General features: G+C 45.2%; 1 protein-coding gene, 1 long non-coding RNA gene and 1 other non-coding gene across 3 annotated transcripts; 2 read left to right on the top strand and 1 right to left on the bottom strand.

Moving 5' to 3' along the window:
* Nucleotides 1-33,498: 33,498 nt before the first annotated feature.
* Nucleotides 33,499-33,660, top strand: LOC142435728 (U1 spliceosomal RNA). The gene has a single exon (XR_012781608.1). It is a non-coding gene; the product is annotated as a U1 spliceosomal RNA (small nuclear RNA).
* Nucleotides 33,661-51,370: 17,710 nt separating this feature from the next.
* On the top strand, nucleotides 51,371-114,140 carry LOC142435578 (odorant-binding protein-like). The gene is made up of 9 exons (XM_075539811.1): nucleotides 51,371-51,494; nucleotides 93,658-93,768; nucleotides 96,488-96,589; nucleotides 96,811-96,836; nucleotides 107,236-107,375; nucleotides 109,259-109,329; nucleotides 111,692-111,802; nucleotides 113,747-113,848; nucleotides 114,080-114,140. Exons 2-9 carry the CDS (start codon nucleotides 93,708-93,710, stop codon nucleotides 114,103-114,105), a joined length of 639 nt encoding a protein of 212 aa, XP_075395926.1. The 5' UTR covers nucleotides 51,371-51,494; nucleotides 93,658-93,707; the 3' UTR covers nucleotides 114,106-114,140.
* Nucleotides 74,145-76,787, bottom strand: LOC142435519 (uncharacterized). The gene is made up of 4 exons (XR_012781560.1): nucleotides 76,676-76,787; nucleotides 75,894-75,995; nucleotides 75,633-75,696; nucleotides 74,145-74,325 (listed from the first exon to the last, which is right to left on the bottom strand). It is a non-coding gene; the product is annotated as an uncharacterized LOC142435519 (long non-coding RNA).
* Nucleotides 114,141-144,179: the final 30,039 nt, after the last annotated feature.

The raw sequence follows: 144,179 nt of genomic DNA, 5'->3' as shown, positions 1-144,179 counted from the left end.
ACACCCCTTACTGAAGGGTGGTGGGGAGGAGATGAGCCAGGCAGGGTGCAGGGTAAAAACGATGAAACATAGAACTTTCCTCTAGTTTTTAAAGACTCCCTCCACCCCACTATCATGATCCCAATTCTACCTTACAAATCTGGCTAGACCAGAGGACATACATAGGTACAGATAGAAACTGGAAACACAGGGAATCCAGGACAGATGACTCCTTCAGGACCAGAGGTGAGTGGCGATGCCTGGAGGGTGGAGAGAATGTCGGGTAGGAAGGGGGAACTGATTATAGGAATCTACGTATAGCCTCCCCCCTGGGGGAGGGACAGCAGAGAAGAAGGCGGGGGAGATGTCGGGCAGTGTAATATATGACAAAGTAATAATAATTTATGAATTATCAAGGGTTCACGAGGTGTGGAGCGAGGGGGAAAATGAGCAGTAGATATTAACGGCTCAAGTAGAAGGCAAATTTTTTGAGAATGATGATGGCAACAAATGTGCACATGCTCTTCACACAATGGATGGATGGATTGTGATAAGAATTGTACAAGCCCCCATGAAATGATTTTTAAAAAGGAATTTGTACTATAATAAATTATAGTTCTTTTTGAGAAGAATAAAAATTCAAAAGCACTTCATTGTGCTCGTGAATAAAAATAAATAAATAAATAATAAGGGTGCTTCCCACAGTTCTGGAGGGACGGAGCTAGTAGATCATGGAAATTTTTTGCCACAACCATTTTGAAGCTGCCTCAACCACTGGTGTGGTAAAATTTCCTCTTTTTAGTAAAATGCACAATGAAATGACAGACACATACCAAACAGAGCGATCGATGCATAAGACAGAATAAAACCTAAGGTTCACAGTGTCAAGGACCCGGAGCTCCTCTGTTGTTGGCATGGCGCTGTCTGGGTAAGGTTTCATTGTTTGTTCAGCCCACGTGTTTGTTTGCTGATACCCAAACGTTTCCAGAAATGCTCCTAGGTTCTGGGAAGATTGTAGAAAGTCCAGGGAATTTTTAAAGCTATTTCTTCCCTTCCCCCAAACCTATGAAAACACAAAAGGAAACTCCAGGGGGTGGGCGGCAGCATGGTTTGGACCTCACTCCTTGAGACTTTTTATTGTTTGTTTCTGCGAATGAAAACGGGCATGGGAGGATGGCAATTTGAATATGTAGAAAAGGTGAAGGAAAAAACAAGGAGGTGCTCTTAGCCACACAGACAGGTGAGTCTGAACAAGGTTTCCAAGTATGGAATCACAGAATTGAGAAAGACAGTAAGTCATAATGCAGAGGATGTTGAAAGTGATGAGATTGTTTTGTAAAAAGAAAAATTAAAACTTTTGGGGGGGAGTACCCCCTCGTAGGTTGCAAACAGAGGAAGGATTGGGAATTGGAGAATATGGCATTGGTGACAGAAATGAAACCAGAGGTGACATGATGGAAATTGTGATTCCCTCACACAAAAGCTTTTTCAACAATGTAGACAGTGGTTGTACACTTGGACCTCACAAGATGGAAGATACAGGCATCGAATTTTCTGGGCAGAAACCGTGGAGAAACTCCATCGCATCACTCAACAAGGGCATGGGCCAAAGGTGGAACACGCCATTAATGACTCATCAGCATGTGCAGGGTGAAGCTGAAAAAAATATTAAAAGCGCAAGAGAGCTCCCCCAAAAAGTACCTTGAATTTATCCCACTAGAATTTAGAGGACATTTATAGAATAGATTTGCTGCATTGAACGCTAATGACTGACAACAAGGCAGACTGTGAATGTTATTAAGGACAGTATAAGAAAGTTTTTGAAAACAATTATTCTTTCTGTGTTTTTTTCTGCAGAATTTTCGAAGCCCTGTTGTACTCGAAGAAAGGTAAAGGTCATTAAAAATAGAGTGGGGGGGTAGGGGGAGAAGAGACCAACATGGAATGTCAGCAGAGATGCTGACACTTGCTTCTACATGTTTGTTTCAATGCTACGTAGGAAATCCAGGACCAGGAATGGGAAAAGCGATACCAAAAGGGTAGGGGGAAGGCAGGGAGGGGAGCAAGAGGGAACCAATCAGATTGGTCAACACATAACTACACACACATACCCTCTAGGGGAGAGAACAACAGAAACCATGGGGGCAGGGAGACCGAGGTCATGGTGAGACATGAAAATATTAAGAATTTATCATGTATCAAGGGGCCATGAGCGTGGGGGTGAGGGAGGGGGAAAAAGAGAAGTTGATTCCGAGGGTTCAATAGAAAGTAAATGTCTAGAAAAGAATGCTGGCAGCCTATGTACACATATGCCTGATACAATTGATGTGTGGATTGTAATCAGAGGTGTGTGCGGCCCTCAATAAAGTGATCTTTTAATAAAATTCAAAAGCTAAAGCAACTTGAATGCATGCACAGTGAAGTTCAAAGAACAGCTGGAGAAAAGGTTAAATATTGTAACAAAATGTGCACGGACCCAGAATTAGGAGACAAAGGGAGAAGAATGCCTTCTGTGTCCCTGAAAGTAGGAGCTGAAGGGGTCAATTGGCTATAGTTAAATGATTTAAAGATCCTGTGGAGCCTCCTTGGCTCTGTGAGGGTTCAGAATGTTATTTCAGAACCACAGAGAGAACCCGTGACCGCCAAGAAAGAAGAGCTGTCACAGGAGCCCCTGTAAGACCCCTGACTCTGAAGGGAGGTGACTGAGGCCAAGGCACCAAGACCATGAGACAGAGCAGTGGAGCAGCCGTGACACTGGGAGGAACAGGCTTCCTGGTCCCCAGAGCCAGCCAAGGCTGAGGGACCACACTGCCCAGAAGCTGAGGAGCAGCGCGAGGAGCGTGCTCTCCAGAGTGATGGAGAAGGGGCATTGCAGACAAAAGAATTTCGGAATTGTTACTGTCTGTTAACCTCCTAGCTCCCCTCATAAATCCGTAGAGTCATAAATAAAACCCCAGGAGTCCCCGTGCGCCTGATTCTCCCTCATAGCCACCACACAGGGTGGAGGAGAATTGTTCCGTAACACGTCCGATGTTGTAAACCTGATGGCCACGGAGGGCCCCATGCATGCTTTGGATTCCTAGTGTGCGTTGGAATGTCCACCCTCCTGAAACCGTGCCCTCCGACCCCCGCACCCAACATTTACCTCGTTCTGGACGGCAGGTGTTGGGAAATTGTCTGATGGGAGAAACTGACCTTCTCAATCCTGAATGATGGGAAGCTGTGTAGGGAGTTGAACAGAGGAGAATGGGCAAGACATTGGTTAGTTTGATGACAAGGGAATGAGTGGAGGTTCACACCCACCCAGAAGCCCTCTGAAGAAAGACTTGGAGATTCTACCCCACCTAAGCAGCCACGGAAACACTACACTTTCCACACGCTTGGGGCAGTCGTGACTTAATTAACTGGATGCCATCTGTCTTGGGTTATGGGGTGGTACAGGGGTTACTGTGGTCGTTAACATTTATTGTGTCCACCTGGCTGATGAACACATGGGAGTAATTGAAGAGCCGAGAGATAAATGGCTAGGTGAGCCTCACCTTTCTAGTTCTCAGGTCTCTTGCTCTGATGATCAGACCGGGGTGCAGCTGCCTTAGCCAGTTCCATTCTTCATCTGGCAAGACTCACTTCCTGCAAGACATCCCTGAGGAGAAGCTGCATGGAACTACCCTGACGGAGCTCTGGGTGCTGGAGCAGCCGTGTGGAGACCCATGCCAGCCTTGATATGCTCACACACTCACTGATTCGGCTTTCCTTCTGCAGTTGGCATCGTGTGTGTGTTTTGTGAGAGTTAGGAGGACTTTGTAGATTGGTGTCGGACATATGGGCTACTGTTGGAACTATAGGCTTGGGCAGCACTGGGTTGGAATGATTTCTTAATGTACACCTCCCCTTTATATAAAACTCCTTCTTATACATAAGAGTTTCTGTGGATTTGTTTCTGTTATGTACCCAGGCTAGCATGTTAACCTAGCTGAGCTGCTGACTGAAAGCTTGGAGGTTCAAGGCTCCCTTGAAGAAGAAATGGCTGGCGATCCATAACCCTTCAGATCAGAAGGGAAACCCTTCGGATCCCAAGGCTTCCCCGAGGCACTTTGGCTGGACTTCATGAATCAACTGCACCATTAACTGGGATATGGAGAGGAGCGTGGTTAAGAAAAGAGCAGAGAGCTCTTTGCTGAACCAGTATATGTGTTCTGGTCCAGCCAGATTTGTGAGATAGAATTGGCGTCACGATACTGGGGTGGGACAGAAGGATTAAAGAGCTAGAGCAGCGGTTCGAAACCTGTTGGTCACAACCGCTGTGGAGGGGGGGGTGTCAAATAGCCCTTTTACAGGGTTCACCGATTCATAACAGTAGCAAAATGACAGTGTTGAAGTAGCATCGAAGGTCATTTAATGGTTGGGTGGTCACTACCACATGAGGAACTGTATGAAAGGGTCGTGGCATGAGGAAGGTGGAGAACCACTGAAGTATAGGAAAATTGAGTGTTTCCTCGAGGCTACATTGCACCCTGGGTAGCTTGTCTTTTCCTTGTGGCCCTTCTGACCTTGGGTGTCCAATTGACTTTCCTGGCAGTTTGGAAGAAGAATGAAGTCAATGCTAACACTATGCATGGAAGTTCGATTTCACAAAGCCCCGGACAACCTGAAACAGTGAAGATATCTTTTCCATCTGCCACGTGGGGCGCCGTCTAGCCAGCTGTGTGCGCAGGATCAGGACCACATTGCCAAGTGCAGTGAGATCATTGAAGCCCTTTGTTACCTGTCAGCCTGTCGCTGTAGCCCCAAAGATACCTCACTGTGTGAAGGGATGAGCCTCTCTTTCTCACCGACCCTCTACGTTGTGAACCATGCTATCCCCCTCTTACCAAGCCAAACTCACTGCCACTGACCAAATTCTGACTCCTGGCTCGTTTCCCAGAAGAGGATGTGCACAACACGTGACATCAAGTCTCACCAACATCACGTCTGAGGAGCACACTGGCCATGGTATCGATTCTGACTCATGTGGAGCCTCGACAGGAGTGCATCTGGCTCTGTGGGTTTCTGAGGCTGTAAATCTTTTCTGGGGCACATAGCCTCGACCTCCAGTGGACAAGCTAGTGGGTTATGGCCAGCAGCCGAATGTGGTGCTCACCATGATGACTCCTTGACGGGAGTCCCTGGAGTAGTTCCTATTCCTTGCCTACATCATAATTCATAGGCATCCTCTCTGGGTTTCCATAGTCATTGCTCAGCCTTCACACACATGTGAATCCCATGAACAGACCATGTACTTGGGTCAGGTGCCCTATTGTCCTCACAGGGTCATAGTAGCTCCATGCCATGTTCCAGCAGTCTTGGGCACCTGACCTCTCTCTTGTCCGCTTCTGTCCAGTTGCTCTTCCTTGAAGGTGGCAGGAGTTCATTTATAGGGATGAGCTTGGGGTTTTCAGCAGCTACTCCCTACGGAGTGGACAGCTGCATCCACCTGCACACTCTGTCTTTACTCTGGAAGCTGTCCCCTTGAACCTCCCAGCGCTTCAACTGCCAGTGACAGCCTCCAGCAGCCCTGCAGTGAACAAGCCAACCCAGCACAGGAAGCGGACAGACACAGTGGCTACCACAATGGGCTCACGTTGAGGAACGATGGTGAGGATGGCTCAGGACCTGACAGGGTGGCCTTCCGTGGTGCACAGGGCGGCTAAGCATTGGAAGCCACCCGATGGCCTGGAACAACAGATTTCAGGTCCTTGGCTGGTAACCAGAGGTGGTAGGTTCATGTCTGCTTAGATACCCCTTCGGAGCGATACCTGACACTTGACCTCGGGCAAAGCAGAAATTTGGAAACTGCCGGAAGTGCCATTGAAAGCCTGTCAGTCAGGGGCCACTGCGGGTCGGACTTGCAGGTCTCCTGCACTCTTGACCAACGTTTGAGGGCTGTTGAAGTCAAGGCTGCCTTCACAGCCACGGGCAGCTCCCTGCATTTCAGTTCATGCCCTCCACCTGCGGTGAGTCAATGAGGTAACACTGGAGTTGAGTTTACATGGACTACCAGAAGACATGTCTGTCTTGGAAGAAATATGGTCAGAATGCGCATTAGAAGCCCACAGAATGAAACTTGGTCTCACCTATGTCAGGCATGTCCTCAGGGGAGACCAGTCCCTACAGAAGGACATAGTTCATGGTAATATTTAGGGCCATTTAAAAAGAGGACCCTGCAGGAGATGGAGGAACTCTGTGAGTGTAACAACAGAATCAAACATAACCACGATGGTGAGGGTGGCCCGTGACTCTCCTTGACACATTGTTTCAATCATGTCCTCGTCCTGCTGTCCCCCGCAAGGTCCATTTCCCATCTGACCTGAACCTTCTCAGAAGACGAGTTTCATGAGTGCACATCCCTAAGGCAAGGAAACGACACCTGCCAAGCCGGATGTTATGAAGACTCTGCCTGTGAGGCACTGCCTTCTGGCTGACGACATTCAGTTCCTTGCATCAGAAATGATATAAAGGTGCGGTCATGTTCAGAGCGTCTCACCTGCGATCTGACCTGAGCTCCTGTCAAGAAGGGACCAACGATCACCTGCAGCATGAAGACCCGTCTCCTGATGGTGGTCCTTGGTCTGGTTTGTGCCCAATCGGAAACACAGTCTGAGTCTGAGGTGTCACCTGAGGTACAAGGCAGAACTTGAACAGGAGGGTGTGTGTGTGTGTGTGTGTGTGTGTGTGTGAATGTTCGTCTAGATGAGTTTGTATCAGAGTCTATATGCGGTTTGGTCAACCCTTCTGTGTGTCCCTAAAGCCATGCTGCTGTCTGACAGCTCCTCATAATTCCCCACTCTGCTTGTCTCAGGGAGAAAGAGAGGCTGTCTGCTCCCATGAAGATGGGGTGTCTCAGAGGTCCTATAATGGGTTGCTGAGAGTCAGCTGCTCCTCAGTGTCAGTGGGTTGGGTTGTGGGCTTGTCTCACAGTGACAACACTCGGTGACCCCCGTGAGGTCATCAGCCATCAGCGCCAACTCCATGACAATGACTTACTTCTGCTTCCTTTGGATTTTATTTCCGTGGTGTTGGGTGGCACTGTGCTTGCTCTCTCAAGAGGCACTCTGAGTTCCGGGTGATGGCTGCATTGTGGGTGTGGGTTCATTTTGCATCTGTCAACAAGATCAGACCCATTCCTTGTTTTCTTAAGTGTGTGGATTAGAGGACACGCATTTCTAATGAACACCTTGCAGATGACAGGGACATGGTACAACAAGTATGCAGCAGCGAGTGACATGAAGATTGAGGTGGGTGGGCCGCTTCATGGATACTTCCTTAACCTTAGTGTTTCTAAAGGAGGAAATCACTGAGTTTATGTACGTTCTGTTGTTTGTATTCTCAGTAACGCACCATTGAACAAAATCATTTAGAAAGAGTGTGTTGGGAAGGGAAGACACACTTAGAAATTCCGTGATTACTTGTTTGTTTCTCCTGGAGGACTCCCCGTGGATCCCGGCTGATTTCATTAGTGGGAGAAAACCCACAACAGGGAGTGTTCAGAACTGGTTGTGAGTATCTTCACTGCAGAGGTCTGGAATTCTAACAGCCTCTGCTCCTTAATGCGAATGCACCCCCAAAGAACCGGGAGGATCTCCCCATCCTTGCTTTTTGTCTTCAATGTGAGGTCAGTTTCACACTATGCGTGTCCAGATGTCAGCTCTGCAGACCAGTATTTTTCCAGATGACTCAGCATCCGGGTTTCTTCATGAGTTTCAGTGCAGTGGATGAGGTTTCCAATGGCTGGTTTTTATTTTATATTTCCATCCTGAAGTAGGTTGCCCCCCCCTTCCTCTGCAGAGCCTCTGGGTGGACTGGAACTCCCAACCTTTTGGTCTCAGTGTTACTCCTCTGTAACACCCTATGACTCCTGTGCGTGGAATCATACCACGCCATTTGCAGTGCAGTTGAGTCCCACTGCTGGCGCCCCAAGCGGTGACCACTAGAACTGCACTCCGTAGGATGTTCTGTGGCTTTTTGCTCTGCTTTGTTTGGAAGGAGCTCACCAGGCATTTCTTCTGAGGTGCCTGTGAATGTACTTAAACGAGGAAACTTAAGTTAAGCAGCTGAGTCCACTCATCGTTGCAACTAAAGAAGGCACCGAGTCTCAGCCACAGTGTCTGCTAGTTCTGAGAATCCTCCTACTGTGGCCCATGGCAAGGTCTCAGTCCGATGTCCATCAACAGTGAGTTGAGAATAGACATTACAAAGCCACCGTGGTGTATCCTGTGCACAATAGAGAGCACACAGATTCAACAGGCCCCAAAGCACCGAGGGACAGATCAGGGTGAAGAGTAGCAACACAGCCAGGAAATTTTCAGTTGGGAGTCGATTGCCTTCCATGCTGTAGAATTTTCTTAAGTGTATGTTTCTTCCACAATCTGTCACTGTGTCCTCCTGGGGTGGCTTGCCTGCTGCTGTCATGCCAAGAGATTTGCCATCGTTATTTCCAACCCCAGCAGGGCCACCGTGTTGGGCAGGTTGCAGCCGACCTTCCAGGTTGAGGCAGAGCAGATAGGAAGGTCCTCTGAGCACCTTCTGCAAACCAGTCAGTGGGAACTGTTTGCCCTCCCAGAGAACGTTGTCCCACAGGCTGACGTTGGACACCTTATGAAGAGTGGTGGAGAGCTGGAGGAAGACCTCTTTGGGATGAAGTCGAGGCGCAGTGATCTCGAGAGAAACCCTGGGCGGGATGGACTTGCAAAATTCCAGCAAGGATGGACTTGACTTTATCGATCAATCGTGACGATGGCGCAGGGCCAAATCCTAGCTCACTCTTCTGTTGTACATGGTCGCACCATGAGTTAAGACCATTTGAGTGATTCTACCTGTCGACATCCATCCATTCATTCATCTGCCCATCCAGGCTTCAAATAAATATTCATCCATTATCAACCTACCTACCTATCTGTTTGTGAGCCCATCTATTCATACATCTTACATCCATTCATCCATACATATATTGATCCAACCATCCATCCATCCATGCTTCATTAATCTATCACTGTATCCATCTAACTATTGATTTATAAAATCATCCATCTCTGTCCACTGACAATATGACAATAACCCATTTCATAGACCATAACCTGCCTATCAAATAGATCATACACTTTTGTTTTGAATAAATTTCCTTCGCAATGGACTCATGTTAATTCCAGGGTGAGAACAATCGACCTTGACAGTGAACTCTGCGTGCATGCTCCGACTCCTTCCACCACTCAACCCAAAATAGGCTTCCTCTCATTCTTGAAACTCTGCTGTCATCACCAAACCTGTGCCGTCACAGAGGAACCCAGTAGGTGCAGTGGTTAAACGGCCAACTGCAAACAGAAAGGTATTAGTTTGCTCCCACCAATGTTCAGAGGGACAAAGTTGTGGCAATCTGATCTGCAGATGACAGCGCTGGGCACCTTGTTGGGGGGTCCTGCGGTCTCACACGCGGTGGCTGTGAGTCAGAACCCTCCCCAGGACGCCCCACAGCAGCCATGCTCTGGTGGTACTCAGACACCACTGGAGACACAGGCGTCCCTTCCAGCTTACGGGGGTGGTTATGAGTGAGACCCAGCCCTCATACCAGAGTCTAAAGGTTTCTGAGCCAGGCCAGCAAGATGGGGACGGTCCTGTGACACAGGAGGGGTCACCCTACATCACAGCAGGGGACTAGAAATGTGGGGTCGTTGCTTATCAAGAGGTCTAACATACCTGCCTTTCACATATTATGGAGAGAACAGTTTCCAGTTTTTCCATCACTATATACAAAAGAAACAACTAACTTGGGGGAAAAAAGGGTGCGGGAAAGATGGAACTTATAGACCACGGACTATATCACAGGAATGTTTTGAAACTCGTTGACACCACCCGTGGAAAATACTCACTTATCAGAAACGCAAGCACACATGCACTGAGACACACGCAGAGATACTCTGAAATCAGAGACCGAGAACAAGCACAGAGTCCTGAGACAGGAACACAAAAGCAAGCACCTAAAACCCAAGGCCCACAGTGTCGAAGAACAAGGGACTTCTGTGTCTGGAGCTGCCCTCAGTACTCTTGCTAGGGTGTCACAGTCCAACCTGCCCGTTTCCTTGTTTGTCCTGAATGCTTCCAGAAGTGCTTCTGGACACTAGAAAAGGTCACAGAAAGTCAAAGGAATTGGGTAATCCTCTTTTTCACAGTCCCCACCTGCCGCTTATGAAAGCACAACTGAGAAAACATCCGTGGGTCTTCACACAGATCATAACTCACGGCAAGTCTGCAAGACAGAGTGCTGTATCCCTGGAGGCATCCAGGATGCCATCGTGATGGGAGTTGCTGCCTAATCAATACGTTGGTTACAAACGGGACGGAAATTACCCAGATATGGGACCTGGTGTTGGATGGAATGAGTAGGGACGTTGTCAGGTGGGAAAGCAGAATCTTCTTAGTTGTGACCTACAGGAGACTTTTCCAGGGTGATAGGCATAGGTGGACAATTGCTGGGCATACTGTCCAGATAGCAATGCAAGGATTAGAGGTTCAGCTCCACCCAGGAACCCATCAAAAAAATTCCAGGTGATGCAACCCCAGAAGAATCCGCCATTGGAACACAGTTTCATTGTGGCTACCATGTCTTCCTCAACTCCATGGGCAACGGTTCAGTTTGATTGTTGGAGGTCCGGATGATTATCTAGCCCACTGTCTGAGAGCGGAGAGGGTTGATTCCACCCTGAAGAAGAAAGGCCTGTCCATCTACTTGCCCCCAAGTCAGCAACTGATAACTCTGCAGAGCACAGTCCTAATGGACACATTGTGGGTCGGGGAGAACTCTTGGGTTGAGTCATCTTGATAGTGACTGAAATATAGACAGGTCTGTGGTAAAGAGAGCTGAGGAGCAAACAAAAACCCAGCTGAGGGGAAAGCAAAGACACCAGAAAGTACGGAAGGCAATGATATGGATCTCACAGCTGTGGAAGAAAGGTGGAGACCCTGGGTTTCTGCCAAGCCTTCCTCAAAGGTCATGTCCAGACACAGAGGACAGTCGCTGGGATCCTGGTGTGTGATTGGGACACGTTACAGCTGGGGACACCACATATACTTCACGCATCTAACTGGGATTCACTAAGAGCAGACCTCTCCTTCCTCGAACAACACAGCTTTAAGGGGGCCTGCTGGGTAAGACCTTAAGAAACACAATAAATGTGCATGGAAATATGGAGGTGAAACACACGGGTGAAGCTGTCCTGCTGTGTCTGCCTCCTGGATGTAACCATGTGTCCTGAGAGAACAGGACTTTGTTTGCTTTTGTTGTGCATCATCTTGTTTTGACTTTCCGAAACATACAGTGGTGGTGGGGCAATGATAAGCTTTTTCTGATGTGTGGGAAGTGGAATATAGACCATAATAATAATAATAAAAAGCTAGATGCTCATAAGCAACAGACATCGTAGTGCCATGAAGATTTAGTCCCCATCTTTAGCGGTTACATGTTGTTCAGTTGGCTCCATCGCACCAAGACCCAATGGACAATGGAGAGAAACCCGACGCGCTCCAGCACTTGCTTACAAGACAGTTGGAGCCTGTCTCTGTGTCCCTGACGATAATGCGTTGTGTCCGGGGCCTCTGCTTCACCAAGCATGCGATCCCTCTCTGATTCTAACTTTAACTCTGTCTCTGACTGTAACTCTAACTCACTGCCATCGAGTCCACTCAGACTCACGGCAAGCTCAAACACAGGGTAGAACTGCCGCTGTGCAGATCTGAGAGAGCTAACTCTTCATGGGAGAAGATAGCCCCATTTTTCTCCCCAGGACCCCTGGTGGTTTCAAACTGCTGACCGTGCATATTGCAGATGCACTCGTAACCACTGCACCAACAGAAGACCTTCTAGTCTTGTCCAGGGACTGGTTTCTCCAAACAGCATATCCAATGTGCAGAAGCTGATGTCTCAGCACCCTCGAGTCTAAGGTGCACAATGAAACATCTTCGTACAATAGAGTTTCATTCATTTTTATCACAGTTCTTCAAATGTTTTCTAAAGCAAACTCACTGGGCATGGGGTCCATTCTCACTCATGAGAGCCTCGGGACAGGAGTCCAACTGGCCCTGTGGGTTTCTGAGTCGGTAAATCTTTACAGTGGAGGGGCTGGTGGGTTGTGGCTGGCAGCCCAGTGTGGTGCTCACCGCATCACCATGACGCCTTGTTGGGAGTCCCTGGCGTAGTTCCTATTCCTTGCCTACATCATAATTCAAAGTCATCCGCTCCGAGTTTCTGTCGTCATTGCTCAGCCTTCACACACATGTGAATCCCGCAAACAGACCATGCACTTAGGTCAGGGCCCTGTTGTCCTCACAGGGTCAGCGTAGCTCTGTGCCACGTCCAGGTCTGGGACAGCTGGCTTGTTTTCATTATCGACTTCTACTGGCATGTTGTGTTTGTGGATGTGAAGTCATCCAGTGAGTTCCAATCCATAGCCACCTTGTGCACAACAGAACGAAACACTGCCTGGCCCTGCTCCATCCTCACCCTCCTGCTATTGCCTGCGCCCATCGTTGAAGCAATGGTGTCACTCCATCTCCATGAGGCCCTTCCTTCTCTTCAGCATCCCTCCACGGCACCAAGGAAGATGGCCTTCTGGAGGCACTGTGTTGTCCTGACAATACCTCCAAAGGATTTAAGGTGACGTCTTGGCGTCCTGGCCCCTCAAGAGCACTCTGTTTCATCCTGATTCTGAGAAAGATTGCTTTCTTCGTGCAATCCCAATCGTCTTGTCCACCATCACCATCCAGATGCATCACCAGTACTTCTGTGGCCTTTTTCCATCATTCAGATTTCATATGCATCTGAGCCCACTGGAAATACCGTGGTTTGAGTGAGGCACAACTTAGCCCTCAAAGTAACTGCATTGCTTTTCAATAATCTGTGTGGTCTTGTGTAGATTTACTTAGTGTAACTCGTCTTTTGAGCCCATGACTGCTACTTCCTGGAGCCTTGATGGTGGCCCCAAGAAAGACAAAGTCATTTACAACCTCGACATTGTTTCCATTTATCTTAACGTTACCTTGCAGTCCAGTTGTGAGGGTTTGGGTTTTCTTCATACTGAATTGTCATCCACACGGAAGGCTGAAATCCTTGATTGTCATCAGCAAGTGCTTCAAGTTCTCCTCACTTTCAGGAAGTAGGGTGGTGTCGTCTGCATATTGCAGGTTGTCAACAAGCCTTGCTCCAATCTGGATGCCACAGTCTTCTTCATAGAAGCCATTTTCTGAAAACAAACACACATTTTCAGCAAACACACTGAACCAGTAGTGGGAAAGAATATACCTTTGCTGCTCTTGTCTTGATTTTAAACCATGCACTGTGTCCCTGCTCTGTCTGCACAACTGCCTCCAGATCCATATGCAGCTCTGTGGGAGCACGATGGAATGTTCTGGAATTCCCATGCTTCTCACACCTGTTGATATTTTGTGATGGTCCCCATGGTCCAGTGCCTTTGCATAGTCAACAAAACATAAGCAGAGTCGTTTCTGATCCTCCAGCGTTGAGTCAAGATTGATGTGACATCAACCCTGATATCTCTTGTTCACTTTGTTTTTTGAATTCAGCCTGAACCTCTGGCAACGCCCTGTCAATTGGCTGCTGCAACCGATGTTTGCACCTCGTCAGCAAAGTGTACCTTGCATGTGATGTCAGTGCTATTGTTCCCTAGTTTGGGCAGGTTTGGGGTCACTCTTCTTTGGAATGAACACAAATGTGGGTCCCTTCAGTTTTTTTGTCCAAGTATTTGTCTTCCAAATGTCCTGACAATAGGTGAGAGGGTGTCCCATCAATTCCTGGTGTTTTCATTATTCTTTCAGTGCAGCTTGAACCTCTTCCTCCAGCACCATTGGCTCTTGCTCCCACACAATCCCCTGAAAAGGTGGACTGAGGACGGGTTCTTTACGGTATAGAACCGTGTATTCTTTCCATCTGCTTTTACTATTGTTGTTGCCGCTGGTGGTGGTGGTGGTAGCGTCGTGTGTTTCTTTCTCAACAGCCAAAATATGATAGGAGGGTAGTTTTAGGGATCTACTTCAGGTTCTTGGGTGCATGTCTAGAGATTGTGTGTTCAAGTCCACCCACGTAGCCATTCATAATGAGGCCAGACACATTACCTCTGTAAAACCAGAATTTTGAAAACTCTGAGACGTTCCAGTGAAATCCTGACACAGTGAGTGTCTGTACTGTGAGTCATGTTCAAGTCTAAGACATCTTCCATGTTTGCCCAGTAACTTAGCTGATAGTCCAAGCGAGGTCTTTCCACTTTGGGAAGCATGGAGCAGCTCGCTTCATTCTAGGGAATGCGCTGATGCACCCAACCTCAGTCAACGAGACAACACTGGACGACCAGGAAAGTACATCTATTTTGAAAAAGTATGGTCACAATGCTCCTTTGAATCCCAGAGAGTAAAACTTGGTCTCATGTTACGTCAGCCATGTTCTCAGGGGGAGCCAGTCCCTACAGAAGGACATAGTTCCGGGTAAAATTTAGGGTCATTTAAAAAAAGGAAGATGCTGCAGCAGATGGAGGAACTCTGACTGTAACAATGGAACCAAACATAACCAGGCTGGTGAGGGTGGCCCGTGAGTCTTTTTGACACATGGTTTCAATTGTGTCCTCTTCCTGCTGTCGCCCGAAAAGTCAATTTTCCATTTCCACGTAACCGTCTCTAATCTCTGAAGATTAGTCTCATGAATGCAACTCCTCAAGGCATAGGAAGGACTCGCCTGCCAAGTCGGATATGATACTCAGACTTTCTATTAGGCATGGCGTTTTGACTGAAGACAATCAGTTTCTTGCATCAGAAATGATATAAAGGTGCGGTCATGTTCAGGTGTCTTACCTGCCCTCTGACCTAAAGGCCTGTCACGAAGGGACCAACGATCACCTGCAACATGAAAACCCTTCTCTTGACACTGATCCTTGGTCTGGTTTATGCCGAATCAGAACCTCAGTTGGAGACTTAGGTGTCACCTTAGGTATAAAGTGGAAGTTGAAAAGGAGTGTGAGTGTGTGTGTGTGTGTGTGTGTGTGTGCGTGTGTGTGTGTGTGTGTGAATGTTTGTCTAGTTGAGTTTGTATCATAGTCTATATGCAGTTTGGTCAACCCATCAGTGTGTCCCTAAAGCCATGCTGCTGTCTGACAGCTCTTCATGATTCCCCACTCTGCTTGTGTCAGGGAGAAAGGGAGGCTGTCTGTTTCCATGAAGATGGAGCGTCTCAGAGGTCCTATAATGGGTTGTCGAGAGTCAGCACTCCTCCTTGTCAGTGGGTTGAGTTGTGGGTTTGTCTCACAGTGAAGAGACTCAGCGACTCCCGTGTGATTGTCAGGCTTCTGAGCCAACTCCATGACAATGGCTTTGCTTCTGCTTCCTTTGGATTTTATTTCCTTGGTTTGGGGTGGTGCTGTTGTTGCTCTCTCAAGAGGCACTCTGAGCTATGGTTCATGGCTGCATTGTGGGCCTGGGTTAATTTTGGTTTTGTGCACAAGATCAGACCCGTTCCTTGTTTTCCTTCTGAAATGGGCGGAGAAGAGGTGTAACATTTCTCATGAAAACCTTGCAGATTACAGGGTCGTGGTTCACTGCATATGCAGCAGCGACTAACAAGGAGAAGACCCAGGTGGGCGGACCACTGCTGGGATACCTCCGTAACCTCACTGTTTTTGAAGACGGCAACGCAGTATCCTTTGATTTTTATAACAAGTAAGTAAAATCAACCTAAATTGACCCAATAAAAATGCAAGCAAATAACCCACATCTGATCTCAGGTATGCAAATGAGAAGATGGAAAAGACCACGGGTTGTCTCTTTGTTAGTCTTGAACATTACATCTTTGTTCCTCAGCATGGAGGGTTTTTGTACAGCAGTTGACCCAGTGCAGCACATCATGTCATGTCTTGGCTGATTCCATGCACACCGGGATCAGAGCAAGAGGAAATCATCCATCTCTCCGGATGCTTCGCTTCAGCCAAGAGGTTAACCTCTAGTGGTGCGCTGGTGAAGATTGGGGTTTTCTGTACCTTGACTTCTTCTGCATCTTGAATCCTTACTGGAGGTACCAGTCTTTGATCTTCCAGTGCTCCAAGTCCTCTTTGTTTCAGCAAGCCAGGTTGCGTTACCTGAGTATTGTGGGTTCTCTTCGAACCTTCGTCTAGTCCCGGTGACATGTTCTCCATCATATAGTCCAGGTTTTGGATTATGTCCTTAGCGTGCAGATTGAATGAGTAGGCTAAAAGGCTACAACAATGACACACACTTTTCCTGGTTTTATTTTAATTTTTAAAATTTTGCTCAAGACTAAGAAAATGAGAAGATACAGACACAGTATCCAGCGGAGTGCAGCCATGAGGATGAGTTCAAATAGCATCCAACGAGTCACAGTTGGGAAGTTGCACAGATAGAGTAGGGAACAAGGAAGTATCCCAAATTCCTGGTGGGTGGCAAATCAATACATCACAGTTAATAGTGGAAAGTGTAGACGCAGGAACGGGTCCGCCGGGGGTGGGACCAGCAGGAGGTATATTGCGCTTGAATGGTTCACAAGATTGGTCCAGAATCCTCTGACCAAAATAGCCAGCTGAGTGATAGGACCTGACTCATGACCATGTGACCCCATGCACTGTGTTCAGCATGGTCTCCTCCATGAAGGATGTACTAAGCAAGGGCTAAGAAACACGTCCCCTCACTACACCCATTCCAGATTTTACACCTGTCAGTATTACCTTGTTCTGCCTCAAGGACTGCCTGTTGGTGGACATACAAGTTTTGCAGGAGCACAATACAGTGCTCTGGAATTCCCATTCTTTGCAAAGATGTTCATAGTCTGTTATGATGCCCCGAGTTAAATTGCTTTGCATCATCAGTGAAACAGAAATAAGCATCTTCCTGGTATTCTCTCGTGTTAACCTGATATCAGTGATGATGGCACTCCTCCCAACGTCTCCTCTGAAACTGGCTGGAATTTTTGGTAGCTCCCTGTTGATGCCGTGCTTACCATCGGTTTTAAATTGTCTTGCAAATATAAACAAAACACACACCTTACTTGCAGGTCACATTAAAGATGTTGGTCGTTGACGTCCACATTCTGCTGAGTCCCTTTTCTTTGACAGTCCTCCACATGTAGATTTATTTCAGTCAGGTTGGCAGGGGTTGACCTGCGTCCATCTCTGTGCCATAACCCTTGAAGTAAATATGCCTGGAAGACTTGTTTATAATCAGATCGCTGTGTTTCATTCCACTGATGAAGAATTCCTGCTTTGAACCGGGCTCCTCTTGAAGAATTGCCTCTATGGGATCAAACTGGACAGAGAAGTCGAGTGGGTTTCCTAGGAAACTTAGGGGGCAGTGGCTTTATGCTCATGAGGAACAAGCAACGTGGAGCAGGTAGGGAAGAATGCTTACACAACTCCAAAGATGCCCCCCGCCGTGTCTCCAGATCATATGCACAGGAATCATGGAACTGCTGTGCCTTTTTTTCTCTATTCTCAATAACGAACTCACAAAATAAATCCTAAAAAGATGATATATTTTAAGATGACAGTGGAATATATTGAGAGGAATATGATCCATAAAGAATAATTTGTTGCTTTGTTTGTTCTTCAGGGTTGAAGGCAAATGCCAGAAGCACACATTAATTGGGGAAAGAGCAGCAGATGGTCTTTTCCAAGGCGACTGTGAGTACCTTGGCCCTGGAATTCTCAAGAGCCCATTATTGCAAATGCCCTCAGAAGCCCCTTCTATGCCTTTGTCTTCAGTGTCAGGTCAATGGTGCACCATCTCAGCTGTATACATCAGTAGTGATTGAGGACATCCTCCCCTGGAGCTTCGGTGCATTTCAGAATAGAGCTGCACACGTGGAGCTTCCAAAGCCTGGCGTTCATTTAATTTCTCCTCTTTGGTGGATTACAACGCGTTCCTTCTGCAGGGGTCCTGCTTGTACTCGAACCCCAATCTTTAGGTAGCTGTGTCAATCCACTGCACCATGGTATGACTCCAGTGCATGGAAACAAAGCATGCCACGTGGAGTGCAGTTGCGTCCCACTGCCGGCGCCCCCATCTGTGACCATGAGAACTGCACTGCACATGCTTTTCTGGGGTCGTTTTTGCTTTGTTTTGTTTGGAAATACATCACCACGCATTTCTTCTGGGGTGTCTATGAGTGGACCTAAACCAGCCAGCTTTATTTGAGCGGCTGAACCTGCTCATCGTTTGCAGCTAAACAAGGCACCGAGCCCCAGCCACAGCGTGTACTAATTTCCATGGAGAAATTGATCACACTGAGACCCATTGCAAGCTCCCAGGCTGATGGCAATCAACCGTGAGTTGGGAACAGATGACAGGAAGCCACCATTACGCATCCTGTGCAGCTTAGAGAGCCAATAGATTTAACGGCCCCCAAACACAGATGAACAGATCAGGTCAAGAGGAATAAGACAGGTAGGCAGTGGTGAGTTGTGTTTATTGTCAATGTTGTAGACATTGATTAGCTGTAAACTTCTACCATTTACATGTCAGTGTGCCCTACTTGCACGGCTTGCCCGTTGCTGTCCTGCTGGAAGCTTTGCCACCGAGATTTCAAACACCAGCAGGGTCATCCTTGGTAGACTGGTTTCAGAGGAGCTTCCAGGTGAAGGTAGAGCAGAAAGGAAGGTCTGCAGAGAATCCTCTGACAGTCAGTCACTGGAAACGACTTGCATTCAAAGAGAGCGTTGTCCCACTGGTTGCCTCTGGATTATCAGGAGGGAAGGAGAGCTAGAGGACATATCTTTGGGATGAAGTAGAGGCACAGCGATATTGAGGGAAACCCTGGGTGGGATGGATTGACATCATTCCGGCAAGGATTGACTTGAGCATTTTAACAAATTGTGAAGATGGCCCAGGGTCAAGCCCAAGCCCACTCTGTTGTACATGATCCCACCTTGAGTTAAGAACATTAGGGCTATTCTGTCCATCTATCCCTAAATCTGTCTACCTATCTGCCCATCCATACAACCAACCCCTCATGTTTATTTATCCACACACAGTGCATACTACCTATCCATCAAACCATCCATCCATGCATTCATCCACTCAACCATGCATAATCTACCTATTCACCATCTATCCATCTATAATTTATCTATTTACTATTCACCTATGTGTCCATCATTAAACTGAATTTATGTATGGATCCATCATCCATCCATCCATAATCTATCTAACAACTAGTTACAAAGTTCTGTTTTTAATAATAACTTTCCTGGATAACTGACACACTTTAGTTCCCCTGATGTGAACAATTGACTGGTACAAGGTCCTGTGCACCCATGATATGGCTCAGTGTCACCACTCACTGGAAAATAGAAGCTTCTTGTGACTTAAGAAGTCTTTTCACTGTGACCAAGCCCTTGTGGGGGCAAGGGAGCCCTGGGGGCACAGGGGTTGCACCTTGGCAGGAGACAGGTCATTTGAACTCCTTCTCAGCTGTTCTGAGGGACACAGGCCTGGCAGTCTGACCTCCTACAGAGGTCAGTTTTTCAAACCCTGTGGAGCAATTCTAGTCCTGCATTCAGTGGCTGAGACACTGAATCCATGCCACAGGACCCAAGAGCCGTCAGGTTCTGTTGGCACTTAGACATCACTGGAGACACAGGCATCGGGATCAGCTGAAGGAGGCGCTGGTGGGTAAGGCAGCCATGCGGAGACCCAGGTCTCTCTGTGTTCTGAACAAAGTCCTTGAAATGGGGACGTGCCTGTAGGAAGGACAGATCACCCAGGCCAAGGAAGGTACAGTAAATTGATGGTCGAGAGGATTGAAATACTACTTGTCTTTCACAGATTCAGGAGACAACAGCTTCTACTTTGCGAAGATCAATGACAAGACCATTTGCCTAGTTCTTTTCAACAAGGATGAAGAAGGCAACAGAACAACGCTGGTGGAACTCTACTGTATGTATCCCAATAGGCTCTCGAGGGAGTTTCCAGTATTGACAGCCCCATATATTCCAGTGGAAGTGGGTCAACCTGTGGGAACTGGGTCTTTGGGTTTATGGGGCGAGGAGTAGTCTGTTAGGTGTGGTGGAAACCACACCACAGAACCACTTGAGACCTGTGAACTTCCATCCCTAAGATCCGATCTGTGTGCAAGTGTGGACCATGAAGTCCCTGACACTGACCGTGTCCCCCATGTGACCTGGAAGTTTTTCTTCCATTTCAACAGACTGAATGGTTTGGGGGTATCACAGTTGTCATGTCAGCCCCCAGCATCAACTGTGACACACACACGAGGGTCCCCAAGGTCAGATGCCACTCAGGACGGCTGGTGCTGGATCAGACTTGAGCCTGCTGCTCGGCACAGCACCACTCAGTTGGATTTCTGCTGACAATCTCCGTGTTCTCACACAACCCAACAAATTTCCTCTCGGCCAACACAGCAGAGGCACGGACGGGCGCCTTCTGACTTCCCCAGCACCTCCGTACCAAAGACATCCCAACAGGGTGGCTTTCAGGAGCAGAAATTTATTTTCTGAATGTTCAGGAAGCTAGAAGTCTAGACTCCAAGTATCAGCACCATAAACCAAATGACTCCCTTCTCTCATCTTCCTTAAGCACCGCCTACCTTTCACATGTAGACAGCTATGGGAAACATCCTGGTTGAAGCTTCTGCTGATGAGTGCCAAAGGTGATATCCTTGATCTACCACACTTTAGAGAGTTTCCCATGCAGGATACTTGCCTTCTATTGTAGGGGCCTGATTTCTTACCTCTGCTCCCATGGGCTATGATTGTGGATCTGAGAAATATGAAATCTTTGGTAGCTCGGATCTTTACCATGTTTACCGTGCGTGATGTAGTCAATGGATCCAAATGTGAGGATTGTTATTTGCTCTGCTCCATTGGTTATTTGGCTTATTTTACTCGGTTCTAACCTAAAGTTGATTATGAATCAGAAATGACTTGATGGTTCCTAATCCCAACGGTGATCACTTTTAGGAAAGTTCTCTTTCTGAGCCCTGGATTCCGTGCTGTTCCTCATGTAGCACGTATGTGGTTTTGTTGGGTTTTATCGCATCTCTGCTTTCTCGCTGTGTTCGTGAGTTCTTGTCCCTTGAGTATCTCAAGAGATTGACTGAAGGCACATACTTCACTCACACAACCTCACTCGCAGAACCGAGGACACTCATGTCCCAAAGGGGCTCTAATCACAGGGATGGGACTTAGCCTGGACAACATGTATTTTCCATCCATAATAGATACACGTGAACCTTTTGAGGGGTAGACCCACATTGGCATGGCTGCAGAATGAATCTGGGGTACCCAGATTGATGAGTGAGGCTTTGTGGTCATTGTTGGATTTCTGTCACTGAGACTCACTTGGGACTGTGAAGTCATTAAGAAAACCTCAAACCAAACCCTCACAGCCACAGAGTCGATGCTGACTCATAGCAACTCTATAGAACAGAGGACATGAGTTCTTTCTGTTTCCAAGACAGTAACTCCATATAGGAGTAGAGTCCCATCTTTTTTATCTCAGAGTTGCTATTGGTGTTGAACTACTGACCCTGTGGATCACACCCAGCATATCCCTTGTATCCCCCCCAGGGCCCTCAAGGCATCCCCAGGAGTCCTTCATTGTCTCAGTAGAGCTTATCAAATAGCCACATAAACCAAACTCATTGCCACTGGCTTGCAGTGATTAGTAGGCCAGGTTGTTCCTCTTTGAAGGCTCAGGCTCCTCCATCTTCTCAAGGAGAGGCACAAGGAGGGGACTCTATTTGGACTCCACGAAATAGGACCCAGTGAGGACCCCACAGTCGAGCTTTGTCATCTTGAAAGTGTGGTAGTTCTGACGGGCACTGATGCTTCTTCCTCTGGCCTTACACCCTCCGTGATATGCAGCAAAAGACGGTGAGGTCCCCAAGGAAGACTATGAGGCTTTTGTGGACGTGGTCAAAGAGAATGACATCCCTGTAGAGAACATAGTGAATGCCATGGATTCAGGTAAAGTCACTCCTTCCCCCAACCCGTAGAAAAAAAGTTTTGCCGGATTTTCCACTGCGAGGCTCGCCTCAGAGGATGGGGGGAGGGGTGCTTTCCAATGTCCTCCTCAGGCTCATCTTTTTTGGAAAGCTATCACTTTAAGGGCGACCAATGGGGATGCACGACAATGACCAGCTGTTTGTTCATTTCATGTCTTCTCTTTCCTTCCTTGTCCTTCCCATTCTCTTTCAGATGACTGTCCTGGGCATACCAATTAGGTGACACTTCTGCCCTCTGATAGTCGTTTTTCCGGTAAGTAGGAGTTTAAAAACAATATTTATAGTTACAATTTTAGGTTGAACATTGACAACTACAATAGTAATATCTTTGGAGTTCAAACATGTTCTTTGTTGGGTGGGAGAAGGGCAGGGCTTCTTTAATGGAGGAGAGTCAAGAAGAAAGCAAACTAAGATAACTTTGGGCACCGAGGGATGAAGGTTGGTAGAATTCTCCAATGGGAACGAGAGTTCATTTAATCGGAGACGGGCCTGACACCTGGGGCCCTCACGTGTCGGGGAGAACTGGGCTCTAGAGAGTTTTCCCTTTTCCAGCGACTTGGAATATTCAGGAGCAGGTGGCTGGGTCACGGGGTATTTTACCCTCGAACCTTACAGTGAGGCCAGAAGACATCGAATCAGAGCTCAGAAGACATGGACTGAGGACACAACCTAGGTGAATTTTGCCTCGTGAGCAGAATAACTCAAATGGAACCCAAACAAAACAAGACAAAACTCCCCCAGAGTTCAGTCACTATGGAGGTGGCCCACAGCAAGGAAGTCGAGATTACACGTGGTATTTCTTAGGATGTGCATCTTTGAAGAAGCAGACCGAAACATGTTGGTCCACTGGAATGGGTGGTAGCTTTGATCTGCTGACCTTTCAATGAGCATCTTAAAGAACCACCCGCGGGGTCTCTGGGATGTGTACTATTCTTCTCAGGGGGATTCTGTTTTGAAAACGTTATCTTGAAGGTCTTATGCCTTCCCACTTCTGCACATGACTTATAAAAGGGACCTACAATGCAGACACGCCTAGGAAACAGCTGTATTGTGTAACCTCATGTTTGGCAGCCAGGTAACTACTAATGTTGAGTCTCAATTGGGCTTTTCACAACTAGACACAGGAAACAGAGAAGCCTAATCTTACAGCCTTGGCGGGTACACGCTCCTATGTATTTTGGGTGTGTGAATTTCTCATGTGAACACCCACGCTCATCTTAACAATGTGTTTTCTCTGCGCCCCTCTGCTACCTCCCCTCTATCATCCTGGAAATGTCTAAACCAGTTCAGTGATGTTGTCTGTCTGTATGTTGTTGCATGTCTTAAAGAAGAAGTTGGCATCAAGAATGCAAGCATCATCACTTCTCCATGGCAACAGAATCATCATCAATCTGAAGATAAATGTCTCTTTGACCTCAAATCATACTTTCTCTCCCATTCAATGAATGCAGGATCTTTAATAAATCGATTTTCTTCCAGTCACCTATGTTGTTTTTTCAATGTTACTGATTCCTAACTGATTCCGTCTATTGAATTCATCTCTACTGATATGATCCTAAACTGCGTCAGTCTGGGTTGACCAGAGAAACAGATCCAGAGACACTCATATGTGTAATGAGAGTGCTTTATATCAAAGAGCAATTTTATATTAAGAATCTAACCCAGCCCAGTCCATTTTAAGGACATAAATCTGATATTAGCCCATAGGTCTGATAAGAAGGCATGAATTCCTCTTCAGACTCTCGCATCGCATGCAATGATGTGGAAAGCAGGAAGATCACAGGCTAGTGTGTGGAAAGTCTTGTTGAAGACTCAGTGCTAGCACGGCTCTCCGTGTGGCTGCCGTAGCTCCAGGACTCTGGCTTTCCTTAGCAGAGATTCATGTGTCTTGTCAACAGAATGTGAAGCAGAGTCAGTGTGTGTCCCGCCTCTAGGGTTGAAAACGGGAGTTCCCAGAATCCTTTGGGAGAAGGCTATTCCCACACAGAGGCCTCATTGGCTAGCACCTTATTGACAGATCCACCCCTTCAATCGCATTGACATAAGATGACAAAACAGCCATACAAGTCCTAACCCAATGCCTTGGACCCGATTTGAATCCATAGCCATTGTGTAAGTACAGTGCTGAATGGCTCCATTGGATTTGACCACAGTATCTCTTTATGGAAGCAGACTATCAAAGGTTTTTCCCTAGAAGATACTGGTGGGTTTGACCTTTAACATTATGGTTCAGATCCGAGTGCTTTCAGCCTGGTACTGCCAGGGCTCTTTAAAGAATAACCACACTGCCACAGAGTCAATTCCCCTCTAACAGCGACCCCCATGTAGGGATTCTGAAGTTCCCACGTTGACAGGAACACAGCGCCTGCTCTTTGTCCCTTGGAGAGGCTGAACTTGAACCACCGACCTTGCAGTTAGAAATCGATTTTTACCAGGCGCCACTGCCAGAGCTCATAGAATACATAGTTAGATATAATGAGCAGTGCACCAAAATAACTATTTCCAATCAGATATCCACGAAATGGTGTCTGTGACTAGATGAGAGACCTCGTCATTTGGAGTGAGCAGACTTTCTGCAGTGGTGGTCATGAGAAGGATAAATGCGATGCCATGTCTGCTGAATCGCACCATGAACCTTCCCCATCCTTGTCTAGTTGCTGTTGTTAGGAGTCTGTGACACATGTGACCAAACGGAACTGCTGCACGGGATCCCCCAAGCCATGATATTTATGGGAAGAGATCGGCCAGGTCATTCTCCTGTAGAGACTCGGGTGGATTTGAAACTCTGACCTTCGCACTTACCACCTTCGCACTTAATCAGTGGCTCCCCTTCACCACTGTAATACTCACTTCCCTCAAGGTGATGCCAACTGTAGGGAGGGGTGAACTACCACTGTGAGCAGTTTCTGAGACTGTCACTGTTTACTGGAGCAGAGAAGCTTGTCTTTCTCCCTTGGAGTCGCTTGGGGTTCTGAACTGTGGACTCTGGAGATCTCAGCACAACATGCCACCAGGGCTCCCCACCAACTACATATAAATATGTATATGTATATATATAGATAGCTAGATAGATATTTGAAGTTTAACAACAACAAAAAATTCCAAATCCAATGAAAGAAAGAAAATCCAGCAAACCTAGAGAATGCAGCCAGGGCAATGCTTGGAGAAAAACTCATAGCTCAATCATATGAAGTTGTAAAATCACTACTGCCATCCATTTTAGAGCATTTTCCTCTTCCTTGTACTCATTGTTTTTCGTGCAATTATTAATTTTCTTTAAATGTTGGAAAAATATACATGAGACATTTTAAAATTCAACGTCTCCATGTTTAGTTCGGTGCCTTTGGTGATACTCTTGCAAAACCTTTTCCAAAGTCCCCGAAGCAGAAATTCTTCTTTCTTCTCCCATGGCATCATTCTTTGTACGTGACAGCCTACACTTCACAGTATTCGTCTCTCAGTTTGGCTTCCTGTGGTGGCTTGTTGTTGTGATGCTGGAAACCATGTCCCACGTAGCAGTGGGGTTCACGCATTCCCACCTCCAGGAGAACTCATGCCTAAGGAGGGCTTTTTTGAGTCAGCAAACCGGTTGTTAAAATGGCCCTGGTAATCAGGGTTCTCTGTCAGGTGGATGCCTGGGAAGCCGCTCAGTGTAAAAGACACGAATTTATATTCCTTCCTCTGTTTGTTTGAAATCATTTTATTTGGGGGATAAGCTACAAGAATAGATTTTCCATCCATCCATCCACTGTGTCAAGCACATTTATAAATTTGTTGCCATCATCATTTGCAAATCATTTTCTCTCTACTTGATCATTTGTAATCAGCTCCATATTTCTTCCCCCTATCTCCCCAGCCTCCCTCTTTGGCCCTTGGTTATTTATTAAAATTTTTTTCATGACTTATACCAACTGCTGTCTCCCTCCACCCAGTTTTCTGCTGTCTGTCCCCCTGGAAGGGGGTTTATGTCAATTATTGTGGTCGGTTCCCTCTTTCTCATCCTACCTTCCCCTTCTGATACAATTGATGTATGGATTTTAACTAGGTGCAAAATCACCCCGACAAAGTGATCTTACAAACAAAACAAAAAGAAGAAGGATCAATGTTCGAGGCATTCCTGAGCTGAAATTGACTCGTATTAACCAATAATGTGGTATACTCTGCTGGGAATGACAGATTCAAAAGAAATGGTGTTGAATTCATCATCACAAAGGATGGTTCAAGATCAATACTCTAGATGATGTCTATCCACACACAAGGAAAGCCAGCCAATACAACTAGTATACAAAATGATAAACACACCACTGAAGCTAGTCATGCAGAAACTGAAGAATTCCCTGATGTACTTAGTCTGAACTTGATCAAATGTGCAATCAAGGTGCATGGATTTTTATTGGCAATTGGAATGGAAAAGCTGGAAACAAACAAGGAACAGTAGTTGGAAAATATGGCCTTGGTGATAAAAGCCATGAAGGAGGGAGGGGGGACAGAGGGGGTGAAATGAGGAGCTGATGCCAAAAGGTCAAGTAGAAAGACAATGTTATGACAATGATGATGGCAACAAATGTACAAATGTGCTTTAAACAAAGGTGGTCATATGGACATGGTATGTTGTTCTTGAGTCTTCCTCCCATCCTGTGCAGGTGTCTACTTCACGTTGTCCAGCTTCCCAGAATGTTGGCTCAACCTACAGATTGAACATGGAGACCAGATGGTGCTGGGCTCTGTCAATGAAGACATCAGGTGATACAACCTTGCTTGTTGAAAGGCAAAAAGACTTGAAGCATTTGCTGAGGTACATCAAAGACCATGGCCTTCAATGAAGATGAACACTTAATCTCTCACACCATGTGTTGTTAAATATTTGGATATTTGTGTGGATATGCATGCAGACCACACACCTCTTTAAAGTATTGAAGAGCAAGGCTGTCACCTTGTGTGATAAGGTGCGCCTGATCCAAGAAATGGTCTTTTCAATGGCCGCATGTGCATGAGAAAGTTGGGAATTGAATAACGAAGAGTCAACAAGAGTCAATGCACTTGAATTGTGGTGCTGTCTGAATAATCAAAGTAGCATGCATTGCCAAGAGGACTGAATCATCTGTCTTGGAAACAGAAGGCCAGAATGCTCCTTATGTCAAGGAATTGAGAGACTTTTTCTTGCATACTTTGGACATGTTGTCAAGAATGACCTATCCATAGAGAAGGACAGCATGTTTTGTAAAAGAAAGGGTCACCCAAAAAGAGGAAAGCCCTCGAAGATGGGGGACACAATGGCTGCCCGCATGGACTGCAACAAGGAGCAACTGTGAGTGTGGCAAAGCACCCACATGTTTTACGGGGATGAGCGTGGGGTTGATATGGGTTAGAAATGACTCAATGGCACCTAGCAGCAACACTGAATGGACAGTTAATAAACATGCATCCAGTCATGCACAGAGAAGCCCTGATACATGCACCTGAATTGACTTCCACATGCCCTCGTATATGCACCTGAGGACATCCGTTTTTGTCTCCATCACCACACCCACGACCCTGACTTGTCTCTGCTGGTCTCATCAAATGCATGTCATGTAGAATTTGCAGACATTGTCTGTTTCCTCCCATGGTGTTTCTAGGCTCCTTGTTCAAATTGTGCCGACATCACTCACCTTTGCGCTTACCCTTCCCATCACCAAAAGGACCACGTGTCTCCTGTCCAGCAAGCGGTCCTTCTCCTCATGCCTCCCATCTGTGGACACAAGGAATGCTTGTCACTGTGTCTGGGTGCATCTGTTCTTGATGTTTACCAATAACAGAGCACCGTCGTTTGGGAAATTGTGTAGCACAGCAAATACCATGATAGCATTATAGTCATCAATGAGTAAATACTAACTTTGTGCTAAACCAATCCAAGAACACCAATACCACAGCCATTCCGTTGATTCTGACTGACGCAGCTCCTTCTTTCTAAGGCAGTGGTGAGAGTCACATAATTCAACAGCTGATTCGCCAACCTAAGGTCTGTTTTAAATATTTACAAAAGGTGTAGAGAAAGGTAGTTTATTATTCCATACAGTTAATTCTAGAATAAGAATGTAAGTCATACAAAGCTAGATTATGTTATAAGAAAGTGTCGAAATATTCATTAAAAAATAAGTTGTACCTGACAAAATCCAATAAAACTGTTTTGTAGGATATTTCCCTATTGCTTCTTGATTGGCCTCCTCATTTGCAATATCCTTTGGGCATCATCAGCTGTGTGATTGCTTCTTAAGCATTTTTCACAGGAGTAGGAGGATCCCTCTCCTTTAGGGGAGGCCAGTCAGACAAGAGTCGTAGCGTTTGACAGATTAGAGACAGTTCAGTGACTTCTCTTCTCTGGACGTATCCTGTTCACCTTTCGAAAACCCTCAGTGAGTGTTGAACTTATAGCCATTGTTTGGACATGATTTTTAGATCTTCGGAAACTCTCAGGAATGGCATAGTGCACTCATCATATCTAGTGGGATTTGGGGAAAATGCAAAGCTGAACAGATGAATAGTGTGTCACCCTCTGGCACTTTTGCTCCTCACGTTCTATGCTTACTGAAACGACAAATGCAAGGGAATAAACATGTTGTATTTCATCAAAAGTACAACGAGTTTTATGAAATGAGTGAATTAACATGGCATGCATACTCCCCTCTACTTTTCACAGCTTTGGACGTTTAACGTGTCTTGTAATAATTATAATTTGTCTAATTGTTATTACCTGAACCCGTGAAGGTATTGTCATCACCATTCTGTATCAACCTTACTTTGTTATGCTGCCAGTCAATTACAAACCGCCCACTTTGTAAATGAATTATCCAAAAATGTGACTAATGTGTTGGGTACTCAAGAAGATATAGACAGGAAGTTAGAACAAAAAGTAAATGCTCTTTATGACATGATCATCTATTTAGGAGATGATATACAGGGGCTTACGGCCAGGTCTAGTCTACAGTGCCATGCTGTACATACATAGATCTGTGTAACTCCTAAACAGTACAACGGCAGTCAGCTGGATTAAAGTGAAGAATCATCTTCAAGGTATTTGGCACAATGCTAATGAGTCTTTAGATTTATTAAAACTCCATCAAGAAATATTAGCCATAAAAGATGCTCAGTCTCTTAATTGTGATGCCGCTAAGGTTGCTGAGGTTTTTGATTGGCTCCAGCAATTTCGAGATGCTTTCCCTCCCTTGGGAAATCTCGGAGGCCTGCCCCACATGCATATGTCCATGGTCACAGCAGGAGTGGGTGTAGTTGATCTTATGCATACTCCCTATGATACTGCGCAAGGTTATGGTTGAATTATTGGCCTTAAGAACAAAGCTTCATGAAGTGCACATGTACACTTTGCCCCCTCCCCAAACAGGGGTGTAAGGATGGTTAGTCAAAGACGGGTAAGATCGAGTCTGCGTTTCTCAAGCTAAGACAGGTCATAGTCGCCTGGAGGACTGACACTGATGATGGGTGAGGGAGATTTCAGGACTCGACAAGCTAAGAAAGGAACAGTCATCTGCTGACGTTTTGAGTAAAAACGTTTTCAGTAACTAAAAGAGGGGGAGAGATGTTGAAGGCCATTAAGTCTCAGCCTTGAAATGGCTGAGAATTCTCATGACCTATGTGTCAATGTTTGCCGATTTCTTCTGTGACTTTACATTTTGAACAGACTGTCAAGGACAAGAAAGTATACAAGGTCTGGAAAAACAGGTTGCTTAATGTTCTCAAGGATGTCTGGTTTGGCAGAAGATAGAGTTGCTGTGTTTATCAAACGTGTTTGTTTAACAATGAGATCATTAAACCCAGGTTGTGTATGCATGGATATAAGGAATATATTATTTTTGGTGTCATTTTGGGAATTTTTGCATGTTATTACCTTCTTATATGCAATGTCTTCAAACCATTTTGGCATGATTTACGTCACAAGTTCATCTGAACAGCCTTCAGTTGAATCGAGTTCATGGAGTTATCCCCTACACAAAGTCTGAAGAACTGGCAGTCAATGATGGGTAAGAGGATTGAGTTCAGATGCAACAACCTAAGATAGGAAACTGTTTTTAAATAAAAGTAGCCACAATGACGGGTAGGATCATGAGAAGCTATCCCAACCTAAGACAGACCCAGTCCCGCTTTACTCATTTTTAGTAAATAAAGAAGGGGGAGATGTAGAAGGTGGTCGGCTGGTCCAGTTGTTTCTTGGTGGGTGACTAATTGGGCCCCTGTGCCTCCGTTTACCTTGCAGATAAATAAACTGCGAGATAACTCAGTTCCTTAAGACCTCCTTGAGATTCTTTTGAACCTTGCATATCCTTGTGCTTATCTTAGAATGTAGTGTTTTTATTATTCAAGTGTTCGGTGTGCTCAGTTATGTTTGCACAGATAAGAGGTTCACAATATTTTTTAGAGCAAGTGCTTTAATCCTTGTCTTGTAACCATTCCCTTGTATGAATCATATAAAAACCAAGCTTTGAATATACTCGGTGCTACAGTCTATCAGGCTGCTGTCCTCCCAATCCCATACTTTGTACATGTCTGTTTTTTTCCTTTCATCTGCACACCTCATTTCAGATGCAGCTTGGTGCGGGGTAGATGGTCTGTCTCACACAATAATGAGACCAGACATATTTCTTCTCAAAACCAGAATTTTGAAAACTCTGAGAAGTGCCAGTGAAATCCTAACACAGTGAGGGGCCCTGCTGTGAGTCATATTCAAGTCTAAGACATCTTCCATGTTTGTCCAGTGGCTTAGCTGATAGTCCAAGGGAGGTCTTTCAACTTTTTTTGGAAGCATCGAGTCGCTCGCTTTGTTCTAGGAAATGTGCGGAGGCACTCAACCTCAGTCAGCCGGACAACACTGGACAACCAGCAGAAGTACATCTATTTTGGAAAAGTATGGTCACAATGCTCCTTAAAAGCCCAGAGAGTAAAACTTGGTCTCACCGACGTCAGGCACGTTCTCAGGGGGGACCAGCCCTACAGAAGGATGTAGTTCATGGTAAAGTATAGGGTCATTTAAAAAGAGGAAGACGCTGCAGGAGATGGAGGAACTCTGTGTCTGTAACAAGGAAATCAAACTAACCACGATGGTGAGGGTTGTGTGTGACTCTCCTTGACACAGTTTCAAATGTGTCCTCTTCCTGCTGTTCCCCCAAAGGTCAATTTTCCATTTCCACACAACCTTCTCTAATCTCTGAAGATTAGTCTCATGCATGCAACTCCCCAAGGCAAAGGAAGGACTCACCTGCCAAGCCGGATGTGAGGCTGAAACTTTTTATTAGGCATGGTGTTTTGACTGAGGGCAATCAGTTCCTGGAATCAGAAATGATATAAAGGTGTGGTCATGTTTGGAGCTTCTCACTTTTGATCTGACCTAAGCTCCTGTCAAGAAGGGACCAAAGATAACCTTCAGCATGAAGACCCTTCTCTTGACCCTGGTCCTTGGTCTGGTTTATGCCGAATCAGAACCACAGTTGGAGACTGAGGTGTCACCGGAGGTATGTGTGTGTGTCAATGTTCGTCTAGATGAGTTTGTATTAAAGTCTATATGCGGTTTGTTCTACCCATGTGTGTGTCCCTAAAGTCATGCTGCTGTCTGACAGCTCTTCATAATTCCCCACTCTGCTTGTCTCAGGGAGAAATAGAGGCTGTCTGCTCCCATGAAGCTGGAGTGTCTCAGAGGTCCTATAATGGGTTGCCGAGAGTTTGCAGCTCCTCAGTACCTGTGGATTGGGTTGTGTGTTTGTCTCACAGTGAAGAGACTCGGCGACCCCCGTGGGGTCGTCAGGCTTCCGAGCCAACTCCACTACAACAGCTTTGCTTCTGTTCCCTTTGGATTTTATTTCCTTGGTGTTGGGTGGTGCTGTGGTTGCTCTCTCCAGAGGCACTCTGAGCTCCTGTTGACGGTTGCGTTGTGGGCCTGGATTCATTTTGCTTTTGTCCACAAGATCAGACCTGTTCCCTGTTTTTCTTCTGAAATGGGTGGATAAGAGGACTCATGCGTCTTGTGACCACCTTGCAGATCACAGGGTCATGGTATACCATGTACGCAGCAGCGAGTAACAAAGAGAAGGTTCAGGAGGGCGGATCACTGCTAGGATATGTCCGAAACATTACAGTCTCTGAGGGAGGCAGCTCGGTATCCTTTGAATTTTACGTCAAGTAAGTAAAATCTACCTAAAATTGACCCAATAAAAATGCAAACAAATAACCTGCATCTGATCTCAGGTTTGCAAATGAGATGATGGAAGAGACCACGGGTTGGCTTTTTGTTAGTCTTGAACATTACATCGTTGCTCTTCAGTATGTTGAAGGGTTCTTGTACAGCAGTTGACCCAGTGCAGCACATCATGTCATCTCTGCACTGATTCCATGACACCGGGATCAGAGTTAGAGGAAATCATTCAACTCTCCGGGTGCTTTCTGACCAAAATAGCAAGTTGAGAGTGATGTGACATGAATCATGACCATGTGACCCCATGCACTGTGTTCAGTATGGTACCCTCCATGAAGGATGCACTCAGCAAGAGCTAAGAGACAGCGTCCCCTCGCTGCATCCCTTCCAGATTTTACACCTGTCAGTATCACCTTGTTCTGCCTGAACGACTTCCTCTTGGTGGACGTACAAGTTCTGCATGAGCACAATACAGTGCTCTGGAATTCCCATTCTTTGCAAAGATGTTCATAGTCTGTTATGATGCACTGAGTTAAATTGCTTTGCATCGTCAGCTAAACAGAAATAAGCATCTTGCTGGTATTCTCTCGTGTTAACCTGATGTCGGTGATGGTGGCACGCCTCCCATCTTCTCTGAATCTGGCTGGAATTTTTGGTAGCTCCCTGATGATACTGTGCTTGCAATCGTTTTTAAATGGTGTTCCAAACAAACAAGCAACACACACACCTTACTTGCAGGTGACGTTAAAAGATGTTGGTCGTTAATGTTCACATTGTGCTGAGTCCCTTGTCTTTGACGTCCCTACAAACGTGGATCTCTTCTAGTTAGGTGGGCAGGGGTTCACCTTGGTTCATCTCTGTGTCTTAATCCTTAGAGAAAATATCCCCAGAATTCTTGTTTAAAATCAGATCGCTGTGTTTCATACCACTGATGAAGAATGCCTGCTTTGAGCAGGGCTTCTCTTGAAGAAGTGCCTCTATGTGATCAAACTGGACAGAGAAGTCGGGTGGGTTTCCTAGGAAACGTAGCAGACAGTGGCTTTACATTCATGAGAACAAGCAACATGGAGCAGGAAGGGAAGAATGCTTACACAACTCCAAGGAGGCCCCCCGCCGTGTCTCCAGACCATATGCACAGGAATAATTCAACCGCTGTGCCTTCTTTTCTCTCTATTCTCAGTAGGGTACTCATAGAATAAATTAAACAATAAAATGATATATTTTAAGAGCTCCAGTGGAATGTGTTGTGAAGTACATGATCCCTAAAGAACAATTTGTAATACTTCCATAGCAGGGGAGACACCATGATCAGGAAGGTGGTTGTCCCGGGGAGTCTCATCCATTGCACTGCGGGGTTGCTGACCATTGCGATTTCCCCAAATGCGGGAAACTCGACTGCAGAATTTGTGGTAGTAGGGGAGTGAGTTCGCACTCTCCCGAGAGAAAATAATAATTTTTTGCTCTTTGTTCTTCAGGGTTAATGGCATATGCCAGATCGTCACATACACAGGGGAAAAATTAGCAGATGGTCGTTACAAAGTTGACTGTGAGTACCATGTTCCCAGAGCTCTGGAATTCATGAGAGCCCCTGCTACTTATTGCAAATTCCTCAGAAGCACCACGAGGATCGCACCATCCTTGCCTTTGTCTGCAGTGACAGGTCAATGGTTAACCATCTCAGCTCTATACACCGGTACTGATCGAGACATCCCTGCCTCCTGGAGCTTCCATGCATTTCAGAGTAGAGCCACACACATGAGCTTCCAAAGCCTGGTGTTCATTTTATTTCTCCTCTTTGGTGGATTACAATGCCTTCCTTGTACAGGGTTTCTACTTGGACAGGAACCCCAATCTTCAGGTAGCCACGTTCATCCACTGCACCATGGTAGGACGCCAGTGCATGGAAGCAAACCATGCGTCTTGTAGTGCAGTTGAGTCCCACTGCCGGCGCCCCCATCTGTGGCCATGAGAACTGCACTGCTTATGGTTTTCTGGGGCCTTTTGTTGCTTTGTTTTGTTTGGCAGCACATCACCAGGCATTTCTTCTGGGGTGCCTGTGAACGTGAGCGGCTGAACCTGCTCATCGTTTTCAGCTAAAGAAGGCACCGAGCCCCAGCCACAATGTGTGCTAATTTCCATGGTGAAAATGATCACACCGTGACCCACTGCAAGCTTCCAGGCTGATGGAAATCAACAGTGAGTTGAGAACAGATGACAGGAAGCCACCATTACGCATCCTGTGCAGCTTAGAGAGCCGATAGATTTAACAGCCCCCAAAGCACAGATGAACAGATCAGGGTCAGGAGGAGTAAGACAGGTAGGCAGAGGTGAGTTGGGGTGTTTACTGTCATCAATGTTGTAGACTTTGCTCAGCTGTAAAGGTCTACCACCTACGTGTCAGTGTGCCCTACTTGCACGGCTTGCCCGTTGCTGTCCTGCTGGAAGCTTTGCCACCGAGATTTCAAACACCAGCAGGGTCATCTGTGGTGGACAGAGGAGCCTCCAGGTGAAGGCAGAGCAGAAATGAAGGTCTGCTGAGCATCCTCTGATAATCAGCCACTGGAATTGACTTGCATTCAAAGAGAGCGTTGTCCCACTGGTTGCCTCTGGATTATCATCAGGAGGGAAGGAGAGCTGGAGGACTTATCTTTGGCATGAAGTAGAGGCACAGTGATATTGAGGGAAACCCTGGTGGGATGGATTGACATCATTCCGGCAAGGATTCACTTGAGCATTATCAACAAATTGTGATGACGGCCCAGGGTGAAGCCTTAGTTCACTCTGTTGTACATGATCCCACTTTGAGTTAACACCATTAGATCTACTCTATCCATCTATCCCTAGATCTGTCTTACCTATCTGCCCATCCATACAACCAACCCCTCATATGTTTACTCATCCACATACAGTGGATACTAGCTACCTATCCATCAAACCTTCAGTTCATGCATTCGTCTACCCAACCATGCAGAATCTAACTATTCACTAATTATCTATCCATCTATCCATTCATCCATCTATCCATTGATCTTTACATCATTAATCTATATATATGTATCCATCTATCTACCCATTCAACCATCTATCCATCCATCCATCTGTCCATTGATTTATCCATCATTAATCTATATCTATATATTTATCCGTTTGTTTATCCATCCATCCATTGAATTATCCATCAATCCATCATGTATCCACATAACCATATACGCATCTATCCCATCATCCATTCATCCACCCACACAGTCATCTATTATCTAAATATCTACTTCTCCATGAAACCATCATCCATCCATTCATGCATTAATCCAACCAACCATGCATAATGGATCATTCACCATCTATGTTTAATTTATCTATTTACTATTCATTCATGTATACATCATTAGACTCTATTTATGTATCCATGCATCCATCCATTCATCCACAATCTAGTACGTAGATTATAAAGTTCTGTTTTTAATAATAACTTTTCTGAAAAACTGACGCTTAGTTTCCCCAATGTGAACAATTGATTGTTACAAGGTTCTGTGCACCCAGAGTATGGCTCAGTCTCACCACTCACTCGAAAATAGAAGCTTCTTGTGACTGAAGAAGCCTTTTCACTGTCAGCTTGCCTTTGTGGGGACAAGGGAGCCCTGGGGACACGGGGGTTGCACCTTGGCAGGAGATAGGCCATTTGGACCCTCAGCTGTTCTGAGGGACACAGGCCTGGCAGTCTGACCTCCTACAGAGGGCAGTTTTTCAAGCCCTCTGGAGCAATCCTACTCTCACATGCAGTGGCCGAGAGCCTGAATCCACGCCACGGCACCCAATAGGAGTCGGGTTCTGTTGGCACTTGGACATCACAGGAGACGGGCATCAGGATCAACTGAAGGAGACGCTGGTGGGTAAGGCAGCCATTCAGAGACCCAAGTCTCTCTGTGTTCTGAACAGTCAGTGAGATGGAAACCGTCCTGTAAGGAAGGACACATCACCCAGGCTAAAGAAGGTACAGCAAACTTATTATTGAGAGGCTTCAAACACTAATTTCTATCTTTCACAGATTCAGGAGACAATGGATACTATTTTGCGAATATCAGTGACAAGAGCATTTCCATAGTTGTTTTCAACAAGGATGAAGAAGGCAACAGAACAAAATTGGTGGGAGTCTTTTGTATGTATCCCAATAGGCTCTCAGGGGAGTTTCCAGTATTCACAGCCCCATATATTCCTGTGGAAGTGGGTCAGCCTGTGGGAACTGAGTCTGGGTTTATGGGATGTCGATGTCTTTTAGGTGTGGTGGAAAACACACTTCAGACTGACGTGAGACCTGTGATCTTCTATCCCTAAAATCCAATACGTGTTGCAATGTGGTCCAACAGGTTATTGACACTGACCATGTCCCACAAGTTAAATGGAATTTACGCTTCCATTTCAACAGACTGACAGGTTTGGGGGTATATCACTGTTGCCATGTCAGCCCCAACATCTACTATGACACACACATGAGGGTGCCCAAGGGTCAGATGCCACTCAGGGCGGCTGGTGCTGGATTAGACTTCAGTCTGTTGCTTGGCACGGCACCACACGTTCAGGATTTAGCTCAAAATCCCCGTGTTCTCACACAACCCAACAAATCCTCTGTGGGCCAACTCAGCAGAGGCACGGACAAGCGATGTCTGACTTCCCCAGCACCTCCCTACCAGAGACATCACAACAGGGTGGCTCTCAGAAGCAGAAATTTATTTTGTCAACTTTCAGGAAGCTAGAAGTCTAGACTCCTAGTGTCAGCACCATAAACCAAGCGACATCCTTGTTCCACCACACTTTAGTTTCCCATGCAGTATACTTGTTTATATTATAGGGGCCTGATTTCTTGCCTCTTCTCCCATGAGATTTGATTGTGGATCCAAGAAATATGAAATCTTTGACAGCTCCGATCTTTACCCTGTTTACCGTGCGTGATGTGGTCTATGCATCCATCTGTGAGGATTGTTATTTGCTTTCCTATGTTCGTTTCTTTGCTTATTTTGCTCGGTTCTAACCTAATGTTGATATGAATCAGAAACTACTTGATGGTCTCTAACTGCAACGGTTAAAGTTCTCTTTCGGAGCCCTGGATTCTGTGCTGTTCCTCGTGTAACTTCTATGTGGTTTTGTTGGGTTTTATCTCATCTCTGCTTTCTTGCTGTGTTTGTGAGTTATTGTCCATTCATTATGTCAAGAGATTGACTGAAGGCACATCCTTCACTCACACAACCTCAGTCACAGAACCGAGGACACTCATGTCCCAAAGGGTCTCTAATCACAGGGATGGGAGTTAGCATGGACAATATGTATTTTCCATCCATAACAGATACATGTGAACCTTTTGAGGGGTAGACCCACGTTGGGCATGACTGCAGATTGAATCTGGGGTTTACCAGATTGATCAATGAAGTGTTGCAGTCGTTGTTGTATTTCTATTGTTGCGTCTCAACCCGGACTGTGAAGTCATTAAGAAAACATCAAAACCAAAACCTCAGAGCCATGGAGTCGATGCTGCCTCACAGCAAACTTATAGGATAGAGAACATGAGTTCTTTGTGTTTCCAAAACAGTAACTCTTTATAGGAGTAGGAGTCCCATCTATTTTTCCCTTAAGTCCCTCAGAGCTGCTATTGGTCTTAAACTACTGGCCCTGTGGATCACACCCAGCTCATCTTGTATCCCCCAGGGACTTCACAGCATCCCCAGGAGTCCTTCATTGTCTCAGTAGAGCTTATCAAATAGCCACATAAACAAAACTCATTGTCACTGGCATTCACTGATTAGCAGCCCAGGTTGTTCCTCTTTGAAGGCTCAGGTCCTCTGTCTTCTTAAGGAGAGGCACAAGGATGAGATTCTCACTATTTGGGCTCCAAAGAATGACTCAGGGAGGACCCCATAGTCGAGTTTTGTGGTCTTGAAAGTGCAATAGTTGTGACGGGCACTGATGCTTCTTCCTCTTGCCTTACGCCCTCCCTGATATGCAGCAAAAGGCCGTGAGATCCCCAAGGAAGACTATGAGGCTTTTGTGGAATTGCTTAAAGAGAATGACATCCCTCTAGAGAACATAGTGAACATCATGGATTCAGGTAAAGTCCCTCTTTCCCCCAACCCATAGAAAGAAACTTTTACCGGAGCTACCACTCTAAGGCTCGTCTCTGAGGGTTGGGGGGGTGGGGTGAGGGTGGGGGGGAAGGGTGTTCCAATGTCCTCCTCACACTCACGTTTCGGAAAGCTGTCATTTGAAGGGTGCATCAATGGGGACACACGACAATGACCGGCTGTATGTTCACTGCATGTCTTCTCTTTCCTTCCTTGTCATTCCCGTTTGCTTTCAGATGACTGTCCTGGGAATATCAATTAGGAGACACTTCTTCCCTCTGATAGTTCTTTTTCCTGTAGGTAAGACTTTTACAACAATATTTATAGTTACAACGTTAAAAGGTTTAACATTGACAACAATAGTAATGTCTTCGGAGTTCATATATGCTACTTGATGCTGGAGAAGGGGGAGGGCTTCTTTAACGGAGGAGAGTTAAGACAAAAAGCAAACTAAAAATAACTTGGGCACCGAAGGAGGAAGGTGGGTAGAATCCTCCAATGGGAACGAGGGCTCATTATCTCGGAGACTGGGCTGACATGCGGGGCCCTCGCGTGTCAGGAAGAACTGGGCTCTAGAGGGGTTTCCCTCTTCCAATGACTTGGAAGTTTCAGGAGCAGATAGCTAAGCCATTGGGTATTTTGAACTTCAAACCTTGCAGTGAGGAGGCCAGAAGACACTGAACCAGAGATCAGAAGACATGGACTGAGGACACACTCTAGGTGAATTCTGCCTTGTGAGCACAACAACTCAAACAGAACCCAACCAAAACAAGACAAAATTCTCTCAAAGTTCTGTCGCTATGGAGGTGGCCCACAAAGAGGAAGTTGTGCTTCCGCATCACGTTTCCAAGGCTTTGCATCTTGGAAGAAGCACACCGCGATATTGCCGTCCACTGGAATGGGTGGCAGCTTTGATCTGCTGACCCTTTCAATTAGCAGCTTACAGAATCACATGGGGGGCCTCTGGGATGTGTACAATTCATCTCTGGAGGAATCTGTTTGAATACGTTATCTTGAAGGTCTTATACCTTTCCACTTCTGCACATGACTTATAAAAGGGACCTATGATGCAGACACGCCTAGGAAACAGCTGTGTTGTATAACCTCATGTTTGGCAGCCAGGTAACTCCTAATTTTGAGTCTCACTTGGGCTTTTCACAACTAGACACAGGAAACAGAGACGCCTACGCTTACAGCCTTGACAGGTACACGCTCCTATGAATTTGGGGTGTGTGAATTTCTCATGCGAACACCCACGCTCATCTTAACAATGTGTTTTCTCTGTGCCCCTCTGCTACCTCCCCACTATCCTCCTGGAAATGTCTAAACCATTTCAGTGATGTCGTCTGTGTTTATGTTGTTGCATGTCTTAAAGAAGTAGTTGGCATCAGGAATGCAAGCATCATCCCTTCTCCATGGCAACAGAATCATCATCAATCTGAAGACAAAGGCCTCTTTGCCCTCAAATCATACTTTCTCTCCCATTCTAAGAATGCACGATCATTAATAAATGATTTTTCTTCTAGGCACCTATGCTGCTTTTTCAATGTTACTGATTCCATCTTTACTGATATGATCCTAAGCTGTGTCAGTCTGGGTTGACCAGAGAAATAAATCCACAGACCCTCATCTGTGTATCAGAGTGCTTTATATCAAAGAGCAATTTTATATTAAGAATCTAACCCAGCCCAGTCCAGTTTAAGGCCATAAGTCTGACATTAGCCCATATGTCTGATAAGAAGGCATGAATTCCTCTTCAGACTCACACATCGCATTAAATGATGCGGAAAGCAGGAAGACCACAGGCCAGTGTGTGGAAAGTTTGTGGAAGACTCTCAGTGGTAGCGCGGCACTCCGTGTGGCTGTTCTAGCTCCAGGGCTCTGGCTTTCCTGAGGAGAGATTCATGTGCTTGTCAACAGAATGAGAAGCAGGGAGTGTGTGGCCCGCCTGCAGTGAGGAAGACAGGAGTTTCCAGAATCCTCAGAAGGCCATGCCCACACAGGCCTCATTGGCTAGGACCTTGTTGACAGGCTAGACTTCATCCCTTCACTCAAGATGATGATGTAACTGCCATACAAGTCCTAACCCAATGCCTTGGACCCGATTCAAATCCATAGCCATCCTGTAGGACAGGGCAGCATCGCTCCAGTGGGTTTCCCACACTGTATCATAAAATTCCTGTCAGAGCAATTGAATCACTTCAGAAGAAACAGAAAGGTGTTTTTCCAAAGACGAACATAACACGTTCAGATGAAAGAGATCATCTAACTCTTTCTAATATATCAAACACAATGACTATTATCTCACTGACCTGTCACTAAAAGATGGCTAAGGATGAATCACACAGATGATGAAGCTCAAATGAAACTGAGGAATATTGCAAGTGAAAATATTGCAAGGGATATTGCAAGGGAAATATGAAACACCTTTACTAACAGTCTATTGGTTTGGAGTCAGATATGATTTAATATTTTTCATTAATATTTTAAAACTATTTCTTTCAACAATCTAATTTTCTCTACCTCTTATGTTGTTCTTATTTGAGTACTAACTGCATGATATAAGAAACTACCTTTCGGCCTGGGGCGTGGTGCCAGAGAAGCACCAGCAGCCTGAGCACTGTGTAGTAGGCACGCCAAGCGGTGCCTCCTCCCTGAGACTCCTAGAATGTCTTCAGCTCACAGGTTTTGAATAAGCGATTTTAGGAAAAGTTCCGGCTTTAAGGAAGCCATGATCCAGATCTGGGAGCTGAAGGAGGCCGTAGAGTTGCTCAAGGACATCATCCAGCAAGGGCCAGCCTGACTTAAGCTCTCCCGAGATGGCCAAGCAGCCAGAATACAACCTGGAGAAAAATAGAGAACAAAGCAGAACCCACTGTAGACATGCTTCTCAATTACCAGCAAGCAAGCTCTCCCAAGATGACCAAGCAGCTGGACTACAACCTGGAAAAAATTGAGACCAAAGAAGAAGCTACTGTAGCCATGCTTTCCAATGACCTCTACTGCAAGAGCTGGAACTGTGAAAACCTGCAGAAGAAGTTGGAGTAGTTGTGAGCAATATATTCCAGTAGAAGAAACTCCGCCAAGAGCTCCAGAAGAATGTCCACCAAGGAGTTCTCCCTGCAGCTGAACACAATGACCCCAAGGGCACGGCGGTCCATTACTGTGTGAGAGCAACAGTGAGAGGACTCAGTGCCATTACAAACACAATGTCCCTGCCATAATGACAGTGGTCTATAGGGATCACATGGGTTTTAGAAAACACAGGCACAAGACTTCTGGGGCCACAGTAGAGGGGAGGCACGGAACCATCCTGTTCATGTCTAGGGTTTCCGTTCCCTCCAAAATAGTTGCTCCAATAATGTCCTCTACCTTAATGTTCATAACAAAACCCCACAGATATTGCAATATTCACTAATTTGTAGATTTTAGTCATACACTAAATCATGTGTGCATGTATACCTGTTTTATATATGAATGCTATTTGTTAGCTATGACATTAAAATTCAGGCAATTGAAGTCCCAAGAAAGGGCTCACTGTGAAGTGTACACTCATGTCTGAATGGTTGGTGGTTTGAACCCACCCAGTGATGCCTTAGGATGTAGGACTCATGATCTGCTCCTTGTTGATGTTAGGTGCCATTGAATTGCCTCACACCCATAGGGATCATAAGTACAACTGACCAAACAGTGCACAGTCCTGCGCCATCCTCACAATTATTCGTATGCCTGAACCCATTGATGGAGCCCCTGGGTCCATCAGTCTCTTTGAGAGCCTTCTTCTTTTTCACCACCCCACAACTATCTTGAACATGATGTCTTCTCCAGGACCTGATCTCTACTGACAATATGTCCAGAATATGTAAGACAAAGTCTTGTCTCCTTGCTTCTAAGGAGAAATCTGGACTTCTTCCAATGCAGGTCTGTTTGTCCTTTTAGTGGTGGATGGTAATTAAAATAGTCTTCTCTAGCACTGCAATTCAAATGCATTTTTTGAAATACATGGGAAGATCACCAGCAGTAGTAGAACTCAGCTTTAAATAAACATGACTGTTGAAGGGGTCTCTGGTGACCTGTACTCAAGACATCAGAGTGGAATTATAATTCCACCCCTCCATATTATAATGACAACTTTCCATCTCTAATGGAGCCTGGACAATTCTACCTCTCAGAAAAGCTGATTGAAGGCCCTCTAAAGAATTCACCAGTGGAAAAAAAATCACAAGTGAAGGACAAGGTCTGTGAATCTCACCAGATGTAAAGAGTTCTCTAGAGAAACAAAACCAGGACACTAATGATTAGATAGATAGATAGATAGATAGATAGATAGATAGATAGATACAGCATGAAGGAATACAACAGATAATTAGTCCACACAGCAGTACAGAGTGCTCAGTTCAACTCACTTCTGTGGAAGTTAATATACTGGTAGTCCCTCTTCAACTCATGAGGGCTGCTGCGTCAATGAAGCAGACAACTGAGTCTTCCCTAGGGCAATGCAAGGAGTCAGGCCACAAGCAGCAAACAGCAGCAGGGGTGAGGGGCGGGGGGCGGGGAATGTCACCAACAGTCAGCAGCTCAGGCCCAGATGGAATAGTGAACTAAAGGGATGCAAGACAGCAGGATCCGACAGACTCAAGATCAAGCCATGTGAACACCATCAACATGGAAACAGGTCTTGAAGGAACCACAAGTTCTAGTGATGTAATCAACATGTTGCTGTCCTACGGGTAGTGTAGCTCTCTGCCTTTAGCTAGGCAGAGAACTAGCTAAAGCAGCTGCACACTGGTCCAAACACCAGAGATCAAGAGAGAGGGGTGGGGATTGCTGAGCCATTTATCTCTTTGCCCTCAAAGCATACTGTGATCGTCTACTCCCACATGTTCTTATTGGCAGGTTGGCACAATAAGCCTACCTATCACACCAGATCTGGGCCAACTCCTGCATCTGTATGTGGGACCAGAGACCTCAGGCAAGGGAGAATCCAGTGAACCATTGGGTAGTGCGATGCATTTCCAGAACTTTGTGTCTGAGGGCAAGATATGACAAAACAATAATCTATAAATTATCAACGGCTTATGAAGGAGCGGAGAGCAGGGAGAGAGGGGAAAAAGAGGACTTGATGCAAAGGGCTTAAGTGGAGAGCAAATGCTTTGAAAATGATGAGGGCAAAGAATGTACAGATGTGATATATACAATTGATGTATGTATGGATTGTGATAAGAGTTGTATGAGTCCCTAATAAAATGTTTTTTTTAAAAAAGAAAAAAAAAAGAAACTACCTTTCAGTATATTGTTTTCGAATCTTTAAACCGTCATTAGGGCAGCAAACTAGCTGTTAAATTAATTGTATCCCACCCCTAGTCACAAGCATTTCAAATACCAACAGGTTCACTGTGATAGGTAGGTTTATTGTGCCAACCTGGCCAATAGGAACATGTGGGATTAATCAAGGTCGCAGGCAGGTTGATGGGCAAGGCCTGCCCCCTTCTCTCTTGCTCTCTGGTGATATGTTTTAGCTCGTTGAACACATTCAGGAACAGTATGATTCACTCATACCATTTGTGGGGATTTGGGGCGAAACACAAAGCTGAAGTGCATGGCAGCACGTCACCCTCGGGTTGTCTGCCACCTTTCCTTTACATTCTATATCCGTTAACTGAATTAACAAACGCGAGGTAATAGAAATTTACAGTTCCATCGAAAGTATGACAGGTTTTGTGAAATGAATAAATAGATGTGATACGTACTGTTCTATCTAGTTGTACTAGACCTGTGGATACAATGGACATTATCAGTATGGGCCCTTAGAAGATGCTGTTTCCCAAATGAATGGCAAAAAAAAAAAAAAAAAAAGAGTAAGGCAAGCCCTCCCTCAATGTAAGAACATTGTGTTGTCACAACTCAACATTCTGTGATGCTCACCTTCCCGACACAATTGCACAATGAAGACAAAATAAATATATAAGCAAACGTGGTAAAGAAAGGTGATGGTACCCGGCCATCAAAAGATACAGCAACAGTGTGCTGTTGCTTTAGCTAGTTTTCTGCCTCAACTTGTGAGCTACACTATCTGTGTCACAGCTAACCTGTGGATGTTGCTGGAGCTTGAGGCTCCGTCCAGACCTGCTTAGCTATGCTGCTGATCTGTACATTGGCTGAACTTGAGGTTGGTGGATCCTGTCTTCTTGCATTGCTTGTGTTCGATATCCCACCTGAGCCTGCTTCCCTAAACTCCTGAGCTGCTGACTGTTGGTGACTCACCCTGCTGGTTGCTGCCCATTGGTGGCACCCTTCATGCCTTGCCTGAGGGAGCACTCAGCTGTCTGTACACATGCATTCCTCCAGTTGAATCCACAGAAATGAAATGAGCTATATTTGTGGGAAGAGATGATAGAGAAGACCGATATCAGCACCTAACATGACACCGGGAGCTGATTGTGGAACAGACCATCAATTGTTCCTATGTAAGCTCCAGTTGAAGTTGAAGAAAATGAAAATTATTGCTAAGATCCAAAACAGTACCTGAATTCTATCCCACCTGAATTGCAAGAGCAGATTGGATGCACTTAACAGAGCTGGTAGAAGACCTCGGGAGCTGAGTTATGACACCAAGAACATCATAATTTTCTTCTTCTTCTTTCTTTGAAGATCATCATATCTGTAGAAAGTAGAAGGTCGTTCAAGAGACAAAAAAGAAAATAAAGAAGAGACTCTGACATTTGCTATCAGCAGGAGTAGCTAAGGGAAATGGAAGAAACAATAGGATGTAAGGACTGGACTGAAAACTCCAAAGTGATACCAGGAGGCTAAGGATGAGGTGGGGAAGAAAGGGGGAACTGATCCCAAGGATCTACATACAAACCCCTCGTTGGGGGATGGACAAGAGAAAAGTGGGTGAAGGGAGGCATCGGACAGTGTAAGACTCGAAATAATAGTAATAATTTATGAATTATCAACGGTTAGTGACGGAGGGAAGGTGGGGGAGGGGGGGGGAAATGAGTTGATACCAAAAGCTCAAGTAGAAAGACAATGATGTCAACAAATGAACAAATGTGCTTGACACAAAGGATGTATTTATAGATTGTGATAAGCATTGTATAAGCTCCCAATAAAATTACTTTTTTAAATGTTGAATGCATATCTGAAAACTAACTTCTGATATTTACAGAGTAGATATAAGACAACAGTCATGCTGGTCTAGTAAAAGAGGAGCCGGTTTGTGAGGAATGGGTATCATTGAAAGGAATTGTAACCATTTCCGTAATCCTGAGAGATGTGCTAGAGTAATGTAGTTGCTTGTAGTCTTCGGTGCATATTGGAGTTACATGATCTCGTACCAACTTGAAGTGTAGGGGTGGAGTTTAGCCTGTCAATCAGGTCACGGCTGGATGGTGCCTCCTGGTGTGCGTGACCTCCCATAGGAGGGTCCTGAGAACCTCCCCCAGTCTCTATGGCTTCACCTGCCTGCTGTCACGTCCCTGGGAGAGCTAAGAGACCATGTCATTGGACTCACTTAACTCTGCGTCCTTCAGCCTGTGACGTGCCTGCATTCTGCATCATTGACCCTGGCTGCAGGGGCCTGAAGAGGGATTCATGGTCTAGTATCAGACTTACGGATTAGTATAGACTTGTTCGGGACTAGGCTGGGATGTTTGCTGGATACGTAATTATTTCTGGATGTAAAGCTCTCTCTTACACACAGCTGAGTGTCCTGGATTTCTTGCTCTAGTCTACCTGGTCTAACACACTGCATTAATCACTAGTATTTCACACTGGTGCCTTCCAGACCATGAGTGTTACTCACAGGTCAGGCACTCCTCTGTGCAACAAGAGGTTGGTGGTTCCAGACCATCAGTGGGTACCTAGGAAGTAAGTCCTAATGTTTAACTTCCTGTCAATCGGGTTATTTCCCCCCATCCATTCATACTTTTGCATCTGTCAACACGGTCATTTTAGTGTCCCTTGACTACTAAATAAAAATTTGGAAGTGTCTGCTCACCCACAATTGCCTTGAAGGAAGATGCGGTGCTTTAATTTAGAAAAAAATAAAATTAAAAACAACCATATCATCATAGTTGTACACAGAAACACATGTGGGCACCCAGAATTGAAGCTGCCTGATATAATGCCAAATTGGATGGTCTTTGAGAACAAAACAAAGGATTTTGTTATTCCCGTGGTTTTCTGGGGATTTTTGCAATGAGGAACAGGGGTTCTGATGAATTACAGACCTCTGGGTTTCACCTGGTCAGAGCGACCAGCACGACCCTTTCATGGTGGGGGTTGGTAAGGACTCACAGGCACCTGGAGAGAAGGCATCCGCGGTCAGTTACATACCTCATTGATCTCAGACCTTATTCTCCAGACTGAAACATGGAAGCATCCACCAGCCATTCTTGAAAATAGATAGACAAAGCATCCCTTGGCTCATTCGCTTCCCAGCACCCTCTGCCCTTCCCTCTTTCTTAAGTAATGAGTTCTATTTGCATTGTTCTTGAGAATGCACACAGATGAAAGCAAAGCAAGTAAAAAACTTTTACACAGATGTCTCATTTTGCATGGTGCCGCAATCCCCTCCTCCTGACTTGAGTTCTTCGTCCTAAACAGTCTTTCCTCCTTAACCTTTTTTAAAATTCTCTTTTGAATGAAAAAGAGTTTTAGTATATAACAGAGTTGAATTTTCCAATAACTTATTTTATGATTAGTACATTTGTCGCACATATAAGAAATCTTTCCCTCCTTTAAGGTACAGTTTTTTGTTACTTTCTTTTTAAAAAATCATTTTATTGGGGGCTTGTACAACTCTTATCACAATCCATCTGTCAATCACATTTGGACATTTGTTGCCATCATCATTCTCAAAGCATTTCCTTTCTACTTCAGCCCTTGGCATTAGATCCTCATTTTTATCACGCCTCTCCAGTTGCCATGGTCAGCTGGATCCCACAGGGCTAGGTCTTTGAAAGAGCACAATGCGCAAGGCAGGGAGTCTTTTGCAGGTACGCTACACACGAGTTTGATTTTCAGCAAGACTTCAGAAGTTATTGTCTTTAAAGAATTTAGGTTCAAAGAGAATATCTGGCAATAGGTTCAAGGGCACATCCAGCCTTCATGGTCCCAGAAATTCTAGACCAGCAGTTCTCAACCTGTGGGTCGTGACCCCTTTGGGGGTTGAACGACCCTTTCACAGGGGTCACCTGATTCATAACAGTAGCAAATTTACAGTGATGAAGGAGCAGAGAAAAAAATTTTATGGGTGGGGGGTCAACACAACATGAGGAACTGTAATAAAAGTTGCTTTGTGGGCTGCAGTGGATGCTCTACATCTTGGCTGTGGGGGTGTTGGCACAGGATTATGTACTGGTGAAATCTCAACTGTGTACTTCAGATGCGTGTGTCTTATTATATGGAAATTCTTCCCCAGTAAGGGTGGTTTAGTACTTAAGGCATGTCGACTTCTGAGGGCATTTAGCAATAGAAGGAAGTAAAATTGTCCTGACAGGGAAACAGATAACCTTCTGCTTAAAAGAAAAAAGACAACTGATGGCCATTCCATTGGAGGAGGACTAATTGATGCTCACCAAGCTGAATAGGCCTTGGTCTCCTGGTCACCATCATTCACTGTCATAGAGACTGGGTTAGGCATGTCGCCCATGTGGGCTTAGTTTTTCATTCCTTCTAACTCTCTGTGTTTATTTAGATGTGTGTGTGTGCGTACGTGTATGTAGGTGTGTGCTTGTGTGTATGTGTGTGTTTTGCTACCTGAAAGAGAAAGAAGGGGGAGAGAGAGTGAGAAACAGAGGGAAGATGCAGATAGTGGAGTCCATGAAATTACTTCATTTCATTTGGGTGTGTTTCCAAGTATAGAAACGCTCAAATGGAAACTTTTAAATTAAAATTCACCCTGGAAATGCTGCTTCTTCTACACCCACAGCACACCCTTAAATGCCACATAAAATGGAAGGATCTCCCTGCACTTTAGATGGAAGAACTTGTTACTTCTTACTTTCCCCAGGGGTCTTCTACTGAGTGTTTGAATACACTCCGCCCAAGGGTTCTTAGAAAAGGCAGGGCGTTAGGGTTATGATTAGGGTTAGGAAAAAAAAAAAAAAGGCAGGGCAGAGATGAAGTAACAAGTGCTGGGTGGTGCAGGGTCAGAATTAATACACCCCGAGGTGATATCCTAAAGAGTATGCTATTTCCCCCCAAAACCAACCCTCTATATTGTCCAACCACCTCTCTAGGAAACTTCCTGGAACGATCTCACCTGGTTGAATATAGGTTCTATAAAGGTAACTGGATGATTCTGAACAAATGCTCCTTCCTCTTCCTTTTTTGCCTCAAAGGCAAATTCTCCCTTCTAACTGGACATCACCCCCCCCCCCCAGAAGTGTTACAAGGAAGGGGAAATTCAACTCGGGTGCTGCACAGCACCAACAAACACACATCGTTCCTCAAGTTCCTGCAATGCTTACTCACACATGCACCCCTACCATGACCCACCTCTACCTTATAAAGCTGCCTAGGCCAGAGAACACACATTGTTACAGATAGGAGTTTCAGCACATGGAATTCAGGACAGATAAACCCCTCAGTAACAGTCCTGAGAATAGAGATATCATGAGGGTAGGAGTATGGTTGAGGAGGGGGCAGAAAAGGGGAACCCATCACAAGGTTGGGTATATAGCCTCTCCCCATGCCCCCCCAAAGGGGATAAATAACAGAAATGTGGGTGAAGGAAGCTCCTCATTTTTCCCTCCCCCACCATCCCTCCCTCATGAAACCCTGATAATTTAGAAATTATTAATATAAAAAAAGAAATTTTTAATGTCTTACACTGATCAATTTCCTCCTTAACCCATTTTTTTTTTTTTGCTGTCTATCTCCCAGAGAGGGAATTATATGTATATCATTGTGATTGGTTCCCCCGTTTTCCCAGTATGGTGATGCTAAGTGAGTTTGGGTCTGCTAATTGCAAAGTTGGTGATTCCAACTACTCCTGCCCTCCTTTTGAGATGAATAAGGCCGTCTGCTCTTAGAAAGGTTTCCAAAGACTCAGACATCCTATACAAGGTCACTAGGAGTCAGCGATGACTAAATGGCAGCATGTTGGTTTTCTGGTGATTTGCTTGTCTGTTTATTAATAAACAGATTTGAAGATTTGAGTGGGAGTATTTGAAAAGGATAAGGGTTACAGAGGGTAGAGGTAAACTTGATATGTAGGGCACCCAATGGGGCATATCATTTCAGTTACTAGTTTGTTATTTCAATTTCACTGTGCTGCTACTCAATTTTCATCAGATATTAGATGCTGAGCCACTGAAAATTCAGAATACTCTTCAGGAACATTAAGCAAAAACAAACAAAATATGGACAAGAAATCTGAACCCACACCTGATTTGTAACCGAATATCTGACGTGGAGAAAGGACCATGGAGACTGGCATAGTTTCCTCCAGTCTTATCAACTTATACCTCAAATGATTGATTGGGATTGCTTTGAAAATCTACACTGCTCATGACAAGATGGCCTTGGTATCGATACTCTAGCTGGATCCCTTAGGCTTTAGTTCTTAAGGTTGGTTTTTATTTGTTTGATAGCAGGAAACACTTTCAAGTGTTTATGGCTACAGTTTGTCTTCAACAGAAGTTTTGTGAAGAAGGAAATCCTATAAATAGTAAAAAAGGGGGAAACTGTAAGTGCTCCCGCGCTTGAAGCAGATGGGTGTTAATACATTTGTAAACCAGGTGAGATTGCTCCTACTACTTAAAGGGCAAAAATAAAAGTAGTCACAGATAACAAAACCACTAACTTCAAGGATAGGGTGGGAAGTGTTTACTTCCAAGTTGAGATGCCTGAATGACCGCAACCAGAGCTAATTTTCAAGTTTCTGTGCTCAATCATCTGTGCCTTCTCTTCTCGTAGCAAATCACCTCAGATGATGCCAGCCCTCACTTCCTCCTGCTTGAGGTTCTAAGCTACCACTGACAGCAACAGTCGTGCTGCAACCATCAGCACTGTGAAACATCAGCATTCCCGAATGAAACATCCCTCACCTTATATTTTTGCAGGATATACTGGAAGCATTGGGCTATAAAATTCCACAGCTGGCTAGGGGGATTCTACATTCGGGTATATGGAAGCATTACGGAGTCAGCATCTCTGAATCTCCGGGTTAGAAAACAGAATTATCCCATAGCCTCTTAGGAGCCAATATTAAGGGCTCCAGTATGCTGACATTTCTTAAGATGCTGCTGGCGCAAACGAGAAGTGCCTACTGGGTGGGTGAGGACCAAAATCTTGTCTTCTACGTGCATAGTTGTTATGAGGGTACATGCCCCAACTTTGAAAGAGGATTGGAATTTCACAGCGAACAGGCAAGACGACTTCCGTCAGCTTGGTCAGCTCTTTTGGACGAAGATTTTACCAGTGACTTGAACTGAAATTAATGCAAGCTAAATGAAAACAAAGGGCCTAAGTAGGAAGGAAAAAACAAGTCGATTTACCTCAAGAGAGGGGAACAGAAACCTAGTTAGTGCATCGTTTGAGTTGAGTTTGCATTGGGTTGGGGAACAGAGGAGGGACATTTTCATCATGGCTTTAGGTTAGAAGCGCTTCAGAATGCCTTGCACACCCGGCCCCCAAATCAAAACCCAGGTGGCAGAGACAGAACCAGGAAACAACCAACCCCCAAAACTCCCAAGGAAGCAGCTACTGCCCATTCCAGGGGATCCAAGGCCGGGCAGGGGGCAGTAGGAAAGCCCCTGTGGGGGTGCACGCTGCCTGGTCCAGATCGGGTCGCGCACGTCTCCGGGGCACCGCTCCCAGGTAAAGGCTGCACGGGAAGACCTCGGGGTACGGAGCAGGTTCCCCATCTCACCACAAGCCATCAGTCTGCAGGGCCTCCAGAAGCCACGCCCCTCGGGCAGGTCAGAAGGCAGCCCAGCCAAGGCCTCCAGGGCCCAACTGGCTGTAGCAGAAGGCATAGGGGCACTTCCGGGTCACCGGGGTCGAGGGGCGGAGCCGGGCTTCAGGAAGCCGGAAGTGGACATACGCGGCCGGCGGGCGACGGTGGCGTCAGCGGGGCCGTGTTCAGGCCTCAGCGCGGGCCTGGCGGTCCCGTGGGTCCGGTTCTCCGGGACCCCCGACGACGTCGCAGCCGGTAACGGGTCGTCTCCGGGGTCGGGGCCGGGGCGGCGCGTCGGGACGGCGGCGGGTCCAGCGCGGCGTGAGGAGGCCGGGCCGCCGGCCGCAGGGTGCTCGGCGGGGCGCGAGCGCAGCCCCCGCGGCCTCCCGGCGCCCCGCTCCCCGCCTGCAGCCGCGCGGCCCACCTGCTGCTCCGGCGGACGGACGGGCGCCCCGCCGCCCCCTCGTCCCTCAGCGCGCCCTCAGAGGCCACGCAGGCCCGAGGTCGCGCGGCGGGAGGAGGAGCCTGTTTGGCGCATGCGCGCGCCGAAGCTGCAGCCGTGCGTCGTGCCGACGTGCACGTGGCGACGTCGCCGCGCTGGGGCAGCGCCGCGGGGGCGGGGCTCTGGCCTTGGGGCGGACTTGGGTGCGTTGGGGCTTCAGGCGGCTCCTGTGGTCCCGGAGGCAATTCGACTGTGCACCTGAGTCGCTGAGCGCTGAAGCGCCGCCCTGGCAGGTGAGGCGCACCTGAGGCCGATCCTCGGGATCCAGGAGTCCCCTTCGTCTCTGGTGCTCCGAGCGGGCGGGGCCGGGCCCTGCGCCCCCGCTTCCCTTTGACCTCTACGTCCCAGGTGGCTGCGGGACTCCATGCTTCCTGTGAGAGGCGGGAAGTCCCCCAAGATCCCCAGGTCTGCAGCCACGCGTCCTCCACAGCTCCATTTCGGTTGTTATTAAGGAGCCCAGGACCTTGCCCTTTGCCTGGCGCTGACATGAAGGAGATGCTCTGAGCATTTGTTTTCAGTTTCTCCTCAGAATATTCAAAGTTGCAAGAGGCACTTCATGTAATATCACTTATGTCCTTGCATAACACATTATCAGGATGGGAAAATACCCGGGATTCTACCTGGCTTGACCTGTGATGCTTAGCAGAAGCAGAGTTCAGATCAACAGAGTCTTTGAAGCTGTGGCCATTTATCCAATCTCAACAAGCCCATTGCCAACAGAAACACCTTAGTACTTACCAACACGAACAAATTCATTGGCTCCTTTTTTTCTGTGCGTATGAATAACGGGGAAGGTATTTCCCTTTAAACCTAGAATGGAAAACTTGGTCATTTGATTTAGTGAATGCAATAAAACCATTCAATACATAACCCGGATAACAAGGATTTCATGCCTGGCCTTGCATGCATCAACAATGTCTGCATAGCTCCCTTATCTACAAAACAGCATCTGTACACTTTACTTCATGGAGTTACCAAAGACCTTCCGTTCGGAATAAAAAGCAACTGGTGAAATGCAGTAAGACCGAGTGAAATTAAACACCGTGTGACTCTGGGGGCCTGTTCCATTATGTTACATCTATAGAACCGCGGTGTCACACCGTGAGCATGGTCTCCATGGCTCCATGAATCAACACAGAGCACCACCTTCCTCTGTGGGCTGCAGACACTCTTCTGCATGTTCAGTAGGATGGTATTTACAGGTAGACAGATAATTGTCACAACTGAAATGTGAACCAATTCTGATCAATGGAGAGAAAATTGAACCTCAGTCAACCTGACTGCAACCAAGTGTCCACACGTATGGAGGAGTTAAAAATAGTAAGAACCTTACCTTCTCAACACGACAATGCAAATGATACCCTGTTCATTCTATTTTTTTTTAATTTAAGCAAAAGGAATGACTCGACATATGGTTATCTTATTGGAATATTTATGACTGTATGTCTGTGTACAACAGATACAGAGAAAGATAAAGACAAAGTTCTGCAGTCAAATTAAAATTTCGCAAGTTAATTTCAAATTGACAACTTGGGTCATTATATATCCCCAACATAAGTCCAAATCTTTTCTCTGTAGATCTATTTGTCTGTGTTAGACTTAAGACCTCATCGTTTCTGACTTACGCAATCAATTTTCAGAGATTGTCTTTTATTGGGTGTTTGTCTGCATTCTCTGCCCCAGTCTTCACAGAAGCAACATGATCAGGAAGGAGAGAATGTAGCCACCTTCTGTGGAGAACTGTTCTGGGGCCTGGAGGTGCTGAGTTCAAATCACATCACCAACAGATAATCGTCTACAGGATAAATGCTACCTCCTCCTTTTTGAGAACTCTGATCTTCTGTTGCCATCACCCTACTTCCTGTATACAGCTCCCTGGCACCACCCCCAACCCCCACACATTTGTTGAACACAAATATTAAGTATTTATTTTTTTAAATAAACCTGTTTTAGAACAGAATCCTTCTTTTCCCTCTTCTTAATTCCTAACTTCCAAATTCAATTCCTCCTCCAAAGGCCTTCCATACCTATAGAAGCCCAGGTATAATCCACCCAAATTCCATCATCTGTTTATGGATCTGAACTAGGAATCCAAAGAAGTGAAAAATATTTCCACTTCTTTCGTTATTGACTTGAGTTCTTACCAAAGGTGTGCAAAAGAACAGTCATGTTACCAATAATCCTTGAGGTAATGAAACCTTTTCCACCTCATGGGAGTGAGAATTTATATCATGTAGGCTATGTTACATCCAAGGTGAAATTCCCGTTGTCAAATGGGTCAAAGCCTTAAGTTGCTTCCTTGCAGGTATGACTTTCTTTTTCTTTTTTAAAGTAATGGATATATCACAGGTTTCCATTATTCAGTCAATCCAAGCAGAATTGTACAGTTGCTCCCTCAGTTTCCACCCATTCTTTCTATATATGCACTCAGTGACTGCCTCTCCCCTTCTCCTGACCACTGTGACTCCCTCCTCCTCAAACTGATATTCTACTTCTCTCTCTGTAGGTACATCAATCCTGGGTTTCATATACAAAAGGAAAAAAAAAGAAAAATGTAACACAACTTCAATAACGTAACACTTCTGAGATATACCCTAATTTCAAAGAAAAAAACCATAAAAATACAAACCAAAGATGCCAAAAATTTTAGAAACTAAGTTACATGTAGCATGCATCAAGGGTGAGGGGGAAGCAAATCTGACAAAATTTTAACTGTTAAGTCAGGTCTATGCCTTTATAGTCTGCTATGCTCATCCCTCCAAAGCGCTCTCTTTAGGAAACGCTTTCCTCCAATCTGTCAGTTGTCAATAGAAGGGATTTTTCCACAGACGACTTTCCTATGTAGTTCCACAAATGGATCTTGGGCTGACATTGTCATCCATAGCTTTCTGCACACCAGATTCTGATAAGCAGAGGAAGCTGGGAACCTACATACCCCTCACCCCATGACTTCAGCTTTCTGTTTGATGGCATTCTGTATTTGAAGGGTTGCCCATGTACGCCACTGTTTGCTGAGAGCTGTCAGTGGCCTTTCATGTCTCTACTGACCTTGGATCTAGGTGACTGACTACATCTACTGGCCTGTCACCCTCCTACAGTCCACATCACATTTCAGCATCCAAACCCTGCCAAGACGTGGGTGTAATGTGGCCCTTGTTAGCATCTTATTGGTCGGCCTGAGGTGGACTGGGCTGGGATGCGTTCTGTGGGTGTGAGATTGCTTGTTGATCTCAAGCTCTGTCTCATGGACATGTGAGTGCCACTGGATTGATTTCTCTAGGCCACCTGTGCGACCGCGATGTCCCACCCAACTCCCTACCCACGCACACAGCAACAGATTCAAAGTAGCCAGGAGTACTTCTACAGAGAGGTTATGTTGTATTTTTATGCTCTGCTCACACCTTTGAAATCCCGCCTCAGGTTCCCTGGTGTTTAGAAAGTGACCGATGAAGGATTTCATTGGTAACTGAAAGACTTGAGGGCACTGTTCATGTGTCTTCCTACAATATTCCGCGTGTTGATTCCAAGGGAGGCTTTTGACTCTGTCCTCTAAGACTTTGGCTCCTAAATCTCTACCTCCACAGAATGTTTGAAGCCCACCACCCAGAGTCCTGAGATTTCTCTACAAGCAAGGAGGGTAGATTCTCCCTTGGTAACCAGATTGCTGTCTTCGTTTTCATTCCATGAAATGTCTACTTACATGACATAGTATGCAAAACGCATGAGTCCACTGTGCGGGAAATACTCAACATCATGGTTTTTTTTTTTAACAATTTATTGGGGCTCATACAACTCTTATCACAATTCATACATATACATACATCAATTGTATAAAGCACATCTGTACAGTCTTTGCCCTAATCATTTTTTTCTCCTCTTTTCTTTTTGTACATTTTATTAGGGACTCATACAACTCTTATCACAATCCATACATATACATACATCAATTCTACAAAGCACATCCATACATTCCCTGCCCCAATCATTCTCAAAGCGTTTGTTCTCCACTTAAGCCCCTTGCATCAGGTCCTCTTTTTTTTTTCCCCTCCCTCCCCTTTCCCCCCTCCCTCATGTGCCCTTGGTAATTTATACATCGTTATTTTGTCATATCTTGCCCTATCTGGAGTCTCCCTTCCCCCCCCTTCTCTGCTGTCCCTCTCCCAGGGAAGAGGTCACATGTGGAACCTTGTAATCAGTTCCCCAACATCATGCATTTTAACATCGAATTTACCACCTTCCATTGTGTTGTTTGGATTTGTAGGGGCGGCGTATATGCGATCATAATTTCCTCGGATCTGCAAGTAATATATCGGTAGGAAATGTTGGCCCAGGTATCACTATTTCTCGAACATCATCTACAGCAATGTGACCCGTGGCTTACATTAGAGAAAAAACTGCATGTGTTGAACATAGGAAGCTTATAAAAACAATAACAACAAGCACAATGCCAAGGGAAGAAACAAAAGTAAGAAATTTCTGTAACAGTTTACACTGTTTCATCACATACTATGTTCAATTCACATCCACTGTGCTATTTCATGTGAAGTACCGAGGGAGAAAGCAGACACACATCATGCTTCTGATGGTGTCACTTTTCAGTACGCCTCTGAATCCAGATAATTGCAGGATAGACTCTGCCCAGAACAAGTCACCCCACCAAAAAGTCCCAGTTAATTACTGCTGAAATCAGCAATGCAAAACCTATGGAACATAATTCCCGCAGAGCAAGACATAGGTGTCATGCATCCTCATTCTCTCATGGGATTGGTTGTAGAAACTTATCAATACCCAATAAATCGAAGGATAAATCTATCCCAGTTGCCTCCTTCTGAAAATCAGCGATGCAATCCCTATGCAGTTTATTTCTTGCAGAGCAAGACATAAAGGTGTCATGCATCCTCATTCTCTCATGGGGATTGGTCAAGAAATCCAAGGATTGTGCTTTGGGGAGTTACAGGTGAAGATCCAGGTGCACAAATTTTGAAACCCCAACACAGTCCCTCAAAGCAACATGCACTTGCATAAAAGAAGAATCCCTTGTGCTGGGCTGTCCTCATTACCATTGAGAGTTGTTCTTCAGGCAGAGAGTGCAGGCCAATGCAGGTGAGGGTGAGTCCCAACATCAGGAGAAGAATCTTCTTCTTGCCTGTGTTGGTCACTTGTCCTTCTGAGGAGCCAGTGGATGGTAACCTGCTGTAGAGGTTCTGTATTCCTGCCTCCTTTTATGCCTCCTGTGTTTCCATGTGGCTATTCATCATTGGTTCCCTAAGACATCTTGAAACAGCAACAGTAAACATGCTGGTTGACAATTCTTTAAGGAGATTTAGATTGTGTGTAAATCATTCCCCTCTACCTCTCAAAAACAAACCAAAAAAACCTTTTAGCCCCAATTCTTTTTCTGAAAGTTTCCTGTGGAAGGGTATCCATGTCTATGCCATTTATCTTGAGAGATATCAAGTGATGTAAGTGCCAACTCTGAGGAGGAAAACCTGGTCTTGAGGGTCACTTTTGCCTCAAAGCCAATTAAGGACTTGCTGGTGGTCATCGTCTTGGCGTTCTTCTGTTGGATTTGGGGTGTTGTCTGGCTGGGTCTGACCTCTGTGGTGGGAAGGAGATCCTGCACTTGTCACTGTCTTCTCAGTGTGCTCCTCAGCCATTCATGGAGAACCAGAGATGTCTTCTCGGTGTAAACCTCCTCCAACATGGCTTCATATAGAGACATGAGTCCCCTGTGTTAACCTTTCTTCCAAAAAGAGAAGTAATCAGCCACTGGAATAAGTTAATAACTTTGGTCCTTCGACCAAGGCCCACAATCTATTTTCATGCCGATGTTGTTAGTGGCCCTCATTCGGTTCTGACCCACAGCGATCTGTGCATGATAGCAGGGAGCAACATTGGGCCCTGTGCTATTCACACAATTAGTCCTTCGTGTGATCCATTGTTCACACATTGTGTCAATCCATCTCATTGAGGGCCTTCTGTCTTTCTCTGCCCTCTACTTTGCCAAACATGTTCTCTTTCTCCAAGGATTATTCTTGTGATAACATGTCAAAATCCATAACATGTCAAAATCCATAACATGAATTCTTGCCATCCCTGTCTTATGGAGCCCTGTGGCCTGTCTTCTTGCAAGACAAACTTGTCTATCCCCTGAATGTCTGTGGTACTTTCAAGCAACATGATTCAAATGTACCCATAGCCTGGGTCAAGTGCACTTGACTCCCCAGTGTAACATCTTTGCTCCTCCACACCTTGTGTAGCAGATACACCTGATGCATTAAGTCTATTCATCTCATGCCGCTGCTTCCAAGCCATTCATTGTGGATCCAAGCAAAACAAAGTCATTCACAAATTCAGTTTTGATCTACATTTATCAGGATGTCACCTACTGGTGCAGCTGTGAGGATTTGGGCCTTCTTGACACTGAGCTGTAATCTGCATTGAAGGACGCAGGCCTTTGATCTTCATAAGCAAATATTTCCACTCCTGCTCACTCTGAGGAAGTTAGCTTGTTCATAAACTTTTCTTCAATCCAGATGCCTCATCCTTCCTCATATAATATTGCTTCTCTGGTTATTTGCCAACATGCATATTGAGAAATAGGCTGAAGGAATACAACGCAGACACACACCTTTCCTGAATGTCAAGCCAGCAGCTTGCCCTTGATCTGTGTGCATGACTTCCTGAGCCCAAGAAAGGGTTGAGAAATTCCCCTTCTCAAGTATAACCCAAATTTGTTAGGGTTCACGCTATTGAATGGCTTTGCATAGTCAATGAGAAACCAGTAGACATCTTTCTGGTGTTATCAATTTTGACCCAAGGTCCATTTGGCACCCGCAATGGTATCTCTAGTTTCACACCCTCTTGTGAATCCAGAGGCAGCTCCCCTGTCAGTGCAGTGCTGTGACCATTGTTGGCTGATCTTCAGCAACATTGTACATGCCTTTGCCCTCAATGACACCGTTGTACAGTGTGAGCATTTGGTTGGGTCACCTTTGTTGTGGATGGGTAAGATATTGGATGTCTTACCGTCAGTTGGCCAGGTTGCTGCCTCCCAAATTACTTCCAGAGATTTATTAACTTGTGCTTTCAGAGCTTTATTAACTTGTTGAAACATTTAAGTCGGTGCTGTGCCCACTCCTGGAGCCAGTGTTTTGCCTGATGCTTTCAGTGCAGCTTGAACTTCAATTCCTCCTTCAATTCCATTCGTTCCTATTCCTGCGCACCCGCTGGAAATACTAGGAAAAGGATAAATTTTTATTTTTTTGGTACAGTGACTTTATGTATTTTAACCATCTTCTTTGATGTTTCTTGCACTATTTAATGTTTTACTTATAAATCAAGTCTGGAAATTTCTCTTGTTTTCTTTCACTTTCATTTAGGATGAGTGTGTCCTTCCCCTTTGGATTTCTAGCCTTAGTTCTTGCACATTGCTGTAAAATATTTTCCATTGTCTTTTCAAACTTCCCTTTTAAATGTTCGCTTTCATTCTATGACATCATTTCCTCCATCTGTGTGGCTATTACATTCTTAAGATCAGCTTTTAGGGTCTCTTCTGACATGCCCCGTGGTATTTTCTTCCTTGTGTATTTTAGTGACCTTTCTCTTTATTCGCGCATGATGTCCTTCCATGGCTCAGCAGGCCTGATGGCATTTTCTTCCAGTTCAGAAAATCTCTTCTTGGTTCGTTCTTGATATTCAGGTGGGACAGACTTAAGGTTGTGTTCTGGCTCTCCTGGATATGTTTAAATTCACTTCAGCTTCAGCCTGAACTTGCATATGAGTCATTGGTGGTCATGTCTACCGGCAGATCCTGGCCAGGTTTCAGCTGCTGATGCTGAGATTCTGCGTTGTCTCTTTGCACAGTCTGGTTTGTGTGCATTCCATCAAGAGAACTCCCTGCGTATAGTGTTCATTCCTGTGGTTAAAAGAAGGTATTTGTGATGTACAAGTCATCACACTTCCAAAATTCTATTATGCGATATTTGGTTTAGCTCCTAACACCTTGTTCATATTCCCCAACTACTGTTCCTTCTTCTTTGTTTTGAATGTTTGCATTCCATTCACTTAAAATTATCAATGCATTTTGATTGCATGTTTCATCAATTTGTGTTTGAGGATGTTGATGGAGTTCTTCAACTTCTTCAGGAGCAGCCTTTGAGGTTGGTTTATAAATTAGACCGATAGTTGCTTTGATTAGATTTCCCTGACGGTGGACGATTATGATCCTGTCCCAGACAGCATTGTATTTAAAGATTCAAGTAGAAATGACTTTGGCACTTTGGTACTCAATTTAAGGCATATAAATTGCTTGATTTTCCCTTGTTGTTTTTTTCCTGAGTAGTTTCAGGGAAAGTAACATCAATTTCCTTCTGTCTCAAGCTTGCAGGAGAAACGCAGGCATTTCTGCACTCAACCTGATCTGTATTGCACTTGACACCGTGACAAGGAATTTAGGATCTTGTTCACGTCAGAAATGGCAAATAAATAAAACAGGTTTTATAATGAGCATAAGAGACCATTGATTCCCCAAACTTTGTGACACAGAGTGGTTTTTCCCTCTTAAGACCGGAAACAGTTATTCATTCCTATCTTTCTCTGGGCTTCACCCAGGTCATGTTACTTTCAGTGTCTCATACGAAGTGTCATGATATCAGTGCTGACTCGTAGCGACCTATATCAGACTGGGAGGAACTACCCGCTGTGTGTTTCCAAGGCTGTAACTGTGGAAGCAGAAAATCCTGCCTTTCTCTTGATGAGCAGTTAGAGATTTGAAACGGTGGCCCTTTCTCATTGCAGGGGAATGTAAAACCATCCTGCTACTAGGGCTACTAAGTGCCTCAGGTGCCTGTAAAAGTTGTACATTGAATAAAGGCCAAAGCAAAACTGATGCATTTCAAGCGTGGACTGTCAAAGAATACTGCAGTAACACTGATTGCTAAAAGGACACCGATCTGTATTGGAAGTACGGCCAGAGTGCACTTCAGATGCAAGGATGGTGAGATTTTGTCTTATAAAATGTGGCATTTACATACTCTCTTGTCAACTTTCCAAGGGGTGGAGTCTAGCCTGTCAATGCCTCCATAGCCACTGAGACCACCATGTGGGCATAGCCTTCTCCTCAGGATTCTGGGAATTCCTAAATGCCCCCCTGGAGGCAGAGATGCCCTCTCAGCTTCGTCTCCCTGTGAGACATTCCTGTTGACAAGCCACATGGAGCTATGCTAATGGCAGCCAGAGCCTGGAGCTGGGGAGCCACATGGAGGCCCACGCCCGTGCTAGGATGCTTCCACTGCCTCCGGATCCACAAGACTTTCTACGTATTAGCCTGTGATCTTCCTATGATCAGAGTCATTGCATGTATTGAATGAGCCTGAAGAAGAATTTACAGAGTGGTATCAGAAATAAGAGATATTATCAGACTAACAAATTTAATGTGGACTGGGCTAGGATTTAAAATATATATATACAATTACCCTTTTATATGGAGAGAGCTCTCTCTCTTTTTTTTTTTTAATCTCTTATACACATATGAGTGTCTTGGATTTGTTTCTCTGGTCTACCCAGACTAACACACATACTTTGGACATGTTGTCATGAGAGACTAGGACCTGGAAAGGGCCTCAGGCATGGTAAAGTAGAGGCTGTGAAGGAGAGGAAGACCTGAAAGAAGATGGATTGTCACTGGCTGTAACACTGGGCTCCGGCACAGGAACAATGGCGAGGAGGAGATTGAGGGCCCGTGACTTGTTCTAGGATGCAGGCAGATGCCGTAGGGTGTAACCTCCTCAAAGTCATGTCTTTTGAACAGCAGCTTGTTTCCCCAGTGTTTATCAAACCGACCCTGAAGCGTCGTACGCCCGTGTTCATCTAAATGGAGGATGCTTTAGATCTGACTTTTCTTTCTAAACCACTTCGTTGGAAGTGAATACAGAGATCATATTCCACAGTTAAACCGCATCAGGCAGTATTGCACCATTGCTGCAACATTCTTTGTCTTCTGGAACTCCTGGATTTCAGATGCCTTTTACCTCCCCTCCTCCACCCAACCGCCCAGGAGCCCCTAGAAACCCTTACCCTGTTTGCTGTCCCCATAGTCCACCAATGCTGGGCATCATATACTCAACAACAGACAAACACAACAGTTCAAGAGGGTCACTCCAAAGGACCAAACACATCTGTGATAAACCCTAACATGAACAAAGAAATACAGAAAATGTTGAAAATTACATCAGTCTCAGTGGCACTCAGAGGTGGGTTCAACTGACAGGGTTTTAACCAAGTTAGGTTTATCACTTTGATAACTATTTGATCGCTCCAATTTACTTTGTTTCGCAACCAGGTTTTTCTCACCCCTCTATTTTGGATTGTGTTAGTGTTGGTGTACTAGAGAAACAAATCCATCTATACACACGTATATAAGAAAGTGATTTATATACAAGAGCAATTGAATATTGAAAAAACATCCCAGCCCAGTCCAGATCAAGTCCATAAGTCCGATATTAACCCATATGTCTGATAACAATCTCTAAATTCCTTTTCTGATACAAGAAAGACATGCAATGAAGCCAAATGCAGGAGAGTCCCAAGCAAGTAGGTAGAACGTCTTTGGATCCAGCAGTGTTATAAGCATCTCAGCGCTGGCAGGGATCTCTCTGTGGCTTCTCTGGCTTCAGAGGTCTGGTTCCCTCCATGTGGCTTGTCTTCTGCAATGTCTCCCAGGGAGTGGCAGAGAGAGAAAAGTGTCTTCCGCCTCCAAGGAGGAAGAACCAGATTTCCAGAAATCTCAGGAGAAGGCCATGCCCACAGAGAAGATTCCTTGCTATCTCCAGATGAATACCCTAGACTCCACCTCTACACCATTAATCCTTAAATTGACACCACATTAGGTGACAACCACATGGATCATGGGAAATCACCACAGGTTCATGTTACTGGCAATATCCACCCCCTTCATGGAGTACGACATCCCTTGACCAAGAACATATTTATTTCTCTCTTGGAAGGGGTTCTCACACTTATGGTTTCCAACATCTAACTAAAGCTTCATTATGTTATGTTTTAAGTTTTTAATCAACTGCAGGCTATTCCATCTCTATGAATATGTCTCTTAATTCTTGAGAATATATATGCAGCAAAGAGATTGAGAGTGCTTTTATTTATTTGCCTTCTTTTCTCATTGTTCTTGGGAATGTACCCAGCCAGCAGACCATATGCCAATGTCACAGTGTCTGAATGACCCACTGAGGGACAGTGACGTTGGTCTTCAAGTTGTGGGGACATTCCCACTGTCCTCCCCTGAGCTGTTCCTCCGCATTTACACATCTTCCCAGCTTCCTCAATTCCTGGTATCCTCCTCCTACTTCACTGTGGCCAATGTTACTTCAAAATCGTTCATCCTACACCGGGAGGCTCTTGAAATATTTATGTAACAAAAATAATAAGAAACCAAACCAAGCATTCACTGCAGCGAGAGCAAAGTGAATTTTCAGTCCTACATATTTGGCGACTTGGAAGACAGTCCTCACTACAGAACAGCACTTCGGTCCCTCTGCTTAGAATTTCCCTTCTTCATCCTGACTTCTGCTTTAGCGGAAATGCTTGACCGTCTAGTTTGCAGCATTGGTCATTTGTTCTCCGGATGTTTGGCACAGAGTGGCTTGGTGTCCTTGGCTAACCCTTTAATTTACACTATGCACAGCAAAACAATGGAAATAATTTAAAAAAATATATAGCTCCCTAGTTCCACAAGTTGATTGTAGAAGAGAAAACCATGTGAGACATACATCTCAAAATTAAAAAGGGACAAACTCATCTATCTAGTCACTTTTGAGTCACCTTAGCCACGTACAACAGCAGAACTGTACCTTTGTGTTACTGAGTGTGTCAATCTTTATGCAAGAAGAAAACCAATGGGGTTCCTCATTCATAGCTAGCACCTAAAGCCAAACAGAATCAGAAATCAAAGGATATCAAATACATGCAACTAAAACTTTCTCCCTGGAGAGTTTTCCTCAATGGTTAGGGACATGCAGACCTGCTTGAGGGAAAACTAGGAAAGAACACCTTGAAGACAGCAAACACACTTAAACTGCAAGGAAGCTCATTTCCTGGTATGGAGTTGAACTGGAGAAAATACTTTCAGGAAATGTATGGAGGGAAGTTTCAGGGAGCTGAGAGATGCATCCAAGGAGGCAGACAGGACCATATGCATTTGTATCCTTAATGTTGAGTGACTGGAGAGTAGAACTGTGCCCCACTGAGTTTTCTTGGGTGCAATCTTGGAAGTAGATGCGACGGTGTGGGATTCCCTGGAGCCTAGAACCCTGAGTCAACATGATTGCCAATGAATTACACTCATCCACCTATTAAATCATACACTGCAAACATTCACATTTCCTTTTCGACAGATATCTTCAGGGTGTTCACCTGGGGGAGAATAAACATATCGGGACATGAAAAATGTCAGGAAAGACCATCTGGTCTCACAGATTGTCTACACGTCAATCTTTAGACAGGAGATGACTTCAGGACTTTGTTATTTTCTTCTCTCTCTCCTTGCTTCCCCTCCTTCCTCCTCCTCCTCCTCATTTTCTTCCTCCTCCTCTTCCCCTCCTACTAAACCTCTCTTTATCTCTTTCTTTGAATGTGGAGAGACATCCTGGGCTATGGTGATTCTTCATGGAGGCATACCAGACAAGGACCTTGTTATCTCCTTTTTAACCATATTGTTATCAGGTGCCCATGGGTCATTCCTGACACCTAGGGACCTGGGGCACAACAGAAGGAAACACTTCCCTGTCCTGCGCATCTCACAGTTCTTATTTCTCAGCCATTGTTGCAGCCACTGTGCCATTCCATCTCAGTGATGGCATTCCTTCTTTCTCGCTTCCCCTCCACTTTACCCAGCTTGCTGTCCTTCTCCAGGGACTGGTCTCTCCTGATCACATGTCCACAAGGTCTCACCTACCAATTACTGGAGCCCTTGTTTGACTAATGCTTTCAGTGCAGCTTCAACTTGCTCCTTAAAGTCCATCGGTTCCTAGGTCTACGTTCCCTTTGATAAAAGATGCATTTTGGTGGTGGGGGTGCAGTACCTATGTATTCTAAACATCTTTATTGTTTCCTGCACCATTTAGTATTTTGCATATAGAATTTGTCAATATTGCAAATCAATTCTTGAACTTTTTCTCAGTTCTTTCACTTTCATTTATGCTGAGCGTTTTCTTCCCTTTTGGTTTTCATCTTAGTCTTGCCCTTTCATTAGAATATTTTCCATTGTTTTTTCGAACTCTATTTGAAATGTTCTTTTTCACTCTCTGACTTCATCCTTTCCTCCATTTGTGTAGCTACTCCACTATTAAGAGCCACTTTCTGTGTCTCTACTGACATCCCTTCTGATATTTTCTTCCCTGTCTGTTTAATGACCTTTCGCTTTCTTCATGAATCATGGTCTTGTTGTCCTTCTACGGCTCAGCATACCTGCTGGTAATCGCTTCCACTGCAGCAAATCTCGTCTTGAGATGTACTTGATATTCAGGTGGGACAGAATTTAGGTCGTATTCTGGCTCTCCTGGATTCCATTGAATTCTCTTCAGCTCAGCCTGAAGTTGCACATAATTTAGGGTTTTGTCCACAATCAGCGCCTGGCCAGGTTTCAGCTGCTGATGCTGAGATTCTGCAATATCTCTTCCCACAGACGTCAGTCTGGTTTGTGTGCTATCTATTAGGAGAACTCCACGTGTATAGTGTTCAATCCTGTGGTAAAAAGAACATATTTGCGATAAACAAGCCATCAGGCTTCCAACATTCTATTATGGGATCTTTGTTTTAGCTCCGATCACCAGGTCCACATTTCCCAAATACTGTTCCTTCTTTGTTTTGAATGTTTGCATTCCAGTAACTCATAAATATCGATGCATCTTCATTGCATGTTTGATCAATTTCTGATTGATGATGTTGATAAAACTCTTCAACCTCTTCAGGAGCAGCCTTTTTGGTTGGTCCATAAATTTGAATAATAGTTGCCTTCATTAGATTTCCCTGAAGGTGAATGACTATAATCCCATCCAGACAGCACTATTTGTGAAGATTCATTTTGAAATGACCTTGATACTGACCATTTAAGGTCTACAAATTGATTTTCCCTTCCTTTTTCTGAGTAGTTTGGAGGAAGCAAACCTAAGTTTCCTTCTGCCTCGTGCTTGCAGAGCAAACTTGAGTTTCTCTAGTCAACCTGATCTCTGTTACAGTTGAAACTGACAAGGAAGTTAGGACCCTTGTTCATGGCAAAAATACAACATAAATAAAATAGGAGACCCTTGATACCCAAACAGTGTGACAAAGGGCAGGTTTAGCTGCTAACCAAGGAAACAGTTTCCCATACATAGCTTTCTCATGGCCTCACCCACATCACGTTACTTTCCATGTCTCATAGTAACATGTATGTAGTACAATGCTGACTCCTATCGACTTTAATCGGAAAGGGAAGAACTACATCCTGGAAAATATGAAACCATCCTGACACAAGGACTCCTAAGTGCCTCACAAGCCTGTGAAAGGTAGACATTGAATAAAGGAGGCCAAAGAAGAAGGGATGTATTTGAATAGTAGTTTTGTCAAAGAATATTACAAGTAACATTGATTGAGAAGAGGACACAGATCTGAGTTGGGAGTAGGGCCAGAGTGTACTCTAGTTAGAAGGATGGTGAGATCTTGTCTCATATACTCTGGACTTTTTGCCGGGAGGGACAAGTCCCTGGAGAAGGGCATCAGGCTTGGTGAAGTAGAGGGGCCGTGAAGGAGAGGAAGACCCCCGACAAGCGGAATCCTCACTGGCTGTAACAATGGGCTCAGGCACAGGAACAATGTGAGGAGGGTGCAGGAGGGCCCATGTTTGTTGTTCTGGTGCAGGGAGTTGCTATGGATTGTCACCTTCTCAATGTCATGTCCCAGGAACATTAGCTTGTGTCACCAGTGGTTATCACACCATCCCTGAAGCGCTGTATTCCGTTGTTGATCTAAATGGGGGAGGCTTTGGATGTGACTTATGTTTTTCTTTCTAAACCGTTTTGTTGGATGTGAATGCAGATATCATATCATTCCACAGTTTAATCACATCAGGCAGTATTGTACAATTAATACTACGGTCAGTTTTAAGACATTCTTTGTCTTCTGGAACTCCTTGACATCAGGTGCCTTTTACCAGCCCCATTCCTCCCCCTTCTGTACACCCCCCGACCCAGACACCTGTATCCTGCTTGCTTTCCCTGTAGTCCTCCAATGCTGGGTATCATATCATATACTGAACATCAGAGAAACACATAACACAAATTTAAGAGGGTCAGCCCCAATGACTCAACACATCTGTTGTGAACCCCAAAATGAACAAAGAAATATTGTAAATGAAAAAAACTAGTTAGTCCCAGTTGGATCATAGTGGGGAAAAACTGACAAGGTTTTAGCCATGCCAGTCAGGCTTATCCTTTGCATTACCTGTACTCATCTTCCCAAAGCACTCTGTTTGGTAACCAGGATCTTCACATCCCTCTGTTCTGGATCATGAGAAATCACTGGAGCTTCATCTCAATGGCATTGCCCACCCCCTTCCTGAGTTAGGACATCGCTGACATAAGTCACAAAACGTTTTCTTCCTGCACGGGAAGGGGTGACTGCACTGAGCGCTTACAACATCTAACTACAGCTTAATATTATATATTAGATATTTTTATCAAGAGCATGCTACCTCTTCCACCCTCCTGTGATTATGTCTCTTATTTCTGGAGGGTCTTTATGCATCAAAGAGATTGTGGGTGCCTATATTCTTTTTACTTGGTTTCCAACAGCTAACTAAATCCTAATTTTACTATAATTTAAGTATTTTCGATTAACAGCAAGCTACCTCTTTCATGCTTCTGTAGTAATGTCTCTTAATTCTTTGGAATATGTATGCATCAAGACCTTGAGTGTGCTTTTATGAACTTTTTGTCTGTTCAGATTGTTCTTGAGAATGTACCCAGTAGATCATATGCCAACCGCACAAATTTATAACCCACTGAGGGACAATGACACTGTTCTTCAACTTGTGGAGCCAGGCTCACTCTCCTCCCTTGAGCTGTTCCTCCCCCATTGGTACCCCCTCACGGCCTCCTCAGTTCCTGGTGTCCTCCTAGTTCACTGTGACCCATGTTACCTCAAAAGCATTCGGCCTACACCAGGAGGCTCTTGAAAAATTTCTATAATTTAATTAATAGAATAAGAAACCAAACCAAGGTTTTCAGTGGAGAGAGCAAAGTGATTTTACTAGCTATCGAACACTACACATTTGGTGGCTTGGATGACAATCCTCACAAGGCAACAGCACTTTGCCCCTCTGCTTAGAATTTCTTCTTCCTTCTATGTTTTGCTGAATGCTTGACCATCTAGAATGTGTCATTGGTTATTTGGTCTCTGTCTCTTTAGAAAAGAGTGACGTGGCATCCTTGACTAACCCCTTAAATTTAAACTGTGCACAAAAACCAATAGAATCATTGAGAAGAAACACAACTCCTTAGTTCCACAAGTTTTTTGTAGAAGATAGAAACATATTGAACCAATCGCTTGACCAAAGACCTACATCTGAAATAAGGGGCAAATTAATTGCAGCTATCTAGCCAGTTCTGACTCATAGCCCCGTACGACAGCAGAACTGTCCATTTGGGTTTCTGAGTGTGTCAGTCTTTATGGAAGAAGAAAACCAACAGGTTCCTCATTCATAGTTCGACTTAAACATAGAATAAAAATTCAAAGGTTATAAAATACACGCAACAGAAACTTGCTCCCTGGAGAGCTTTCCTAGTTGGCTAGGGAATTGTAGACCTACTTGACAGAAAACTGGGAAAGAACGTCTTAAGTAAAGGGAACACAGTTGACGTCAAACATTTCCTGGTATTCAGGTTGACTTGAGTAAATACCTTCAGGACATTATGGAGGGAAGCTTCAGGGAGCTGAGAGGCACATCTGAGGACGCAGACAGGACCATACATGTTTGTATCCTAATGATGAATGATTGGAGAGTAGAACTGTGCCCCCATTGAGTTTTCGTGGTGAAATCTTGATAGTAGATGTGAGGGTGTGGGATTCCATGGAGCCTAGTTCCATGAGTCAACAAGATGGCCATATGAATTACACTCATCTGTGCATTAAAACATAACTGCAAACACTGATGTTCCCTTTGAGACAAATATCTTCAGGGTGTTTACCTAATCGGGGATACACATAAGATATGAATAATGTCTCGGGAGACCATCTGGTCTCCAAGTCGTGTAAATTCCTCTGAATCTTTAGACAAGGAGTGAATTTAGGTCTCTGTTTCCAGCTCTCTCCCTGACTACCTTCTTTTACCTTTCTCTCCCTCTACCCCTTGCCTCCTTTTCCTCTTCCCCTCCTCCTGCACCTCTCTTTAACTGTCTCTTGCTCACAATATGGAGAGAATTACCAGGCTATTGTGAGTCTCACTGGAAGCATAGCAGACAATGGACCTTGTTATCTCCTTTATAAACATGTTTTTTTCAGGTGTCATTGGGTCAGTTGGGACTCCTAGGGAGCTGATGCACAACAGAGGGTAATACTTCCCAGTCCTGCCCTGTCAGACACTTGTTCTTATTCCTGAGCCATTGTTGCAGCCACTGTGTCATTCCATTTCATCAAGGGCCTTCCTCCTTTTTCGCTTCCCCTGCATGTCACCTAGCATGATGTCCTTCTCCAGGGACTGGTCTCTCCTGATCACTGATCACTACTCTGCAATGTCTCGCCTCCAGGGAGCAGTATGTCTGCTCTTCTTCCGAGATAGATTTCTTTGTTATTTCCACAGTCTTTGGTGCTTCAGTATTGTTGATCAATACCATTATCTAATGTATTATCTCCTTTTCCTTTGGTCTTCCTTATTCAATATCCAACTTATACATGTATTTAAGGTGACTGAAAATACTACGTCTTGTGCTGTAAGGCTGACAATCTACTTTTGACAATTCACTGCCTTAACAATTCCACAGTTACCTTGTGTGCCGCACACCTAGTGTCACACCTGAATCAGACTTGATTCAAAGGCCACGTGAGCAGCAGCAAAGTGTGAAAAGTTGTTTGGTTGTATTTTGAAGACAATGACAATGGTTCTGTAACGTCATCCCAAATGTGTCTTCCTCAGGTGTGTTTGACTCATAAGAACACCATAGTTCTGACTAGACCTTCATTTTTCTTAGGAATGAAGCGATTCAGAGGAGAGGAATTGCATTTTTTATCAAAAGCATCTTTTGATTTCCAGGTGTTTTTCTTTGGTTCTTAAAGTAAATTATTATCATGGAAGAACAGGCAATACGTAAGCATAAGTTATTCTTGAGAAATATAATATTTATAAGCACTGATGGCTAATTTTTAAAAATCATTTTATCACAGTCCATACATACATCCACTGTGTCAAGCACATTTGTATATTTGTTGCCATCATCATTCTCAAGATGTTTGCTTCCTACTTGAACCTTTGTTATTAGCTGCTCATTTCCCCCTCTCTACCCGTAACCCCCTCCTTCATGAACCCTTGATATTTTATAAATTATTATTGTTTGGCATATCTTGCCCTGTCTGGTGTCTTCCTTTACCCACTTTTCTATTGTCCACCCCCATGGCGGAGGTTATATGTATGTGGATCCTTGCAATCTGTTCCCCTTCACATGACTCCTTTTTCAGTGAGTTTTCTATTGTGATTTAGGTGAGGGGCGGTTTTCATTTTCGACCATCCGCTCTGCATATTAACAGTTTAAACCATCAGTCCACTCTGATGCTACCACCCTCGCCATTGTCTCTTCTCCCTCTTAGGTGCCTCTATTCACTCTTTCACCCCATCAGTCTCTGTCATCCTCCTGTGCATTGCTTCATCTTTCCCTTCCTGTCCCTGGAAACCTCTACAGCCTGTTTTCTTTGGATTGACAGTCTCTGTCTTGGGTGTTATCATTATACTACTGGTCTCATATATTATCTTTCTCTTTTTGACTGACTGTCATCACTCAGCCCGTTATTCTTCTGGTCCATTCAAACCATTAGGTACTTCTTTTCCGCGATGAATAATATTTTATTGTGTGCATGCACCAGAGGTTTTCTTTTTTAATCATTCTGCTGATGGACATTTGACCTGTCGCATCGTTTTGCTTAGGGAACGGTGCTGAAGTGATCATGGGAGTGCATACTGTGTGTCCCTGTGGTCACTCTTAGTGCTTTAAGGTGTACACGCAGCGGAGCTTTTGCTGGTTCCTAACACTTTCTGTTCTCCATTATTTGAGGTGACACTTTCCAGAGTGGCAGAACATCTTTACAGCATGCATAAGACTCCCACGGGCATAGGTAAGAGTTCCAAGCTCATCCTGCAGTCCCAGCATTTATTGCTCCCGTGGTTTATAATCAGGTTGTCGTTGTTGGTGCAAGGTGACATCTCATCTGTGCTTGGATTTGCATCTCCCAGATGGTGAATGATTGTGATCATTTTGAATGTTTGTGAACATTTTGCTAGCCATTCGGTGAGATTTTTTGTGAATTTTCCGTTCCTGTCCTTTGCCCACTTTGTAATTGGATTTTTTTTTTCTGATTGAGGTGTTTTAGAGTTCCATAGCTTTAGAGATTAGTTTCTTGTTTGTTGTGCTGTTGTTAAGATTATTTCTAAGTCCATGGACTCTCCATGTCATGTGCTGGTGAGGTGCTGGCATGCACTTCAGTTTCATAGTTTTAGGAAATCTGTTTCAACTGTTTTGTCTTCTGTGTGTACTTCATGCTTAACAACTGACAGTATGACTGTGTCTGGCAACAGGCTTAAGTGTGTTAAATGCTCAATAGATAGTCACAAATCACTTGCAAATACACGTTAGTCTCTTTAGGGATTAAACCAACAATTTCCAAACCATCACTCTCTCTTTCTTGTTTAAAGAGTAGAGGAGGTGTCCACCCTCATGGACACATCTGCTCTGTCCCTGTGCGTTGGAATGACTAGAAGACAATGGGTGTAACGTTCAGGGTTTGAGTGAGGCCTCAGATGTGGCCTCATCATTGATCACTACTGACCCTGTACTACATAGTAACACATTCGCCATGTTATTTCAAACATAACAGTTGTATAATAGCCGAGAGGGAATCTGATTACAATGAGTAAATTCATAGGCTGCTCTCTTGTCACCCATGAATATTTGGTGAAGAATTTTTGTCACCCTGTGATGAACACAATGCTCTCCTGAGATTTGGGACACAGATATGTGTCTGTACAGCCTCATGTCCATGCAGTAAATATTTAACCATGATGGCTCAGGCATATATTAAACTAGTTCTCCCTGGGAGTAAAGCCATGATCCTTGAAATGATCTCAGTGGTAGGATGCTGGGTCATGTAGTTTATCATCTGTTGTTCATGGATTTTTCGTTCGTTTGGTAACATGGGAGTGTCGCGTGTGAGGGTTCCTAAGTGCACACGTATTTGTTTTACAATGATGTGTGTAGTGTTAGGTTTGACATGTACATCTGTGATTCATCTTGAGTTGGCTTTGTATGCGGCATGAGACGTGGATTCTGTGTCCTATTTCTGCAAATCGATATCCAGTTTGGAAAGCACCATGTGTTAGAGAAATGTTCTCTTCCTAATGTCATGGTTTCCAGGCCTTGGGCGATTCTGAGCTGTGTACAACAGGATGGAGTTACTGATGAGAACTCAATTCTCTTCCATCGCTCTGTGTGTCTGTTATTATTCCATTGTCTGTGTAGAATGATTCGGACATTTTAGATTGTCTACTTCGTTCTACTGTGTTAGTGTTTTTGTAGCCAGGGTCTCTTTACTTTCCATCTGAAGTTGATGGTTCATTATTTCCCATCTCTTTAAAATAAGAGTCGGATTGCCTTGTATCTAGAAGTCTATTTGAATACCGTTAATATTTTCCTATTTCCTTCCAGTAGTTTGGTCAACTTATGACTGTCATCTGTATATACATGCTTTAACATATATGGTATACATCATGTTAAGTATATTATCAATCGATTATTATCGATTAATTAAATACCGGTTAATTACATGACATTATTAATTACATATATTATGTATTCTTTAAATCTCCCAAGAGATTTAGGTCTGGAGTCCTAGTGCGTTAGTGCTAACTGTATGGTCAGCAGTTGGTAATCACCAGCTACTCCACGGCCAAAGATGAAGTTTTTTTCTTCAGTAAAATATAACCATCTCAGAAGCCCTCAGCAGGCCTTTCAGCCTGCCCTGTAGAATCACCGTAAGTCAGAATCAATTAAATGATAGTGATTTTCATTCAATTTTAAGATTAGGTTCTACGCACTTCATCTTTGTGTAGCTACGATAAATGGTATCCCAGTCCTGAAATTCGTTCCCCCAGCATCCTCTTCTGGTAGAGAGTAGGTTTGGGAAACTTCGTAGATGGAAGAGTCAAGTGTGTCCCTTCCAACAATTTGACAATGATCATTTACAAACAAATGAAATCACTATTATGTGAATAATACCCGTTGATGTCTTTCAGTTGTAATTCACAGCCACACGCAGGGTTCAAAGGTCCCCACGTGGCTCTCCAGGTGCTCACTGCAGACCTGTGGTGTCAGGAGTCCAACTGTTTTTTGAAGGTTGACTCTGTGTCCTCTGGTTTGCTGGATCCTTCTATTGGTTTCATTGGCGTTCCTGTTGAGTCATTGACAAGGTTCAATGTCTAGGAGCATATCACTTGCAAACATAATGTAGTCTTTTTAGGGATGAAATCAGCAATTTCCAAACAAACACTTCTCTTCCTCATGTAATGATTGGATGCGTTTCCCACCCTCATGGACACGTCATCTCTGTCCCAGGGTGTTCCTGTGAGTCAGAATTAGCTAGAAGGCAATGGGTGTGGAGTTCTGGTTTGGACTGAGGCCTGTGATGTTGTCTCATCATTGTTCCCTACTGATCCTGTACTAGACGATCACAGACTCCCGTGTTATTTCATACATGAGAGCTGTAAGAACAGAGAGGGAATCTGATTACAGTGAGAACTGTCGTAGGCTGCTCTCTAATCGACTCTGATCAGTTGGCCAGGTGTTTAACACCCCGTGATGAATATGTTACTCTATTGAGATTTAGGAGGCAGGTGTGTACAACCTCACATCTGTACAGTAAATATTTCCCAAGGCTGGTTTAGACCCTTCAGGCCATTGAGCTGGCTGGTTCTCTGAATTCTTTCTCCATCTCAATCCAACCTTGTCTCCCATGGGCCACTCCTTACACCAGTTACATACATGCCTGCCTAGAGAATTCTATTGAAAGTGAATATCTACTGAGCCTCAAGTTGAATCCCTTCTCTGCAAGGACAAACAAGAACCCTGTACACAGTAAATAATTTTGTTTGAACAATTTAATGATCTAGATAAACCGCACATAGAGGAGGGGACACTGAGAAAGATTAGGTGAGGGAGGGAACCTGTCTTCTCTGAGAAGAACATGAGCTGCAGAGAAACGCAGAGGGAGCTCTTCCTACTAATGATTCTGATTCCACGAGGAAGCTGTGTCTGTGACTGTCCATCCAGGTACCTTGTGGGGGGGGGGGGGGGGAGAAAAACCAGGACATGGTGTTGAGTCATGCTGATCTTAAAAGAGTCTCAAGAGTAGTCAGGTGTCTAGAGTTGAGTATCTGTCAGGTAGAAGAGTTTGATACTTTCTTACTTGGAAATTAATAAAGTCTGTCTCTAAGACAGGTGAATGTCCACATGGAATGATTCCAAGGCTGTGGAGATGGTAGAAGCAGGGATTTCATGATTCCAGAAGTCTTGGCCTTGGGAATGAACTTAACTCCCTGACCTAAAACATCATGACCTGAAAAACTATGTTTATGCTTTGTTCTGTTTTTTTTTTTAAGGGAAACAAAATAGAAGAAGAGATCCTGGTAGTACATGGATACGTTGTCTTCTGGGAACTAAAGTGTCAGCTACTTGAACCAACCAGTCCCTCGGTAAGAGAGATGGGACACTTAGCTTATGTAAGTAGACAAAGAGGTTCTCTGGCATTTTTACGTATATTTTGCGGGGTCCGTAGGTTTGTAATAGAATTCACAGCAACAAGTTATAGGCAGAAAGTGGAGTCGAGGTGGGGTGAGTCATTTTGAACTCAGTGCAAGACTCAGGATTCACACACACCAGCTGTTTCGAGGTCAAAAAGAGACTGTCTGTTGCCCTGAAGATTTACCCTGTGGAAACCCGCTCTAGGGCTGCTGTGATGTGTTCTACAGACGGATCATTTTCTGGGGAAGGACTTCCTGCCTGACAAAGTAGAGGGTCAGAATAAAAGAGGACCGTGCACCAGAAAGACTGACAAAGTAGCTGCAACGATGGGCTCAGACTTTAAAAAATGCAATCGTGAGGACGGTACAGAACTGGTCAGTGTGTCCTTGTGCTGTGCATTGTGTCACGGTGAGTCAGGGACAACGTGGTGGCATCTATCCACAACAATAACAAGATTCCGGATTGAATCGATGGCAGGGGGACCATCAATGAGGAAATGTCATCTGGGTGCATACTTTTGGAGAATCAAGAATCAAGCAGTTCCTGAAGAACGATTACCAAACCCCAGACCATAACCTCTGTCATTCAATTGGTGCTGACTCCTCCAGGAACCTACAGGCCAGACTGGAGCCTCCACTGTGGGTCTCTGAGGCTGGAACTCTGTGGGAGCAGCAACCTCCCCTTCCTCCCATGGAGCAGGACATGGTTGCCAAGTGCTAATCTTCTGCCTAGCATCCCGACCCTTACCCACCTCTGCACCTACAGCCCATGTGAAATCCCTGTGGGAGATCCTTACCTGGATGGGAAGGGCAGAAAAGGACACTGGTCATGGTAACTTACCCTCAAAATGTCTGTGTTATAGGAAGGGTTCCTGGCAACTTTGGAAAATTCTTAGGACAATTGTCTTGAGAAAAAGAACAAAAAAGACAAGGGGAAAAGGTCAGCACCCGACACTAATGACACTGAGGATTCTGTGTAAACACTCTAGCTCATAGCAAATGATTTACAAAGAGAGGATGTAAGTGAGATTGATGTGTTACCTGAAATTGTGCATACCTGCCAGGTCAATTAGAAACGCAGGGCAAAGTGTGGCTGAGTTACCTCGTTTGATGACATGGATTAGGTTTTCCTCAGGAATCTGCTCTTCTTTGAGAACATCCAAGAAGTTGTCAAAGTCTTCCTGGGGCACAGAAGTGCTTCTTGCTGAAAATCGGCATATAAAGAGTGGGAAGTTTCCATGAGACATTGTGACTATACAGATGAGGCAGGCTTTCGGGGGCTACAGTAAAACACCACCTTTGGCGTGTCCACATAATCCATGGATCATGTAAATGGTTAAGGTGCTATGTCCATCTGGCTGCTGGGAGTAGGAATCGACCTCATGACAATGGCAGTGGGTCTGCTTTTGGTGGTTGTTGTGGATGTTGGCTGGGGACGCCTTGGGAGCATGGCTTGACTTTCTGCTGCTGAAAGGTCATGCATTCTGAAACATCCTAAGGGTCACAGTTCTCCCTGGCCCTCACGAGGGGACCTGGGGCTGCAGTTGACTCCATGGGAATTGGAATGCTTTTTGAATCAAAGGTGAGCAAATGGACAATCCACGTGGATGCCATCAGGACCGTTGGTGGTTCAGTGCTCCCAGAGGGGTCCTGGCACAGAGGCCTGGTGATCAACTTCCAAAACACCATCCTCTGAAAACCACCCTAAGGTCAGTGGAAGTGGAACACACGGATTGATCTCCACGAGTTGGCAAGGAGGTTGGAAACTCAAGTGGGGTCCTTATGCATGAACGACCATGTGATATCGCACCCTGCCCGTTGTGACTAGAATCCCTGATCGGGGAGATGTTGATTCCTCCTTTCAGGGGTGGAGCTGATTCTTACCCAGAAGTTCTGCCGTTTTGGTAAATCCTCCAAATTTATCTACCCTCTTGTCCAGTACTATGAAAATTTTTCTCAGGATATGAATAAATTTCACACTATTGTTGAATGGACCTGGGAAGAAAATAAATAATGAGCAAGAAATATGCCTATATTGTTTCTGGCATTGCTAGGACTAAGCACGCAAAGGGACGGTCTCTACAAGCCTACGGGGATTCCCACCGTTTGTCACAGAGTTGTGATGAAGAATCAGAATCAACTTAGTGAAGCCGAACTACCACCACCACATTGAGGACGGGACTTGAAAAGACAGTGAAAAAAAATGAAATCGAAATCTCATGGACTTTTCCTCTGCCCACTTTTAAAAGCCGTCTCATGTACATTTATTGATAAGCACATCAGTGTCTGAGAAGCCAAGATGGTGATGCTAAGTGAGCTTTGTTCTCTGAATGGCAAGGTTGGTGGTTCTAGCCACTCAGGCACTCATGAGAAGAATGAGGCTGTCTGCTCTTAGAAAGATTTACAAAGACTCTGACATCTTATACAGGGTCACTATGAGTCAGAGATGACTCAATGGCAGTAGGTTGGTTTCCTGTTGATGGGCTGATCTGTAGAGTGATACACAGTGGCTGTTGAAGATTTCAGTGAGAGCTTATATAAGAGATAACGGTTACACAGAGGAGATAAAATTGATTTGTAAAGCAACCACTGGGGCACATAATTTCATTGTTCGCTTATTTCCATTTCACAGAGCTGCTACTCAACTTTCATCAAAGATTTAGAGTCTGAGCCATTGAAAATGCATAATGTTCTTCATGACCATTAAAACATTAAGCAAAAATAATCAAACAATCAGACAAAATGAGGGGAAGAAATCTCAACCAACACCTGATTTTTAACGATATCTGACTTGGAGAAAGGGCGATGGAGAATGACATAGATTCCATGTCTTATGGGAATCAACTTATACCTTAAATGATTGGCTGGGATTGCTTTAAAAATCTCTGCTCTTGACAAGATGGCCTTCGTATCGATACTCAAACTGGATCCATCAGACTGTAGTCTTTTAGGTTATTTTTAAAGGGCACAGAACCTTGCCATCTGCCCATGACTGACATGAAATATTCTAAGCATTTGTTTTTAGTTTCTCCTGGTTATATTCAAAGTTTCAAGGGGCTTTTAATGTAATATCATTTATCTCCTTGCGTAACAAATTAAAATGCTTGGAAAATTCAGCGGATTCTACTTGGTTTTACCTCTGATGGTTAGCAGAAGCAAAATTTGTATCTCCAGATTCCATGTGAGAAAGTTTGGCCCTCAATTGAATCTCAACAAGCGCCTATCCCAGAGAACACTCTGGTACTTACCAATATTAACAAATTCATTGCTTCCTTTTCTCGATACATATTCATAATAGGGAAGGCATAGTTCTTTAAAGCTAGAACAGAAAAAAATTTTTCAATTGAATTGGTAAATGTAATAAAATCATTCAATACATAACTGGATGACTAGGATTTCATGTCTGGCCTTGCATGCATCAACAATGTCCGCATAGCCCCCTTGTCTACAAAACAGCATGTGTACACTTTACTCGAGGCACTTTCCAAAGACCTTCCATTTGGAATATAATGCAACTGGTGAAATGCAGTAAGACTGAGTGAAATCAAACAAGGTGCGACTCTGCGGGCCTGTTCATCATGTGACAACTGTAGAACCGCGGAGTCACACCCTGATCACAGTCACCAGTGACTCCAAGGATGGGTGTTTGTCAGGACGATTACCACCTTCCTCTCTTAGCTACAGACACACTGATGCGTGTTCAGTGCGATGTTGCTTACAGGGGCCAGACATTTGTCACCACTGAAATGTGAATCTCGGACAATTATTCTCGTGGGAAGAAAATTGAATCTCAGTAAAGTTGCTTGAAAGCATGTGTCCACATGTACGGAGGAGTTAAAAACAGTAGGAAGCATGCATTCTCAACATGATAAGGAAAATGATACCCTGTTCATTTTTTTTCTAATTTAAGCAAAAGGAATTGCTGGCAACATATGATTATTCTACTGGAAGGTTATATGACTCTCGGCTAGATGTGGAACCATAGGCACCTTACCCATTGTCCCAGCGCCTTTGTTCATGATGTTTTCAATGCTGGTTTCCTTTCATCATTCAAAATCTGTGTGTGTGTGTGTGTGTGTGTGTGTGTGTGTGTGTGCATGCGCGCGCGCACGCTTGGATGCACGCGTGATTCACACAAAGAGAAAGAGATACAGAGAAAGATAAAGACAAAGTTCTGCACTCAAATATTTCAGGAGTTAATGTCAAATTGAAAACCTAGCTCGTTACATACCCCAACCCAAGTCCAAAATCTTTTCTCTTTAGATCTCTTTTCTATGTCAGATTTAAGAACTCGTTATTGTTTACTTACAGAATTTCAAAAACTGTCTGTTATTTGGTATTTGAATGCATCCTGTGCCCAAGAGTTCCCAGAAGGTGCATGATCAGAAGGAAGCACAGAATGTAGCCGACTGCCAACTTCCATTGGCACCTGTTGGTGGTCTGGAGATGCTGAGTTCAAACCATATCCACAGCAGAAAATCCTCTTCAGCGTTATCGCTTCCTCCTCCTTTCTGAGAACTCTGACCTTATGATGCCATCACCCTGCTTCCTGTCTACAGCGCCCTGGAACACCCTTCCCCCCACTTCTTGAACACTGAAGTGTTAAAGTATTTCTTTTTAAAATACCTGAGTAATTCAGAACACAATCCTTCTTTCCCCTCTTCTTGCTCCCTAACTTGAAAACTCATTTCCCCTTCAAATGCATTCCACACCTGTGCTATCCCAGGTTTAATTCACTCATTCTTACCAGACTGCCACAATCCCCAAACATCACTGCCCTCTCTGCCCCTCATCTTAACTTTCCTTTAGAAACCCCAACCATATTCCAACATGTTTCTGAATCTGAACGAGGATTCCAAAGGAGCCAAAAATATTTCTACTTATTTCTTCCTGACTTGAGTTTTTACCAAAAGTGTGCAAAATACCAATCACATTATCAGTTACCCTCTGGGAAATGAAAGCGTTTCCACAGTGTGTTTATGTGATTTTACGTCAACATGGACATGTGACATCCAAGGTGGAATTCCTGCTATGAAGCAGGTCACAGCCGGATGATGCTTCCTTGGAGGTGTGGCTCTCTATTACTTTTTAATTTAAGGCACGCACTGTAGCATTCCATAGTTCTACCATGTCAATCAGATTTGGACAATTGGTCCCACGATCCATATCCAAACACTCTTTGTCTACATGGACTACAAGATTTCATCTTCCTTTCTCCTGACCACCACCAGTACTGTAAACTCCTCCTCCCCAAACCAAAATTCTATTTGCTGTCTCTCTATGTACACCAATCCTGGGTTTCATATACCAGACTTTGGCTCCTAAATCTCCACCTCTAGAGACTGTTCAAAGGCCACCACCCAGAGCCCTGAGATTTCTCTCCAACCAAGGAAGGTGGATTCTCTCTTGGTAACCAGGTTGCTGTATTCATTTTCATTCCATGAAATGTTTACTTACTTGATATAGAATCCTAATCTGATGAGTCCATCTAGCGGGAGACGCACAAACTCACGGATGAAAACACTGGAATCTCCACCGTCCTTTGTCTTGTTTGGGTTGGTGGAGGCAATGTAGAGTGGTTTATAATTTTCTCTGATCTAAAAGTAACATTCGTGAGAAATATTGGCACGGGACTGTCTTTTTCTTGAACGTCTTCAAGAAGAATGCCACACAGTTGCATAAGAACAAAAGTGCATGTGTTTAAGATAAAAAGCATTTAACAACAATAACATCAAACACAATGGCAAGATAGGAAATGTAAGTGAGAAATCCCTGCAGGAGATTACACAGTGACATCATCTACTATTTCCACCTGACATCCAGTGTGTATTTCTAGGGCAAGTACAGAGGGAGACAGGTAGAAATGCAGCATGCCCTTGATGTTGTTTGTGGTTCCAACTCACATCCACTGTGTTATTTCATGTGAAGTACAGAGGGAGAAAGTGGAAACACAGCATGTTGCTGATGGTGTCCGTGTTTCAGCACTCCATTCAAACCAGAGAGTTGCCGGACAGACTCTGCCCAGAAGAGACCCCACCAGAAAGTTCCAGTTACCTGCTTCTGAAAAACCAGCCACGCAAAATCATATGGAGCATATTTCTGCCAAGCAAGGCATCAAGGTGTCCTGCATCAGCATTCTCTCGTGGGGCTTGGTCATAGAAACTTATCATTACCCAATAAATCAAAAGACTGTGCTTTGGGGACTTACAGGTGTAGACCCAGGTGCACACATTTGGAAACACCAATACAATCCCTCAAAGCTACATGCACATGCATAAAAGAAGACCCCTCTGTGCTGGGATTTCCTCATTACCACTGAGAGTTTTTCTTTAGGCAGAGTGTCCAGGGCAGCGCAGGTGAGGGCGAGTCCCAGCATCAGGAGTAGAGTCTTCATCTTGCTGTGTTGTTCACTTGCCTTCTGAAGAGCCAGTAGAAGGTAACCTGCTGTAGAGGTTGTGTATTCTTCCCTCCTATTATGCCTCCTGTATTTCCATGTGACTCTTTATCATGGGGTTCCCGAAGACATCTTCGCGAAACAGCAATCGTAAACATCCTGGTTGGCAATTCTTTAAGGACATGTAGACTGTTTGCAGTTCATTTTTTCCACTCTATTTCTCTAACAAAACAAAACAAAAACCCTTTTAGCACAAGATCTGTTCCCCCAGGTTTCTTGTGAAAGAGCAGCAATGTCTGCTCCGTGAATCCTGAGAGAGATCGAGTGTTGGAAGTGCCGACTCTGAGGAGGAAAACCCTGGTCTTTGGGGTCACTTTTGCCTCAAAGCCAGTGAGGGACTTGCTGGTGGTCATCGTCTTGGCATCCCTCTGTGGGACCTGGAGTGTTGTCTGTGTTTCTGACCTCTGGTGGGAAGGAGATACTGCACTTGTCACTGTCTTCTCAGTGTCTCCTCTGAGCCATTCATGCAGATCCAGAGATGTCTTCCCTGTGTAAAGCTCCTACAACATGGCTTCATATGGAGATATGAGTCCCTTGTGTTTCTTTGGCTTCCAGACAAGAGTTAATCAGCCACTGGAATAAGTTATTACCTTTGGTCCCGTGACCATGGCCCACAATCCATTGTCATACAGATGTTGTTTGGGGCTGTCAGTCGGTTCCGACCCACAGTGATTCTGTGTGTAACAGAAGGCATCAGCACTAGCCCTGTGCCATTCACACGGCTAGTTCTTCATGTTAGTCCAGAGTTTCAGGCATTGTGTCATTCCATCTTATGGGTTCTCCACCTTCCTAATGCTGTGACTCTTTGATACATTGCCTCATGGTGGGGAGCCCCCCCCCAATCCTAAAGTTATTTTCATTGCTACTCTATCCCTGTCATTTTGCACCTGTGATGAATCAGGCATGACCCCTGTAAAAGGCTCGTTTGACCCACAGAGGGCTCTCGGTCCACAGGCTCAGAACCGCTGCTCTAAGGAAACAGGTCCCCTTCTCCATGGGACTTCATTAGTCTCCACTCACGCCTTCTGCGGTGTCTGTAGATTTACAGACGACGAAAGAAACTGAGCTCCTGGATCAACACAGACCCGCATCCCTGCACTCCCACTTACCCCTCAGAGGATGCACGCCAGAAACTGTAGGGGAGGTAGATGGTAGTGCGTATAAGGTATGAAAATAATAATAACTTTTAATTTATTCATGGGTCACAAGGGTGGTGGAAGGTGGAGGAAAAGCGGAGCGGTCACCAAGGTCTCAATAGAACATAAATGTCCAAGGATGTAAAAATGTGATCAATAAAATTGATGTGTGGATTGTTGCCAGAGGTGTAAGATCTCATAGTAAAATGTTTTAAAATATGTAAATAAATGCAAATATAAAGTTACACAGTTGGAGCTCTCAGGTACATTACTCTTGCCTTACAGTGCAGAGAAAGGGTAGGTTATGACCCCCAACAAATGCCCACTTGCAATCCAGTTATGGAGACATGTCTGTCTGTCCTCTAATGGATGACCTCCAGGAGACAAATTTACATCAGGCTGGAGAATGAATTGACAGATGTGTTAAGGAGAGAGGACGTGAGGTGTCTAAATCATCATGGGGGGCCATTCTGTTCAGGGATGAGGCTGTGCGATCAGGTGTCTGCCCCCAAATCCATTTAGAAGAACTGCCTTCCTGAGCATGTGCAGGGCATGAGAGAAGAGCTGTGTACGACCCCACAGAGTGTCGTAAGTAACCATCCTGCTGTCATGCCACCCTCGCTCGAGGAACCCAGAAATGGTGTGGGAGAATGGATAATCCTGTACCGTGGGGTCAGCACCAATCGATGAGGACACAATCTCTGAGACCTGAACTGAAGCCAAAAAACTCAAAACTCACTCAGCCCTGTGTCTTGTGGAGTCCAAGTCGGAAGGGCACAGCAGGACAGGGAACTGTCCGCAGAGTCCCAGGGTTGTCAGTCTTTACGAAAGGAGATGTCATGGTCTTTCTCTCCCAGGGGGTTGTCCCCTGGGCTCCACCCACCAATATCTGCGTTAGAAGCCAAGCACTTGGCCAAGGTCCACTTTTCGGTAGAGCAGTGACACCCTGGAACTGAGGACAAAGAACAGGTGCATACTCATCCATCAGAAATGTGGACACAAGCGCCTGAACCAGAAGGTAAACAGAGGGCAAGACAATGGCTGCTTTGTTTCTGGAAGCTGCTCTTCGTGTCACTAAGATGGCATATCTAGTTCAGTCCTGTCTTTGTTTGTTGATCTCCAAAAGCTCCCGAAGGCTTTCCAGGTACTAGAAAGCTTATGGAAAGTCAAATAATTTTTTTTTGTTTTGGTAATTACCGAACAAGAGAAAGAAAAGTGCATTGCTGTTGAGTTGATGCAGACTCATGGTGGAGCTTGTCCTGAGAGGACAGCTGTCCCCACAGGTTTCCTGGTCAGTGATTTTGATGGAAACTGAATGCCATGTATTTCCCTTGCAGAGTTTCCAATGTGTGTGGACCCCTGCAGCCAGGCATTGCATCGCCCAAAGGCCAGGACAGGGATTGGACCTGTTCCCTAGGCCCTTGATTCAGATGCTGGTCATCTGAGATGGCGGCAGTCTGAGACCCCAAGAAGCCACCTTCACAGCTCCTATCAACGATGGGCTGCATCTTACAGACGTGGGAGGGGAGTGAGAATGACCAGGAACTGATGAGATTCCCTCTTTGTGACGATGGTAGGTGTGTGCCTACCCCCGACGTCCACTAAGTAATTGAAGGTCATCCTATTTGTCCTGACTGCCCATCCCATTCTCACAAGGGTCCTGATGGGTTGGCACCGCTCCGTCTCTTAGAGGACGACTTAGTGTTTTAATCGGAGTCCACTGACATGTTGTTGGCTAATCCCATGACGATCTTGAGAAATTGCACGCTAAAGCGGTTAGGGTGAATTCTTACAGACACCGACAGGTTCAAACCACAGACCTTCAGGTGTGCACAGCCAGCCACTCCAACTGCAATGGCAACGGTCCCCTTCATGTCAAGACTCAGAAAATCAAAAGGGCAGTAGAGGTAAGAGATAAAACCATGACTAGACCGTAGCCAGGTGTGCTGATAGGATCACAGACCATGAAAAACACCGGCCTCAGAATGTTTTACCATGAGCCACTGATATCGGAAGTCCCGGCGGGACAATTCTAACCTAAAGGAAACCAGATCAAACCCACTGACGTGTCAATCCCATAGGACAGAGGAGAACTGCCTCACAGGGTCTCCAAAGCTATCCATTATAGTAATAAAGTAATAAAGTAATCTTTTATAGTAATAAAGTAATAAAGTAATCTTTTCATAAAATTAAAAAGCTAAAGCAACTTGAATGCATGCACAGTAAAGTTCAAAGAACAGTTGGAGGAAAGGTAAAATATTGTAACAAAACGTGCACGGACCCGGAATTAGGAGACAAAGGGGGAAGAATGCTCTCTGTGTCCCTGAAAGTAGGAGCTGTAGGGGTCAATTGGCTAAAGTTACATGATTTAAAGATCCCGTGGAGCCTCCTTGGCTCTGTGAGGGTTCCGAAAGTGATTTCAGAATCACAGAGAGAACCCGTGACCGCCAAGAAAGAAGAGCTGTCAGAGGAGCCCCTGTGAGACCCCTGACTGAAGGGAGGTGATGGAGGCCAAGGCACCAAGACCATGAGACAGAGCAGAGGAGCAGCCGTGACACTGGGAGGAACAGGCTTCCCGGACCCAAGAGCCAGGCAAGACTGAGGGACCGCACTGCCCAGAAGCTGAGGAGCAGCGCGAGGCATGTTCTCCAGAGTGACAGAGAAGGGGCATTGCAGACAAAAGAACTTCGGAATTATTCCTGTTTGGTAACTTCCTAGCTACCCTCATAAATCTCCAGAGTCAGAAAGAAAACTGCAGGGCTTCCTATGTACCTGATTCTCCGTCATAGCCACCCCACAGGGTGGAGGAGAATTGCTTCGTAACACGTCCCATGTTGTAAACCTGATGGCCACAGATGGCCCCATGGATGCTTTGGATTCCTGGTGTGAGTTGGAACGGCCACTCTCCTGAAACACTTCCCCCCACACACACACACACAGATTTGCCTCATGGTTCTGGACTTCAGGTGTTGGGAAATTGTCTGATGAGAGAAACTGACCTTCTGAATCGTGAATGATGCGAAGCTGTGTAGAGAGTTGGACAGAGGAGAATGGGCAAGGCATTGGCTACTTTGATGACAAAGGAAATGGTGGAGGTTCACACCCACCCAGAAGCCCTCAGAAGAAAGACTTGGAGATTATACACCAACCTAAGTAACCATGGGAACACACTGCACTTTCCACACGTTTGTGGCGGTTGTGACTGAATTACCTGGATGCCATCTGTCTTGGTTATGGGGTGGTACAGGGGTTACTGAAGTTATTAAAGTTTATTGAGTCAACCTGGCCAATGAACACATGGGAGTAATTGAAGAGCCGAGAGATAAATGGCTAGGTGAGCCTCACCTTTCTAGTTCTCAGGTCTCCTACTCTGATGATCAGACCAGGGTGCAGCTGCTTTAGCCAGTTCCCTCCTTCAACTGGCAAGGCTCACTTCCTGCAAGACATCCCTGAGGAGAAGCTGCATGGAACTACCTTGATGGAGCTCTGGGTGCTGGAGCAGCCGCATGGAGACCCATGCCAGCCCAGAGATGTTCACACACTCAGTGATTCTGCTTTCCACCTGCAGTCGGCGTAATTGTGTGTGTTTTGTGAGATGGAGGACTTTGTAGATTGGTGTCAGATATATGGGCTTGTGTTGGACTTATGGGCTTGGACAGCACTGGGTTGGGATGCTTTCTAAATGTGCACTTCCCCTTTATATAAAACTCCTTCTTATACATAAGAGTTTCTGTGGATTTGTTTCTGTTATGTACCCAGGCTAACATGTTAACCTAGATCAGCTGCTGACTGAAAATTGGAGGTTCAAGTCTCCCTTGAAGAAAAAAGACCTGGTGATCCAGCACCCTTCAGATTAGCAGAGGAAACCCTTCGGATCCCAAGGATTCCCTGAGGCACTTTGACTGGACTTCATGAATCAACTGCACCATTAACTGGGGTATGGAGAGGAGCATGGTTAAGAAAAGAGCAGAGAGCTCTTTGCTGAACCAGTATATGTGTTCTGGTCCAGCCTGATTTGTAAGATAGTATTTGGTTCATGATAGTGGTGTAGGGTGGAAGGATTAAAGAAGTAGAACAGTGGTTCCAAATCTGTTGGTCGCGACTCCTGTGGGGGAGGGGTGTGTGTCGAACGGCCCTTTCACAGGGGTCGCCCGATCCATAACAGCAGCAAAATGACAGTGATGAAGTAGCAACGAAGGTAATTTAATGGTTGGGGGTCCTCCACCATATGAGAAAATGTACGAAGGGTCACGGCATGAGGAAGGTGGAGAACCACTGAACTAGAGGAAAAATAAGTGTTTCCTCGAGGCTACACTGCACTGTGCATTGTTTGTCTCTTCCTTGTGGCCCTTCTGACCTTGGGTGTCCAGTTGACTTTCCTGGCAGTTTGGAGGAAGAATGAAGTCAATTCTAACACTATGCATGGAAGTTCGATTTCACAAAGCTCCGGACAACCTGAAACAGTGAAGATATCTTTTCCATCTGCCTTGTGGGGGGCCAATTAGCCAGCTCTGTGCACAGGATCAGGGCAACACTGCCCAGTGCAGTGAGACCTCGGAGCCCCTTATTATGTGTGAACCTGTCGCTGTAGCCTCAAAGATACCCCACTGCATGAAGGGATGAGCCTCTCTTTCTCACCAACCCTCTACGTTGCCTGACATGCTATCCCTCTCTTACCAAGCCAAACACACTGCCACTCCGCCAATTTTGACTCCTGGCTGGTTTCCCCAGAAGAGGATGTGCACAACACGTGACATCAACTCTCACCAACATCACGTCTGAGGAGCACACTGGCCATAGTATCGATTCTGACTCATGCGGAGCCTCTGGACAGGAGCACATCTGGCCCTGTGGGTTTCTGAGGCTGTAAATCTTTTCTGGGGCACATAGCCTCGACCTTCTCCAGTGGAAAAGCTGGTGGGTTATGGCCGGCAGCCGAATGTGGTGCTCAGTGCATCATCACCATGACTCCTTGACGGGAGTCCCTGGCATAGTTCCTATTCCTTGCCTACATCGTAATTCAAAGGCATCCTCTCTGGGTTGACATAGTCATTGCTCAGCCTTCACACATGCGAATCCCATGAACAGATCGTGTACTTGGTCAGATGCACCATTGCCCTCACAGGGTCATAGTAGCCCTGTGTCACGTTCCAGAGGTCTTGTGCACCTGCCTTCTCGTCCACTTCTGTCCAGTTGCTCTTCCTGGCAGATGTCAGTTCATTTGTAGGAACGAGCTTGAGGTTTTCAGCAGCTACTCCCTACGGAGTGGACAGCTGCATCCACCTGCACATTCTGTCTTTACTCTGGAAGCTGTCCCCTTGAACCTCCCAGCGCTTCAACTGCCAGTGACAGAGCCTCCAGCAGCCCCGCAGCATACAAGCCACCCCAGCACAGGAACCGGACAGACACAGTGGCTACCACAATGGGCTCACGTTGAGGAACCATGGTGAGGATGGCTCAGGACCTGACAGGGTGTCCTTCCGTGGTGCACAGGGCGGCTAAGCATTGGAAGCCACCCGATGGCCTGGAACAACAGGTTTCAGATCCTTGGCTGGTAACCAGAGGTGGTAGGTTCATGTCTGCGTAGATACCCCTTCAGAGCGATACCTGACACTTGACCTCTGGCAAGCAGAAAGTTGGAAACTCCAGGAAGTGCCATTGAAAGCCTGTCAGTCAGGGGCCACTGCGGGTTGAACTTCCAGGACTCCTGCACTCTTGACCAACGTCTGAGGGCTATTGAAGTCAAGGCTGCCTTTAAATTGGTAAAGCCACGGGCAGCTCCCTGTGTTTCAGTTCATGCCCTCCACCTGCGGTGAGTCAATGAGGTAGCACTGGAGTTGAGTTTACATGGACTACCAGAAGACGACATAAATATGTCTTGGAAGAAATATGGTCAGAATGCGCCTTAGAATCCCACAGAACGAAACTTGGTCTCACGTACATCAGGCATGTCCTCGGGGGAGACCAGTCCCTACAGAAGGACATAGTTCATGGTAGCTTTTAGGGTCATTTAAAGAGAGGAGGACGTGCACGAGATGGAGGAACTCTGTGACTGTAAACGGAATCAAACAACCACGATGGTGAGGGTGGCCCGTGACTCCCCTTGACACATTGTTTCCATCGTGTCCTCTTCCTGCTGTCCCCCGCAAGGTCCATTTCCCATCTGACCTGAACCTTCTCAGAAGATAGCATCATAAGTGCACATCCCTAAGGCAAGGGACCGACTCACCTGCCAAGCAGGATGTTATGAAGACACTGCCTCTGAGGCACTGCCTCTGGCTGACGAACATCAGCAGAAATGATATAAAGGTGCGGTCATGTTCAGAGCGTCTCACCTGCGATCTGACCTGAGCTCCTGTCAGGAAGGGACCAACGATCACCTGCAGCATGAAGACCCTGCTCTTGACGCTGGTCCTTGGTCTGGTTTATGCCAAATTGGAAACACAGTTGGAGAATAAATTGGTACCTGAGGTACAAAGCAGAAGTTGAGAATGTGTGTGTGTGTGTGTTTGACTTCTCGTGTAGATGAGGTTATATCAGAGTCTATATGCGGTTTGGTCTACCCATGTGTGTGTCCCTAAAGCCATGCTGCTTTCTGACAGCTCTTCATAATTCCCCACTCTGCTTGTCTCAGGGAGAAAAAGGGCTGTCTGCTCCCAGGAAGATAGAGCGTCTCAGAGGTCCTATAATGGGTTGCCGAGAGTCAGCTGCTCCTCAGTGTCAGTGGGTTGGGTTGTGGGTTTGTCTCATAGTGAAGAGACTCAGTGACCCCGTGGGGTCGTCAGGCATCAGAGCCAACTCCGTGACCACGGCTTTGCTTCTGCTTCCTTTGGACTTGAATCCCTTGGTGTTGGGTGGCTCTGTGGTTGCTCTCTCAAGAGGCACTCTGAGCTCCAGGTGATGGTAATCAGACCTGGTTTCCTTCTGAAGTGGGTGGATTAGAAGACTCACGTTTCTTATGAAAACCTTGCAGATGACAGGGATATGGTACAACACGTATGCAGCAGCGAGTGACAAGGAGAAGATTGCGGTGGGTGGGCCGCTTCATGGATACCTCCGTAACCTCACTGTTTCTCAAGGAGGCGACTACATAACAGCCATGTTTTATGTCAAGTAAGCGAAATCTCCCTAAACATGACCCAGGAAAAATGTAGTGATGAAAGTGTATCTGGTCTCAACATTGCACAGAAGATTGAAAATACCGTGGGTTAGGCCAGGTGGTCTTTAGCCTTGATCGTTCTCCCTTTCCTCATCACCCTGCTCAAGAGGTCTTGTGCAGACAACCTAACCAAGACAGCTCATGATGCCACCTCGCAGCTGCTTCCGTACTCCTGTGGATGAAAGAAAGAGGAAATCGTGTCCCTTGAGGTTGTCTGTGGATCTGCTTTTGAGAATTTGGGTTTTCTCCAAGTTGACTTGTTATGCATTGCTGAATCCTCGCTGAAGGCAAGCATCTTTGAGCTTCGAGTGCCCCAGTCATCTTCATTTGTGCCACCTGAGTGTTGCTGAAGCTTCCTCCTATGCCAGTGCCATGTTCTTCATGCACTCCAGCTGTTGAGAATCTTTGCTCCGCGTGCTGATGGAGGACGTAGGGTGAAGGGATATGCAGCTTTTGTAATCTCAAAGTCCTGGTATGCTGAGGTTCTATTTAAGGACTCTTTCTGGGTGCACATATGAGTTCTGCATGAACACCATCAAGTGTCCTGGAGTTGTCAGCCCTTGAGTATTGTCCTACTTTGTGTTACACACTGTGCAAAGCCTGAGCATAGCCAATGCCCCACAAGCAAACACCTCCCTGGGATTCTCTGTTGCTGCCAGCAGTGGCATGACTCATTCCACATCTGTGAATCTGGTGAGAACTGTGGTCAGCTCCCTGTGGATGCAGTGTTGCTTCTGAAGGACCTTAAGCAGCAACAACCCTTACTTGCATGTGATATTGGGGATTCTGGTAGTTGATTTCCCCATTCCGTTGGGTCCCTGGTTCTTTGACATCAGCATGTATTTGGATCCCGTTCATTTGGTTAGCTCGAGGTCTTCCAAATGCCTTCCAGTGCTGCTTGTGCTTCTTTAAACATTGGGACTGGTAGTCTGCCCGTTCCTGCCTGCTCCTTTTTCAATTATGCCTTCGCTGGACTGTGGACTAATTCTTTCAGTACCATCTGCTCTTGATCTCATAAGCTCTCTTGAAACAAATGGATGCCAACCCGTTCATTTTGGAGCCATGACTCTTGTCGCTTTTATCCATGTGTTTTTGCTGTGATTCTGCAGCACTTGATATTTTTCCCACGGTTTCCTTCAGTGAGGCAACTCTGGGCCTGAACTTTCTCTTCTGTGTTTCCGTTTCAGTTGAGCATGTTCTTGATTTTGGGGCTTCTAAGTCGGGTTCTTTTCCGTTCTCATTAGAACGTTATTTTTTTCTTCTTAAGCCCTCCCTTGAGATTTCCACGTCAATTCTTTTACTTCATTGGCTCCCCCATTTGCCGCTCCTGCTCAACCCTCAGGAACAAATTTCAGAGTCACCTCTGATAGGATCCAGATTTACTGGAGGCATGCAGAGTGGATAACCCCTGGAAATTATTGACTTGAACCAATCTTTACGCCTTAATCCTTAGAGCAAAGTATCACTTGGAGTCTTCTTGAAAGGACTGATGTTTAGCTGAACTGATAACAAATGTCTGCTCTGAGAATTGTACTTCTTTAAGAATTGTCTAGACGGCAGCAGACTGACCCCAGGGACTGAAAAGTTTTGACCAGATGCGTCGGGGGAAGTGGTTCTGGTCTCATAAGAGAAGGACAACTCTGCGGGGAGTGGGGGTTGGGGGGCATAACGGTCCCACGCGTGGAAATCACTTGAGTTTATGTATGTTCTGTTTGTATTCTCAGTAACGCACCATCCAACAAAATCGTTTAGAAAAAGAGAAAGGAGGGAAGAGTGTGTTGGGAAGGGAATGCACACTTAGGAATTCTGTGATGGTTTCCTTGTTTCTCCTGAAGGACTCCCCGTGGATGCCGGCTGATTTCAGTAGTGGGAGAAAACCCCCAACAGGGAGTGTTCAGAACTGGTTGTGAGTATCTTCACTGCAGAGGTCTGGAATTCTCACAGCCCCTGCTCCTTATTGCAGATGTACCCCAAAGAACCGGGAGGATCTCCCCATCCTTGCTTTTTGTCTTCAATGTGAGGTCAGTTTCACACTATGCGTGTCCAGATGTCAGCTCTGCAGACCAGTATTTTTCCAGATGACTCAGCATCCGGGTTTCTTCATGAGTTTCAGTGCAGTGGAAAAGGTTTCCAATGGCTGATTTTTATTTTATATTTCCGTCCTGAAGTAGGTTGCCCCCACTTCCTCTGCAGAGCCTCTGGGTGGACTGGAACTCCCAACCTTTTGGTCTCAGTGTTACTCCTCTGTAACACACTATGACTCCTGTGCGTGGAATCATACCACGCCATTTGCAGTGCAGTTGAGTCCCACTGCTGGCGCCCCCAAGCGGTGACCACTAGAACTGCACTCCGTAGGATGTTCTGTGGCTTTTTGCTCTGCTTTGTTTGGAAGGAGCTCACCAGGCATTTCTTCGGAGGTGCCTGTGAATGTACTTAAACGAGGAAACTTAAGTTAAGCAGCTGAGCCCACTCATCGTTGCAACTAAAGAAGGCACCGAGTCTCAGCCACAGTGTCTGCTAGTTTCTGAGGACAAATCCTCCCACTGTGGCCCATGGCAAGGTCCCAGTCCGATGCCCATCAACAGTGAGTTGAGAATAGACATTAAAAGCCACCGTGGTGTATCCTGTGCACAATAGAGAGCACACAGATTCAACAGGCCCCAAAGCACCGAGGGACAGATCAGGGTGAAGAGTAGCAACACAGCCAGGAAGTTTTCAGTTGGGAGTCGATTGCCTTCCGTGCTGTAGAATATTCTTAAGTGTATGTTTCTTCCACAATCTGTCACTGTGTCCTCCTGGGGTGGCTTTCCTGCTGCTGTCATGCCGAGAGATTTGCCATCGTTATTTCCAACCCCAGCAGGGCCACCCGTGTTGGGCAGGTTGCAGCCGACCTTCCAGTTTGAGGCAGAGCAGATAGGAAGGTCCTCTGAGCACCTTCTGCAAACCAGTCAGTGGGAACTGTTTGCCCTCCCAGAGAACGTTGTCCCACAGGCTGACGTTGTGAAGAGTGGTGGAGAGCTGGAGGAAGACCTCTTTCGGATGAAGTCGAGGCGCAGTGATCTTTGAGGGAAACCCTGGGCGGAATAGATTGGGAAAATTCAGCAAGGATGGACTTGACCTTATTGTCAAATCGTGATGATGGCACAGGGCCAACTCATAGCTCACCCTGTTTTACATGGTCCCACCATGAGTTAAGGCCATTCAAGTGATTCTGCCTGTCCACATCCATCCATTCATTCATCCGCCCATCAAGGCTTCAAATTAATATTCATCCATTATCAACCTACCTACCTATCTGTTTGTCAACTCATCTGTTCATACATCTTACATCCATTCATCCATACATATATTGATCCAACCATCCACTCATCCATGCTTCGTTAATCTATCACTGTATCCATCTGACCATTGATTTATAAAATGATCCATCTCTCTGTCCACCAACAATATGACCATAACCCATTTGATAGACCATAACCTGCCTATCAAATAGATCATATGTTTTTGTTCTGAATAATAACTGTCCTTCACAATTGACTCCCCTTAATTCCACGGTGAGAACAATCGACCTTGACAGTGTATCCTGCGTGCATGATCCGACTCCGTCACACCACTCAACCTACAGTAGGCTTCCTCTCATTCTTGAAACTCTGCTGTCATCTCCAAACCTGTGCCGTCGCAGAGGAACCCGGGAGGTACAGTGGTTAAACAGCCGACTGCAAACAGAAAGTTATGAGTTTGCTCCCACCAATGTTCAGAGGGACAAAGTTGTGGCAATCTGATCTGCAAATGACAGCACTGGGCACCTTGTTGGGGGGTCCTGTGGTCTCACGCGTGGTGGCTGTGAGTCAGAACCCTCCCCAGGATACCCCATAGTGGCCATGCTCTGGTGGTACTCAGACACCACTGGAGACACAGGCGTCCCTTCCAGCTTATGGGGGTGGTGATGAGTGAGACCCAGCCCTCAAACCGGAGGCTAAAAGTTTCTGAGCCAGGCCAGCAAGATGGTGATGGTCCTGTGACACAGGAGGGGTCACCCTACATCGCAGCAGGGGACTAGAAATGTGGGGTCCTTGCTTATCAAGAGGTCTAACATGCCGACTTCTGACTTTCACAGATTATGGAGAGAACACATACCAGTTTTTCCATCACGAGAAGAAATCTATCATGGTAGTTGACGACAACCAGGGTAAAGACGGAAGAAGGACAAAAATGGTTAAATTATTAAGTATGTATCCCATGAGCCCCTCTGTGTAATTCTCCGTATTTGGCGGCACCGTGTATCTATAGAAATAAGAGAAATACCCATGGGTGTCAGGACTCCATGAAACACACTGAGTCCTTGGGTTTATGGGGTGAGAAATGATCTCTTAGAGATGGTGAAAAACAGTGTTAGAAAATGGTTTAAAATGTGAACTCCCAGCCCTAAGATCCAATAAGTGTTGAGGTAGTACCTGTGACATTACCAGTGCCGGCTAAGTCCCTCGAGTGAGAGGGAATTTAAGCTTCTGTTCCAATAGATGGAGCGAATTGTATTCTCCGTGTCAATCATGTCAGCCTCCCAGCCCATGAGTTTTTCCCAACATCAACTGAGAACCATAAAAGAAGGTTGTGAAGAGTCAGTTGCAGCACGAGGCAGCTTCTACCACATCATACTTGAGCTTGCTGCTCGGTGCATCACCCCCACCCCACCCCACAAGTTTTTATCTCACTGTCTCAGTGATCACACACAACCCATCGCGTTCTCTGTGGGCCAACGCCACAGAGTCACGGACGGTCACCCTCTTAGTGCCCCAGCACCGCTGTACCAGAAAATCCCAACAGGTGGCTTTCAGGAGCAGGAAGTTGTTTTCTCAATGTTTGGGGAGCTACGAGACTGGATTTGACAGGTCAGGACGATCATTTAAGTGAATCTGATCTTCAGTCCTCCTTGTTTCCTACCCAGCTTTCAAATGTGTGTGTAACTCTAGAAAATGCCTTGAACGGTTGAGGCAGGAGTAGCCTGGCCCTGAAAGAGGCATGCGTCTTCAACTGCACTTAAAGCGGTCTGGACCAGTGGTCTAAGGACTCCGATTTCCGGGCTACTGCGTCCAGGAGCATGGACATGGGTCCAAGCAAAATGAAAACTCTGAAAACTCCCAGCTTTACTCAGTTGATCGTGATGTGGTCCTTGGGCCCATTTCTGATTAATTTTGGTTAGCTCTTTTTACTCTGTTTTTTGTTTGTTTGTTGACCTTTTCCCCCATTGTTGCAACGTAATACAAATAGAAGTCAGAAGTGACTTGATGGTCCCAACCCCAGCCACAATGGCTGTATGAGAAAGCTCTCTCTCCGAGTTCTAGATTCCTTGCGAATCGTCACACAGCATCTGTCTACTCTCTGGCAAGCTCTGTGTCCTTGCTACTTGTTGAATATCTCAAGAGATTGACTGAAGGCATACTGTCTACTCACACAGCCTCAATCAGAGAACGGAGATCTTGCATGCCTGTAATCTCCGGGATGGGGCTTAGCATTGACAACGTGCATTTTCCATCCATAACAGATAAATTTGAACCTGTTGAGCAATAGACCCTCCTACGGTATGGTCACAGATTCGGTGTGGTGTTTCCCAAGTGGGCTTGTGTTGTCCTGGTTGTATTCTGATTGCCATGCCACACGGGCTCTTGTATTTCGTGGGGCTCTTAAGTCAGTCAGAGTCCCCATTCTGTGTTGACAAGATAAGAACACCCAGAACTGGAAACCAAGTTCATTGCCACCCAGCCCGTCCCAGCTCATAGCAACCCTGGGTTTGGTTTCTGAGAGTGAACATCTCGATGGGAGCAGACAGCTCCGTCTTTGCCACTTGGAGAAGCTGGAGGGGTTGAGTTGCTGATCTGTAGGTTGAAAACCCAACTCATACCAGATAGCACCCCCCGGGCGCCTTGATTTCCTCCACACACCTAATGACATAAGCAAACACACCAAACTCATTGCCCTTGATCCAACCATTGGGTGAACAGTGACCTGATAGGATTGAGTCGCTTTGTTTCTGTGTTTACAGACGCTGTCCATCTTGACAGCTGCCACCGCTTCATCCTGCTCCTGAGCAGCTGCTCGGGCGCTTGACAAGATGATCCTGAGGTTGAGATCCCCCTTCCAACCTTCTCAGGGCTCTTTTTTCTCCCAGGAGTTTTATGGAGGTCTAATTCACATAGCATATTGGTCCCCTCTTAGGTCGTATCAAAAGGGTTGTGGACTCATCGCCGCGTTCAATTGCAGATCATTTTCTACCTTCTTGAATGTATTGCTAGTTCTCCACTTCCCTCCAAACTCCCGTCCATATTCCCGATTAGCCAATAATCCAAATTTGCCTATCCTGGACTTCATACATTGCAAAATTCACCCAAATAAAACCATCAACAACACAAAAATACAACAATATCTAAATGAGCGAAGAAAAAGAAAATCTCAATCGATGAAAACAACAACCAAGAAATCTTAAAAACTAGAACAAAATTAAAGTGGGTTAAAAGAGTGATACCACAATCAGGGATTATATTTTAACATGATTACAACTGCCATAATTGAGTTTTCAGTACTCTTTGTAAGTTATCAAGGCTCTTCACGCCCTTCAACATTGGTCAGAGGGGATTCACCAGAGACAAAATCCATGTAGGGACCCTGGACTCTTTAGTTTTCTCAGCAAAGCTAAACAAGCAAAGACACGTCTTCGAGTTGAGCTGGGCTCACAGCGACTCTATACGACAGCTGGTGTCCAATGGCAGTCCTGACATTTAGCGGCCTGCTTATCTTCGTTAGAGCTTCCAGGTCTCCTCCCAAGAAAACACAGAATAATGCTATGCTAACTATTTGGACTCAACCAAATATTACCTACAGAAGACCCACTAGCCACACGCTGTCATGTTGAAAATACTTCTTCTTCTTGCCTTCCATTCCTTGATGTACAGCAAAAACCAAGGATGTTTCCAAGGAAGACTACGACAGGTTTGTGGAGATGGTTAAGGAGAAAGGTATTCCACCAGAGAACATAGTTGATGCCATGGAAGCAGGTAAAGACATTCTGTTGGTTCCCCCCTAAATCAAAGCACTTACCAGATTTACCGTGGTGAGGCCCGCCTCTGAGGATGGGGGTTCCCATGTCCTCTGCACAGCTCATCCTCCCTGAGAGCGGTCACTTAGAGGGCGCCTGTCCATAGAGACGCACAATGAAACTGCCTGTCTGTTCATTGCATGTCTTCTCTTTTCTTCCTTGTCTTACCCATCGTTGTAGACGACTGTCCCGGGAATATCGATGAGGTGAGTAGTCACGGGACAGCGCTGCCCTCTCACAGTTGTTTTTTCCAGTAGGTAAGAGTTTTTAACCAATCTTGATTGTTACAATCTTACAGGTTGAACATTGACAACGACCAAAATAGTAATATATCAGGAGTCCAAATATGTTACGTGGTGGGTGGGAGAAGGGCAGGGCTTCTTTAATGGAGGAGAGTTAAGAATAAAAGCAAACTAAAAATAACTTGGGCACTGAGGGAGGAAGGTTGGTGAAATCCTCCAATGGACACGAGGGTTCATTTCCTCGGAGACTGGGCTGACACGTGGGGCCCTCACGAGTCGGGGAGAACTGGGCTGTAGAAGGTTTTCCCTTTTCCAATGTCTTGGACATTTCAGGAGCAGATGGCTGGGCATTGGGTAGTTTGGAGCCTTGAACCTTTCCAAGAGGAGGCCACAAGAGATGGAATCCGATCTCGGAAGACATAAGTACAGGACACACCAAGGCTAACATTACCTTGTTGACAGAACAACTCCAACGGAACCCAACCCAAACACAACAACAACAAACCCAGAGTGCAGTGGCTCCCACTTGGCTGAGTGGCCCACGAGAGAAAGCAGAGCCTCCCCAGAGCATTTCCAAGGCTGTGAATCTCTGAAGAAGCAGAGTGTGATATTGTGTCCACGGGAGTAGTGGGGGTTTGGGACTGCTGACCTTTGGATTAGTAGCCGATGGCTTAACCCAGTGTGCCACCAGGGGGCTACTATTCATCCCTGGGAGACTCTGGTGTGAACCCATGACTTGTAAATCCCTATTCCTTTCATGGTTCCACAGATAATTTATAGAAGATGCATAGGACTCAGGAGCCCCAAGGAAACAGATTGCTATATCCTGTAACCTCCTGTTTGTGCAGACTTTATAAAATTATAGAAAATTCTAAAACTTTCTATTCTAAAATATGGAAAACTACAAAATTGTTAACACATACAACCATTCAGGGAAATCTTGATCATGCCTGCTGTCGATTCTCTCCGGGGCTCTGACAACCAGACACAGCCTGTAGAGAAGCCCCCATAGCCCTCTGACAGGTACACGCTCCCGTGATAATTGGAATGTGGATTTCTGATGAGGATTCCAGCACTCATCCTAAGCAGGTCTCTTCTCTGTCTCCCTCTGCTACCTCCCGTCTATCATGCTGGAACTGTCTAGACCAGTTCAGTGATATTGCATATCTTTATATCATTGCATGTCTTAAGAAGTTGGCACCAGGAATACAGCATCAGCCTGTCTCCATGGAAACAGAATCATCAATCTGAAGATAAAACGCCCTTTGCCCTCAAATCACTCGTTCGCTCCCTTCCTGCAAATTCAAGATCTTTAATTAATGTATTTCCATCCAGCCACTTGTGGTGGCCAGTTTCATGTTACTGATTCCTAACTGATTTGATCAATTGATTCCAAGTTTATTGAGATGCTCCTGAACCGTCACTCAATGTCTTGCACCTGATTCCAATTCACAGCCATCCTGTAGGACAGGGTAGAACTATAGGATTTTTCACATTGCATATCTTTGAGGGGTTGTAGTTATGTGTGGGGCTGAAATGTACATGATCAGTACTTCAAAAGTACCATCCGCTCCAAGGGAACAAGCCTGATTTCTCCTCCCGAAATGTGTTTGACTCCTTTATTTCAGTCTCTCTATCTCTCATGCTCTCAATGACTTTACTATAATCGTTACTTAATATCGCTGTACAATTGCGTCTACCGGACCCGTGATGATGTGTTAGGGGCTGGTTTCCCTCACATACGGCGGCCATCACATGGGGCCTCGTAGCAAAAGAACTCCTTTGAGTTATATCCTGTGTAACAATTGTAACACCTCATCGGACAGAAAGGGTGAATCAAGAATAAACAATTTGAGTTTATGTTTTAAGTGTGTTTTTTATTCCAAGTGAGCTATGAGTTGGGCAAAGAGCAAGGATACAGAGTATGGTATGAAACTGTGCCATGTCTTGAAGAAACAAAATGTAGTGGTAAAGAATAAGAGAATGAAAGAGTTTCTTCAAGTGGTAAAGAAATTTAACCCTTCTTTTCTGGAGCCAGGAACAATTGATATGGAGATCTGGGGTAAGGTAGCCATTAACTTAAGAAAAGCTCACAGGGAAGGACAGAGCATACCCATGGAGGCCTGGGAGCTGTGGGTGCAGATTAAAGCAGTGTTGAAGCCCCTGCAGGGTGAGAGAGCAAAGAAACAAGATCAGCAGAGCAGTGAGAAGCCTCTAAGCTATGCAGACTGAAACCAGGTGAGAAGCAGGCAGAATGAGTGTCAGGCAGATGAGAAGATTTAGGTGGAGTTGAGAAAAACAGGTCTGAGGCAGAAAGAGATCACAGAGTAGAAGCATCTGCCCCACCAGAATATAGCGCAGGGAATTATACAACCATCAAGCAAGTCCATGCTAGAGGGAGAGACGAGATTAGATCCAAAGGAATGCAAACGGAGAGGCTTAACATAGAAGGTGAGGCTCAGGAAGCAAGAAGCAGAGTCAAGGAGCAGGAAAGCACCTTTGCTCTCACGGGTGGAGAAGAGTATAGCTCAAGAAGCATATTTAGAATTCAGAATGGCTTATCCCATGAGAGTTATAGACAGGGAGCCTGACGAGCAGCACCCTGAAGGGAATCAAGAATGGCGGCATACTGCCTTTCCCTTTAAGCTACTGAAAGATCTCACACAAGCAGTATCTAGCTATCGTCCAGATTCACCATTTGTAATTGGTATGATCAAGAATATGGTGCATATGGAATATTGGATCCCGGCAGATTGGAAAGCTCTGATGAAAGTGTGCCTTTCCCCTTCAGCATCTTTGCAATATCAGATCCTATGGAAGGAAGCAGCCCTTGCAGGAGCACGCATAAATGCAGAAGAGGCCATAGATATAGGGGTTCATCAGCTGCTAGAAGAGAAGAATTACATCACAATTGAGGCACCATTAAATTTGATGAGCAGACTTTCACAGAGGTGTGGGAAGTCTGTCTAAACGCCTGGGAAAGCAGACGGCCAAGTTACACCACAGGAAAGCAAAGGAATGATGAGCCTTAATATGGATTTTATGTCCAGGTTGCAGGATGCTGTCCACAAGAGTGTGGCGGACAAAGGGGCAGCACATAATCTTATTCTTACATTAGCATTTGAGAAATCGAATACATGACGTCAAGCTGCCATACGCCCTTTCAAGGAGCAGAACACACTGTTAGGTTATATCAGGCTATGCCGGGATGTAGGGTCAGATGAGCACAGGGCCAACCTCATGGCTGCGGCTTTGGCAAGCTACACCAGACCTAAAGGGAGATGCTTTACATGTGGAGCAGAGGGACATTATCAGAGAGATTGCAGGCAGATATTACAAAAGACCAGGACAATTCACTGCGGAAAAGACCCAGGGAAAGAGTCCAAGGCATCTGGACGTCGCGCCTGCTGCCATAGAGGTAGACATTGGGCAGAGCATGGTCATTCAGTTTAGCAATAGAGGACATTTACCTGAAAGTTACACCCAGCCACAAAAAGTGTAGAGGGGCGTGCTCAGAGCCCCTTTGAACTGAGCACAGGTAATAAAGGATGGAGGTTGGTTTAAGCCCCACCCAGCAGAGCTTGGAAGGCAAAGCCTCTCCCTAGTCCAGCAAAGGAATCTTTGAAAGGCAGCAATCACAGGTATCCACAAGCCACACAGTAGGAGGGGAGACCTAGCCTAACTTGCAAAAGACCAGCCTCTGACCTCCCTGCAGTAAGTTCAATGAACCAGAAGCCCTCAGGGCAGTTTGTTGATTCTAAAAAGCAGGAACCTCTTACTGAAACAGTAATATAGTTTTCATCAAGCAGTTTTAACGTAAATAGGCAAGAAATTCAAATTGATACTGGAGTTGATCAGAGTTGTGAAGGAAAGTTAAAAGCTGTGATTAAATCAGAAATTATTATGAGCTGCATGTGGGGTCCGCTACCTAAAAGAACTCTGGGATGTTTATTGGGAAAGTCCAACCTAAATTCTCAAGGTGTTCAGATTGTTGCAGAAATTATTGATCAGGATTACAAAGGTGAAGTTAAGGCAGTGATAAAATCTGATATCCCATGGTTTGTAAAGATAGAAGATCGCTTACGCCAATTATTGCTTCCTGGCATTTCTAGAGTTAAAATTCATACCTATGGGGAAAGAACACTTGAGAAGTCTGACCTCCCTATGTTAAATCAAGGGATCCTTTGAAATGCAGTGTGGGGAAACAACAGTGTCCCCACATGGAATTAGAAATTGAAGGAAAAAGGTCTTTAACCTCGGGATGTGGGCTCATTTCCTTAAGGCATCCATGAGGCCCTAAGAACCATCCATTAGCTTCCCCTAAATTCAGCTTTGATTCCAACATGCCCTCATATATGCATCCGAGCTCATCCGAGTTTGCCTCATCACCACACCCATGTTCCCGACTTGTCTTTGCTGGTCCTTTCAAATTCAAGTATGTGCTGTTACGTATGATTTGCAGACATTGTCCGTTTCCTCCCATGGTGTCTCTAGGCTCCTCGTTCAAATCGTCCTGACCTCACTCACCTTTGCTCTTGCCCTTCCCGTCACCAAGAGGACCACGTGTCTCCTGTCCAGCAAGAGGGTCTCATGCCCATGCTTCCCATCTGTGGACACAGGAATGCTTCTCACTGTGTCTGGGTGCATCTGTTCTTGACGTTTTCCACTAACAGAGCACCGTCGTTTTGGAAATTGTGTAGCACATCAAATCCCAGGATAGGATTATAGTCATCAATGAGGAAATACTACCTTTGCACTAAACTGATCCAAGAACACCAATTCCACAGCCATTCCGTTGATTATGGTTGACGTAGCTCTGGCTAACAGAAGAAGACAGACCTTCTTTCTAAGCAGTTGTGAGAGTTGCATAATTCAACAGCTGGTTCACCGGCCTAAGGACTGTTTTAAGTATTTATAAAAGGTATAGAAAAAGGTAGTATATTATTCCATACAGCTAATACTTGAATAAGAATGTAAATTATACAAAGCTAGATTATGTTATAAGGGTGTTGAAATATTACTTAAAAAATAAGACGTTGTACCTGACAAAACCCAATAAAACTGTTTTGTAGGGCGTTTCCCTATTGCTTCTTGATTGGCCTCCTCGTTTGTAATATCCTTTGCGCATCATCAGCTGTGTGATTGATCCTGAAGCATTTTTCACAGGAGTAGGAGGATCCCACTCCTTTAGGGGAGGCCAGTCAGACAAGAGTCATAGTGTTTGACAGATTAGAGACAGTTCAGTGACTTCTCTTCTCTGGACGTATCCTGTTCACCTTTGGAAAACCGTCTGCTTCTGTTGAACTTACAGCCATTGTTTGAACGTGAATTATAGCTCTTTGGAAACTCTCAGGAATGGCATAATGCACTCATATCATATCCAGTGGGGTTTGGGGGGAAACGCAAAGCTGAACAGATGAATGGTGTGTCCCTCACTTGCTCTTCACGTTCTATGTTCGTTTACTGAAGCGACAAATACAACGGAATAAAAACGTTGTATTTCATCAAAAGTACAACGAGTTCTATGAAATGAGTGAATTAACATTGCATGCATACCTCCCTCTACTTTTTTGACAACTGTGGTTGCAATTAACATTATTGCTAATCACACTTAGAATATCTTAGACACAAATCCAAGCTCACGCGACTAAAGTCTCAGTCAACAGAAGACAGTGAAAATCAGTCCGTTCTCTCTGGAAGTGACGTGTTCTGTGCTGGAAGAATCCCTTATCTGGTCCGGTTCACATCTAAGTCCATCGATGTTAAAATTTTGCAGGAATCATTCCAGACCCAAAAATATCAAAGGACATTTTTTTTAATTCAACTTAAATTTCTCTGTCAAAAACCAACAGCACTGCAATAAGAACAGATACATTGTGGCCGAGTCGATTCCAACGCATCCTGAACCCATGGGACACAATGGGACTGCTCCATAGATTCTCCAATTCTGCAGTGTCTTTCATGGAAGTGTAATGGCACATCTTTCTCCAGGGGAAGCCCAGGGAGTTTCAAACCTTTGAGTTTCAGGTGAGGGCCCAAGCACTATCACCACGTGGTGTTTGTACACGAAGATACGGAATGCATGAAACGACAGTGGAGTTCAGGATAGAGCATGAGTAGACTCCAGCCAGGCATGTTGAACATAGTACATAACAAGTACCCACATGGGCAGATGTTAGGATTTTCCCTGTTGACATGTAGGGAGAATAGAAAGGACCCCAGGAAAGCATGTGACGCCATTGATTCTGCTATCCTGCAGAGAGTGTGCATGCTGCTAATAGTAGCCCTGGGGTTGGCCATGTCCCCTGATTCATTGTTTGCTCCCCAAATTCCTTCACCTTCCTCATTTCCACCCACACCCGACCCACACATCCCCTATCAATCCTGGCATCCGTTATTATCTGTAATGCATGCACTCCTTCTTTGCTCCACAAACTCCGAAAACCACCAGAAACCATGCAAGACACAATGGAAAGAAAATGGCAAGGATAAAAAAATGATAGCTTTAAAATTAAAATTACATATCATGATTAACAAAGTTAAGACCAACCTCAGTATTTTAAAATTCAGGGGAGCAATGTTTTCTGATAGAATATGCAAGAGACACTTGCTCCTAGAACCCATTCACATCGGGTCAGTGGAGAGGCCAGCTGACCAAGTGTCAAGATCGATCCACATACATGAGATTCCAATGATCTCTTTCTGATGGTCAGGCTGATTGAGACTCTTGCCTGTGCCTGGTGTGGGTAGGCCCGTGGCTTACTCTAACTAGCAGAAGCAAACATTTTGAGAGAGAACGATGTCAGGAGGCTCATGCGGGAGAACTATGAAAGAGATGGAAAAAACAATCCATAACTTATCAAGGGTTTGTGAGAGCGGGCTGGCGGGGAGGTGGAAGGAAAGAAATGGGGAGCTGATAATCGGGGGTTTCGAGTGAAAAGAGAATGCTTTGAAAATGTTGTCAGCACCCACATATGTGCAAATGTGCTCGACACATTGGAGGAATGTCTGCATTGCAATAAGGGATGTAAGAGCCCCCAATAAAAGTATTTTTTAAAATAAATGATTAAAAAATAAATGAAATGACTAACTTAAAAAAAAATGGTGCAGGACAGATCGAACTGATAGATCACAGGGATGTTTTATAGCCTGTTCACACCAACCATGGAAAAATACTTATCAGAAACACAAGCACACATGCACTGAGACACACGCAGAGACACTCTGACATTAGAGACCGAGAACAAGCACAGAGTCCTGAGACAGGAACACAAAAGCAAGCACCTAAAACCCAAGGCCCACAGTGTCGAAGAACAAGGGACTTCTGTGTCTGGAGCTGCCCTCAGTACTCTTGCTAGGGTGTCACAGTCCAACATGCCCGTTTCCTTGTTTGTCCAGCCCTGAGCGCATCCAGAAGTGCTTCTGGACATTAGAAAGGTCACAGAAAATCAAAGGCATTGAATAATCCTCTTTTTCATGGTTCCTGCCTGCCTCATATCAAAGCGCTACTCAGAAAACATGCATGGGTCTTCATGCAGCTGATCATGACTCACGGCAAGCCCGCAGGACAGAGTGCAGCTGCCCCCGGAGGTTCCAAAGATGCCAGCGTGACGGGAGTCACTGCTGCGTCCATACGTTGGGTCCTTATGTCATCTGGAATTACAACCCGGATGAAAACTACCCAGATTGGGGACCTGGTGTTGGTTGGAATAAGTAGGGACATTGTCAGAGGGTAAAGCACAATCTTCTCAGTCGTGAAATACGGGAGACCTTGCAGCATGACAGACATAGGTGGACGACTGCTGGACATACTGCCCAGATGACAACGGAAAGATTGGAGGTTCAGCTGCACGCGGGGCCCATCGAAAGAAGTTCCGGGAGATGCAACCCCGAAGGCTGAAATCCTTGATCTTCATCAGCAAGTGCTTCAAGTTCTCCTCACTTTCAGGAAGTAGGGTGGTGTCGCCTGCATATTGCAGGTTGTTGATAAGCCTTGCTCCAATCTGGATGTCACAGTCTTCTTCATAGAAGCCATTTTCTGATCACTCGCTCAGCTAACACACTGAGCCAGTAGGGGGAAAGCTTATACCCTGCTGCACTTGTCTTGATTTTAAACCATGCAGTGTGTCCTTGCTCTGTCTGCACAACTGCCTCCTGATCCATATGCAACTCTGTGGGAGCACGATGGAATGTTGTGGAATCCTCATTCTTCTCACACCTGTTGATATTTTGTGATGGTCCCCATGGTCCAGTGCCTTTGCAAAGTCAACAAAACACAAGCAGAGTCGTTTCTGATGCTTCTGCTTTGAGTCAAGATTGGTCTGATATCAACCATGGTATCTCTTGTTCCACGTTCTTTTTTGAATCCAGACTGAACCTCTGGCAACTCCATGTCGATGGGTTGTTCCAACCGATGTTTGAGCATCTTCAGCAAAGCGTCCCTTGCACGTGATGTCCGTGCTGTTTTTCCCTAGTGTGGGCACGTTTTGGGGTCACTGTTCTTTGGAATGAACACAAATGTGGGTCCCTGCCAGTCTGCTATCCAAGTACTTGTCTCCCAAATGTCCTGACAACAATTGAGGGTGTCCCACCAATTCCTGATGTTTTTTATTATTCTGTTCAGTTCATTTTGAACCTCTTCCTCCAGGACCATTGGCTCTTGCTCATATGCAACCCCTGAAAGGGAGGAGTGAGAACGAGTTCTTTTTGGTACAGAGCTGTGTATTTTTCCATCTTCTTTTGCTATTGTTGTTGGTGGTGGTGGCAGGGGGTGATGGTGTGTGTGTGTTTCTTAAGAGCATAAAATATCGTGCAGGGGTATTTATAGGGATCTACTTCAGGTTCTTGGCTGCATGTCTAGATATTGTGTGTTCAAGTCCACCCAGGTGGCCATGCATAACAAGGCCAGACACATTCCCTCTGTGAAACCAGAATTTTGAAACCTCTGAGAAGTGCAAGTGAAATCCTGACACAGTGAGGTCCCCTGCTGTGAGGCCTGTTCAAGTGTAAGACATCGTCCATGTTTGGCCAGGAGCGTAGCTGATAGTCCAGGCGAGGTCTTTCCACTTTGGGAAGCATCGAGCCGCTCCCATCGTTCTAGGGAATGTGCTGATGGACCCAACCGCAGTCAAGCAGACAACACTGGACGACCAGGAGAAGAAGTACAGCTATTTTGGAAAAGTATGGTCACAAGGCTCCTTTGAAGCCCAGAGAATAAAACTTGGTCTCACCTACGTCAGGCATGTTCTCAGGGGGGACCAGGCGTACAGAAGGACGTAATTTCCTGGTAAAGTTTAGCGTCATTTAAAGAGAGGAAGACCCTGAAGGAGATGGATGAACTCTGTGGCTGTAACAATGGAACCAAACATAACCACGATGGTGAGGGTGGCACGTGATTCTCCTTGACACATTGTTTCAATGTGTCCTGTTCCTGCTGTCCCCAGAAAGGTCAATTTTCCATCTCCACTCAACCTTCTCTAAGCTTCTCGGAAGATTAGTCTCCTGCGTGCCAGTCCCCAAGGCCAGGGAAGGGCTCACTTGCCAAGCCGGATATGATGCTGAGACTTTCTATTAGGCATGGTTTTTTGACTGAGGACAATCGGTTCCTTGCATCAGAAATGATATAAAAGTGCAGTCATGTTCAGGGCGTCTCACCTGCAATCTGACCTGAGCTGCTGTCATGAAGGGAGCAAGGATGACCTTCAGCATGAAGACCCTGCTCTTGACACTGGTCCTTGGTCTGGTTTGTGCCGAATCAGAACCACAGTTGGAGACTGAGGTGTCACCTGAGGTAAAATGCAGAAGTTGGAAAGGAGTGTCTGTGTGTCTGTGTGTGTGTGAATGTTCGTCTAGGTGACTTTGTATCAGAGTCTATATGCGGTTTGGTCAACCCATCAGTGTGTCCCTAAAGCCATGCTGCTGTCTGACAGCTCTTCATGATTCCCCACTCTGCTTGTCTCAGGGAGAAAGAGAGGCTGTCTGTTTCCATGAAGATGGAGCGTCTCAGAGGTCCTATAATGGGTTGCCAAGAGGCAGCCGCTCCTCTGTGTCAGTGGGTTGGGTTGTGGGTTTGCCTCACAGTGAAGAGACTCAGTGATCCCCGTGGTTACGTCGGGTATCAGAGCCAACTCCACGACCACGGTTTTGCTTCTGCTTCCTTTGGATTCCAATCCTTTGGATTTTATTTCCTTGGTGTTGGGTGACGCTGTGGTTGCTCTATCAAGAGGCACTCTGAGCTCCGGTTGATGGCTGCATTGTGGGCCTGGGTTCACTTTGCTTTTGTCAACAAGATCAGACCCATTCCTTGTTTTCCCTCTGAAGTGGGTGGATTACAGGACTCACGTTTCTTATGAACACCTTGCAGATGACAGGGATATGGTACAACACGTATGTAGCAGCGACTAACAAGGAGAAGACCCAGGTGGGCGGACCCCTGCTGGCATACCTCCGTCACATCATTGTTTCTCAAGACGGCAACTCAGTATCCTTTGATTTTTATATCAAGTAAGTAAAATCTACCTAAAGTGACCCAATGAAAATCCAAGCAAATAACCCGCATCCAATCTCAGGTTTGCAAATGAGAAGATGGAAAGACCACAGGTTGGCTCTTTGTTAGTCTTGAACATTACATCTTTGCTCTTCAGCATGTTGAAGGGTTCTTGTGCAGCAGTTGACCCAATGCAGCACATCATGCCATCTCTGCACTGATTCCATGCACACCGGGATCGCTTCTCTTGAGCCACGAGGTCAACCTCTAGTGGTGCGGTGGTGAAGATTGGAGTTTTCTGTACCTTGACTTCTTCCGCATGTTGAACCCTTACTGGAGGTACCAGTCTTTGCTCTTCCAGTGCCCCAAGTCCTCATTGTCGCAGCAAGCCAGGTTGCGTTACCTGAGTATTGTGGGTTCGGTTTGAACCTTCCTCTAATCCTGGTGACATGTTCTCCTTCATAGAGCCCAGGTTTTGTATTATGTCCTTAGTGTGCAGATTCAATGAGTAGCCTAAAGGCTTTAACCCTGAAACACGCCTTTCCTGATTGTATTTTAATATAAAAAGTATTGTACAATGAGACCAAGACGATTACAAGATACAGACACAATATCCAGCTGAGGGAGGCCATGAGGATGAGTTCAAATAGCATCCAAGGAGTCACAGTTGGGAAGCTGCACAGATAGAGCAGGGAACAAGGAAGTATCCCAAATTCCTGGCCGGGGGTGGGGGTGGGGACAAATCAATACATCACAGTTAGAGTGGAAACTGTAGACATAGGAACAGGTCCACTGCTGGTGGGGCGGGCGGGTGGTACTTTATGTTTGAATGGTTCACAAGATTGATCTGGACTCTTCTGACCAAAATAGGCAGGTGAGAGTGATAGGACCTGACTCCTGACCATGTGACCCCATGCACTGTGTTCAGTGTGGTCCCCTCCATGAAGGATGCACTCAGCAAGAGCTAAGAGACACATCCCCTCGCTGCATCCCTTCCAGATTTTACACCTGTCAGTGTCACCTTGTTCTGTCTGAAGGACTTCCTGTTGGTGGACGTGCAAGTTCTGCATGAGCACAATACAATGCTCTGGAATTCCCATTCTTTGCAAAGATGCTCATAGTCTGTTATGATGCACTGAGTTGAATTGCTTTGCATCGTCAGTGAAACAGAAATAAGCATCTTCCTGGTATTCTCTCGCGTTAACCTGATGTCAGTGATGATGATACTCCTCCCATCGTCTCCTCTGAATCTGGCTGGAATTTTTGGTAGCTCCCTGTTGATGCCGTGCTTGTAATCGCTTTTAAATTGTCTTGCAAACAAAAACAAAACACACACCTTACTTGCAGGCGACGTTAAAGGTGTTGGTCGTTAACGTCCACATCCTGCTGAGTCTCTTCTCTTTGACGTCCTTCCACATGTACCTCTCTTTCAGTCAGGTGGGCAGGGGTTGACCTGGGTCCATCTCTGTGCCTTAACCCTTCAAGCAAATATCCCCGGAAGTCTTGTTTAAAATCAGATCGCTGTGTTTCGTTCCACTGATGAGGAATGCCTGCTTTGAACCGGGCTCCTGTTGAAGAATTGCCTTTATGTGATCAAACTGGACAGAGAACCCGGGAGGGTTTCCTAGGAAACTTAGGGGGCACTGGCTTTATACTCCTGAGGAATGAGCAATGCAGGGCAGGAAGGGAAGAATGCTTACACAACTCCAAGGAGGCCCCCTGTGTCTACATACCTTATGCACAGGAATCCAGGAATCGCTGTGCCTTCTTTCCTCTCTATTCTCAATAACGCACTCGTAGAATAAATCCTAAAAAAATAAAATATTTTAAGACCGCAGGGGAATATGTTGAGAAGAACATGAGAACTAAAGAAAAATTTGCTGCCTTGTTTGTTTTTCAGGGTTGATGGCCAATGCCACCAGATTTTATTAACGGGGAAAAGAACAGCAGAGGGTCATTTCCAAGTCGACTGTGAGTACCTTGTCCCCAGAGGTCTGGAATTCATGAGAGCCCCTGCTGCTTATTGCAAATGCCCTCAGAAGCCAGTTCCTTGCATTTGAGCTCAATGTCAGGTCAATAGTCACCATCTCAGCTCTATACACCGGTACTGATTGAGGAAACCCTCGCTCTGGGAACTTCCATGCATTTCAGAGTAGAGGTGCACACGTGGAGCTTCCAAAGCCTGGAGTTCATTTCATTTCTCCTCTTTGGTGGATTACAACGCCTTCCTTGTGCAGGGTCCTGCTTAGACTTGAACCCCAATCTTCAGGTAGCAGTGCTCATCCACTGCACCATGGCATCACTCTAATGCATGGAAGCAAACATGCTCAAGGTTTACAGCTAAAGAAGGCACTGAAGCCCAGCCACAGTGTGTGCTAATTTCCATGGAGAAAATGAACACACGGTGACCCATTGCAAGCTCCCAGTCTGATGGCAATCCACAGTGAGTGAGTTTAGAACAGATGACAGGAAACCACCATTCCGCATCCAGTGCAGCTTAGAGAGGCGATAGATTTAACAGTCCCCAAAGCACAGATGAACAGATCAGGGTCAGGAGGAGGAAGACAGGTAGGCAGTGGTGAGTTTGGGTGTTTACTCTCATCAATGTTGTAGACTTTGCTCAGCTGTAAAGGTCTACCACCTACGTGTCAGTGTGCCCCACTTGCACGGCTTGCCCGTTGCTGTCCTGCTGGAAGCTTTGCCACCGAGATTTCAAACACCAGCAGGGTCATCCTTGGTAGACTGGTTTCAGAGGAGCCTCCAGGTGAAGGCAGAGCAGAAATGAAGGTCTGCTGAGCATCCTCTGACAGTCAGCCACTGGAATTGACTTGCATTCAAAGAGTGCGTTGTCCCGCTTGTTGCTTCTGGATTGTCATCAGGAGGGAAGGAGAGCTGGAGGACATAATTTTGGGATGAAGTAGAGGCACAGCGATAGTGAGGGAAACCCTGGTGGGATGGATTGACATCATTCTGGCAAGGATTGACTTGAGCATATCAAGAAATTGTGAAGATGGCGTAGGGTAAAGCCCTAGTTCACTCTGTTGTACATGATTCCACTTTGAGTTAAGACTATTAGAGCTATTTATTCATCTATCCCTAGATCCATCTACCTATCTACCCATCCATACAACTAACCCCTCGTATGTTTGCTTATCCACATACAGCTACCTATCCATCAAACCTTCAGTTCATGCATTCATCTACCCAACCATGCATGATCCAACTGTTCAACTTCTATCTCTCTATCTATCTACCTATCTATTCATCATCTATCCATTTATTTATCCATAATTAATCTATAGATATGTATCCATCTATCTATATATTCAAACATCTGTCTTTTTATGCATCCATCTGTCCATTGATTTATCCATAATTTATATCTCTATATGTATCCATCTATCTATCCATTCATCCATCTATCTGTTTATCCATCCATCCATCCACCCAAAAACGTATCCATCTAACCATCTACACATCCATCCAACCATCCATTCAGCCATCACATATCCATCTATCCATCATATAAATAACTATCTACCTCTCCATGAAACGATCAATCCATCAATTCATGCATTAATCCACCTAACCATATATAATGTACCCATTCACCATCTATCTATGAATCATTTATCTATTTGCTATTCATCCATCTACCCATCATTAGACTATATTAATGAATGCATCCAGCATCCATCCATCCACCCATAATTTATCTATCAGGTAGATTATAAAATTTTGTTTTAAATAATAACTTTCCTGGGAAACTGACACACTTTCCTTCCCATGATGTTAACAATCGGCTGTTACAAGGTCTGTGCACTCACGGCATGACTCTGTCTCACCACTCATTGTAAAATAGAAGTCTTGTGATTTAAGAAGCTTTGTTGCCGTCACCAAGCCCTTGTGGGGACGAGGGAGCCCTGGGGGCACAGGGGATGCACCTTGGCAGGAGAGAGCCCATTTGAAACCTCAGCAGTTCTGAGGAACTCAGGACTGTCAGCCTGACCTATTACAGAGGGCAGATTTTCACCCCCCTGGTGCAATCCTACTCTCACACGCGGTGGCCGAGAGTCTGAATCCACGTCGCAGCACCCAAGAGCAGCGAAGTTCTCTTGGCACTTAGACATCACTGGGGACACAGGCATCAGGATCAGCTGAAGGAGGTGCTGGTGGGTAAGGCAGCCATGCAGAGACCCAGGTCTCTCTGTGTTCTGAACAAAGTCCGTGAGATGTCGACGGCCCTGTAAGGAAGGACAGATCACCCAGGCCAAAGAAGGTACAGCCAACTGATTATCGAGAGGATTGAAATACTACTTTCTGTCTTTCACAGATTCAGGAGACAACAGCTTCTACTTTACGAATATCAGTGACAAGACCGTTTCTGTAGTTGTTTTCAACAAGGATGAAGCAGGCAACAGAACAAAATTGGTGGAAATCTTTTGTATGTATCCCAACAAGCTCTCTGGGGAGTTTCCAGTATTGACAGCCCCATAGATTCCTGTGGAAGTGGGTCAACCTGTGGGATCTGAGTCTGTGGGTTTACGGGGCGAGGAGTAGTCTGTTAGGTGTGGTGGAAAACACACCACAGAATGACTTGAGACCTGTGAACTTCCATCCCTAAGATCCAATACGTATTGCAGTGCAGTCCAAGAAGTCACTGACAGTGACCGTGTCCCCCAAGTGACCTGGTAGTTACGCTTCCATTTCAAAAGACTGTTTTAGGAGTATCACTGTCATCGTGTCAGCCCCCAACATCAACTGTGACACACACATGAGGGTCCCCAAGGTCAGATGCCAATCAGGGCGGCTGGTGCTGGATCAGACTTGAGCTACTGCTCGGCACCCCACCTCTCGCTCAGGTTTCCGCTGACAATCTCCGTGTTCTCACACAACCCAACAAATCCCTTCTTGACCAACTCAGCAGAGGCACTGACAGATGCTGTCTGACTTCCCCAGCACCTCGAACCAGAGACATTACAACAGGGTGGCTTTCGGGAGCAGAAATTTATTTTCTCAATGTTCGGGAAGATAGAAGTCTAGACTCCAAGTGTGAGCACCATAAACCAAATGACTCCCTTCTCTCATCTTCCTTAAGAACCGCCCACCTTCCACATGCAGACAGCTGTGGGAAACATCCTGGTTGAAGCGTGTGCGGCTCAGTGCTAAAAGAGACATCCTTGTTTCACCGCACTTTACAGTTTCCCATGCAGTATACTTGCTTATATTGTAGGGGCCTGATTTCTTACCTCTGCTCCCAGGAGCTTGGATTGTGGATCTGAGCAATATGAAACCTTTGGCAGCTCGGATCTTTACCCTGTTTACCATGCATGATGTGGTCTATGGATCCATCTGTGAGGATAGTTATTTGCTCTGCTCCGTTGATTCTATTGTTTATTTTGCTCAGTTCTAACCTAAAGTTGATATGAATCAGAAACGACTTGGTGGTTCCTAACCCCAACGGTGATCACTGTTAGGAAAGTTCTCTTTCTGAGCCCTGGATTCCGTGCTATTCTTCATGTAACCTGTATGTGGTTTTGTTGGGTTTTATCGCATCTCTGCTTTCTTGCTGTGTTTGTGAGTTCTCGTCCCTTGAGTATCTGAAGAGATTGACTGAAGGCACATCCTTCACTCACACAACCTCACTCGCAGAACCCAGGACACTCATGTCCCAAAGGGGCTCTAATCACAGGGATGGGACTTAGCCTGGACAACATGTATTTTCCATCCATAATAGATACACGTGAACCTTTTGAGGGGTAGACCCACATTGGCATGGCTGCAGAATGAATCTGGGGTACCCAGATTGATGAGTGAGGCTTTGTGGTCATTGTTGGATTTCTGTCACTGAGACTCACTTGGGACTGTGAAGTCATTAAGAAAACCTCAAAACCAAACCCTCACAGCCACAGAGTCGATGCTGACTCATAGCAACTCTACAGGACAGAGGACATGAGTTCTTTGTGTTTCCAGACAGTAACTCCTTATAGGAGTAGAGAGTCCTATCTTTTTATCTTAAGTCCCTCAGAGCTGCTATTGGTGTTGAACTACTGACCTTGTGGATCACACCCAGCTCATCTCTTATCCCCCAGGGACTTCACAGCATCCCCAGGAGTCCTTCATTGTCTCAGTAGAGCTTATCAAATAGCCACATAAACCAAACTCATTGTCACTGGCATTCACTGATTAGCAGCCCAGGTTGTTCCTCTTTGAAGGCTCAGGCCCTCTGTCTTCATAAGGAGAGGCACAAGGAGGGGACTCTATTTGGACTCCACGAAATAGGACCCAGTGAGGACCCCACAGTCGAGCTTTGTCATCTTGAAAGTGCGGTAGTTCTGACGGGCACTGATGCTTCTTCCTCTGGCCTTACACCCTCCCTGATATGCAGCAAGAGACGGTGAGGTCCCCAAGGAAGACTATGAGGCTTTTGTGGACGTGGTCAAAGAGAATGACATCCCTGTAGAGAACATAGTGAATGCCATGGATTCAGGTAAAGTCACTCCTTCCCGCAACCCATAGAAAAAAAGTTTTGCCGGATTTTCCACTGCGAGGCTCGCCTCAGAGGATGGGGGGAAGGGGGCTTTCCAATGTCCTCCTCAGGCTCATCTTTTTTGGAAATCTGTCACTTTAAGGGTGATCAATGGGGATGCACGAAAATGACCAGCTGTTTGTTCATTTCATGTCTTCTCTTTCCTTCCTTGTCCTTCCCATTCTCTTTCAGATGACTGTCCTGGGAATATCAATTAGGTGACACTTCTGCCCTCTGATAGTCGTTTTTTCCAGTAAGTAGGAGTTTAAAAACAATATTTATAGTTACAATTTTGAGTCTCACTTGGGCTTTTCGCAACTAGACACAGGAAACAGAGACGCCTACTCTTAACCCTTGACAGGCACACGCTCCTATGAGTTTGGGGTGTGTGAATTTCTCATGCGAACACCCACGCTCATCTTAAGAATGTCTTTTCTCTGCACCCCTCTGCTACCTCCCCTCTATCCTCCTGGAAATGTCTAAACCAGTTCAGTGATGTTGTCCGTCTGTATGTTGTTGCATGTCTTAAAGAAGAAGTTGGCATCAAGAATGCAGGCATGATCCCCTCTCCATGGCAACAGAATCATCATCAATCTGAAGATAAAAGCCTCTTTGCCCTCAAATCATACTTTCTCTCCCATGTCACGAATGCACGATCATTAATAAATGATTTTTCTTCCTGGCAACTATTTTGCTCTTTCAAGTTACTGATTCCTAACTGATTCCGTCCATTGAATCCATCTCTACTGATATGATCCTAAGCTGCGTCAGTCTGAGTTGACCAGAGAAACAAATCCAGACACACTCAAATGTGTATGAGAGGGCTTTATACCAAAGAACAATTATATATTAAGAAACTAACCCAGCCTGGCCCAGTTTAAGTCTGATATTAGCCCATATGTCTGATACGGATCCATAAATTCCTCTTCAGGCTCACACAGCACATGCAATGAAGCGGAAAGCAGGAAGACCACAGGCCAGTGTGTGGAGTCTTGTGGAAGGTTCTCAGTGCTAGCGCGGTCTCCGTGTGGCTGCTCTACTCCAGGGCTCTGGCTTTCCTCAGCAGAGATTCATGTGGCTTGTCAACAGAGTGTGAAGCAGGGAGTGTGTGTCCTGTTTCCAGTGAGGAACACAGGAGTTCCCAGAATCCTCGGTAGAAGGCCATCCCCACACAGAGGCCTCATTGGCTATGACCTGGTTGACAGACTAGACTCCATCCCTTCACTCCAATTGACAGAAGATGACGTAACTGCCATACAAGCCCTAACCGAATGCCGATTCGAATCCGTAGCCCTCCTGTAGGACAGTGCAGCAGGGCTCCAGTGGGTTTCCCACACTCTATCTCTTTATGGAAGCAGACTATCGTAGGTTTCTCCCTAGAAGATAATGGTGGGTTTGACCATTGACATTGTGGTTAGGATACAAGTGCTTTCACCCCGGTACTGCCAGGGCTCTTTAAAGAATAAACACACTGCCACAAAGTCAGTTCCCTCAAACAGCGACCCCCATGTAGGGATTCTGAAGCTCCCACGTTGATGGGAGCAGAGAGCCTCCTCTTTCTCCCTTGGAGAAGCTGGTGAGCTTGAACCATCGACCTTGCTGTTAGCACTCGATGCTTCCCAGGCGCCACTGCCAGAGTTCAAAGAACACATACTAACATATAATCCGCAGTGCACCAAAATATCTTTCCACGCAGATCTCCATGAAATGGTGTCTGTGACTAGATGAGAGTCCTCGTCATCGGAGTGAGCAGACTTTCTCCAGTGGTGGTCACGAGAGAGGGATACATGGGATGCCATGTCTGCTGAATCGCACCGTGAACCTTCTTTCTTTGTCTAGTTGCTGCTGTTTGGGGCCTGTGACCCATGTGACCAAGCAGAACTGCTCCACGGGATCCCCCAAGCCGTGATCTTTATGGGAAGAGATCGACCAGGTCATTCTCTTGTGGAGACTCGGGTGGATTTGAACCTCTGGCCCTTGCAGTTAGCACCTGAGCACTTAATCAGTGGCTCTCCTTCAACACCGTGACACTCACTTCCATCAAGCTGATGCCAACTGTAGGGCGGGTCGAACTACCACGTGGGCAGTTTCTGAGACAGTCACTGTTTCCTGGAGCAGAGAAGCCTGTCCTTCTCCCTTGGAGTCGCCTGCGGTTCTGACTGTTCAACAACAACAACAAAATTCAAACCCAATGAAACAAAGAAAATCCAGCAAACCTAGAGGATGCAGCCAGGGCAATGCTCAGAGAAAAATTCATAACTCAATCATATCAAGTTATAAATTCACTATCATTATCTATTTCACAGCAGTTTCCTCTTCCTTGTACTCATTGTTTTTCATGCAATTATTAATTTTCTTTAAACGTGGGAAAATACACACAAGACATTCTCCAATTCAACGACGTCTCCATGTGTAATTCGGTGCCCTTGGCGATACCCTTGCACAACCTTTTCCCGAGCATTCCACCACCATTGAAATAAATCCAAAGTCCCTGAAAGAGAAATTCTTCCTCCTTCCCCCATGGCATCATTCTACTTTGTACACGACAGCCTCCACTTCACAGTATTGGTTGGTCAGTTTGGCTTCCTGTGGTGGCTTGTGTTGTGATGCTGGAAACCATGTCCCAGGCAGCAGTGGGGTTCACACATTCCCAGCTGCAGGAGAACTCATGCCTAAGGCTTTGTTGAGTCAGCAAACCGGTTGTTAAAATGGCCCTGGTAATCAGGGTTCTCTGTCAGGTGGATGTCTGGGCAGCCGCTCTGTGTAAAAGACACGAATTTATATTCCTTCCTCTGTTTGTTTGAAATCATTTTATTTGGGGGATAAGCTATAAGAATAGATCTTCCATCCATCCATCCATCCATCATCCATCCATCATCCATCATCCATCCATCATCCATCCATCCATCATCCATCCATCATCCATCATCCATCCATCATCCATCATCCATCCATCATCCATCATCCATCCATCATCCATCATCCATTCATCCATCATCCATCCATCATCCATCCATCCATCATCCATCCATCCATCATCCATCATCCATCCATCATCCATCATCCATTCATCCATCCATCATCCATCCATCATCCATCCATCATCCATCCATCCATCCATCCATCCATCATCCATCCATCCATCCATCATCCATCATCCATCCATCCATCCATCATCCATCCATCATCCATCATCCATTCATCCATCATCCATCCATCATCCATCCATCCATCCATCCATCATCCATCATACATCATCCATCATCCATCCATCCATCCATCCATCCATCCATCATCCATCATCCATCCATCATCCATCATCCATTCATCCATCATCCATCCATCATCCATCCATCCATCCATCCATCATCCATCATACATCATCCAGCATCCATCCATCATCCATCCATCCATCCATCATCCATCCATCATCCATCCATCATCCATCATCCATCCATGATCCATCATCCATCCATGATCCATCATCCATCCATCATCCATCATCCATCCATCATCCATCCATCATCCATCCATCCATCATCCATCCATCATCCATCCATCATCCATCCATCATCCATCATCCATCCATCATCCATCCATCATCCATCCATCCATCCATCATCCATCATCCATCCAACCATCCATCATCCATCATCCATCCATCCATCCATCATCCATCATCCATCCATCCATCATCCATCCATCATCCATCCGTCATCCATCCATCATCCATCATCCATCCACCATCCATCCATCATCCATCCATCATCCATCCATCATCCATCCATCATCCATCCGTCATCCATCCATCATCCATCATCCATCCATCATCCATCATCCATCCATCATCCATCATCCATCATCCATCCGTCATCCATCCATCCATCCACCCATCCATCCACTGTGTCAAGCACATTTATACATTTGTTGCCATCATCATTTGCAACTCATTTGCTCTCTACTTGACCACTTGGTATCAGCTCCTAATTTATCCCCCCTCCTTCCCCCATCCTCCCTCTTGAGCCATTGATTATGTAAAAAAAAATTTTTTTTCATGGCTTACACCAATAGCTATCTCCCTCCACCCACTTTTCTGCTGTCTGTCCCCCTGAGAGGGAGTATTATGTTGATCATTGTGGTTGGTTCCCCCTTTCTCACCCTCCCTCCCCCACCCCCTCCTGGTATTACTACTCTTATTGTTGGTGCTGAGGAGTTTATCTGTCCTGGACTCCCTGTGTTTCCAGCTCTTATCTGTAGCAGTGTGCATGCTCTGGTCTAGCTGGCTTTGTAAGGTAGAGTTGAGGTCATGATATTTGGGGGGAGGATGCATTAAAGAACTCGAGGAAAGTTGCATGTTTCATGGGTGCTACACTGCACCCTGACTGACTCTTCTCTTCCTTGTGACACTTTTGTAAGAAACTGTCCAATTGTCTAAAGGTGGGCTTTGGGTCTCCACTCTGCCCTCCCCCTCATTCACATCAATCCTATTTAGCTTCTCTGTACCAGTGCACACCCTCTGGTCTAGCCAGGTTTGTAAAGTAGAATTGGGGTCATGACAGTGGGGTGTGGGGGGAAGTATTGAAGAACTAGAGGAAAGACGTGAGTTTCGTTAGTGCTACACTGCACCCCGACTGGCTCGTCTCCTCCCCATGACCCTTCTGTGAGTGGATGTCCAATTGTCTACAGATGGGCTTTGGGACTCCACTCCACACACACCCTCATTCTCAAAGATATGCTTTTTTTATTCTGGGTCATTGATGCCTGATACCTGCTCCCTTTGACACCTCATGATCTCACAGGCTGGTGTGCTTCTTCCGTGTGGGCTTTGTTGCTTCTCTGGTAAATGGCCCCTTGTTTATCCTCAAGCTTTTAAGACCCCAGACGCTATATCTTTTGATAGCCAGACACCATCAGCTTCCTTCACCGCATTTGCTTATGCACCCGTTTTGCCTTGAGCGATCGTGTCGGGAATGTGAGCATCACAGAATGCAGTATTGTGAGAACAACGTGTTCTTGCGTTGAGGGAGGACTTGAGTATCTGCTACCTTAATATGTAACATATAAGTATATGTGCATAGATCTCTATCGGTGGGAAGTATCTTAACTCTCACAGTCCCTGAGCTCATTTGGGGGAGACGTCTGATACTATCCTTGGGGACGGCAGAGGGGAGGTGGCTGTCCCTGAGTGTCCTGTAGATAAGGGCTGCTAGCTCATGGTGGTCAGCCCTGTGCTCGTGGGAGTTCTCATGGAGGGGCACTGTTATGGGAGCATACAGTGGGGATGATGTGTAGACAGGAGAAAGTGCCTGGAACTCTTCTCTGACTCAGTTTACCACACTGAAAGATGTGATGAAATTTGACTCCCATCCATCAGATCCAGTGCATACGGTCCTTGAGGTCACTGCTCTGGGCCAGGTCCCCTAAGTGAACTAGAATGTAAACTTCAATTTCAGCCGACAGGCTCATTTGGAGCCATCCCTTAATTAAAATCAGTTCCCCCTCCCCCACCCCACTACCACCACCACCACCAAACCCATCATGTATCCAGACTTGTACTGTGGCACACAGGGGGGCTCAGCCGGTGTCAGACACAATTCAAGGCAGCTGGTCCCGGTACCGACTTGAACCTGCTGCTCTGCAGATGACCAGTCGCTCCGGTTTTAACTCTCAACCTCAGTGTTGTCACACAAGCCAACCATCGTCCAGAGACCAGCTCAACAGAGCCGTGGACCGATGACGTCTTCGTCCCCCGGCATCTCTGTTCCAGAAACACCCCCAAGAGGCGGCGTTGAGGAACAGGCTTTTTTTGTCTCCGCGTCCAGAAGGCTAGAAGTTCGAATGCAGGTGCTGTCGCAACCATTCAATGGCATCAGTTCTTGGATCTGCCGCAGTCGCTTTCCAACGGTCATAGGCATGTGGAGCAAGGCAGAGTGTCGAAGGTCACATCAGGTATACCTTAGTCCACAAAATGACACCTTGCTTCTCCACCCTCTGAAGGGGGTCCTGTACAGATGCGTCCACTGTGGCAATCTGTCGGATTCTTCCTGTGCCGCTTCCATAAGCTTCGACGATGGATCCCAGCACCATGAAATCTTTTGACAACTCTTGACTCCGTGTATTGTCGTGTTGTCGATTGGTCCATTTTCGGGGGATTTTTATTGCTTTCTTTCTGTTTCACTCTGTTTCTGTTTGTCCGGCTGTGTTGCAGCAGGAAGTTGGCCACAAGAACAGGTCTAAGGGAAGGTTTTTTTTCTCTAAACTCTGTCTTCCTTCACCCCACCTCTATTTTCTTGCTGGTAGCAAGAAGACTTGTCAGCAGATGCTCCCACATTAGCTACCTTTATTTAGCTTCTGGATCGTTTCTTTTCACAGAGGTACGCAACGTAATTTTTGTGTCTTGCATCTGGAAAGGTCCATGTGTATTGTTGTCGTTTGTGTCGTTGGAAAAACCACACAAAGGATTTGTGATGAAGACATCATTCCTTCTTACAAAGTTCTACCATGTGATCCCAAGCCCCATTTCCATTACCAAGACCATATTTTAAATTTCTGCCCATTCTTATTTGCTTCTTGCACTTGTATTTTAGTTGCTAATAATTCCCAATGCATCTAGATTATGGGTTTAATTGTCTTCAGACGGAAGATTTAACGTTTTCATAATTAACTTTAGTGGTTGGCCAATGCATTCGATTATCTATTGCGTTGGCTGGATTTCCTTGAGTGCAGCTAGATATGATCCTATTCAGAAAGCATTGTTCTTCAAGATAAATCTTGAAATGTCTCTTTAGAAAACAAATGTGATGTCCTGTCTCTTGAATTTGTCATTGCTGGCATAGTAAATGAGACGACTGTCCAATTGTAAATTGGCTAAATCAGCCCTCGGGGTGAGGATTCATTTCTGATGACTTCTAAGTCTACGAGTGAGTCGACCCAGTGGCTGCACCAGTGGGCTCAGGAGCAGGAATGATTGGGAGGGTTGGCGCAGGACCATGCACTGTCTCCTTCTGTGGTGCACAGAGTCTCTGTGGGTTGCAGCCAACTCGACCGAAACTAACAACGAAAACAATGACAATCGATAATATTCCTAGATTCGTACTTTATTCATTCCAAGTTCCACGAATGAATAAATAGTTGCGGTCGTTTTCACTCTGTGAGTCATGCCGTCAGCTAACGAAAGCCCGGAGTCTTGATTCCATCCATATCAACAAGAAGGACTCTGTTTTGAGAAGGCAGCTCTTCCTCGGGCGTATTTTGAGAGCCTGCAGACCCGAGGGACTCAGCGTCTGGCACTAAGCCTGACAATGCTCTGCGGCGACTCAAGAGACTTTTCAGTATCTGAGAATGGACCAGTGCTGTTCATCAGGGTCTCCGGGGCGAATCCATCGGAACCGGACAGCCTCTTCATTCTTTGTAGCCTGTGCTTAGTCTGGAAGCTGTGTGGAAACCTCTTCCCTTTGGATGCTTCTGCAGGTATCTGAAATGCTAGTGACATAGCTTCCGGCAATACACAAGCCATCACAGCCAAGAGCTCATCCGATGACATAACAGTACTTTAATCGGCTGCTAAACCTTTGACAGCTCTCATGAAGCATGTGCCACAGGGCTCTCAAGATCACATGTCACAATAAAGATCATACATCGCAACGACAAGCACACAATAAAATCATCGAGCACACAGAGTCAAGCTATGACATCTCAAGTTTCCTCAAAGGGATCACAGACGGCCAGCACACGATCCAAGAGTTTTCTCATCTTGCACACCGGTCTGAAGTGCAGGGTGAAAACACAAGCCAGGTTCAAGTGTAGAATGCACCCTGGGCAGAGGGCGGGGACCCTGAAGGACAGTCATCGTGTTTATGTAAGGAAGACGCCTGGGTCGGTGCTGGAAGCTGAGTCCCCTGAGTTGAAAGTCACTCAGATGACACAGTAGCAGGAACCACGGAGAGGGCATGCCCACGAGGGTGTGCGCCAGCCTCCCTCCCATGTCTTCTATCTTTTTCTCCTTTGTGTGAAACCGGGGCCCGTTCTGTAGGAAGCTATGCGCCATGCCTTTCAGTGAGTTCGGCTATAAGAATAGTAAATCAAAACCAAAATCGGTGTGTGCCCATAAAAACCTCAGCCCAGGACGTTGCAGGGACTGTCCTACTTACTCACCAGGGGGTCACTGAGTCAGAGTCAACAACCCGATGGACCCTGAGAATCCCTCCTGCAGAGCGACTGAGAAATCTCATGACACCCGGGAGGCAAGCGTGCGCCTCTTGCTAACCCCCGCCCTCCCACCCCCGAGGTCACCACTGGAGAGACTCTGCTCAGTCCTGTGGACAAGGGTTTCCTGGGTGTCCATAGCACAAGAGGTCCATCAGTGCACTGCTGATCGGATATGCCTCTGTGCTCTATGACTCATGGGGCTGTGCTCTGGGAAGCCTTGGACTACGAGCTGCAAGGTTGGTGCTTCAAATCCACCCGCTGCTCTACTCCCCTGAAGATGTAAAGCCTCAGAAGCCCTCTGCCTGGCTGGTATGAGAGACATTCAGCCCTGTGACAGAGGTTTCCTATGCAGGAGCCATGCTAGTGCCGTGGCTACATGCATGGAAGATAAGCCAAAGGTCAGTGGTTCAAATCTACCGGTTGCTTCCGGGATAATGATGTTGCAAGTCTGCTTGCACAACTAACATAAGCCATGGGCCACTGTATGGGGCAGTTCCCCCTGGAGCTGCTATCTTTGCTTCATCATCTAGGAAATTGTTAGGGAAAAGAAATTGGTATGATTACAGGGTTGGTCGTCCTCAATAATGAGACAGGGAAACCAAACCCACTGCCATCCTTCTGGGTAATTAGGTAACCTTGATTTACTGCTTATAGATTGTGCTGCTGACGCCCAGCCTCTGTACAATTATCTGGTCTCCTTCCGTACTGCTCCAGGACAGAGCTGGGGTGCTGTCTTCTCAATGATAGGTCACGTTTGCCTGAAGAGCAGTGGTTCTCAACCTCCCTAAAGCCGCGACCCTTTCATACAGTTCCTCGTGTGCTGGCGACCCTCCAACCATAAAAGTATTCCCGTTGCTCCGTCAGCACTGTAATTTTGCTCCTGTTATAAATCAGGCAGCCCCTGTGAAAGGGTCGTTCGACACCCAAAGGGGTTGGGACCCATAGGCTGGGAAGCATGGCTCTAGACTAGAGTTGTGCAGACAGGGTAGGAGATTGCTTGTGCATCATAAATGTCACTCTCATGTTGTATCAGATGATGACAGTAGACATTGACATCTTTGTGGTTTACATTTACCTATTAGCTTATAAGTCTAATGATTTTTTAATACAACCTTATTTCGTTTGAATCGATGCACTTACCTATACACTTAATTCACATGTTTAGTAACTTCTTGGCTTGAATGATATCTGAAGCTTCATGAAACGAAGAGTCAATATTGTATCACAGGACATTGTCATTCGTTCCGACTTTAAATGGAAATAAAAGGTTTGGTTTTCAATCTGTTTTTTTCTTTTTACTTTGTATTAATTCAGAAATTTCCTTCAGGTTTTTCGCTTTAAAATTATTAAGAAGAATTAGCCATGGTCACATCAAATTTTGTCATCTCTCTTCAGACATTCCAAAACCGTAATGAAACAATGTGGAAACATATAAGTTTACAAAAGAACATATTGGAAGTAGAAGAAAGACTGACATCTTGGGCTCGGAGAGTTCCAGAACTCTGCAAGACGACCCGGTGCATGAATTAGAATTGATCCCACTCGCCAGTGGTGCAGATTGCCACTGAGTCGACTAATCACTCCCGGGGGTTTGCATGTGGAAATGTTGTGAGCATTTTCAGGGCTCATCCTCTGTATAAACGTAACTACTTTCCCCAGCTTTCCAACGTTTTATGGATGTCGAATAAAAACACATTTGTTAGGAAACTTATCAACGATATAAACCTTGATTGGCCGGGGAAGCTAATGAACTTTGGGTTCGAGTTGAACACGCCCCATATTCAGAGGAGAGAGTGGTATTAGAGTGTGCGTTCTGAGAACTAGGTTTTGGGGTCTACGGCACAGCAAATGCCCCAAATCCGTTTTGAGTCTCAGGTTGAATTATGCCTCCGTTGAATTTCTTTCAGACCATTAATAGGCATGGTGAGGACCCTGCACTGAGGCAATTAAGGGGTTAATTCCTACCATTCGCTTAGTCAGCCCAGGAAATTGCAGTCTTTCTCTACAGGACTTATCTGGGTGTATTGATTATTATAAGCGCAGTTAGAGGCTCCAATACAAAGATTTATTAAATAGATATGTATATTATTTTATTTGACTGTGAAATCTTCAACAGCTCTCATGAAGAATGCGCCCAAATAATCTTAGGATTAAAAAAAATTTTTTTAAGACTCTCAAGATTATGTCAAAATGACAAGCACACCATAAAAATTACTAAACGCACAGGGTAGCTAAGGCATGACTGGAGACTCTGTGATCCTGGGACCCCCAATTTCCACCACAGATACACCACAGGCACATCTTAGTTCTCACAGCAAACCATCCTTGCTTTTCAGCGCTTTAAGCGGGGTGGGGGTGGGGGGTCCCCTGCAGCAAATTCACCCCATGCAATGCTCCTGTGAGCACTGACTTGTGACTACCGCTTCCAGGAGCATTGCTTGTGCATCCAAGCAAGACAAACAAACATCATCGACAATTTCGATCTCCTCTCCATTTCCCATGGTGCAAACTACTGGTCCAGGTGTGAGGATTTGGTCTTGACACTGAGTCGTCATCGTCCACACGGAAGGCTGCCCTCCTTGAGCTGCATCGGCCGAGTGCTTGAAGTCCTCCTCACTTTCAGCAAGCGAGGTGGTGTCATCCGCCCATCGCAGGTGGTTAATCAGCCTTCCTCACATCCTGGCGCTGCATCCTTCTTCCTGTAATGCCGTTTTCCCGGTGATTCGCTCAGCACACAGATTGGGCAATGGTGAGAGACCCACAGATTGAATAAGGAAGCGACGCCCCCCCCCTCCTATTTTAAACCAGGCAGGATTCCCCGCAGCACAATGCGACAGTGTTCCAGGAACTTCCTGCAAAGGTGCCCCCAGGGCACAAAGAATGAAGGAGGAGCGCGTTGAAGGCTTGTAAGAGGATCCGTCACGCTCCTTGGGCGCTGTGCTTGCAGGGTCACCTAAGGACCAGTGAGAATGGAGAGGAAGAAGCAGAAGGGGGAGAGAGAGGCTCTGGGCCCGTTCCTGCAGAGTCGTCCTCTCTGCAAGCCATCCTGCAAGAAGCCCCCATGCTGATCGACTTGGAGGTGTGTCGGTAAAGTGCACTCCCCACACCACCTCCATGAATCATTCATTGGACTCAGGAGCACCCCATGTGTCCGCTCCAGGGGGTTCCCTTGGTGTCATTTCGACTGAGGGGGATCACCAGGCCTTTCTTCCGTGGCACCGCTGTTAAAGTCACCTCCCTCACTGCCATTGAGTCATTGCTAACTTACACCCAGTGGGTTCCCGAGACTATAAACGTGTATGGGACCAGAAAGCCCAGTTTTTCTACCGCAGAGCTCTTGATGGTTTCAAGCTGCCAACCGTGGGGTCCGCAGCCCAACTCCTAACCGCTTCACCACCGGGGCTCCTGCTGCAGACAGCTAGCCCATTTTTGTTTGTTTGGTTTGGTTTCTGTGAATCATGTTCCTGGGGGCTCTTATAGCGTTATAGCAATTCATACATCAACTGTCCCAAGCACATTTGTACCGATGTTGCCATCATCCTTTTCAAAACAGTTTCCTTCCACTGGGAGCCCATGGTAACAGCTCCTCTTTTTCCCTCCCGGCCGTATCCTCCCAACCACATGAAGCCTTGATAAATTCAAATTATTAATATTGTCATATCTTATACCATCCACTCCCTTCACCCAGGTTTCTGCTGTCTGCCCCCCTGGGGGTCGGGGGAGTGAGGGGTTATATGTCGTTCATTGCAATTGGTTCCCCATTTCTCCCACCTTCCCCCTACTCTTAAGGTATTGAGACTCCCAGTCCTGTTCCCAAGGGGTGTATCTGTCCTGCATTGCCTGTGTCGAGAGCTCTTACCTGTGCCCGTGCACATGCTCTGGTCTAGCCGGATTTGAAGGTAGAGCCGGGGTCATGATGGTGCAGAAGCGTTAAAGGGTGAGAAGAATGCTATGTGTTTCATCAGTGCTGTATGTAACCTGGATCTCGCCTATTCCTGCTACAGTGCTCACATCTGAAATAGATTCACTGAAATTCTGAGCAAACAGGGAAACAGGGACGGGGAGTTTTGCCCAAGTCCTCGTGGGTTCCAGTAGAAACGCAAGGACATGTATCATATCGGTTTGGAGTTTTTGCAACAACAAAAAAGAATTTGTTCTTGAATTTACCTTTGGAATTTCAAGACACCATATTAAAGCAAATGTGGTGAAGAAAGCTGATGGTGCCCGGCTATCAAGAGATATAGCGTCTGGGGTCTTAAAGGCTTGAAGATAAACAAGCGGCCATCTAGCTCGGAAGCAACAAAACCCACATGGAAGAACACACCAGCCTGTGTGATCACGAGGTGTCGATGTGGGCAGGTATCAGACCTCAAAGACCCAGAATAAAAATCATATCATTGTGAACAAGGGGGAGTGCAGAGTGGAGACCGAAAGCCCATCTGTCAGCAACTGGACATGCCCTTGGAGAAGGATCGCAGGGAGGAGACGAGCCAGTCAGGGTGCAGTGTAGCAACGATGAAACATACAACCTTCCTCTAGTTCTTTAAAGCAACCTCTCCCACTACCATGATCCCAGTTCTACCTTACAAATCCAGCTTGACCAGAGCATGGACACTGGTACAGATAAGAGCTGGAAACACAGGGAATCCAGGACAGATAAACCCCTCAGGACCAGCAAGGAGAGTAGCCATACCAGGAGGGTAAGGGGAAAGTGGGGGAGAAAAGGGGGACTGATTCCAATGATCTACATAGAACCCCCTCCCTGGGGGATGGACAACAGAAAAGTGGGTGAAGGGAGACATCAGACAGTGTAAGACATGAAATAATAATGATAATTCATGAATTATCAAGGGTTCATGAGGGAGGGAGAGCGGGGAGGGAGGAGGCAAAATGAGGAGCTGATGCCAAGGGCTCCAGTAGAAAGCAGATGTTTTGAGAATCATGAAGGCAACACGTGTACACATGCGCTGGACACATGCATGGGTGCACGGATTGTGATAAGAGTTGTACGAGACCCCGATAAAATTATTCCTTGATAAATGTTGAATGCATATCTGAAAAGTAACTTCTGATATTTACAGAGTAGATATAAGACAACAGTCATGCTGGTCTAGTAAAAGAGGAGCCGGTTTGTGAGGAATGGGTATCATTGAAAGGAATTGTAACCATTTCCGTAAGCCTGAGAGATGTGCTAGAGTAATGTAGTTGCTTGTATTCTTCAGTGCATATTGGAGTTACATGATCTCGTACCAACTTGAAGTGTAGGGGTGGAGTTTAGCCTGTCAATCAGGTCACGGCTGGATGGTGCCTCCTGGTGTGCGTGACCTCCCATAGGAGGGTCCTGAGAACCTCCCCCAGTCTCTATGGCTTCACCTGCCTGCTGTCACGTCCCTGGGAGAGCTAAGAGACCATGTCATTGGACTCACTCAACTCTGCGTCCTTCAGCCTGTGACGTGCCTGCATTCTGCATCATTGACCCTGGCTGCAGGGGCCTGAAGAGGGATTCATGGTCTAGTATCAGACTTACGGATTAGTATAGACTTGTTCGGGACTAGGCTGGGATGTTTGCTGGATACGTAATTATTTCTGGATGTAAAGCTCTCTCTTACACACAGCTGAGTGTCCTGGAGTTGTTGCTCTAGTCTACCTGGTCTAACACACTGCATTAATCACTAGTATTTCACACTGGTGCCTTCCAACCATGAGTGTCACTCACAGGTCAGGCACTCCTCTGTGCAACGAGAGGTTGGTGTTTCCACAACATCAGTGGGTACCTAGGAAGTAAGTCCTAATGTTTAACTTCCTGTCAATCGGGTTATTTTCCCCCATCCATTCATACTTTTGCATCTGTCAACACGGTCATTTTATAGTGTCCCTTGACTACCAAATAAAAATTTGGAAGTGTCTGCTCACCCACAATTGCTTTGAAGGGAGATCCGGTGCTTTAATTTAGAAAAAAATATAATTTAAAACAACCATATCATCATAGTTGTACACAGAAACACCTGTGGGCACCCAGAATTGAAGCTGACTGTGGTAACGCTAAATTGGATGGTCTTTGAGAACAAAACAAAGGATTTTGTTATTCCCGTGGTTTTCTGGGGATTTTTGCAATGAGGAACAGGGGTTCTGATGAATTACAGACCTCTGGGTTTCACCTGGTCAGAGCCAACTGCACGACCGTTTCATGGTGGGGGTTGGTAAGGACTCACAGGCACCTGGAGAGAAGGCATCCGCGGTCAGTTACATACCTCATTGATCTCAGACCTTATTCTCCAGACTGAAACCTGAAGCATCCACCAGCCATTCTTGAAAACAGATAGACAAAGCATCCCTTGGCTCATTCACTTCCCAGCACTGTCTGCCCTTCCCTCTTTCTTAAGTAATGAGTTCTATTTGCATTGTTCTTGAGAATGCACACAGATGAAAGCAAAGCAAGTAAAAAACTTTTACACAGATGTCTCATTTCGCATGGTGCCGCAATCCCCTCCTCCTGACTTGAGTTCTTCGTCCTAAACAGTCTTTCCTCCTTAACCTTTTTTAAAATTCTCTTTTGAATGAAAAAGAGTTTTAGTATATAACAGAGTTGAATTTTCCAATAACTTATTTTATGATTAGTACATTTGTCGCACATATAAGAAATCTTTCCCTCCTTTAAGGTACTGTTTTTTGTTACTTTCTTTTTAAAAAATCATTTTATTGGGGGCTTGTACAACTCTTATCACAATCCATCTGTCAATCACATTTGGACATTTGTTGCCATCATCATTCTCAAAGCATTTCCTTTCTACTTCAGCCCTTGGCATTAGCTCCTCATTTTCATCACGCCTCTCCGGTTGCCATGGTCAGCTGGATCCCACAGGGCTAGGTCTTTGAAAGAGCACAATGCTCAAGGCAGGGAGTCTTTTGCAGGTAAGCTACACACGAGTTTGATTTTCAGCAAGACTTCAGGAGTTATTGTCTTTTAAGAATTTAGGTTCAAAGAGAATATCTGGCAACAGGTTCAAGGGCACATCCAGCCTTCATGGTCCCAGAAATTCTAGACCAGCAGTTCTCAACCTGTGGGTCGTGACCCCTTTGGGGGTTGAACGACCCTTTCACAGGGGTCACCTGATTCATAACAGTAGCAAATTTACAGTGATGAAGGAGCAGAGAAAAAAATTTATGGGTGGGGGGTCAACACAACATGAGGAACCGTAATAAAAGTTGCTTTGGGGGCTGCAGTGGATGCTCTACATCTTGGATGTGGGGGTGTTGGCACAGGATTATGTACTGGTGAAATCTCAACTGTGTACTTCAGATGCGTGTGTCTTATTATATGGAAATTCTTCCCCAGTAAGGGTGGTTTAGTACTTAAGGTATGTCGACTTCTGAGGGCATTTAACAATAGAAGGAAGTAAAATTGTCCTGACAGGGAAACAGATAACCTTCTGCTTAAAAGAAAAAAGACAACTGATGGCCATTCCACTGGAGGAGGGCTAATTGATGCTCGCCAAGCTGAGTGGGTCATGCTCTTTGTTTTTCATGTGTTCAATGCTGGTTTAGTGTTTTTATTCCTTCCAACACGCTGTGTTTATTTAGATGTGTGTGTGTGTGTGTGTTGTTACCTGAAAGAGAGAGAGCGAGAAACAGAGAGGGAGGATGCAGTGGAGTCCATGAAACTACATCATTTCATTTGAGTGCGTTTCCAAGGATAGAAACGCTCAAGTGGAAACTTTTGAATTAAAATCCACCCTGGAAATGCTGCTTCTTCTACACCCACAGCACACCCTTAAATGCCACATAAGATGGAAGGCTCTCCCTGCACTTTAGATGGAAGAACTTGTTACGTCTTACTTTCCCCAGGGGTCTCCTACTGAGTGTTTGAACACACTCGGCCCAAGGGTTCTTAGAAGAGGCAGGGCAGAGATGAAGTAACAAGTGCTCGGTGGTGCCGAGTCAGAATTAAGACACCCCGAGGTGATATCCTAAAGAATAAGCTATTTCCCCCCAAAACCAAACCTCCATCCTGTCCAACTACCACTCTAGGTAACTTACTGGAACAACCTCACCTTGGTTGAATATAGGTTCTATAAAGGTAACTGGATGATTCTGAACAAATGCTCCTTCCTCTTCCTTTTTTGCTTCAAAGGCCAATTCTCCCTTCTAACAACAGGACACACCTGCCCCCCCCCCCCCCCCCGCCCTCCCAATAGAAGGACTACAAGGAAGGGGCGATTCAACCTGGTGTTGCAGAGCAACAACAAACACACATTGTTCCTCCAGTTCCTACATGCTTCCTCACACGCACCCCTACAGTGACCCACCTCTACCTTACAAAGCTGGCTAGACCAGAGAACACACACTGGTACAGATAAGAGCTCTCAAAACATGGAATTCAGGACAGATAAACCCCTCCGGAAAAGTCCTGAGAAAAGCGATACCATGAGGGGAGGGGGATGGCCGAGGAGGGGGAAGAGGGAGAAAAGAGGAACCAATCACAAGGTTGGCTATATAGCCACACCCCACACCCCAAAGGGGACGAATAACAGAAATGTGGATGAAGGGAGACAATGGATAGTGTAAGATATGAAATAATAATATATAATTGATGAAGGATTCATGAGGGTGGGAGAGGGGGTAAAAAAGAGGAGCTTATACCAAGGGCTCAAGTAGAAAATGTTTTAGAAATGATGGTGGCAACATATATGCAAATGTGCTTGATACAACTGATGTATGGAATGTTATAAGGGGTGTAAGAACCCCCAATAAAGCAATTTAAAAGAAAAAAGAAATTGTCTCTGGTTTCCATTCCCCGGTATCATCTGTTATGATTGCTCTTAATCTTTGAATGCAACAGCAAACCATTATTTTTAATGTATTAAGTAAAGCAAGAAATAAAACAGTGTCACAAAGGATAAAAAATAGTAGCGGGAAGAAACCAACTTGAGACCTCCTGTGCGCGCTTCCACTGTGTTATCACGTACTCAACACACTGACATACAAACGCTTTGGAGGGGACACACAGAAACAAGTCAGCTAGGAACGAAGCACTGGCACCCGTGATAAAGCACTCAGCTAAGAACCAGAGGGCCGGCCAAGGGAACCCACTCAGAAGACAGCACCTTACCAGAAAGGCCTGGTGAGTTATGGCTGGAAAATAAGTTGTGTCGGTCTGGGTAGACTAGAGAGACAAATACATAGGGATTGATATGTGTCTGAGAGTTTTATATAAAGGTTAGTTGTACATTAAGAAAGCATCCCAAGCCAGTCCAATCCAAGCCCATCCATCCGATACCAGTCTATAAAGTCCTCTTCAGACTCACGAAACACATGCAATGATGCTGAATGTGGGATGATCACAGGGCAGTGGATAGAAAGTCTTTGGATGCAGTGGTGTTGTAAGCATCTCAGCACTGGCATGATGCATGTGTTAGTTTAGTGTGTTAGGGCTCTCTAGAGAAACAAAATCAGGACACTTATGATTAGATAGATAGATACATAGATACATAGATAGCTAGATGGATAGATAGATAAGATAGATAGATAAACAGACAAATATGTTACAAAGGAGTATAACAGCTAATCAGTCCACACAGCAGTACAGAGGGTTTAGTTCAACTCACTTCCGTGAAACACTTAATAGACTGGAAGTCCTTCAGCTCACGAGGGGTGCTGGGTCCAAGGCCAAGGAAGCAGACAGCTGAGTCTTCCTTAGAGCAATGCAGGCAGTCTGGCCACAGGCATGAAACAGCAGGACGGGTCACCGACAGTCAGAAAGATGACAGGATCTGACAGTCCCCAGCTCAAGCGATGTACACACCAGCTGTGTGCTGAAGCAGATCTCAAAGGAACCTCAAGCTCTAGTTATATGAACCACAGGTTGGCTGTCCCACAGGTAGTGTAGCTCACAAGTTGAGGCAGAGAAGCGGCTAAGGCAGCCACACACTGGTCTGATCACCAGAGAGCAGGAGAGAGATCATGGCGGGGCTTGCCAAGCCATGTAGCTCTTTGCCTTCCAATCAAACTGCGGTCTTACAAATCCCACGTTCCCATTGGCCAGGTTGGCACAATAAACCTACCTATCACAGCCAGGTTCTCTAGAGAACAAACCCCAGCATTACTTGGATGTGCTTGTACAGAGAGAAAGATCTATACATACAGAAATGGCTGACACAGTTGTGGACGTCGGTAAGTCTAGTCTGGTTCTCTCAGGTTTCTCCTGACTCTTGGAAGATGACACAGGGGACCATGACACAGCAGAGGGAGCAGGATGCACAGGCTGGCGGATGCAAGAGGCAAATGAATCCAAAGCTGGACAAATTAATCCACCCTGGTAGTCTGTTAATGACTCCTGGGATTGGCAGCCGGCACACCAGGAGACTGAGGAACCAGAAGCAAGATCCAGCTCTCCCTGAAGGCAAAGGCCTGAGAAGGACTCAACCCTGCTCTGTCTTTTTATTGAACAAAAGGGCACACCTTCAAGGAGCCATCACCTGGCTGCATCCTGATCAATGGGCTTGGATCCAGGAAACCCTGAGCCAGGAGTGTCTAGTTGACATGATCCCTGATGTAGTTGCATAATCTGGTGTCAATTTGAGGATCAAGAATAAAGAGGTGGAGTCTCGCCTGTCAATCAGGATATAGCCCCGGAGGCCTCTGTATGGGCATGGCCTTCTCCTGAGCATTCTGGGAACACAGGGATACCTCTTTGGAGGCAGGAGACTGTCTTTCTCTCTCTCTGCTCACTCCCTTAGAGACAACTACTGAAAAGACTCCCTCCCTGAGAAACTCTCTACTGACAAGACACATGGATCTATGCTGAGGATAGGGAGAGCCCTGGACAGGAATGAGCCACATCGAGACCCACACCAGCGCTGAGATGCTTCCACCACCACTGGATCCACAGAACTTCCCACCCACCGGCCTGTGCGCTTCCTGCATCCGGCGTCATTGCATGTGTTGCATGTGTCTAAGAGGAATTTGTAGATTGGTATTGGACATATGAGTAATATCGGATTTATGGACTTGATCTGGACTGGGCTGGGCTGTTTTCTGAATATTCAATTGCTCTTGTCTATAAAGCTCTTTCTTATCCACGTAAGAATGTGCATGGATTTGTTTCTCTAGTCTACCCAGACTCACACAATCCCTAACCCTCACCATGTCCTTCTGCAGGGACCGGTGCCTCCTGACCACATGCCCAAAGAGCCTGAGACCATGTCCACCTCATTAAGGATTGTGCCGTTTCCCACAGAACCCACTATGTCTCTGTCAGGCCCTCGCCCACAGCCAGGAAGGCTTTGTCCATGGACTTCTGTGCCTCTGACCCTTCCCTCCATCTAGAACATGAAGCCGTACCTTCCGTGAGGCCCCGAGTGAGGACAACAATCCATGTCCTTAGGTGCTCACGCAAAGGTTGTAGGTTTGAGTCCACCCAGGGGCACTTTGTAAGAAAGGGAAGGTGTATCGCACACAGTTCTGCTCACGGTCCCTCTGGACTGGCCTTGATGCCCACTGGCTCTCGTTACTCATGAAGGTGAGCACAGGTCACTGGGAGAGTAATCAAACTCTGCCTCACTCCCAGTGACCACATCCTGAGTGGGGCACGTTGACCATTGGCCTCCAAGGAGGATGTTACAAGAGACCAGGGATGGCAGCTGCATCTGCTCCTCATGGATCATGTCACAAAGTCCTGCTCCCAAGGCCAGAGCCTGGAGCTGGTGAGCACCTTGATGCAAAGATTTGGGATCCGAGCCGTCTTCAGAGGCTACACAGCTGGAGTGGCCGAACAAGACACGCACCTGGGGCAGTTCTACTCCGTCCTATAGGGTCGCAGAGTCGGCACTGACTCGATGGCAGTGAGTTTCGCTTGGGTTTGGGTGGCATATTTGGTTATCCATCGGACTGCTCAGTCTCACCTCCGTGAAAGGAAGATGACGTTTCTACCAGGATGCTGAAACGTAACATCTTCTGGGGACAACGTGTGGGGAAATGAGTGCCTGTGGTCTTCAACATTCCATAATAGACCCGTCACGGCCAAACAGCATAATATTCACAGTCCGGCTAATTGGTATGATCTATGGGAAGAGTCGTGTTGCAAAGACAATGCATGTTTGCAGCTTTCAATAAATAGACAGTATGCATTATGACTCATAAAGAAGGCGGTGCTGTAATGAGTTAGGGAGATCAGGAGGCTTTCTACCCCCATAAAGAGTTGTAGTCGTGGAAACCCACGGGGACAGTTGTATAGGACCCTGTCCTACAGGGTTGCTATGAATCAGAATCAATGAGCTTGAGACATAAGTTAAAACCCACTCATATTGAGCTGAAAGGAGAAGAACAGGGTATAAATAAAAGCTGGGTACATAAAATTATACAAATCAAGCAGATTGATAGAAATGCTTTCTTGGGGGGAAATGTCATTTTTCCTACTTATTTCCATTCTGTGCAGCCAATTCATCAAGTAACACTGAGGATGTTTTGGCTGTAGGGGGAAAATTCAGAACCAATTAAAAATACACTCACGGCGTATGCTGCTGATTAACACAAACACACCATCTTACGAGAGACATTTGTTTGAGCCTTGAAGCAGGCATCGGTGACTTAATGTTATGATGACTGACTGTGTCTTCTGCATGACGTGGTACTAATCCCAATTCATTTGAGAATGGGTTATCTCTGGTGCATTAACAGGGCATGATTAGTTTAGGGTGTTGGCCTGAACACAATTTGATGGTTAAGAGTTGGGCTGCTAACTGCAGTCCACAGTTCAAAACTACCAGCTGACCAGGAGAAAGACAGGGCTGCTCAGAAACTCACAGGGCAGGTTTATCCTGTTCAACAGACTCGCTGGGCCTCAGAACTGACTTGATGGCAGTGGGTTTTGTTTCGGGGAGTGTGGTAGTTACGTAATTTTGCATCAACTTGAAGTGTAGGCGGAGAGCTAACCTGTCAATCAGGAAATCCTGGAAACTTTCACTCTTTCTCTGCTTCACCTGCCTGGTGTGGAGTCACTGGGAGAGCTGCCGGAGACAGCAGCATTGGATCCACACAACTGTGCACCCAGCGGCCTGCGCTCTCCCTGCATCCTGTATCACTGCACATGGCTGCGTGAGTCTGAAGAGGGATTTATGGACTAATAGCGGACGTATGGACTTGACCTGGACAGAGCTGGGATGTCTTCCTAATGTACAATTACTTCTTGATATAAAGCTCTCTCTTACACATACCTGAGAGTCATTGGATTTGTTTCTCTGGTCAACCCAGCCTAATACAAGGAGAGAGTCCTGGATGAAGGTAACGGTGGAGCCCAAACTCTCCGTCTGGGGGCAGCTGATGACACTTCATTGGGGCGTGTCCTTCTGTATACTAGGGAGAGCCCCTGAGCAGAGCTGAACACTCTCTTACCCTGTCCTGTGGGTTGGAGCGGGATCCTTCTGGTTCACTGATCTGTTGATACCAGCAGCCATCAGTGGACCTCCAACCTTGCATTCATTCAGCCGACCTCAGATCCAGTGACCTCTGCATCCACCAGTCTGTGGCCCTCCTGCTTCATCATCCGGCTTCCTGTTGGTTGGCTTCCATGGCTACACATGTCAGAGAAGCCTGCAGCTCACTTCTGATGGAGGGACTTGAACTGGACGGAATTTGTCTACTTATATAACTGTAAAGCATTTCTTGATATAACTCTCTCTATATACAGACACATCCAAGCATGAATGGTTTTGCTTCTGTAGAGAACCCAACTGGAAAAATCTTGAGTCAATCTCATTTGAAAAATAAACGAGATGGTGAGACAGAAGCCAGGACGCATGGAGATCTCCCAGGGTCCAGGAAACATAGACGAAGACATGCAGACCTTCCCTCGGAGCCTTTTCAAGTTAAAGAAATTTCCAATGTCAAGTTAAAGTTTTAAAACAAATGGTATCTTTTCTATATTACAAAATAAATCTAATGAAAATAAAACAAACTCTCATTTAAATACACATAAAAATATAATTTTTCTGTTGTCCAAAAATCTCATTTCTATACTCAATTATTCCAGAAACTATTGGTTGTCAATTGAAGTTCAAAATAATTCTTAGAGAAGTAAAGTTTCTCCTCAGGAACAGAAAAACTAAATGAGTTGTTCGTGATCTATGAAACAAGAATCATATTTTTCACCTCAGCAAAAGCCACAACAATTATCTTCAATCCTTAAAAGGACAATTTCTTTAATTCTTGAGTCCACCTTAATTAAAAATTATATCGCACTCCAGCGGCCTCAGTAAACTCACTGCCTTTCAATAAAATCATTTGTAAACAACAAAAAGATGAAAGCTCAACAATCCCTCCAGAGATCTTTTAACTAGTACTCAGAACACAAACATAGTCAATGTAAAATTGTCTATTTTTAATTATAAAAATAAATAACAACTAGATTATTAACTAAAAGCCTAACTCCTAAACAAACAAGAAAACTCCTGCTATTTTAAATTGGCATCATATTTTCTTTAAACATTCAAAGCTCTCTATTTTAAATTTTAGAGCTAAAAATAAATTGACTTCACTTACTAAATCAGTTTCTATAGTGGACAAGGAGTACCTCTGGTGGTTTTGAACCCTGGTCCTCGTTGTTAGCAGTTGAAAGTATAAAAAAATTTATATTAGAGAACATAAATTTTAAAAAACACACAAATTTTAAAAACACTGACCCACCAAAAATTCTTAAGTCAATTGGCATTTTTAAAAGCATTAGAAATCAATGCACTTAAAATAATAATTTTAAAATTTATAATAAATTTATTATTAATTTAGTTTAAATATTTTAAATTATTTTAAATAATTTATTTTACATTTTTGAAAGATATGAAAGAGAATGACTGAAATGCTTTTATAAATTGGTAAATATTAAAGAAGAATGTTTAAAAAGGTATTTTAAATATATTATTTTAAAAATTTTATAACTCCTGGTTTGTAATTATATTACCAACAGCTTAATGAGATGTAAACATAACGCTAAAAATTGAAAAAATCAAAAGTTCTATAAAATCCAAAATTAAATTCTTAAAAAGAAGTCATTTCCAAAATTTGGTAATTATTCAAATTTCCATAAACCTATACTTTTATATATGTATGTATTATGTATTTATATATGTAACAAAAAATGTATTCAAAGTAAAAAACTTCTTTTCCTCTCTTAATTGATAGCTAAAATATATATATAGTGTAAATATTTATGGCCAATATATTAAAATGACACAGCAAATGCTCATAGCAAAAATATTAATCCAATATTCAAATATTCAACTTTTAAACTGTACATTTAATTAACCACATAATTTCAATAAAATTTTGCACAACCTAAAACAAAAATTTTCAATTAAAAAATATATTTAAATCTATACTATTACAAAATTGTAGTCTAAAGACTAAGCGTAAGTAATATCTATTTAAGCCTGTTTCTGTACCAAAGAAACTCACTGCCATTCAGTCAATGCCAACTCATAGCAACTCTGTGGGACAGGGCACAATTGTCCCTGGAAGTTTCAGGACTGTAAATGTTTTTTAATCATTATATTGGGGCTCTTATCACGAGCAATCCATACAATCACTGTGTCAAGCAGATCTGTACATATGTTGCCATCATTTTCCAAACATTTTCTTTCTACTTGAGCCTTTGGTATCAGCTCATTTATTCCCTTCCTCCCTCATGAACCCTTGATCATTTACAATTTTGTTTCTCATGTCTTACACCAACCATTGTCTCCCTTCACCCATTCTCTGTTGTTTGTTCCCTTTGGAGGGGGTTCTATGTCGATTATTGTGATTGGCTCCCCTTACTCCCTGTCCCCTACCTTCCCCTTCTCATTATTAGTCCTAAGGGGCTTATCTGTCCTGGATTCTCTGTGTTGCGAGCTCTTATCTGTATCAGTGTACATGTTCTGGTCTAGCTAGATTTGTAAGATAGAGTTGGGGTCATGATAATGGTGGTGGTGGGATGGGGAGGGTGGAAGCATTAAATAACTAGAGGGAAGTTGTTTCATCAGTGCTATACTGCACCTTGACTGGCTCGTCTCTTCCTTGTGACCACTTGACTACTGATTGGCTTTGGGTCTCTACTCTGCCCTCCCCCTCATTTGCATTAATGATTTTTTTGTTTTGTGTCTTTCATGCCTGATACGTGATACAAATCCACACCTCATGATCACACAGGCTGGTGTGCTTCTTCCATGTGGACTTTATTGCTTCTCAGATACATGGCCACTTATTTATCTTCAAGCCTTTAAGGTCCCAGATGCTATATCTTTTGATCGGCAGGCACCGTCAGCTTTCTTCACCACATATGCTTATGCAAACATTTTGTCTTCAGCAATCATGGCAGGGAAGGTGAGCCTCACAGAATGCCAGGTTATAACAAAGTGTTCTCGCATTGAGGGAGTACTTGAATGGAGGCACAATGTCCATTACTGCCTTAATACTTACAATATATGTACATCGATCTATTTGCTTTCATTTTATATATATGTAATGCCTGCATTTAGACCTCTATAAATGTCCTTTGCCTCCCAGTTCTTTGCCTCTTTTTCCTTTTCCTTTCCTTTTGTCCCACTATCATGTTCGGTCTTCCTTTGGGTTTAGATAATTCCTCTCGTCTACATTGCCCTCGATCACGTGGGTCAGGATGTACTCCACTCTCTCTCCTCCCCTCTTCATTTACTCCTGTCAGAAGTGCTCCTCTTCCTGAGCTGCAGCTTCAGCGCTGTCCTCTGAAGTGCACTCTTCTGGGGTGGGAGGCTGGGGGGTGTTCATGTAGTTGGACTTGGGGCTGCCAGCCCTGTAGGCCTCTCTGTTGGTTTCCTGCTTCATGCTGGTATGTTGCTTTCATGTCTTGGCATACCAGTTGAAGTCTGGTCCCTTCCTCAAGACTGTAACTCATTATGGGAGTAGAAAGCCTTGTAATTCTCTTGAGAAGCAGCTGGTGGTTTTAAACCATTGACCTGCAGTTATCAGTCCAAAGTATAACCAAGGTCTGTTATAACTTTCATACTTCTGTTTTAAAAACTATTTTAATGACATTTTTAATGAAAACTTTATTTTTGTGCTGTTTTTCATTGTTTTACACACATACATCAGAGGTAAAAAAAACTATTGAAAAATTCCATTTTAAGCCCCCTTGTGTCTATTTATTATATTAGTATATATATTTTACACATGCACACGTGGATATTTATGTGTGTGAATAAGTTAATATGCACAGATTTAATTTGTACAGTTATATAAACTCTATCATATAGTCCTGTGAGCTGGAACTGACTTGATAGCAGGGAGTCCTTATTTATTTTACTATCCTAAGATAGTTCACCAAACATCCTTTTTTAGAATGTCCCATTCTATCTGGTTAAAACCACGACACAGTTGAATCATTCTTATTAATGATCCCACATATTTTTAAGTGTCAGCTCATTACAATTTAAAGCAAAATGATTCCACAGCACGGTCCTACTGTCGATTTAGATCGGTGACAAACCCCTATAGTGTTTCTAAGACTGTAAATCTTTATGACGGAGAACCCGGGCAAAAAGTTGAAGCAGCACTGAATAAACAATCCAAAAGCGAGGTGCCAGGAATGGACGGAACACCAATGGAAAGGCTTCAACAAGCTGATGAAGCATGGAAGCACTCACTCTTCTGTGCCAGGAATTTTTGAAGATAGCCAGTTGGCCAAGTGACTGGAAGAGATCCATATTTGTACCCCATCCGAAGAAAGGTGATCCAACAGAGTGCTCAAGTTATAGAACGACATCACTGATGCTGCAGGCAAATAACAGGCTGCTGAAGGTCACCCAACAATGGATGCAGCAGAACACTGATGAGGAGTTGCCAGAGGTTCAGGCTGGATTCAGGAGAGGACATGGAACGAGGGATATCATTGCTGATGTCAGAAGGATCTAGGCCAGTGGTTCCCAACCTTGAGCATGCCATGACCCTTTCATATAGCTCCTCATGTGGTGGTGACCATCCAGCCATAAAATTATTTTCGTTGCTTCACCACTGTAATTTTGCTACTGTTATGAATTGTCATGTAAATGTCTGATATGCAGGATGTATTTTCATTGTTACAAATTGAACATAATTAAAGCATAGTGAGTCACCACAGACCACTATATAATTATATATTGTGAAATATTTATGTTTTTCAATGGTCTTCGGCAACCCCTGTGAAAGGGTCATTTGACCCCCAAAGGAGTCACAACCCACAGGTTGAGAACCGCTGATCTAGGCTCAATACAGAAAGTGCTAGAAAGATGTTTACCTGTGTTTCACTGTACCAAGGCATGAACTGTCGGATAACCTCAAGAAGAATCGGAATTCCAGCACACGTCCTTGCTCTCATTTGAACCTGTACATGGATCAAGAGGCAGCTGTACAAGGCTATGGATGACAGCGGGAACCCACAATTCACCTGTGGGAACTAGATGGGAAATAAACCTCCAGTGAACTCTATCCTCCACTGAGGCATGGGAGTAAAGTGGACACTACACAGAGTACATTGGAGACATGAGTACAGAAGATGAAAGGCAAATATCTGACTTGAACAGTTAAAACTTTGTCAGTCAACCCCTCCTGATACATGTTGGACTGATCTGGTTTTCAACATTTTCTGTATTTTTGTATTTGTTTGTTCCTATTAGGTTGAATCTCAGAGGTGGTATGTCATTGGAGGTCACCCTTATGAAGTTGTGTTCTATGTTATTTTGTGTTTCAATCTATGAACATGAGGACTGATGAACCGATGGGGACAGCAAGTAGAGTAAGGGTTCAGAGTTTGTGTGTGTAGGAAGGGCAGTTACAGTGCTGAAGATGTGTAAAACATAGACAATGTGAAGGAGTCCCGGAAGAAAAAAATGTTTGGGAACTGATTGTGATAGCAATTGTACAATTCTGCTGGACATGATTGACTCATGGAATAATATATACATTAACTCACAATTAATGTTATTTTAAAGAAGAATATCCCGTTTTTAAAATATAAGGCAGTTGTACAGACAGAAAAAGGGAAAACTGCACGGTTTAAAATCAGGAAAGTTGTGTTATAGAGTTTTATCCTTTCACCATACTAATTCAATCGGTATGCTGGGCAAATCCTCAGGGAAGCTGGCTTATGTGGAGAGGAATGTGGTATCAGGATCGAAGGAAGGCTTAGTAACAACTTCTCATAGGCAGATGGTCCAACCTCCCTGACCCAAAGGGAGGAGTACCTGAAGCACTTGCTGATAAAGAGCAAGGATGGCAGCCTTCAGCAGGGATTACAAATCAATTCCTCCCAAGGAGACCAAAGGTAAATTCATGATGAATGAAGACAAGGTTGAAGTTGTCAAGCATTTTATCTTGCTTGGATCCTCTGTCCTTGCTCACAGGAGCAACAGCGAAGAGACCAAAAGATGTGTTGCATTAGGTAAATCTGCAGCACGCAACCTCTTTGCAGTATTGAAAAGCAAGGATGTTACTTTGAAGTCTGAGGTGCTCCTGTCTCAGGCCAAGGTATTCTCGATAGCCTCGGGTGCAAATAAAAGGGGGACATTGAATAAGGAAGATCAAAGACGAATGGATGCGTTTGCAGGATGAAGCTGGAAGAGAATATTGGAAGTCCCGTGGGGGAACCAAAGGACAAGCCCATCTGTCTCGGAAGACTAAGACCCGAATGCTCCCTAGAGGCGATGATAGCAAGACCTTGTCTTACACACTTTGGACATGTTGTCAGAGACCAGTCGCTGGAGAAGGACATCATGTTTGATAAAGTAAAGGGCAGCTGAAGGAGGAAGGCCGAGGAGATGGACTGACCCAGTGGCTACAACAATGGGTTGAAGCTTGGGAACAATTGGGAGGATGGTCCAGGCTGGGGCAGTGTTTCCTTCTGCTGTGCATAAGGTAACTATGGGCCAGAAGCGACTCGATGACACCTGCATCAGTCCAGATGACGAGACACAAATCCAGTGGCACTCATGTGCATAAGAGAGCTTTACACCACAGAGCTATTACGTACATGTATATTTTCAGTTATATTATTGGGGTCTCGTACAGCTCTTATCACAATATGTACATCCATCTATCCATTCATCGTGTCAAGTACATTTGTTGCCATCATTTTCTACTTGAGCCCTTGGTATCAGCTCCGCATTTTTCCCTCTCCCACACTCATGAACCCTTGATAATTTATAATTACTATTTTTTAATGTCTTACTCTTCTTACCGATGTCTCCCTTCATTCATTTTTATGCTGTCTGTCCCTCAGGAAGGGGATTATATGTAGATCATTGTGATCTGCCCCCTACCTTTTTCCAACATGTGCCGAACAGTGAGCTTTGGACTCTAAATGGCAACGTTGGTGGTTCCAACCACTCATGCACTCCTTTTGAGAAGAATGAGGCCGTCTACTCTTAGAAAGATTTCCAAAGACTCAGACATCCTGTACAGGGTCACTATGAGTCAGAGAAGACTCAATGGCAGCATGCTGGTTTTCTGGTGATGTACTTGTCTGTTTATTAATAAATAGCAGATTTGAGGATTTGCGTCAGATTAAATGAAAAGGATAAGAGTTGCAGAGGGGAGGGGTAAACTTGATATGTAGGGCACCCAATGGGATGCTCCATTTCAGTTACTAGTTTGATATTTCCATTTCACTGTGCTGCTCAATTTTCATCAGCTGTTAGACACTGAGCCACTGAAAATTCCGAATATTCTTCAGGAACATTAAAACATTAAGCAAAACCAAACAAAATGTTGACAAGAAATCTGAACCCACACCTGATTTGTAACCGAATAGCTGACGTGGAGAAAGGACATGGAGACTGGCAGTTTCCTCCAGTCTTTGATATACCTTAAATGACTGATTGGGATTGCTTTGAAAATCTACTCTGCTCATGACAAGATGGCCTTAGTATCGACACTCTAGCTGGTTCCCTTAGGCTTTAGTTCTTAAGGTTGGTTTTTATTTGTTTGATAGCAGGAAACACTTTCAAGTGTTTATGACAACAGTTTGTCTTGAACAGAAGTTTTGTGAAGAAGGAAATCCTATAAATAGTAAAAAAGGGGGAAACTGTAAGTGCTCCCGTGCTTGAAGGAGATGGGTGTCAATACATTTGTAAACCAGGTGAGGGTGCTCCACCTACATAAAGGGCAAAAATAAAAGTAGTCACAGACAACAAAACCGCTAACTTCAGAGATAGGGTGGGAAGTGTTTACTTCCAAGTTGAGATGCCTGAATGACCGCAACCAGAGCTAATTTTCAAGTTTCTGGCCTCAATCATCTGTGCCTTCTCTTCTCACAGCAAATCACCTCAGATGATGCCAGCCCTCACGTCCTCCTGCTTGAGGTTCTAAGCTACCACTGACAGCAACAGTCGTACTGCAACCATCAGCATTGTGGAACATCGCATTCCCGAGAGAATATGAAACATCCCTTATTTTTTTGCAGGATATACTGGAAGCATTGGGCTATAAAATTCCACAGCTGGCTAGGGGGATTTTACATTCGGGTATATGGAAGCATTACAGAGTCAGCATCTCTGAATCTCCAGGTTAGAAAACATAATTAACCCATAGCCTCTTAGGAGCCGATATTAAGGGCTCCAGTAGAAGGCAAATGTTTTGAGAATGATGATGGCAACAAATGTACGTACACAATGGATGTATATATGGATTGTGATAAGACGTGTATAAGTCCCCAATAAAATGATTAAAAAAAAACTACTTTAAAGGGAGAAAACATCATTTGAGGATAACAGTCTTTGCATTAAAGGTGAACCTGAAGCCTGTTTGCTCAAATCACAGATCTGGGGATTGACGGGAAAGACAAACTTTGAGATACCATTTGTCACAGGTGCTAACATTTCTTAAGATGCTGCTGGCGCAACGAGAAGTGGCTACTGGGCGGGTGAGGACAGAAATCTTGTCTTCTATGTGCATAGTTGTCATGAGGGTGCATCCCCCAACTTTGAAAGAGGATTTGAATTTCACAACGAATAGGCAAAACGACTTTTATCAGTTGGTCAGGTCTTTTGGATGTAGTTTTTTACCAAAGACCTGAACTGAAAATAATTGAAGCCACTGGGTCATGTCG

This window comes from Tenrec ecaudatus, chromosome Y (genome assembly GCF_050624435.1).
Source record: "Tenrec ecaudatus isolate mTenEca1 chromosome Y, mTenEca1.hap1, whole genome shotgun sequence".
In the NCBI taxonomy this organism is placed as follows: Eukaryota; Metazoa; Chordata; class Mammalia; order Afrosoricida; family Tenrecidae; genus Tenrec; species Tenrec ecaudatus.
The sequence above is the reverse complement of the archived record's forward strand: the minus strand, read 5'-3'. Positions and strand labels throughout refer to the sequence as shown.

Excerpts from the sequence above, each read along its gene's own strand:
- LOC142435578 (XM_075539811.1), top strand. The coding sequence starts at position 93,708 with ATGGTAGTTGACGACAACCAGGGTAAAGACGGAAGAAGGACAAAAATG. Across the intron at positions 93,769-96,487 it reads AAAAATGGTTAAATTATTAA|CAAAAACCAAGGATGTTTCC; the intron begins GTATGTATCCCA and ends CTTGATGTACAG. Across the intron at positions 107,376-109,258 it reads TCCTTTGATTTTTATATCAA|GGTTGATGGCCAATGCCACC; the intron begins GTAAGTAAAATC and ends TTTGTTTTTCAG.